At 36.8% G+C, this 144,179-nt stretch overlaps 11 protein-coding genes and 1 long non-coding RNA gene across 19 annotated transcripts in view; 11 read left to right on the top strand and 1 right to left on the bottom strand.

Annotated features, from left to right (window-relative positions):
* Positions 1 to 34,295: 34,295 nt before the first annotated feature.
* On the top strand, positions 34,296 to 37,144 carry HOXA13 (homeobox A13). Its single transcript, XM_073677908.1, has 2 exons — positions 34,296 to 35,015; positions 35,983 to 37,144. Exons 1-2 carry the CDS (start codon positions 34,364 to 34,366, stop codon positions 36,225 to 36,227), a joined length of 897 nt encoding a protein of 298 aa, XP_073534009.1. The 5' UTR covers positions 34,296 to 34,363; the 3' UTR covers positions 36,228 to 37,144.
* Positions 37,145 to 45,560: 8,416 nt separating this feature from the next.
* HOXA11 (homeobox A11) lies at positions 45,561 to 49,356 on the top strand. The gene is made up of 2 exons (XM_073676563.1): positions 45,561 to 46,262; positions 47,925 to 49,356. The coding sequence occupies exons 1-2, from the start codon at positions 45,617 to 45,619 to the stop codon at positions 48,155 to 48,157; spliced, it is 879 nt and encodes a 292-aa protein (XP_073532664.1). The 5' UTR covers positions 45,561 to 45,616; the 3' UTR covers positions 48,158 to 49,356.
* Positions 49,357 to 55,447: 6,091 nt separating this feature from the next.
* HOXA10 (homeobox A10) lies at positions 55,448 to 58,223 on the top strand. The gene is made up of 2 exons (XM_073676562.1): positions 55,448 to 56,309; positions 57,178 to 58,223. The coding sequence occupies exons 1-2, from the start codon at positions 55,502 to 55,504 to the stop codon at positions 57,450 to 57,452; spliced, it is 1,083 nt and encodes a 360-aa protein (XP_073532663.1). The 5' UTR covers positions 55,448 to 55,501; the 3' UTR covers positions 57,453 to 58,223.
* A 4,696-nt stretch (positions 58,224 to 62,919) lies between these two features.
* Positions 62,920 to 66,233, top strand: HOXA9 (homeobox A9). The gene is made up of 2 exons (XM_073676561.1): positions 62,920 to 63,569; positions 64,988 to 66,233. Exons 1-2 carry the CDS (start codon positions 63,020 to 63,022, stop codon positions 65,224 to 65,226), a joined length of 789 nt encoding a protein of 262 aa, XP_073532662.1. The 5' UTR covers positions 62,920 to 63,019; the 3' UTR covers positions 65,227 to 66,233.
* Positions 66,234 to 69,146: 2,913 nt separating this feature from the next.
* Positions 69,147 to 72,443, top strand: HOXA7 (homeobox A7). 2 transcript variants are annotated; one of them, XM_073677906.1, is made up of 3 exons: positions 69,147 to 69,323; positions 70,405 to 70,716; positions 71,345 to 72,443. In XM_073677906.1, the coding sequence occupies exons 1-3, from the start codon at positions 69,239 to 69,241 to the stop codon at positions 71,644 to 71,646; spliced, it is 699 nt and encodes a 232-aa protein (XP_073534007.1). In that variant the 5' UTR covers positions 69,147 to 69,238; the 3' UTR covers positions 71,647 to 72,443. The 2 variants fall into 2 exon arrangements, with proteins under 2 accessions (XP_073534007.1, XP_073534008.1); XM_073677907.1 differs by lacking the exon at positions 69,147 to 69,323 and having other exon boundaries at positions 69,847 to 70,716; positions 71,345 to 72,439.
* A 1,640-nt stretch (positions 72,444 to 74,083) lies between these two features.
* HOXA3 (homeobox A3) lies at positions 74,084 to 118,695 on the top strand. 7 transcript variants are annotated; one of them, XM_073677894.1, is made up of 7 exons: positions 84,500 to 84,644; positions 85,234 to 85,315; positions 90,646 to 90,756; positions 94,994 to 95,154; positions 109,578 to 110,132; positions 113,410 to 117,045; positions 118,482 to 118,695. In XM_073677894.1, the coding sequence occupies exons 5-6, from the start codon at positions 109,694 to 109,696 to the stop codon at positions 114,183 to 114,185; spliced, it is 1,215 nt and encodes a 404-aa protein (XP_073533995.1). In that variant the 5' UTR covers positions 84,500 to 84,644; positions 85,234 to 85,315; positions 90,646 to 90,756; positions 94,994 to 95,154; positions 109,578 to 109,693; the 3' UTR covers positions 114,186 to 117,045; positions 118,482 to 118,695. The 7 variants fall into 7 exon arrangements, with proteins under 7 accessions (XP_073533993.1, XP_073534000.1, XP_073533998.1 ...); XM_073677892.1 differs by lacking the exons at positions 84,500 to 84,644; positions 85,234 to 85,315 and adding an exon at positions 74,084 to 74,212; XM_073677897.1 differs by lacking the exons at positions 84,500 to 84,644; positions 85,234 to 85,315; positions 90,646 to 90,756 and adding an exon at positions 74,118 to 74,212.
* Positions 74,104 to 82,996, top strand: HOXA6 (homeobox A6). The gene is made up of 4 exons (XM_073677905.1): positions 74,104 to 74,212; positions 78,028 to 78,698; positions 79,991 to 81,142; positions 82,873 to 82,996. Exons 2-3 carry the CDS (start codon positions 78,260 to 78,262, stop codon positions 80,260 to 80,262), a joined length of 711 nt encoding a protein of 236 aa, XP_073534006.1. The 5' UTR covers positions 74,104 to 74,212; positions 78,028 to 78,259; the 3' UTR covers positions 80,263 to 81,142; positions 82,873 to 82,996.
* HOXA5 (homeobox A5) lies at positions 81,179 to 83,766 on the top strand. Its single transcript, XM_073677901.1, has 2 exons — positions 81,179 to 82,320; positions 82,873 to 83,766. Exons 1-2 carry the CDS (start codon positions 81,477 to 81,479, stop codon positions 83,121 to 83,123), a joined length of 1,095 nt encoding a protein of 364 aa, XP_073534002.1. The 5' UTR covers positions 81,179 to 81,476; the 3' UTR covers positions 83,124 to 83,766.
* Positions 92,410 to 94,433, top strand: HOXA4 (homeobox A4). Its single transcript, XM_073677904.1, has 2 exons — positions 92,410 to 93,103; positions 93,437 to 94,433. Exons 1-2 carry the CDS (start codon positions 92,656 to 92,658, stop codon positions 93,748 to 93,750), a joined length of 762 nt encoding a protein of 253 aa, XP_073534005.1. The 5' UTR covers positions 92,410 to 92,655; the 3' UTR covers positions 93,751 to 94,433.
* On the bottom strand, positions 100,769 to 112,070 carry LOC141265163 (uncharacterized). The gene is made up of 3 exons (XR_012320058.1): positions 111,961 to 112,070; positions 105,192 to 105,385; positions 100,769 to 101,662 (listed from the first exon to the last, which is right to left on the bottom strand). It is a non-coding gene; the product is annotated as an uncharacterized lncRNA (long non-coding RNA).
* HOXA2 (homeobox A2) lies at positions 118,001 to 120,191 on the top strand. Its single transcript, XM_073677900.1, has 2 exons — positions 118,001 to 118,695; positions 119,199 to 120,191. The coding sequence occupies exons 1-2, from the start codon at positions 118,320 to 118,322 to the stop codon at positions 119,933 to 119,935; spliced, it is 1,113 nt and encodes a 370-aa protein (XP_073534001.1). The 5' UTR covers positions 118,001 to 118,319; the 3' UTR covers positions 119,936 to 120,191.
* A 23,791-nt stretch (positions 120,192 to 143,982) lies between these two features.
* HOXA1 (homeobox A1) overlaps positions 143,983 to 144,179 on the top strand; it is a 3,010-nt gene continuing 2,813 nt past the window's right edge. Inside the window, exon 1 of the mRNA XM_073677902.1 lies at positions 143,983 to 144,179. This exon is cut by the window's right edge and continues 1,461 nt beyond it. The gene's annotated coding sequence lies outside the window, so the exon portion shown is untranslated.

The following is a 144,179-nucleotide window of genomic DNA, read 5'->3' as shown; positions in this document are numbered from 1 at the left end:
TCGGGCGGATCCGCCGGGCAGGCTTGACCATTAAGCCGGAAAAGTGCCAGCTGGATATGAATTAGGTCCAGTACCTGGGACACCGAGTAGGCGGGGGGGGGCTCTAAAGCCAAAGCCCAGGAAGGTGGATGCCATTGCATCCTGGCCCTCCCCCAAGACCAAAAAACAGGTGATGTCCTCCCCGGGTACTATAGGAAGTTTCGTCCCTCACTATAGTAGCCTAGCGAAGTTCCTGATGGACCTTACCGAGAAGAAGCTATCCTCCACAGACCGCTCTTTCTAAGTTCTCGGTACTGTAGCCAGTCGACTTTACAAGGCTGTTTGTAATGCAGACCGATGCCAGTAACTTTGGCCTCGGTGCTGTGCTCAGCCAGGTCGACACTACGGGCCATGAACACCCCGCTTTGTTCCTGAGCCAGAAGGTCCTGCCAAGGGAGGTTGCCTACTCCATGATATAGAAGGAATGTCTGAGAATTGTGTGGGCCCTGCAACGTCTGCAGCCAGACTTGTACAGATGCCAATTCACTGTGGAAATGGACCACAACCTCCTCAGCTGGTTACGCACGATATCCGGAATGAATGGGAGGTTGCTACGCTTAAGCCTCGCGCTCCAGCTGTACCACTTCGCCATTTGCCACAAGAAGGGCTGCGAACATGGTAACGCCGATGGTTTATCCTGACAAGGGAAGGTTGCAGACAGGCACACGGGGGAACACCGGGAAGTTCTGCCCCCTAACACCCTCTAAAGGGGGAGGTGTGAAGGATGGTGGGATGTAATGGCAACTCACAATCATCCTGGAAGCATGTGTCATTGTAATAAGATACCTAGCCAGCTTCAAACAAAGGAGTTACGCCCCCACCAGCTAGCTGGTGAACACTATAGAAAGACCCCTGTGGATCCAAGCCATGTGGTCTCCCTTTGTATTAGCTGTAATTCCATATCGAGTTATGGAAATACTATACGTCCTAGCCATACATCGAATAGATTTCTGAAATCCCCAGGACATGGTGAATGTCCACCTGGGTCTCGACCCATTCTAGCACATAAGGATAGGGAGATAAATAGCACAGCTATTCGGAAATCCATAGGACCACTGTGTTTAGTTTCCATGCGTAGCAGGGGCCCAGCTGGATCCGGTGGCACCATAACTGCCACACTAGGACCATCCATTAAGGAGTTATGACCCATCTTAGGTTCTGGAGTTTCTAGCTGCTAGAGGCCAGTGGTGTCACGAGTGTATCAGGGTTGACAGACAGTAATACGACGTCCGACTGTAGAAGGTCGCTGTGTTTGGCCTTACAAACATCTCCCTGATCCTTTTTATATTTCCTCTCTCTTTAGGACCCAGCGGTGATCCTCACCTTGCTTGGGGATTATTCCTTTCCCTTTAGGACCCTGGTGTATCCTCACCTTTCTGCTGTTAATCAGCACTTCCTTGCTGTGTCCTTAAATATACTCACATTGCTCAGAGAGTTGCCGGTGATAGCATGTTATACCTATTCAGGCTTGGGATTCTAGTAGTCGGCTTGAAATACTTTGGAGTTCCTTCTTGGATTGTTGCTGAGCTTTCTCCAGTGTCATCTTGAAGCTAAGTGTATTCCCCTGTTTTTTTCCCCTGTGTACCTTAGCTGGTAGTGGTGCTGACTCAGTGCTCACCCTTCCCGCTCCCTACCTAGGCCTAGCCTTAGAGTCAGCTAGGACCAGGTTTCCTGCTCAGCGATAGTTGCAGAACTTATTTAGCATCTATAGGGGAGTTAGGGTTTGTTGTTTAGATTTGTTTAGAGGTCTCCACTTTCCCTTTCCCTAGTTATAGGGCTCCCTCCTCTTTTCCCATTGTTATGCACTGGGTTCTCTCCATACCTAGCATAACAAGGGGTGGAAATTTAGGTCCAGCCCAGGGGGCAGGAGTGGAGTGACCCAGAGGGGTCAAATGCTACTGCAGCTCTTGGCCTATGGCTTTTTCTCTGGGAGGTCGTGACAACACATCATGTGGAAGAAGTCACGCAACAGAGGGGACCACAAGCCTCCCATGTGGCAGCCCCTCCTCCATAAGCCAGGCCTTTCATCTGACCAGTAACTGACTCTTAATATCTGCATACTTTTGTACCACTACTATTGTATTTGCATCTCTGATCATTATGTATGTATAACCTTTGTGTATATAGTGTGATGTCTAGTGCGCCCTTAAGGTGATTAAATATATAATTTAACCTTGGGCTGCTCTTTTATCTCGATCCACGAATCCACACTTCCGTTGTTCGGCTTAATTCTCATGCTACCGGGGCTGGTTTCTGGCCCAATATAATTCCCGTGAACGGACCGAGGCTTATATCAAATAGGAACTGGTGGGGGCTCAACCGGGCTGATAAGGTTCTGTTTTCACTGGGACTAGTAGAAGGAGCCTCTCAGCCTGTCAGGGCTGTGAGCGAGTGTGGTGCCACATCAGTGACTGAGTGGGCCACATCTTCTCACTTCTCTCCTTCACAGTATCAAATACTTATTTTCCCCACTGTATATATATATATATATATATATATAGGGTGGGCCATTTATAAGGATACACCTAAATAAAATGGGAATGGTTGGTGATATCAACTTCCTGTTTGTATATGGGAGGGGGGAAAACTTTTCCAGATGGGTGGTGATCATGGCGGCCATTTTGAAGTCGGCCATTTAGGATCCAACTTTATTTTTTTCAATGGGAAGAGGGTCATGTGACACATCAAACTTATTGAGAGTTTCATAAAAAAAAAAAACAATGGTGTGCTTGGTTTTAACGTAACTTTATTCTTTCATGAGTTATTTACAAGTTTATACACCACTTATAAAATGTGTTCAAAGTGCTGCCCATTGTGTTGGATTGTCAATGCAACCCTCTTCTCCCACTCTTGACACACTGATAGCAACACTGCAGAAGAAATGCCAGCACAGGCTTCCAGTATCCGTTCAGAAGCTACACATCTCGTATCTTCACAGCATAGACAATTGCCTTCAGATAACCCCAAAGATAAAAGTCTAAGGGGCTCAGATTGGGAGACCTTGGTGGCCATTCAACTGGCCCACGACGACCAATCCACTTTCCAGGAAACTGTTCATGTAGGAATGCTGACACCCATAATGTGGTGGTGCACCATCCTGTTGGAAAAAACTCAGGGAACGTAACATCTTCAGTGCATAAAGAGGGCAACACATCATCATGTAGCAATTTCATGGCCACCAAGGTCTCCCGATCTGACCCCCTTAGACTGAAATTGAGTGTTGTTGGTTTAAATTTAAAGGAAACCTGTCACCATGAAAATGAAGTATAATCTGCAGGAATCATGTTATAAAGCATGGGGAGCCCAGTAGATTGATGTATAGTGTTGTGAGAAAAGACTAGGTATAATCTATATTTTCATCATTTAATCCTCTGCTCTTTTAGGGGGGTTTTTGTCCAGTGGGTGGGGCTATCAATAACTGACAGCTGTCTTTATATATGTGTGCATACATAAATAACTGTCAGTTACTGATAGGACCGTCCACAGGACCGGAAATCCCAGAAAGAGCAGAGGTATAAATGAATAAATCACAGGTTATACTGAATCTTTTCTCACAAAATCACATATTATTCTGCTCACCTCCTCCTTCTCTATAACATGGTGCCCACAGATCACATTGCATTTTCTTGGTGACAGTTTTTCTTTAACCGGTTCAGGACCGCCCACTGTACATAAACGTCGGCGCTGCCTGGGCTCTGTGCAGCGCCGACGTTTAAAAACGGTGGGTGGTCCCGCAGCGCTCAGGACCCCCAGGGTCCTGCTAGCGCTGCGGTACCGGTTCAGAGCGATAGCTCTGACATGTGGCATCATGGGGACCTGATTGGATCAGGTCCCCATGATGTTAACCTGTTCCTATCTTCTAGATGCCGCGATCCATAGCGATCGCGGCATTTAAAAGATAGGGACAGCCGGTGGTCGGCGATCGGGACCCCCCACATACCTGTCAGCGGCGGGGATCCCGGTGCTGTGACCTCTGACATCATCGAGACCTGATTGGCTCAGGTCTCGATGATATCAGCGTCACACCAGCCAATCAGAGAGATCACCAGGGAAGTTTGTTTTAGCAACAAACTTTCCCGGGCGATCTGCCTGATAAATGCAGTTTCTCCTCCGATCTCAGTGAGAGAGCAGAGGAGAAACAGTGTGACAAGAGCTGTCAGCCTTGCCACTGTGAAAGTAAAAAAAATAAAATAAAAAAGAAAGTAAGAGTTAGGGTTAGTGAGTCTGTCAGATCAGTCAGTCCTGTCAGATCAGTCCAGTCAGATCTGTCAGTCAGTCAGTCCTGTCAGATCAGTCCAGTCAGATCTGTCAGTTCTGTCAGATCTGTCAGTCAGATCTGTCAGTCCTGTCAGATCTGTCAGTCAGTCAGTCCTGTCAGTCAGTCCTGTCAGATCTGTCAGTCAGTCCTGTCAGTCCTGTCAGATCTGTCAGTCAGTCAGTCCTGTCAGATCTGTCAGTCAGTCAGTCCTGTCAGATCTGTCAGTCAGTCCTGTCAGATCTGTCAGTCAGTCAGTCCTGTCAGATCTGTCAGTCAGTCAGTCCTGTCAGATCTGTCAGTCAGTCAGTCCTGTCAGATCTGTCAGTCAGTCAGTCCTGTCAGATCTGTCAGTCCTGTCAGATCTGTCAGTCAGTCAGTCCTGTCAGATCTGTCAGTCAGTCAGATCTGTCAGTCAGTCAGTCCTGTCAGATCTGTCAGTAAGTCAGTCCTGTCAGATCAGTCAGTCAGTCCTGTCACATCAGTCAGTCAGTCCTGTCAGATCAGTCCGGTCAGTCCAGTCCGGTCCCGTCCTTTCAGTCCGGTCCGTTCAGTCCAGTCAAAAAATATAAAAATAAAATGGCCCGTCAGACTTATACCGCAGAGGAGGTGTATGCCCTGCTGTGTTCTGACACTGATGACAGCGCAATCTCAGATGGAGATATGGATTTTGAGGGCTTTAGTAGCGGCGACACTGAGAGCCCAGAAATGAGCAGTGATTCTGTTCCATCCTCAAGCCCAAGGACCAGTAGAGCAATAGGGGCAAATAGCGCTACTGGAGAAACGTCTCCAAATCAGGGAACACTGCCCAGTACAAGCGCTGTCCCTGCTACTAGTGAATTGGCGCACGCCAGTGTACAAGGGGCGTTGCCACGTGATATAGCATTTCCCAGATGGGAGGCTTCAGATTCGGCTGCTCCATTCAGCCCTGATTTCAACGCCATTCCTGGTATAAATGTGGAGGTGGAAGATTTTGGACCAGTTCATTTTTTTAATTTGTTTTTTACAGACAGCTTGCTAGAGCATATTGTCGTGCAAACAAATTTATACGCGTCCCAATTCATAAGCCAGAATCCCCGATCTTACTATGCTAGGGCAAATTTATGGACACCAACTAATGTCCCGGAAATAAAAAAATTTTTAGGACTTACATTTGCCATGGGGCTTGTTAAAAAACCGAGCATTCGATCCTACTGGTCCAACCACCCTGTTCAAGCCACCCCTATGTTTTCAGTCATTCTGCCTAGGACCCGTTATGAAATGCTCATGCGGTTTTGGCATTTTAACGACAATAGTCAATGCCTGCCCAGAAATGCCCCAGAACATGACAGGTTATATAAAATTAGACCCATCATTGAAAATTTGTCAGAAAAATTCTTAAGCCTCTACACCCCAACACAAAATATTTCTATAGACGAGTCCCGTGTAAAATTCAAAGGAAGACTGCACCTCAAGCAATTTATCCCATCTAAAAGGGCAAGGTTTGGAATAAAGCTCTATAAAATGTGCGAAAGTTCAACCGGATACACATCCGCTTTTCGCATATATGAGGGGAAAGATAGCCAACTAAACCCACCAGGATGCCCTACTTATCTGGGGACATCTGGAAAAATTGTTTGGGAGCTGATAAGTCCATTTTTTCAAAAAGGCTACAATCTATATGTGGACAATTATTACACCAGCATACCCCTATTTAAAAGTCTGGTTGAACACAACATCGGGGCTTGTGGGACCATCCGTAAAAACCGTCAGGGGTTTCCACAACCATTGGTCAACCAAAAGTTTCAAAAGGGGCAGTCAGGGGCTGTACGCAACGGAGAGCTGCTTGCCCTGAAATATAGGGATAAGAGGGATATTTTTGTCCTCAGCTCGATCCACACAGATGCCACAAGGGCCACTGTAGAACTAGGATCCACCACTCCGAAGCAAAAACCTGTGTCAGTCATTGACTACAACAAACACATGGGGGGTGTGGACCTTGCAGACCAGGTGCTACAGCCATACCAGGTATCAAGAAAGTCCTATACCTGGTATAAAAAGTTGGTTATTTATTTGTTTCAGGTGGCCACATACAATTCTTTTGTGTTGTACAAAAAAGCAGGAAATTCAGATCCTTTTCTTGATTATCAAGAAAAGGTAATTGAAAATCTTGTCTTTCAAAGTGTTAGCCCCGCTCATCCATTAGAATCTGAGGATGTGAAAAGACTCACTGAGCGACATTTTATTGCACTTATTCCAGCAACGGAAACAAGAAGGAACCCCCAGAAAAGATGTCGGGTATGTACTAAGAGAGGAATGAGGCGTGATACCCGCTACTATTGCCCACAATGCCCATCATTGCCAGCCTTATGCGTCACTGACTGCTTTAAAATCTTCCACACAGAACCACGTTTTTAAACTGTAAAAATGTATCCCAATTTGTCATTCAAACATTTGGTTCATTTAGTGAATGACACATTCGAGTAGAGCTCACTTAATTTCCAGGGGGGGTTCTCCAGAATCTAAACCTTCCATTGCGTGCTTGTTTCTGGAAATCATCCATTGAGTTAAAATGGTCACTAAACCCATAGATGAATTCCCAGAGGGGTTTCATTTCCAAAATGGGGTCACTTCAGGGGGGATTCTTTAGCTCTGGTACTCTGAAAAGTGCCAGAACAGCATAATCCCCCCTGAAGTGACCCCATTATAGAAATGACACCTCTGTGGGAATTCATCTATGGGTTTAGTAGATTTACCTATCTACTTATTTTCCCACCACTAGATTAATTTATACAGAGGAGTAGATTGTAAAATTCGGTCACTTGTTGTGGGTTTCCTCTGTTTAGGCACCTCAGGGGCTCTCCAAATGCAACATGGCGTCCGCTATCCATTCCAGTCAAATTTCCATTCCAAAAGTCAAATGGCGCTCCTTACCTTCCAAGCCATGCCGTGCGCCCAAACGGTGGCTTTGCACCACATATGGGGTATCAGCATGCTCAGGAGAAATTGCACAACACATTTTGGGGTCCATTTTTTCTGGCTGCCCTTGTGAAAATTAAAAATTTGAGGCTAAAGTAGCAGTTTTGTGTTAAAAATGTGTTTTTTTATTTTCACACTTCAACATTATAAAATTCTGTGAAGCCCCTGGGGGTTCAAGGTGCTCACCACACATCTAGATAAGTTCCTTGAGGGGTCTAGTTTCCAAAATGGGGTCACTTGTTGGGGGTTTCCTCTGTTTAGGCACCTCAGGGGCTCTCCAAATGCAACATGGCGTCCGCTATCCATTCCAGTCAAATTTCCATTCCAAAAGTCAAATGGCGCTCCTTACCTTCCAAGCCATGCCGTGCGCCCAAACAGTGGCTTTGCACCACATATGGGGTATCAGCGTGCTCAGGAGAAATTGCACAACACATTTTGGGGTCCATTTTTTCTGGCTGCCCTTGTGAAAATTAAAAATTTGAGGCTAAAGTAGCAGTTTTGTGTTAAAAAATGTGTTTTTTTATTTTCACACTTCAACATTATAAAATTCTGTGAAGCCCCTGGGGGTTCAAGGTGCTCACCACACATCTAGATAAGTTCCTTGAGGAGTCTAGTTTCCAAAATGGGGTCACTTGTTGGGGGTTTCCTCTGTTTAGACACCTCTGGGGCTCTCCAAATGCAACATGGCGTCCGCTATCCATTCCAGTCAAATTTCCATTCCAAAAGTCAAATGGCGCTCCTTACCTTCCAAGCCATGCCGTGCACCCAAACAGTGGCTTTGCACCACATATGGGGTATCAGCGTGCTCAGGAGAAATTACACAACACATTTTGGGGTCCATTTTTTCTGGCTGCCCCTGTGAAAATTAAAAATTTGAGGTTAAAGTAGCAGTTTTGTGAAAAAAAGTTAAATGTTCATTGTTTTCTTCCACATTCCAAAAATTCCTGTGAAGCACCTGAAGGGTTAATAAACTTCTTGAATGTGTTTTTGAGCACCTTGAGGGGTGCAGTTTTTAGAATGGTATCACTTTTGGGTATTTTCTGTCATAAAGGCTCCTCAAAGTCACTTCAAATAAGATGTGGTCCCTAAAAAAAATGTTTTTGTAAATTTTGTTGTAAAAATGAGAAATCGCTGGTCAACTTTTAACCCTTATAGCTTCCTAACAAAAAAAAATTTTGGTTCCAAAATTGTGCTGATGTGAAGTAGACATGTGGGCAATGTTATTTATTAACTATTTTGTGTGATATATCTCTCTGATTAAAGGGCATGAAAATTCAAAGTTTGAAAATTGCAAAATTTTCGCCAAATTTCTGATTTTTTCACAATCAAACGCAAGTGATATCAAAGAAATTTTACCACTATCATGAAGTACAATATGTCACAAAAAAACAATCTCATAATCAGGGGGATCCGTTGAAGCGTTCCAGAGTAATTACCTCATAAAGTGACAGTGGTCAGAATTGAAAAAATTGGCCCGGTCACGAAGGCAAAAACAGGCTCTGGCGCGAAGTGGTTAAAGGTTTATTTCACGCCACCTACCTTTCCACCAGCTATTAATACATTTTTATGGCAGTAAAGCTTGACATTAACCAAATGAAGAACCAAATGAAAGGGTCTTTATTGTACCACTCTAACATGAGACTCCTGAACAATAGTTGATCCATGGCAGCAGTCTCACCATTAAACTTGCTGGCTGACAAGGGTTTTGTAGTTAATGTCAGGGATATGATGGACTATATATGTCACAAATTGCCACCCCAGATATACAGTAGCGACCAAAAGTTTTGCATTTTTTTTAAAGTGTGATTTCTTCTATCTGGTTTTTGTGATGCCATTTTCCTGGTGATGAATTGAAAGTGCTTGAAGTTGCCATCATGCAAGACCTTAATTTTAACCAAAATACTTTTGAATATAAGTTTAATTAAAGAAAACTGACTGCCAAAAGTTTTGCATATCCTATTTATTGATCACAACATAGAGAGTAATTAATTGTTTACAATGCCATAACTTAGTATTTTGTAGCATAACCTCTTGCTTTAATTGCTGCACCACACGGATGGGTCATTGAAGCCACTAGGGCCCCAACTCGTTACCCTAACTCATCCCAAAGGTGCTCAATAGGGTTTAAATCAGGTGATTGGCTTGGCCATTGCAATAGGCTAAATTGCTTTTTGACTAAATTGGATGTGTGCTTAGGATCATTGTCTTGCTGAACAGATTTAACTTGGATTCATCCGACCACAACACTTTAGACCAATCTGTCTCTTTCCATTAGCTGTATTCTTTGGCAAACTCAAGTTGGACCTTCCAGTTCTTTGCAGAGATGAAAGGCTTCTTGACTGGAACTTGTGCATTCAGCCCTACTGCTCTTAGCTGTTGCACCACAGTTTGGCGACTCACTTTGATCCCATATTTTTCGTTCACTTCGTGAGAAATCTGTACAGCACTTTTATGGACATCAGAAACTGACTTCTCCTTAATAATGTGATCAACTCTGGAGGACGTTTTCTGTGGTCATCCACTTCTAGGTTTGTCAGCTGTTCCATAACCTTCTTTTCTTTCTTTAATATACGTGACACTTGACTCTGAGAACAGTTGAATTCCATAGCTCCTCTTTTTTGGCTTTAGCCTGACTTCACTCTCAGAATAATAAGCTTCCTGACATCTGGTGATAAATTTGGTTTTCCTTTTGCCATGTTTTAACTTAAAAACACAAAAAAACATGACAAAATATGCAAAACATTTGGCCCAGCAAATATTGAAAACTTACACATAAAACAGTGTCAAACACAATTTTCGTCCTTAAAGCTGACAAACATTTGCTTCCGGTTTACTAAAATCACCATGAAAATAGCATCACAACAACCAGACAGAACTAATCACACTTTTAAAAAAAATGAAAAACTTTTGGTTGCTACTGTATAATGAATTCCCTCCCGCATAGGAAGTGGCTTTAATGTAGATTTTAAAATAGGACGTACTCTATGTTACTGATTGGTTTTTCATATGTGAGCTTGCCCTTGCCCCTTATATGTTGTATGATTCTTGATGCCTGCTTATGTTTTATACCATTTACGAACATTCAATTCTCAACTGTTTATTTCAGATAAGAATATCTACATTGAGTTTCATTATTGAAGACTCAGCAACACCAATGAATTTCTTTCTGAAATACTTTTTTGCTGTAACTTAATATTTCTGTAATTTGTTCTTTCTCTTTTTTTATACATTTGGTCACATGGATAAGTAGTGATGTGACCAAAAGTATAGACGTCCAATAATTAATGGTTTGTTTTTTGTTTTATGCTTGCAGTGGCCATTTCTGGTACCTCTGGACACTTTCATATCTAACTTTGTAAGCTATTACTGTCCTTAGAGTTTGTCCCCTCCTTCTTGGGTTTGTTCACCATCTCTTGGGTGAGGGGTGTTGGATTAAAACCATAATTGTTCATTATTTTTGGATGTTATGGACCTTTGCCTCAATCGTACACTGGTTGTGTACTGGTATTCAGATTCTCCCAGCTTCATCCTAGTTTGGTGCTGTGATATTAGCGTGCTGTCTATATTATACAGTGCTGGAGGTGATATTTTTCCTTAGCCATTTTTGAGTTACTTACCAAATTTGTTTTTCATTATGCTATTGAGGGCCCATGGGCTCCCCCTATATTTTGCTTTTCTTTATAGACCCACCTCATTCTTGTCCTTTTTATATGGCTGTGGTCGATTCATTTATGGTACACACACTTTATAATTCTGGCTCAGCTTTCTATTTTATATGGTTAAGACTACTATAATTGTAACGTATGAGCCGGACAATTCTTGCACTTTTTTCTTAACCTATATGGCCACTGTATCTTCAACAGTACTATTGTACATGCATTAGTCATGAGATGGTAATCATCTCTGTGACCACATAACGCCTTTACTATTTTGGACAGATACATTTCAAATCTCCACCTATTTATGCCTCATTGATTGAATACTCTTTGCCTCCTACTTTTTGCCAAATACGTGCATAGTGCACTTTGGCAGACTATTCTCCTATGTGCTACATAGCGCCTTGGATTTTGGTGGGTGTTCAAACCTAATTGGATATCTTCGTACGACACCATACTACGTATTCCTCATGTTGCCTCCTTGGCTTTTGGTGAGCACTTTAATATATTATTTGTATGGGTTTTTTTACACGTGTGCACTTTGCTGTGATTTCTACTATGATATCATATGTATATTCACTTTCACAATATGAACATGTATAGATAGTATTTTTGTAAATGTAACATTATTTTTTATGTATTTATCATTAATTGCCTAATTATTTATTTATTAATGTGCCTGATGGACTTTTTCAGCCTGCAATTCCAAGACATTATTATCCCTAAAGAGGCTCTTAGATAGATGAAGTGAGTAGGAATTAGAGAACATAGTTATTTTCATGCAAGGACTGGGAATAGGGATTAGGCTCCAGGGTTACTCTTGTTATGGTGGGAACTCACTTTATGCCAATGATGGTATGAAAAGGTTAGGTCCACGCCATCCAATATCACGAGAAGGACAAGGGAATACTGAGGAATTATTATAGACTCGCAGTGGTATAACTGAATTCCAGCAACACTGCACCAGTTGTATTATTTTGATAGGATTGAAATATACAGTATGTATCAGGTTTTATACAAAATTACAAATTTTCTCTTTTCTCATCAAATTAAATAAAACTGAGTACATTTTTTTCACATGAAAAGTGTTTTATTGAAAACTGTATAATAAAAGTGAAGTTTTATCCTATTTGTTGGCCTACTGTTTGGAGTGCACAAGAAAGAGAAGAAAACACTTAGTTAAATGAATAATTATCTTCTATTTTTGTAATTATATATTAACCACTTAATACTCCATGATGTATGTATTTCAGTCATAAAGCTGGACAAGGTGTATGGAGCGGGCTCACACACCTGACGTCCTGTCTGCACATTGGCATATGCGCTGGACAGGTTGTCCAACCGGAGAACAGATGATCCAATTTACTATAGGAAAGTGTGGGAAATGAGTGGGTGTAAGTGTAATTGAATGAAATAAATAAACAGTGGGGATCAAGAATATGAGTAAACTTTACATGTGCAAAAGAAAAGAATGGAGTCCTTCTTTAGAGCATAACACCAGCGTTTGTTTTTCAGCTCTGCAGTGGCGCTTTAAATGTAAGTCACCTGCCTCTGGTCATATACTCAACCTCTGGCATCTTCACCGTTTTTCTGGACCACTCCGGTCCCGCCATCTTGTGATCGCAGCTACTGACTGGCCAGAAGTCAGAATCTACGTCACAAGCTCTCAATGCAAGTCCATGAGAGCCGTAACAAGGCCGGAACGAGGCTCCCATTGACGTGTATTGAAAAGTGACCTCCCCGCCACTCCATGAAACACTGGAGCTGCCGGCTGGTCACTTTTCGCCAGAGACTGATGGGAGAAACCATGGAAAACAATGAAGACGGCGGCAAGTGAGTATGAGACAGGAGGCAGGGGAATTACATGTAAAGCACCACTCCAGTGGTGCAATGAAAAAAAAGAAAAAAACGCTGGAGTGGTGCTTTAAGTTTTTTTTATTTCACTGGTATACATGTCATTACCATGATATTGTATGTACCTTGTTGATCATAATATCTAAATTTACTGCCTAACTTTGTTTAGGACCCCTTCAATCTGGCAAAAAGCAATGGCCTGTTTATGTATACCAGTATGGACTCCACAAGGCATCTGTGCTATCTAAAACCAAGAAGATTAAGGGGGTTGTCTGGGGAGCAATATTTTTCTTTATAAAATTCTCTAAAATTCTGTAATCCTGCAAATAAGTTAAAAAAATACTCACTTCACTCATTTTCCCTCTGCTCAGCCCCTTGCCAGTATTGCAGCCATTCACTGTTATTTTTTGTTTTGTTTTTTTTTCTTTTTTTAGAAAAAAAAATCTCACCAGACAACCTTTTTAGTAATTATTTACTACATGATAAGATACAGTTCAAAACCAATCAATATACTGAATCAATAGCTGTAAGTTGTTATTTGATAAGTACATAGGTCCATTACAATTTTAAACAAATGACAGAAATTCAAATATTTTGACAAAACATTCTAAATCTAACACTATCAAAACGTTTAAGTGAAAAACATAACGCAAGATAAACACTCAATGTGTTCTTATGGGAAATTTTTGGGAACATTTTTAACTTTGAACATTTGCCAGAGAATAACGTAAACGTACATTATTAATAAAGGAATAAGCATTATCTAAACTTCAAATTTTCCATCGCTCCAGCGCCACCTTTATGGTTGACCCCACCAGGATTAGAAATGATGACGTCCCATTCATCATTCACATGACCACTGCAGCCAATCACTGTATAAGTGTATATTTATGGTATGTTACTGCTAAGACCAATTATTGACTGCAACAATCAGGTAACTGATTAGTGGTAACTAGTGTTGAGCGAATTTGTTCGGCATTTCAAATTCGGTCCGTGTTTGGGGTTCCGGCTTGTTCGCGCCAAAAAATCGGCTCCGCCCATGAACATCCTTGATTTGCCACGCTGACATGCAGATAACATCCGCGTGACAGCGCAGCTGATTTTTGGCTCGAACAAGCCGGAACCCCGAACACGAATATGAAATGCCGAACAAATTCGCTCAACACTAGTGGTAACATCCCGTCCATCAGTTACCTGACCATTGAAGTCATTCAGTGGCCTCAGTAGTCGGGTGATTGATAGTCAGAATGTCATCACTTCCAAACCTAATGGAGACCACCAGAGTGGCAGTGCTGGCACAGAGGGGAAGTCGACTGGTAAGTAACTTGCTTGTAACTATTGATTTAACTATTGATTTAGTTCAATGTGTCTTGCCAATCCAATATGTCCATTTCACGCATCACATGCTGTTCTGATTCTTGGGCCTTCAGCAAGCTGTAGAATAGACGTAACACAGGAGCAGACATAGGCAGAAGAGGGCCCTTGTTCCAGAGCAATATATGGGCCTTTGTAGTCCAATAACTCATCATAATGCACAATTCCTTCTGTTTTAGAGGTAGAAGTGGCCCCCCTTACCTCTTGGACCCTTGAGTGGCTACACAGATTGCATCAATGGTATGTTCGCCCCTGAGGTAATATACTCCTGAGACGCATGAAGAAATTTTATATATATAAAGTTGTATAAAATAACACATGCCTTGACAACATTGTCTACTGATTTCCGTTTCAAATTGGATAACCTTGATAACAATGTGCCAACTTCCAATAAAAATCTTAAATGTGCATTCAACAAGTCTTATTTTAACTCTTATTTAGAATAAGGCGTCAACAGGTTCTCATACACTGTGTTACCACCAGAACATAAGACACTGCCGGACCTTTGTTTTCTTGCTAATGATCTGGGGTTGGATATTACAAAGGTTTTGCTACAAAATTTTTGAACAATTATGCACTATATAGAAAATATAAGTTATTACTCTGACAATATCCACATGTCGGCTTCTAGAAATGTATAATTTGCATCAGCCATAAGTACCATATGAAAAATAATTGTAATAAAAAACTTCAGGACTTTAGTATAGAGGTTTTGGAATATGTATGTTTTCCATCCACGACACCAACGCATTTGGAAAACATAAGTTGAGGATTAGTTGGGAACTGTTAAAGACCTCACTCCAAATTTCTTCATATGGCTCTGGAAAGAATTCAGGCTAAAGAACATCACAAATAGCTTAGCATGTCTCCTTTATGTTTTTGGATATAGTCAATTTACGCAAATGGAATTGGTAATGCAAAGATGTCACAGATTCTTTCATTGCCAGGAGTCTAGGAGAGAAAGACAATACGTTAAGTAATTTTACACAAAACATCACAAACCAAAAATTATACACAAATAATGAAAACATTAGGATCAAAGTACAAATAGAGATTGCTTAACACACACGAAACCTATGCAGTTCATAAAATATTAGAAATAAATAGACAATACACCCTTAAGGAACTTCACCATAATAGTACAGCACACACAGCAATCAGCTGCCGACCAGCACATATTATTACTGCTTGGCTAACAGTCACAATGTAAAAACAGCAGATGACATAACAATATTGTCAGCTCTCATCACCTCCCACCAATTTTGTTACTGAGCAACTGATCTATCACAGAGCCCCCATTCTGGTGATCATTGTAATTGGTCAGTTATTACAGACTGCAGTTCATAGTCTGCATGGCATCTAATCCACACTCCAGTGGATATTAACTCAACTCATCGACCTCTGGATGCAGGAGTGAACCAGGTAGGGGTATATTCCCGATACCCTCAAAGCTGTTTGGGGCAGGGTCTTAGCAAGTTTTAGAGAATTCAGTAACTTATTTTCTAGCAACATTGCTTTGCACCCGCCAAAGAGAGGCTTGTGTATCTCAAGATGTCAATCTGCGCATGCGACACCTCTGGCGACAATTTTCCTGAAGCCCATTGCAGGGAAATCAATGGGAAGAGGACTCTGCTTACCAGCGCCAATATCTTATGAGAGCCCAGGGTCCGTAGCCTCGCACCGCTGGGACACACCGTCCTCCCAGCCCGGGGCCCACAGCATCGCCGCACTGCTGCCGCCCCGGACTCCTGAAGCAGCGACCCTGCCTCCTGTGACCCAGCTCCACCTCCGCCGCCCTCCGGAAACTAATCATAAAATTGGACTATAAGACGCACCACAATATTGTTTTTTTTTTAATTCCTAATTTTTTCCCCAAAATTTTGGGTGCTTCTTGTGGTCCAGTGCGTCTTATATTCCTCAAAATACGGTATATACAGGAGATAGCGAGCACATATCTTGATGAACATTTCTTTTACCATAAGCAACATTTTCCGCACACGGAGTCCTTCCTCATTTCTCCTTTGTCCTCTATCTTCACCTTTTCTCTTTACTTCACCACATCCCAGCTCAGAACTATAATTCAGTTTGTAAGAGTCCCATACTCGGTTCCGCATCCTTATCCACTTAGGGGAGCAACTTTGCCACTATGGCCATTACTTATCTCTTCTGTCTCTGACACCCTGAAACTCCTGCCCAGGTTCATGGATACCTAAGCTAATGAAATGCCCTGTACATGAGGTAAGCAACATAGCAAATCTGAAGAACTATACTACATTTTTAATTATAAGTATTTACTAATATTACACCTACTACATATTGGGATAGGATCTTGGAGATGGGAATACCTCTTTAAAATTCATTTTACACATACATTTAGCATTTAGGGCTAATACAGTCATCATTAAAGACGGTATCAGTAGGCCGATAAAGCGTTCCTAATACCCTCAATGGGTAAGTCCTGATGACAGCTTCCCATAACCTAATTCTTTTTAAACTACAACCCTTAGGACTTTTTTTATTGTACTGGGCAGCATGGTGGCTCAGTGGTTAGCACCACAGCCTTGCAGCGCTGGGGTCCTGGGCTCAAATCCCACAAAGGACAACATCTGCAAGGAGTTTGTATGTTCTCCTCGTGTTTGCGTGAGTTTCCTCCCACACTCCAAAGACATACAGGTAGGGAATAGTGTTGAGCGAGTATGTTTTGTTCAGTTTTAATACATGTGAGGAATGTGTAAGAAATAGACATTCCTCACATATAATAAAACTGTCAAACAGTCGCAAATCATGCACACGGGAGCGATTCAACCATATCACCGAGCAGCTATAAATACTCGGAGCTCGGCCCAAGCATACTCGTCGAAAGGGTTAATAGAACATACTCGCTCAACACTAGTAGGGAATTTAGATTGTGAGCCCCAATGGGGACAGTGATGATAACGTATGTAAAGTGCTGCAGAATATGTTGACGCTATATAAAAATATAGATTATTAATATTATTATTACTGGTATCTCCAAGCCTGTACAAAGTGAAATCAGTTTAAAATCAGTACTGTAAAATCCATACTTCAAATGCCAAATCATGGCCCTTACCTTCTGAGCCCTTTAATGTGCCTAAACAACAGTTTACATCCAGAAGACATTGCAAAAGTAACGAGAGGTATTGTAAAACAATATCCAAACTCCAGTATCGCCTAATCTGTCCCTTCTTCACATGCTGCATATGTAGCAGGAGGCCCCAAATTAATTATCTATAGTGCATCTGTGGGGTCCATCTGTGTTGGGGACATGACATGTATGACACGTGAATTTTATTCTGTAGATAAGTGCATAAGTTCAACTACTTTTATATAATACAAACATTTTTTATGTTTAAATAACATGATAACTTTACAGTTCAGGTTGCTCTCCACTAGGCAATACCAATAATATACTGTATATTTTTTATCTGTAATTTTCTATATTAATTGGCATTACTATTAAGCTAAGAGTTTTTTTGTATTTTTTCATATGATCTTCTAGATTTTTATATTTCTCTATTGCACAGTTTTATGAGTATGAATGTTAGCCGCTTATAAGGCTCTGCTTTAGGACATCCTGCAGATTTATAGGCCATTGATAGGCAGCAGCAATACCTAAAGTATATTCTCAATAGCGGATTAAGCTGGGTATAGATCAGCAACTTGCAGAATGTCAGCTGTTGTGAGACTACAACTCCCAGCCTGTGTTTGCCAGGAAATTCTGGCTGTTGAGGTTTTATAACTGCTGCAGTTCCAAAGTTGCTGACCCCTGATGTAGTGCCTGGGAGATGTGCGTCATCTCCAATCTCTCACAGCCCTGACTGGTGGACTCCCATGTAAATAGCTGCTTGTTTCACTATTGCACCGCCCCCTGGCAAAGGTTCGCCGAAACGCGCGTTGGGGTGGACACGCGCCCACCCAGAGAGTTCAGTGACCTCACAGTCTCACTACAGCATGTATTCAGTATACAGCAAAGGTCTATTGTATTAATTATTAGTGTCTGTATTAATTTTACCTTTCTATATAGCATTAACTGTCCACCAATTATAATGTAGTGAGCATGTGGACTATATTATGTTTTGCTGTACACATAATGATATGCATAATATATCAATCCTGTACATCCTCTATGTATGAGCAGCGTGTCCTTCTGTCATTTGCACGTCATGCTTGTTGCCACTGGTTCTATTTTCACCTCGTGTGATTCCTTTTTAATACTACTTCAATAAAGATTCTATTTTTATACGATATCCTATAATTATGGGGATCATTTGATCGTCATTTTCCTCTTGTAATTCTAATCAATACTCCAGATCAGACTTCAAAATGAATTCAGACTCCAGGTCAGACCCTTAAATGAATTTACATCTCAGATCAGAACCCTAGCTAAATTTAGACTCCAGAACAAACACATGAAAAAATTCAGACCCCAAACAAGACCCCTAAATTAATTCTGATCCCAGCACATTACTCATATCAGTCACAGCAGAATAATAGTACCTCTGATAATGATACTGTCAGTTTGAGTCAGTGTTCTGCACAGAATGGTTGGCCTATTCACAAATGACTAAGGATGGTTATTTTTTGGACTGTTTTAATAAAAATAAACATGAAAAAAAAGAATAATATCCTGTGTTAATAAATGGGCTGTTGGTTGCTACCTGGTTGCAATATGTTGCTATGGTGAGGTCACTTTGACATTACTAAGTGTGTTTGCATTAAAGAGATTGAAATGAGCTGGATATAGTCATGGGAGAGCGTACACATCTTTTCAGGGCAATTAGAGTTCCTGTGATTTGCAGGGAATTTAATTTTGGGGAAAATTTCACCAAACCTGTCAAACTTGAATTTCAAAAGATTCAGTTATCTCTAGTACCTAACCTTTCAGCAGGGCACGATAGACACTCGGGATCTTGCTACAGTTCTACACACTGACTGATGGTCTTGAGAAAGTAGGAATTTTCACATTGGTGTAAAACTGTCTGCTAATTTTTACCCTACAGGGAAACATCTAGTATGCCTGACAGTAACGTGGTTTTAGTGCAACCATTACAAAATTACATACAAAATCTGATTGGCTCAGTCTGCTGGAACTAGTCTTTGCTAAGTGTAAATACATATAAACACATATGAGTTCATTATATGTGCATAACATTCATATTTACCCTCTCACAATGTATACATACAGTATATACACACATTATATATGCACATACCTTATATAAGAGATAGATAGATAGATAGATAGATAGATAGATAGATAGATAGATAGATAGACCCTCCTGCGATAAGCAGCTCACTGTCTATATACATTGTATATGGAGAGCCTGGTGTGGGTGGGGTTAGCTTCCTCAGCTCCGCTGTATTGCTAAATCTAAAAGCTCTGATTATGTCACAACTGCTGCACCCAGTAAACTAAGTGATACCTCATTAGATTCAACTTCTCTTTGCGTACATTATGATGCTCTCAGATGAGGTAGCAAAAATCAGCTGAGAGTATAAATATGTGATGGTATTGTTTGTCTTACAGAATTATGCAGGTAGTACATGGAAACATTAAGTTGTTTTCGAAATAACATAATATTTGGGAGCTCTGAAGTGGTATTATGTGCGCATCGTGGGTGTATTATTTGGATGCTTCAGTTTACACTATATGGTTATATAAATTTTGCAATGTTAGGATAAGTTTATAGTGGTGCTACATGGTTGTATTGATTGGCAATGTGAAAATATTTTAAGAAAATATTATTGAATTGATTATCCTGGCTTTGAAAATATGAAAGAAGTAATACTCAATCTCATTGATGCTCCACAGTTCACAAAGCCTATCGGTCCTTAATAGCCCCGATTATCTGGTTTGACCTTAATGCACCATAAATGGCCACTCAGACAGTTTCTGGCCAACTCAGTGACCTGCCCCAGCCATTTATTGGCTGAGGGGGCTTCCCAGCTATTGTTGGCTTGTCGGGATGAGATGAGGAGGAAGAAAGCTTTGAAAGACTTGGGGTCATAATGCAAGCTGCTCGTATTGCTGAGAGTGTTACCTTTTTAGTCATTCTGAGACCTTAATAATATTTTTTTTATGTTTCCTGTGTCCATTCTTGTCTTGATAGTGCACACAATGTAATCAGATCTGTCCCTTTTTAATCTACTTATAACTATGCCTTTACAACACTTTTTATATGAATTTGATACCAGGCTGTACCTTTCTTGAGAGCAGATAAAACCTTATGTGTGCTTAATTTGTGATTTACTGGATATGACATGGTATTAGATCAATGACCAAGTGCGATAGATTTTTTTCAGTAATGCTACAAGGCCAGTACAATTAGGAATTTGAAAACATGAAAGGTGAACTGTACTAAACTGCAAGATCATAAAAAAAATTGTGAAAAATGCTAGTGCCCAGGAATATTACGTTATTCTCCCATTCTACTGTATTCTAGACATACACATATGTCAAAAGCTAGACTAATTTCCTGCATCATGGCATACATGCATGTCCTGGATCCGTAGTTGTATCTGTGCAACCAGCTCCATGCATATTACATTGGTCAGCATTAGAGAAGCCTCGAATAATAATTATCACAGTCGTCAAATAGAATTACGTTCTATGATTTTTAATTATCAAACTCAAGGTTGACATCATAATGAGTCCATTAGAGGGCCTTCCAGGTGATACTAAGATATGTTCATAATAATTAATTAAATGTTATTCCCAGATATACTTTGCACTGACATATTGTACTGTGGTACTGGTATTTAGAGATAGGCCAGTACATTATGGTTTAAAAAAAAATAAAGAGAGAGTGAGATCAAAAGTAAAAGTTTATAAATAGTGTAAATAGGAAACAAATAAAACAAGAGAAAAGCAAATGTTAAAAAGCCATTATAAAAAGTTAATAAATAAACACATATGTGGTATACCTAGAACCATAATAACTACTATTTTACTAAAGTTTGGCTTTTTTTTCATGACCAGCTAAAAATTAAAAAAATGTAAATATAAAATTAATTTGTTTCGTGAAATTGCCCCAGAACGTGCTTTCACATAACTTAAATGTGCTAATATATAAATGTTAACTTCAGCGAACAAGGCCTCATTTAGTTATGCTGATAACATAAAATATAGAACAAAAAGAGGCAAAAGTAACAAAAAAAAATACTGGTCACTACACATCCAAAGAGATATTAAAGAGATCTAAGTTCAATAAAAATATAAATGAATTTAAATTTCTTTATATTATCACAGACATGTAAATAATGTGTATATTATTCTCTACATTATACGCTTTTAGACGTTTTATAAAAAAAACATGAAAAAAATTAACAACATGAAGAATTCAGGCAAATAAAAAGTAAAAAAAAGCATGTTTGGAAGCAATATATGCCATATTTATTAATTACTTTGTGTATTTGTTTCCCATGAAGTCTTGCCTTAAAAATAAGTCTGCATACGTAGTCCGGTCTCTTTAATGAAGGCCGGTACCACCGACCCCCTTCCCTTAATTATTATTTTAAAAAAAATAGATTTGTTGTAGCCTTTATATCTAAATATTCCAGTGGTTAAGTGTATGGTTTGTACGAGTGTATTAAACATCAGCCGTTTTTACATCCAGAAAAACGGACGACATTTCATCCATGTTGTGGTCTACGCGTCCTTTTATCCTACTTCTATGTAATCTACATAATAGCCTTTTTTAACATTAAAAAAAATATTAAAAGGCCCAATTTAATTTGTTATGTATTCACTGCTATGACTTAATTAAAAATGGAGCAATATGGACGGTGTCAGTATGACATTGTTTTATTTATTTTTTGTAATTTACTCATTGAATTCAATGTCCAAGTCTAATCTGAAAAATGGAAGAGACTAGTGTATGTTGCAATTTTTTTTTGGGCACAGTCTAACATGTGTCTCTGTGCTATCCTTGTGCTGTCCCTGTGCTATCCTTGTGCTGTCCCTGTGCTGTCCTTGTGCTGTCCCTGTGCTGTCCCCGTGCTGTCCCTGTGCTGTCCCTGTGCTGTCCCTGTGCTGTCTTTGTGCTGTCCCTGTGCTGTCCCTGTGCTGTCCATTTATCACACAGAGAACACATAGACAAAAAAGAAAAATTTAAACGTAGCCTCTGTAAGAGGCATGTTGTATCTATTGATTAGCTAATTGATAAACAGATCATGTTGATAGGACGATTGTTCATATGCTTATACTATGCTTATTTATCTTTAGAATTTTTGCACTTCATCTGCTTTATCAGGTTTTACTTTCTTTTATATTATTTGCATCTTCTTTAACTGCAATGAAAAAATACTATTGGATAAAATGTTTAGAAAGAAAAGAAATTCTGGGCAGCACAATTTAATATTGATCAAGACTCAGATATAAATCCTACAAAGCACCATTGAGTCATAAAAAGATACAAACAATTTGTCATGAAAAATAGAAATATCAGTTTATTAAGCAATAAACATACAAACATCTATTAAAAAGAGGGATGTGCGCAATAGCAATGACCCAAAGGGAACAATTCCTCCTTGATATTAATACAAAATTTTAGATATAGGCTCACAATAAATGCGATGCCGGGACCAACTAGGAAGAAGGGCGCAGATCAGTAATGTAAATGAATTTCTATATAAGTAGTTTCCATAATTGCATGTGGAGTCAAGCAAAAGGATCTCTAGTATACATCCTTGTCTTCAGGTTCAATTATGGATATTGAGATCATATCGCTGAGACACCACCTGTGACATAGGAAATATATGTACAAATCACCTGTCATCCCTGTAATTACATGCAAGTGATAGCAAAGACAGATAGTCATGAATAGTCACAATGTCAGCATGATAATTACCTTCCCTATGTGCCACACCACCTGGTTCTGTGCCCCTACGCACGTTTCGGTGCTCACAGCACCTTCTTCAAGGGGAATAACCTGATCCAATTTTTTTGGGGGCACAGTCTAGCAATCCTTGTAGGAAAGCATTTGTGAGAACTAGCACATTGATTCACATGTGTCTCTGTGTTGTCCTTGTGCTGTCCCTGTGCTGTCCTTGTGCTGTCCCTGTGCTGTCCCTGTGCTGTCCTTGTGCTGTCCCTGTGCTGTCCCTGTGCTGTCCTTGTGCTGTCCCTGTGCTGTCCTTGTGCTGTCCTTGTGCTGTCCCTGTGCTGTCCTTGTGCTGTCCCTGTGCTGTCCCTGTGCTGTCCCTGTGCTGTCCCTGTGCTGTCCTTGTGCTGTCCGTTTATCACACAGAGAACACGTAGACAAAAAAGAAAAACGCTTATGTAAACGTAGCCTCTGTAAGAGGCATGTTGTATCTATTGATTAGCTAATTGATTATTTATGCACAAAGCAGATCATGTTGATAGGACTATTGTTCATATGCTTGTACTATGAGTTACTATGCTTATTTATCTTTCGAATTTTTGTACTTCATCTGCTTTATCAGTTTTTACTTTCTTTTATATTATTTTTAACTTCTTTAGCTGCAATGAAAAAAATACTATTGGATAAAATGTTTATAGCTATTTTAGCATTTATTTTACTATAATTGTGCATTTTTTCTGGAAATCCATTTCTATGGAGTCATAAAAAATACTGTATAAATACATCATCATTATTATTATTATTTCATATACATCATAATACATTTATACTATTGTGCTTGTGTTAAAAGCATACTTTTTGGGGCTGAACAATAATATTTATATCCTTATGAAGGCTTTGTTATTAATGCTTACATTATATTTTTTCAAATGTGTTGTGAAAAAAAAAAAACATAAAGATGAGAATAATTTGATGGATCCCATTCAAAATACATAAATTCAATCAGGGATTTTTTTTTTTTTTTTTTCACGAAATACAAAAAAAAAAATTTTTGCTATTGGGTTTCATTCAATTTTGTGTGGGGGAAGTTAAAGACTCTCTTTACCTACACATTCAAACTTAAGGTGAACTCTGGTCATAAATCAGCTGAGAGGAGCTCAGAAAAAGATAGATAAAGGAGTTACATGTGTCCCATCATACCATCATAACAAGCTGATTCTCAGTTAACTCATTTTTCCGCCAGCACTTTAGCAACACAGAGGCTATAGAAAACAAGCATTGCATTTTTTTTTTTTACCTTAACCCAATTCCAAAAGCGATTTTAGCTCCAATTACATGTATTTAAATAAGCAAAATTGCCCCCCAAAGTGAAAAAGCATTGATACTGTTCATAGTGGCATTTTTTGGCCAATGCAGGTAGCATAAGATAAGGCCTCATGCACATTTTTTCTTTTATATCTGAGTAATGCATGTGTTTCAACAGCAGTATATATTGTTCACATAAATCAGTATATGAGTGAGGTATGAAAGCAAAAATCTGTTTATAGAATTCAATGACAGATGAAAAGAAGGCATCTCATAACTATATCAAATTTACACTTGTTTGAATGATCTTCGGAAATATTTACTTGTATTTGAGTTTATGTGAAAAAGTATTGATTAAAATGAACAGATGCGAAAGAACAGTACAAAATACTAATATAAATACTGAGCTAGATGAAGACAAAACCATCCACTGTACATTTCATGTCTGTTTAGCTCTGTATAGTAAACTATTACCCACAAGGTAATGTGCTTAAGGCCTAAGTTTCCTAGAAACAAAATAAATCTGTTTGATCTGTAATTGTTCATTGGTTTGTTTGTTTGTTTATTTTGCAAAAATATAAATGTAAATATAAGAAATGTAAACAAAAATATCTCATGCAATTTGGAGTTTTAAAAAATAGGATTAAATCTAAAATGCTGTTAACATGTCAGTTTTTATCGGTATTTTTATTTTTATTTTTAGAAACCAGTTAAATTCTTACTTTGAATGAGTTTTGCACAAAGAAAACATGCAAACAAAAATATAAACACAAGTGTGAAAGTTTCTAACCAGACTGTGTATTGTAGACATGAAGATTTAACCTTATTGGGGAAAAAAATGTGATTATGATAATAAAAGCTGAATTTTCAAAATAACATTTTATGTTGTCAAAAAATATTACATATTTCACCATAAAGGGACCATAGAGGGACTGTTTACCCATGTCCCTGTGTGAAATAATGCCAAAGTTATTTGTATCTGATGTAAAGGCATATTCTGTCAAATATGACAAACTAGCAGATTGCCAGGTTTTGGAACTAATTTACTCCATTGTTGTATTTCACCACATTTCATATATGACCAAAACTATCAAAATTAATGAAAAATATAGAATAGAATAAAATATACTCCTCTGTGTACTTATTATCACTGATGATGAAGTTAAGGAGCACAGAAATCTTCAAAGTCTACACAATTGTACATTTAATTACGATGTATAATATGAATAGAGTGTTTTGTTATTTGTATTGATCATGTGTTATTTATCTATGTATTATGTGTATATGTTTTAATGTGTAATATTTATGTATTAATATGTATTATCATTGTTCCCCCATTTACAAACCAGTGGTTATACTTATAGCTGGTCATCCAGATTCAGCTTTTTATTAATAAAAAAGGATTATGATCCATACAACCTCAGTCAATCTTGAGAAGCAGAATGATTGGTACAGAGTGACACAGGTTTGGGACATTCTGGTGACTTTGGTTATTTACAATAGGTTACTACATTTGGAAATATTAACGGTGAGCAATGTGACCTTCCCAAAGAGATGCTCGGGTTACAGTGACATGGTTAAGGAGAATGAGATCTAATCTTCTATCTTAAAAGTTGCCAAACAAGAAATATCTGTTCTCCATTTAAAAATAAATAATGTGCTACCAGGGAAACTCCACAAAAAATAGGTCAAATATGAAGGAGCTAAGTTCTGTAGACACATATGTACCATCAGATAGATGTCTTCTTCGTCTACTTAACAGCAGAGAGATATGAGGTGCAGAGCTGAGCCAGGTCATGTATTTACTGGCATGCCTATATCATCACCTGTATCTTAATCAGTTTGAACTGTTTCTCGGCTTCGTAATTACTATAGGATGAATAGAAATTGATACCCACATAGGTCATCTTAAGATAAATAATGCATTTTATTAATAATAACATTACTGTCACCCAACATCTAATATAAAGCAGATTATCTACACAACTGTATGTCCATAGCATATCCTAGAAAGATTAAAGATCGTAGATAGATAAATAGATAGATAGATAGATAGATAGATAATAGGTAGGTATATATATATAATAGATAGATAAATAATAGATAGACAGATAATAGATAGATAGATAGATAGATAATAGGTAGGTATATATATATAATAAATAGATAGATAAATAATAGATAGACAGATAATAGATAGATAGATAATAGATAGATAATAGATAGATAATAGGTAGGTATATATATATATAATAAATAGATAGATAAATAATAGATAGACAGATAATAGATAGGTAGATAGATAGATAGATAGATAGATAGATAGATAATAGATAGATAGATAGATAATAGGTAGGTATATATATAATAAATAGATAGATAAAAAATAAATATACAGATAATAGATAGATAGATAGATAGATAGATAGATTGAACTCTATGAAATATTTAACCCTTACAATTATTGTGATTTATAAATAGAGTTTCTTAGGAGACATCCAGATGTATTTTCATGGACCACAGATCCATGTCGCGTCATTAGGAATTTATTTAGATATATGTGTAGAACTATGAACTTCTTTACTGTAATTCTGATACATAATGTTGTAGTTTATTAATGCATTTGTTTACTGAATTTTCTGATTTTATTTATCATATTTTTGAAGATTTTAGTAGTGACGTCTTCCTTTCTGTACTCCATTATATTTTCTGTAATTCCAGTAATTGCATGTAAAGATTAACTCAGTTATAGCATTTGTGGAGGGTGCAAGGCATTGTCTCTATCGCTCCATGCAGAATAAGAATGTAAAAAGTAAATAAATATTAACGGAGGTAGTTTCAATTGTTTTTTTTTATGATGATAGATAGATAAATAGATAGATAGATAGATAGATAGATAGATAGATAGATAGATAGATATGTGTGTATATAAATATAATATAACTATATTTTATATAGATAAAGGATATATAATATATGGATAAACATTATTAGCAAATTATATTTTTAATTCATTAGATATTTAATCCCTTAAAATGGCTGTCACTCAAAAGTAATAATAGAAAGAGCGATTCCGATCAGTCTGGGTTATCTGGTTACAGAGACATATCCTTTCCATCTGATCCTCCCATTGATTTAAATAGACACAAACCCCAAAGGACAGAAAAACTTTGTATTAGTTATATAAAAAAAACGGGCGTTTTTGCCACTTTTGGTTCGTAATGGATTCTGAGATGTCATTATTCCCTTAGAGAACAGGTTGGTGACAGCTCTCCCTGGTTACTCTGACAGGTATGTTCTCTAAACAATATTAATGCATCTCAATCATTGATATGAGGTGTAAAAAATATTCTTAATATAGTTGTCACCATTTGTATCAGGATCCAATATTACAAGTTTTCTAAACCCATGCTGTTAAAAACGGTAAGCTTTCTATGTATCAAGTTCAGTGGGGAAAAAAAAAGCATGAAGCACTATTAGAGTGATGTGAACAGGCCTTAAAATGTCTTTCTGGTTAATTATTTTATCATATAAAAATAGATCCTATGGCATATGGGTGAATAATCTATACTAACTGGAATAATGCAGGAGCGCTGCAATCCTTAATTATGTATTTGTAGGAAGGCCAATGATCAAAGTATATCTGATAGCAACCACCATCTTCTGCTTGAAATTAGATAGATAGATAAATAATAGATAGATAGATAGATAATATATAGATAGAGAAATAATATATAGATAGATTATAGATAGATAGATAGATAGATAGATAGATAGATAGATAGATAGATAGATAGATAGATAGATAGATAATAGATAGAGGACAGATAGATAGTTAGATAGATAGATAGATAGATAGATAGATAGATAGATAGATAGATAGATAGATGTCCCTGCGTTTTATTATTTAATGTGTATGTTCATACACTTGTGTCTTTCCCTAATGGCAGACAAAAATGTTGAATTTAGCTGGAAAGCAAAACCTTGAACTCTCCTCAGTAGTAAAATAGAATGAATGTCAAAGTTGATGCATTTACAAGCAGAGTGTCCCTGACTTGAGCAGATTAAACATTAATCCAAAAGGAGTATGCAGCAGGCAGTGCTATTTAAGCACATAGTATGTGATAACAGAGCTTGCATCCTTCTAAATACCATATATCGCTATATCTTGTACATTTCAGCAACTTTCATGACAGAATGTAGTGTCTATAGGAAAAGATTATTGGAAAAAAAGCATTATCACCATATTAAAGTCCCAATCTGCTAATTACACAATCAATTTAATACTATTATCTGTGAAGACATCTAGTGGAAAGTTTAGGCAACTGCACTAGTTCTACAATGCCTATGATCAGTATGGAGCAGAACATAGATGATGACACTGCTTACCCTTTTCCAGAAGAAGCAACTGCTGAGTGCACTGTGTGCACTGTGACTATATGATCTTCTGCATTAGGTGCCATTGACGGGCCCCAGCCTAGGTAATATCAGGCTATCTATATACTGTTTCCTCTCTTGGAAAAGTATTCTTTTGTTCGCAGAGCAGAGGATCGCACAGAGGAAATGCCCAGAGACGGTGACTCATACTCATAGCAGTTATGAGATAGTTGATGCCTCATGGTCTTCCTTGAGCCCATTGTGGATGAATGATGTGTAGGCCTCACACATGCACAATATGTAGGTAGGAGAAGCTGTCACATCTCCCTTCCCTATCTGAGCAGGTCACACACACGGATTAGTTTAAATATTGAGGGAGCAAATAATAGTGTTGTTCTCTGGATGTTTCATTTATTTCTAATTAATGCAAAGGGATTATTCTGAGCAAGTTAACACAAATGATTGATCCCTTTTCTAGTTAGATATTTACACTATATACTATATACACAAGGTTTCCCTGAAACATACAAACTCATAGTATTTTACAGCCCTGTCATTTGCTTGCTAATGCTATATATTGTTATTCTCAGTGATACAGAACTTATGATTCCTCGTGTGTTTTCTATACACAGTTATTATTATTATTATGACTTGTTTACCCATTGTAAATATATTCAGTTATTTCCCCTATTTAATGATTTTGAAAACCACAGCAAAGCCAAAGCTAGATTGTTTGTCTTGTTATTAAGTGATTTAATAAATTGATGAGGTTATAAAGGAATAACAGAAATATTATCATTAATATTTATGCCAAGTATGACTCCATAATATAAAAGAGCAGAGTCCTGAAATTGTGTGATCAGTAAATAAAACTACTAGTGAATAAGCTGAATGATAATAATAACACATTAATATAAAGGAGATTCCATTGTGACCGCCATATGTAGGAATTATTACATACTATAGTATGTCTGTGTGTGTGCATACATCTTTAACTATATAAATATATCACACCTTTCCATAAATTGAACTGAAATTAGGGTAAGGTTTCCAGCCAAAATCCCAAAATCATGTGACATAGAACTTAGTGCTGAAGCATCAAAATCCTATCTGGTGTATGCAGAAATTAGATAACCATAGCTAAAAATAAGGTTGTGTGCCAGTTCCTTCTAATGGTGAGACCCTTGACACGAAATGTGGGCTGCAGCATTCTAGATCAGGTAGCTGCAGCCCTTGAACACAAAGAAATGGTTGGTTACTGATATTTTAAAAGCACTTCTCTGCCTTAAATTACATTAAAACCCATTAAAAGTCTGGATGCTTTATACAGCTTTTTTATATTGAAGGAATTGCTTGAATGGAAGGATGAAGGTAAAAGAATTGAATCTAATTGACCCTTTCCTTTCTCAGCCTGATCTCAGTTTGGGATTTTAAAGTGCATTGTTGTGTCAGGAAGACATTATGATGCTTATTATATATATATATAAAAAAAAGTCAATGCCTGATACCTACAGAAACATGGGCAATATCTGATAGTATAGGAATATGAATATCACATAGTGAAAAATTCCACTAAAATCTAAACTTCTGTCTAAAAGTTTGCCTTTGTGGGTCTCATATTTGTATGTAATCATTTAATGGCAGCTGTCAGATCATAATTTTCTTGTGTAGCAAGTATTAATGTACAATTAGTATTATCTAAATGGGAATTCACTTGATAACATCTAGTGGGACAATAATTACTCAACCATACCACATTCTTTCAGTCCTGATCCCCCAGCCCTTTGTTTCCAAAAGGTATCCAGCCATCCTAGTCAAAAACACTAACGTCTCAGGCCAGACAAAGCAAAGGGTCCCAAATTGCAGAGCAGGAGAAAAGCCTTTGAAGAAAACCACTTCCTTACACCAGGGGTAAGACAAAACATGGCTGTTAAACTTGAACTTCAGAGGAATGAATGGGTGTGCTTTGCAGGACTGAGAAGGAGATAGATAGATAGATAGATAGATAGATAGATAGATAGATAGATAGATAGATAGATAGATAGATAGATAGATAGATAGATAGATAGATAGATTAGACAGGAGAAAATAAAGAAAGATAAGAAAGGGAAAGAAAGAAGGAAAGAAAGAAAGAAAGGAAGGAAGAAAGAATGAAAGATAAGAAAAGGGGCAGAAAAAAAGATAAAGGGACAGAAAAAAAAAGAAAGAAGATAAGAAATGGGCAGAAAAAAAAAAAGATGAGAAAGAAAAAAAGAAAGAAAGATCAGAATAATTCCTGACAAATGTTTCAATCAGTGTAAAATATCTATTTATCTATCTTCATATATACAGAGATATAAATAGATATATAAATATTTATATATGTATTACATACAGATAGACAAATAGATAGTTGTATATAAAATATGTGTATGTATGTATATATACTGACTATTTCGAGATGTATATATATATATTAATACACCTCGAAATAGTCAGTTACTATAACTATGCTATTTTTCTATTGTCTATGGAAAGCCCATGATTTTGTACAGTGAATATATTTATTTCTAGTAAAGATGTATATTAAAGTTTTACCTTGTGTCTTTTGCACAGATGCCGGACTGGTACCAGTACAGCTCCAGGCACAGCAGCCAGTGTTTTGCAGGCTGTCTACAAGGAGAGACACATATTAGTGGGAATCTCTGGTCTGGGGCAACGGGGAAGTGTCACACTGTTTAATTACCTCGTGTGTAGACACCATTTGTACAAAGCAAAGAGATTTCCCCCCCTTCATTAATTATATTCTTTACCTTACGGAATACCTCGCAGCACAATATTATGGAGAACTCTGCTTACACAAGGATATCATAAATGGCCTATATAATATGCTATGACCTAAAGATACATTTTAATTAATCAGCCAGTCAAGGGCATATGATTTGGCATAGTTGCTTAATGCATGCTGCTAAATGTTGGAGCAAATGAACATTTAAAACAACAAAATCTACACATTGTGTGGGAAGAGTCTCATACACTTATTGTATTTATGTTATAGGATTGCATTGAGGATTTATTATTTGATATACTTATATATCATTCAATGACAAACGTTATCACTGTATGCAAATATAATGCTGCTCATGATTATTATTATTATTAGTAGTAGTATAATTAGCTGCCCAAAGACAAAATACAGATAGATAGATAATAGTTTTGTTGCTTTAGTTGTTACTAATAATATCAATAACCATGACTATGACATGAAATATAGTCAGTATAAAGTATAAGTAGTGACAAGATGTCTTTTAATTGGTCAATAAAAAAATTCTTTAAATAATGTGAAAACATTTCCATTTTTCACAGACATGTGCAAAAAATGGAAAAGTGCTAATTGTATATTTGTTTGTATATCAAAAGTTTACCAGCTGCTCATTACATAACTCTGTTACTAATGACTTCCCTGGGAAGAAATGATCTCATTGAATATGGTAATCATTATCCGAGTAGGGCTTGTCTTTCTATGTCCGCCAGTCATATTTTCTGTAGATTGGAATTTACAATAAATGACAAATCAAATTGTTAAATGTATCAGGTACGGAAATTTCAGTTTCCCAATGCTTTTCACTCAGATGTTTAGGAAAACAAATGTATATTTGTAAAATATACACACATATGTGTGCATACATATGTACATATATATGTATGTGTGTATCTATATCTATAGCTATATGCTTAATATATATCGTATATATGTGTGTGTATGATGTGTGTATACAAATATGTACACGTGCGCGTATATATAATTACATATATGCGTATATACTTTATATATGTATTTATAGTTTATATATACGAGTGTGTACATATATATACTATATATATGTGTGTGTGTGTGTGTGGGTGTGGGTGTGGGTGGGTGTGGGTGGGTGTGTGTGTGTGTGTGTTTTGTATAGGTGTATGTACATATATTTAACATGTCAGAAATAAAATATAGAGAATGATTCTATATCTTATTTTTCTTTTTGTGAAGTGCAGCTCAATGGGTTGTGATGATGAATGAACGTATTTTGCTACTTTAGGACATGATGACCACACCGTGCGCCATCACATATAAGAGGTTTTAGTACATGACCTCGGTGGACACGGCTTCTTCTGGTAGTAAGAGACTCCAGGGCTTAATTGGCAGAGCACTTTTGGCTAGACAAGCACTTTCAACTTGACCTTGGCTTGTGTCCCTGCTCAGCACTTATGCACAGTTGCCCTGTGCTCAGTGCTGTGTATACTGGGTGTCTGGTACATTAGCTTAGTGCTCGGAGAGATCCTCAGTGTCTCCCAGCTATCATGTAGTGTCTCATAGTCACCTCATTGTGTGCAGCCAACCAGTAGATTTGTTTTTATAGAAAATGTGTCATAGTAATAATAGGCCGACTTAATTTTTGAATATTATTTTACATTTTCTGTGCAAGGATCTGAATCGAAATAGATATCAATATACAGTGATTCAGTGCAATCAATCTGCCCAATTCATTTCAAGGGAATGCAAGGTGTACTGTTGTAGTTTTGCAGGAATAGATACGAAGATAAATAGATAGATAGATAGATAGATAGATAGATAGATAGATAGATAGATAGATAGACAGACAGACAGACAGACAGACAGATAGATAGATAGATAGATAGATAGATAGACAGATAGACAGTGTGTGTGTGTGTGTGTGTGTGTGTGTGTGTGTGTGTGTGTGTGTGCATATATATATATATGTGTGTGTGTGTCTGTGTACATGAGAATATATATGTGTGTGTGTGTGTGTGTGTGTGTGTGTGTGTGTGTGTGTGTGTGTGTGTGTGTGTGTGTGTGTGTGTGTGTGTGTGTGTGTGTGTGTTATGTGCATGTATATATGCGTTTGTATGTATTCATATATATATATATATATATATATATATATATATATATATATATATCATATGTATGTTTGATCACATATACAAAGCGATAATTCTACTATCCTTTTCTATTCTGTTTAATTACCTCAATATTTTTGTTGAGACATATTTTCTTGTTTTTTAGTTGTTGTCTTTTTTTAGCTTTTCCTGAACTCATTCAATCTAATTTCTCCATTAACCTCTTATTTTCATTGTAAAAAAAAGGCTGTTTGTTTTTAAATTGAATTTTTAATATTTCTACTTCTCTTACCTGTCTGTATGTTATGGTGACATATTTTGGGGGGTTTCCTCCCTATAAACACATCATCTATATATTAAGTTGGATTGCGTGTTATATTTGGATGACATGTTTTATTATTGTTATTATATACGCATTAATGTAATAAAATGATGAGCGCAGAGGAATGATGCCATGGCAATATTTTATAACCATAGGGTGCCCTCCCTGCGTGTGGAAAGATAAGTGCAAAAGTTGTAGAATGGATCATGTATTAAAACATTGCACGATAGTCTAAAAAATCTATCTATATATACATATATGGGCCTGGATTGATGATGCACTGAATGCTGACTTATATAAGGGAAGAGGAAGAAGAAAGGAGGAAAAAAAGTAAATTATCTGCAGCTCAGCTCTGGGGTCTGGCAGCTGCTTTGCATATCACGTGACCCGCCCGGGCCAATGAGCGGGCGTGCTGAGCCAGGCTGAGGCTACACTCACAGAGCTGTAATGTGTTCTGCTCAGTCTTTGGGGCTTTTAATGAGGAGCTGCCCGGGCTATGACAGCCTCCGTGCTGCTCCATCCCCGCTGGCCCGAGCCGCTCATGTTCCTCTACGACAACAGCTTGGATGATATTAATAAGAACATGGAAGGATTCGCAGGCAGCAACTTCGCAGCGAACCAATGCAGGAACCTGATGGGGCACCCGGCTGCCGCATCTCTGGCCCCCAGCGGTGCCTACTCCTCCAGTGAGGTGCCAGTGTCGGGCATCGCGGAGTCTGGCAAGCAGTGCAGCCCCTGCTCTGCGGTGCAGAGCTCCTCTAGTGCCAGCCTGCCCTATGGCTACTTTGGCAGCAGCTATTACCCCTGTAGAATGAGCCATCACAGCACCATCAAGTCCTGCTCGCAGCCCTCCTCCTTTGCAGACAAGTATATGGAGACATCAGTCTCTGCTGGAGAAGACTTTCCTTCTAGGGCCAAGGAGTTTGCTTTTTACCAGGGATATGCCACAGCCCCTTACCAGCCAGTACCAGGCTATCTGGATATGCCTGTAGTGTCCACCATTGGGGCACCTGGTGAACCGAGGCATGAACCATTACTGTCAATGGATAGCTACCAACCCTGGGCTATTACAAATGGCTGGAATGGGCAGGTTTACTGTGCCAAGGATCAAAGCCAGCCAACCCACCTATGGAAATCCACTTTACCGGGTAACACATCAAATAATTATATTCTTTAATGCAGAATGTATTCCTTTTATTTGCAATCAATATTATCTATCATATCTGTCTATCATATCTATTTATTAGATACATTATCTATCACATCTATCTATCTATCATAAATATTATCTATCATATCTATATATTATATATAGATATGATATATGTATATGCATATATATGTATATATACATATGTATGTATATGTAAGTATATATATTTATTATCAATCTATCATATTTTTCTTTCTCTCTCTATTTCTTTCCTTTTTTTTCTACCAACAGCATCTATATCTTATTTATCCTGATTTGTATCCTACATGCATTTTATATTACACACAAAAAAAAAATAAAAGACATGATATAATTTGAAATTTGATGTCTATCATCTATCTATTTCCCGTTTATTATAAATCACCATATAATGTTATATAATATATTCACAATGATGTCATATATAAACAATAATATTTTTCTGCATTTACATCTTTGTAGAAATATATGTATATACAGATACACATAATTTTATGTGCATGAGATCATTGTGAATATATATTTATATATATATATGTGTATATAGAGAGAGAGAAAAATCTATCTATCTATCTATATATAAATGTTGAACAATGAACAATTTAAGTTATGCAGTTTCCCTTTTCCACTGCATATGCAATTTTAGCTCATATTCTGCTACAGATTAATATTGTTGATACATAACATATTTGTTTTATTGAGTGATATAAAAATTGTATATATATACATAATATACTTATAATATATAGAGAGACACAAAAACACACACACATTTACATACACCCACACTAATGCAGATAGATAGATTTACATACATTTAAATGCAGCATACATTTTTCTACGTACAATGTATATAACTTCATGCATGACTGTGTTGATGTCAGGCAGCATCATATCTCAGTGACCTGTGCTTTCCCTTTCAGACGTGGTTTCCCATCCTTCAGATGCCAATTCGTACAGACGAGGCAGAAAAAAACGAGTTCCTTACACTAAAGTGCAACTGAAAGAACTGGAAAGGGAATATGCGACAAATAAATTTATCACTAAGGACAAAAGGCGCAGGATATCAGCAACCACCAACCTGTCAGAAAGACAGGTCACTATTTGGTTTCAGAACAGGAGAGTCAAAGAAAAAAAAGTCATCAATAAACTGAAGACCACTAGCTAATCAGTGGATTATAGTCAGTAGGTTCTTATCACATGAAACTGATCTATTCTCTCCCTGGAAAGTCTCATGGAGCCCTTAGAAATTGGTTAAAATATAAAATATGGACAATGTATCTGGGGAGGGGAAGGGTGAAAAAAAATTAATTGAATTAATTGAAGGAGGCCAAGACTCTGACCTTGTTGGAGATCACACGACTTTGTACCTACTGGTGGAATTATTCTCTTGCAGCCTGATATGACTTGTCCATTTGATCATAAAGAAAAGACGTGTAGCCTTTAAACAAGAATCGATGTAATAATTGCGCTTTGAACCTTGAAACCAGACTGCATGTTGAGTGACTGCTCAGGTAACTTGTATCTTTACTGTATGTTCACTCTATACATTCTTATATATTACCAAATGGGTTTAATGATGTTTTGATGAAGAATGTACACAGTTATATGGAGGGGTGGATTTCAATCTCTATACAAGCCCTTCAGTAAGTAGAAGCCTTCCTAGGCCTTCCCTGAAATTACATATGGATGTTGTGGGCACTGAGGGGCTTTAACGTTACCTCTTTTTTTACATTATTAATAATCTGACATATTGGACTTATAATGATGTGCAAAGGACAAAACTCAATCTCCACATGGACGGATTATTGTAAATACCCGGTTGTGTATAATAAATACCCATATTACAGAAGTATAAGCCTACAATGAAATTTCATGGTTCAGGCCTTAGAATGGCATTAGGAATTATTTTGTTTATTTTCTGTAATTTGGCCGAGTTAGATAATGATAATCATTTCCAGCACTTTGAAATTTCATCAGCAATTATTTTAAACGTTTGTTTCATCTCTACTCACTTCTAAAAAAATGCTATCATGTAAATACTAATTATAAGAATTATAATAATAAATTAGCGCACTGTGAACGTTATTTGTGCACCAGACATTTTTATTCTGCCCTGAACCTCTAACTGTGTTATTTGCAATAGAAAAAATACGGATCAATTTGGAAACTCAATCGAATTATCTGGAAGAGTGATGTGCTCCAATAGGGGTTAGTCATTAGTTATGGAGAAATAATTATTATTTATTATGTTAGATATCCAGTTTGGAATCCATAATTGACACATCATGAGATGCATTGGTCTTGATCAAGAGTAGCCACCTTCACCTGAAAATAAATTAACCAGAAGGATCCTGTAATGATCCTTAGCTCAGAGCTGTATTTTCTGGGAAGCTGTGGCGATTGTTGAAACAACTGGATGGGAAGGCCTTAAACCTTGACCTTGAGGAACAGAGACAATTTGTGACCTTGACTTCTGACAGCTCATGAATAGGCATCACTAGGATTAGTAGATCAATAGCGCCATCTGGTGTTCAAAAGCAGATCTACAACCACGATTATTAGCTGTTATAAGGCTTGGAACGTCTAAACTTGTAACCTACTAATTTTTACTAATCAAAATAGCCTTTGAAGATTTTATGGTTCTTGTGGTTCACTTAATTATTAGTTATATTCTGTACTGAATATTTGTTTACTTATTTAAATATCATGTGAACATAAGCTACTTAGTTTATAGATTATAGTATTTTATTTATTGCTTTTATATTGCAGATCTCCATCTTTTCAGAATATTCATAAAAAAAAAGCAAAACATATTTTCCACATATTTTTATAATTTTGTCAGTAATTTACAGTTCTGTTTCATTGTTTGTTTATTTTTTATTTGTTTGTATTTTTTGTTCTTTTTTTTTATTTTGTTTTTGCTGGTTATATTTCATTTGGTCAGAATATAGTATAACATTTGTACTGGTACTGAAGCTTTTAAAATATATTACACTCATGGAATCACAGCTTACGAATTTAAGATAATTTTAGGTTGATTTGGGCAATACAGCAACATTTCTACATTCTATAAATCTCTTTCCCTTTAAGCTCAAATTATACAAAATTTAATGTTACAATTAAAATTTAATATTTGACTTAAATGCTTCTCTTCCAATTATAAGGCAGGGAACTAAATTGTGTGTTTGCAGTAGTTTTGCATTTAATAACTATTTAATATAACGCAAATAGGATAGTAATGAAATTTAAGTGGCTGAACGATATATTGTTTAAATTATCTAGAAAGTTCCTTAAATTATCTAAAAAGTTCCAAGTGAATACTTTATTAATATTTTAAATAGTAATGAAATATAGGTGGGTGGTAATTAAATATAAGTGGTTGAACTATATATTAGTTACATTATCTAAAAAGCTCCAAGCAAATACTTTATTAATATTTTATAACATATTTGTATCCAGAAAATACCAAAAATTCTGGATTAATTAATAAAGGAGGGAGTTTTAAATAAACAAACAATAAATAACTGTCGTTAAAGCTACGTTATGACTTTTGGAGGAACTGTATTTTTTTTTTTGTAATATAAAAATATCAGTAGTATAGAAGAAAAATATATATTTGTACCATGTTAGAAAGTGGATCGAAGCCACGTCAAATATTAGGATACAAAGCTTGGAAAATATAAATAAGAAATTAGATAGATAGATAGATAGATAGATAGATAGATAGATAGATAGATAGATAGTGCAGACCATTCTTGTCGCATAGCATAGTCCCACTGCTATCCCGAGTGCACTAATGTGACAATCTTCTGTGTAACTTTTTTATTCTGCAAATATATTTAACAACCAGGGAAATGTGTCACTCCATTCAGCACTTCGCAGAGGAAATTAATATTTCACCAGGGCATCCTGGGGTTAGCATTAAAAGATTACTTCAGGTTCAAGTTTATTAGTTATAAAATACCATAGTATTCATATAATTGCAGACCAAACAACTGTTGACATTCTGCGTATGCCAACGAGTTAATAAAACTTCCTTGCTTATGATTAACGCGTTCAGGAGCTTCTAGGGGCAGAGGGCAGGGCTTTAATCCCAGATAAAATGGCCTATGAAGAAATGCAAACTGCCCAGCTATGGGCTGTAATTCCAAGATCTTTAGTTAGTGAGGCGCTGCTGAGTCCAAGGAGGCGGCTCTGTCCTTATCCTATAAGTGAGGACCGTCTCTGGGTTGTATATATCAAAAGAAAGCAATTTTTAATGGCACCTAGAATATTAATACAAGTCATAAACCATTGTAATTAATGATGACAGCCGCAGGGCTTGCCCTTTACACCAGGTCCTGTTGTGTTTTCAGTTGAGGACAAGTTACTTTTTTCTTTTTTTCTTTTATCATCTTCCTCTTCATATTTGCCTGTGTCTTTAGTATTTCCTGCCTTACATTATTGTTATTTTATTATTATTCAATTTACATTTATTTTATTCCTTGTGATGTTCATTCATCTGTATATATTGTGATTCTTTTTTTTATATCCTTGTAGTTTTGTTGCTCCTTTCCCTTTAGAATCCGTGCAGTAATGTCTGCTGGCCTCTTGTGATGTTTCCTTGGTAATACAGCTCACTGGATTTAGTCTCAGTGACTTTAGCATGTTCACATATATGTGTTACATTCTACTATAATATATTCCCTTATAGTATTTTATATTACACTTTAGATATTTATATCAGACAAGGTGTGATATAGCAATATAGCTCAGTGTTGTTCTTTATTATCCAGAAATAAGTAGGGGGTAATAAGTAATAAAGGGGTTTTCTGTGACAGAAGGCACTGAGATATAAATGTAGGAGGGGGCAGCAACAGCAAGCAGTTCACTACTTTGGGTACAGAAAAGAAGACAGTCAAGGGCCCAGGACTAGATGTTATGATGGGATTAGAAAACCAAACCCTTGCCTTTGTTTAAAAGGCACTATAACGTCCCCTTCTGGAGACACAAGGACGGTGCGAGGTATATATATATATATATATATATATATATATATATATATATATATACAAATAGATATATATATACACAGATATATATATATATAGAGAGAGAGAGAGAGAGAGAGGTATTGGTAATAATTTTATTAATCTTAATTTAAACACGAAAAATGAATACATATATATGTATATATGCATTAATTTTTCGTATTTAAATGATGATTACTTACGTTATTAGTAATATATATCTGTATATATGTGTATATATTTATGGATAGATAGATAGATAGATAGATAGATAGATAGATAGATAGATAGATAGATAGATAGATAGATAGATAGATAATAGATAGATAGATAGATAGATAGATAGATAGATAGATAGATAGATAGATAGATATTATGTTGCTATTCTGGGATACACTTGGTAATACCTATACGTCTTTTGTTTTCCTTTCTTTTCACAATTTCTTTCACACGTTGAACACACATTTCATTTTGCAGTAAACATCATCGGCACAATTATTGAGATCAAATGTATTTTATTAACATATTATTTTATTTTATTGCATCCAGAAAACATTTTCAAAGTGCTCATTTTCTTGAAAACAATAAGCCACAGTAGAAACATCACATGCACTCTGTGTCAGGATCTAGGAGATATATACAATTATTCCTTAATATGCGAGAATCGTGTCTTTTCCTGTCCATAGGGTGATCCATTAATTCTTACACGTGTTCAGTTAAGTTGCTGGAGGCTGTTCATACATATTCTGATATTCCGCTTCCCTGTGTCCGGAATAATTCAGTTTTACCCCTATAGTATCAGGTTAGTGGTGACACGATGCGAGCATTGCCATTGTATGCGATGAAGCCATCTCCTACAGGAATCTATAATAGTCTTCTTCAAATCTATATTTCACAGATGGGGATAAAACACATTGGAGGTCAAGTTCAAGGTATTACATTTACTTCTGATTAGTTTCTAATACATGAATACAATAATTCTTTGTTGAGCAGGAAAGCCCCGGATGTGGCGCACACTGTGCCCAGTGCCCAGATCTGTAATGTGTGGAGATCCTGAACCAAATGACTATTCTCATGTGAGACTTGTATTAGTATTTTTCTATCCATTTTCTGTGTCAGTAAAAAAATGGTAAAATTCCAAATGGCGATTCCAAAGATGGTGCTTTTGTTTTGCTTTTGTTTGTTTTTGTTTTTTTTGTTTTTTTTTTGTTTTCAGTCTGGCTTTACTCTTGCTATAGGCACGTATGCGGAAAGCAGACTATCAGAGCCTGCCAGACGGTCTAGACTGCATGTTCTCAAAGCCCCGGAATTGCCTGCAATAATCATAGACCTGCACCTGTAAATGGCCACTAAAAAGAGCCTAGTGCTATATAATTAATGTATCAGAAAATCTGCTGCAGGGGAGGAGAAATGTACGCATCCGTCTGACTGCAATCACACATGTAGAAAACTACCGCTAAAATAAAAACCGCTGATAAGATAATATAGCAGGAAAAGTAATGACAGCGTCTCTAAATGCGTTTATTTATCTATGTGTGTGTGTGTATATATATAATATATATATATATATATATATATATATATATATATATATATATATATATATACATTAAAGGCAGCAGTAATTAAATAAAGTGTGGATGCACACCACCACTGGACTACTACTATACATATAAAATAAAAATGTCAACACTCCCTTTACAAAAGGTGAAAAACAGTATTTTTTTCAAGCGCTTGGGCTTGGAATAAACACTTTTTTTTATCACCCTTTTAAGTGTATAAATAGCAAATATCTATCCGTCTATCTGTATATGCACGTGTGTTTATTATATTGTGACAGCTATATCATTATTAATACTACTGTATGTGAAGATGATAGATGATAGATAGATAGATAGATAGATAGATAGATAGATAGATAGATAGATAGATAGATAGATAGATAATTGTTGCTGCTGTTGTTATTAATAATATTACCAATCTTTATCTAAACATTTACCATTTTTCTTTAGAATTTTCTCCCATTACTCCCATAATATAATCTATACTTAATACAACAGTCCTGTCAAAATTTATAAATGTAGGTAATCATTATATTATGTTTTCTATTGTGATATTTTGTATTCTTCTGCTTTTTATTGTTGACATCATCATCCTCATCATCAACAACAGCAAAAACAACAGCAACGACAACACTATATAGTGACAATTATTGCAATGTGAGTTTTGTCGTTTTTTGTTGTAAGAGACACTTGTAGATCTGTGTGTCTGTATATGCTTGCTCAATAATACATATTTTTAGTGGGGCTTGGAGGGCACTTTTGCTACACTTGTAATGTAATGAAATGTAAAGCTGTTTGTGTTGGGTTGTGCACGAAAAGTCTTTGTCGCTGCAGTGGGTGATGGAGCCGGAATTTTGATTTGGTGATAATAATGCTAAACAAAGAAAACTCACAAAACGAGAATCAGATTTGACCCTGAAACTTAAACCACAAGCTGCAGTCTGCATGTACCGTCATATTGATTCTTGTCCTAAGGATGTTAAAGAAGATGTATTCTGTATCTCTGGGCACATGAGGAGATGCAGCATTACTGATCTGAGGAATAACCCAGCTCCAAGGCCAGACTAGCCATTATTTAGTGCCGCGGTCTATGGTTAAGGTCAAATACACGATAACAAAACTATTTTTTTTTTCGCCATAAAGATGTCTCATTGTTGGAAGTTTTTTTTCGCTAGAGCATCTGCAAATGTCTGTCCTTATGCATCCTACAAGACCTGGCGGTGAAGAGGTGCGTATATATGGTGCATGATCATACTCAATGTATGGTTTCTCTATTTTCCCCTACGATTTGCCAGGGGGCACAAACAATCACACACTGGATATAGATAGATAGATAGATAGATAGATAGATAGATAGATAGATAGATAGATAGATAGATAGATAGATAGATAGATAGATAGATAGATAGATAGATAGATAGATAGATAATAGTTAGATATATAAACAAATTCTATTTGCACAATTAAACATATAAGTGTATACACACAAACACTATTCTATGGAAACAAAAGCAATGGTTACCATCATACAAACCTTTCAGAGAGCACACAGTGTAATCAGTGATTGCATGTAACATGTGGAGAGGAGGTCATGGCTGCATGTAGGTGGCGTCTCCTGTGAGCCCCTGGCCAGGCCATGTCTGCTGTGACACAGGCTGAAGTTGACTGCCAAATGTGCCATAAAACCGCAGGTCAGTCTAGAGCTCTGCTCACTTCTCCTTGACGCGCCGACTTCAATTATAGTCTTAAAAGCCTCAATACAAGTGTAAGAATTTGTTTTCCTTCTCAGAGGCGGGGCAAGGGTTGGCTATGGTGGCGCCTTTGTTTCACAGTCAAAGGAGACCTATCTATCCATTCATCCATCCATTTATCCATCTAACTATTCATGTAGCCATCTGTATATTGTGATGATACGCATGACGATGCAGATGTTTCTACATATATATACATATACACATATATGCATATATAATCCACGAGCATTGTGGGCTTTGTGTGGAGTATTGAGGCATTATGGTCTAATGCAGTGTAAAACGATCAGATGTGACCATAGTAAGGAAATAGTGAGCTTCACTAAGGTTTGCAGCAGTCAAGATGGGGGAGGGGACATGATGCCTTCTGTTTTAGAGGCAATGCACATTCTTTCCCCCCACAGTTCACAAGGCAGCACTACGTTAAGCAGCATATGGAATTGTATTTGATTTCATATACAGTAGTATGCTACAATACAGAAGAATCTAATTACATAGATGTACACTGTGTGCCCAGTGTTAGTTGACACATACATCTAAGGTTCATCCAGGAATATCGAAGTGAATGGGTGGATACAGACAAAGACCTTATTTTGCATTGGATATGTCCCCATATAAGGGATGTGTGATTTGCGCAATGAAGCCCATTGCAGACTCAGCCTCAGTGTATCCTCAACCTCAGTGTAGACTCAGCCTCAATGCATCCTCATCCTCAGTGAATTCTCAACCTCAGTGCATCCTAATCTCAGTGCATCCTAATCTTAGGGTAAAGTCAGCCTCCGTGCAGACTCAGTCTCTGTGTATCCTCAACATCAGTGCAGACTCAGCCTCAGTGCACCCCAATCTCAGGGTAGAGTCAGCCTCAGTGCATCCTCAGCCTGCGTACTCCCTCAGCCTCAGTGCATCCTCAGCCTTGGCGCATCCTTAACCTCAGTGCAGACTCAGCCTCTGTGCTCCCTCAGCCTCAGTGCAGCTTCAGCCTCAGTGTAGACTCAGCCTCAGTTCTCCCCCAGCCTCATTGCTCCCTCAGCCTCAGTGCAGCTTCAGCCTCGGTGTACACTCAGCCTCAGTTCTACCCCAGCCTCATTGCTCCCTCAGCCTCAGTGCAGACTCAGCCTCATTGCTCCCTCAGCCTAAGCGCAGACTCAGCCTCAGGGCTCCCTCAGCCTCAGTGCAGACTCAGCCTCAGGGCTCCCTCAGCCTCAGTGCAGACTCAGCCTCATTGCTCCCTCAGCCTCAGTGCAGACTCAGCCTCAGTGCTCCCTCAGCCTCAGTGCAGACTCAGCCTCAGTGCTCCCTCAGCCTCAGTGCAGACTCAGCCTCAGTGCTCCCTCAGCCTCAGTGCAGACTCAGCCTCAGTTCTCCCTCAGCATCAGTGCTCCCTCAGCCTCAGTGCACCCGCAGCCTTAGTGCAACTCTCAGTCTCACTGTACTCTTTGTCTCAGTGCTCCCCCAGCCTCAGTGCACCCTTATTCTCAGTGCTCCCTCAACTTTAGCGCTCTCCTAGCCTCAGTGCACCCTCATCTTCAGTGCTCCCCCAGTCTCAGTGCATACTCAGCCTCAGAGTACCCTCAGCCTCAGTGCTCTCCGAGTCTCAGTGCTCCCTCAGTCTCAGTGCACCCTCAGCCTCAGTGCTCCTTCAGCCTCAGTGCTCACCCAGCCTCAGTGCTCTCAGCCTCAGTGCTCCTTCAGCCTCAGTGCTCACCCAGCCTCAGTGCTCACTCAGCCTCAGTGCACCCTCAGCCTCAGTGCTCCTTCAGCCTCAGTGCTCACCCAGCCTCAGTGCTCACTCAGCCTCAGTGCTCCTTCAGCCTCAGTGCTCACCCAGCCTCAGTGCTCACTCAGCCTCAGTGCTTTCTCTGCCTCAGTGCTCCCCCAGCCTTAGTGTTCCTTCAGCCTCAGTGTTCCTTCAGCCTCAGTTCTTCCTCAGCCTCAGTGCTCCCCCGGCATGGCTCTGGAGGAGGCAGATGTGTAGAAAGCCTGAGTTCCACTGCACATTACATGCCTCTATGAAGCTAGAGCAAGTGACGATCTGTTGCTTCCCTTGAGATGGCTACAAAGAAAAGGGCCCATAGTCTCAGCTTGTCAATTTCCCCATGTGATCACATGACCAGCACCTCCCTGCTTAAGGATGGGGATAGATCTCCACGTCAGCTTACGTCTTCAAATTTCTACTTCACGGATCTGCTTCAAAGAGGCAGCTGCATTAGAGAATCATGTTAAGCTCAGCTAATGCGGACAGCCCGAGGTAGCCTAATGATGGATTTTGATGAGCGTGTTCCTTGTTCCTCTAACATGTACTTGCCAAGTTGCACTTACTACGTCTCGGGTCCTGATTTCTCCAGCCTTCCTTCCTTTTTACCCCAGACCCCATCTTCTCGTCCAATGCCCTACTCCTACTCCTCCAACCTAGCCCAGGTGCAGCCAGTGAGAGAGGTTACCTTCAGGGAGTATGCCATTGACACTTCATCTAAGTGGCACCCCAGGAGCAATCTGCCCCACTGCTACTCAGCTGATGACATTATGCACAGAGACTGCACGGGCACAACTGCCATGGGAAACAGCGCGAATGTCTACCACCCAAATGCCAACGTGCCCTCCAATTTCTACAGCACTGTGGGCAGGAATGGGGTGCTACCACAAGCCTTTGATCAGTTCTTTGAGACTGCCTATGGCAGCCCGGATAATAGCAGCCAGCAACCCTCGGATTATTCTGTGGACAAACACTGCGACAAAATGCCAGGAGCCTCTGCCACAACTTCAAGTTCGGAGCCCTGCAGGGAGACAGAAGAGAAGGAGAGGAGGACGGAGAGCAGCAGCAGCCACAGCAGCTCCCACTCATCTTCCGGCAACAATGAGGACAAAGCCAATGTGTCCAGTACGTATGAGAGCAGCGCCTGCCTTGCCTGTCGCACCGCCTGTATCTAGCGCAGCGCTGTTAAACTTTTATATGCTGTTTTATAAGCGTATAAGCTTTATGGAGGCCTTTAGATTTCCCTCAACAAAACTTTCTTATAAAAGGCAAGATCACGTGTTTAGCACTGAAATTGGCCGTGAAATAGCAGCGACCAATAGATGCCTTAAGACAATCCTTCCCCCTTTTCCCCTTTTAAAACTCTGAGGTCGGTTTGTAGAGAATATAGTGAGTAAAGAATGTGCTCCAATAAAATTACAGAGTAACCCTGCATGGCTTAATATCATGGTCTGCCAGCAGGAATTCCCTGCCACAATGAGAGCAAAGATAGACACACAGGTGTTGCTGGGGCATGCGGCAAAACAATGTGCGACAAAACAATGTGCGATGGGCATCAAGCACACTAATGCAGGGTGCCAAATACCAGCCAGCACTGTGGCATTGATTTCATGGAGCAAGGCTTGGAATTTGTGGACTTAAATATGGTGGTGGGTGATAGGATATACCCAGCTGAAGGGGTAACACATAGATGATTCCTTCAATTGTACTTTACGCTGTTTTCCAAATATATTTCTAATGTTGCTTTTGTATTTGTTATTTTTCTTGTTCATGTTTCCATTTATTAAGAAAAAAAAAAGTAGTTGAATACTGTAGTATGTATCAATGCTCTACAACAATACTTGTAATTACTTGAAATATCTATCTATCTATCTATCTATCTATCTATCTATCTATCTATCTATCCACCTATTGTGTACAGTTAGAACACTTATATATACATACAAACATATATATATTACATTTATATATACACATATAATATAATTTTTACATATGAATGCTTCTATCTATTTATCTATCTAATTGTGTACAATTAGAAAAAATATACAACTTTGCCACATCTGATGGGCTAATACAGTCCTCATATTTTTTTTTTCACAATTAGACTGCTGCCTGCCTTTCTTTTTCTATCTATCTATCTATCTATCTATCTATCTATCTATCCACCTATGGTGTACAGTTAGAAAAATATATATATTATATTCATATACACACATATAATGTAATTTTAATATATGAACTCGCCCCTCTCTCTCTTATCTATCTATCTATCTCTCTCTCTATCTATCTATCTATCTATCTATCTATCTATCTATCATCTATCTAGAAAAAAATAACATTGAAAGCAGCACTAGCAAACAATGAAGTAATACGGGTGCCAACCCTTCCAAGCATAGACCAATCTTCCAAATAATAAAAAAAAAAAATGGGCTATTAAATCACATTTTCTACTTTTTCCCTAAATGGTGTGCTGCCTTCATTTTTTTTTATATGTAATTTTAGTATGTGAACTGTGTCCCTCAAATCTATCTATCTATCTATCTATCTATCTATCTATCTATCTATCTATCTATCTATCTATCTATCTATCTATCTATCTATCTAGCCATCTATCTATTGAACATCATGCACACAGAGCAATCAGTACCTTGCAGATTTTTTGCCCTGGATTGCCTGCAGTACTGTTAGGTATCCTCAGCCCTCGGGCTTCAGTCATGCTGTAAATGACTATCTTTGAAAGACTGATACATCTGTAACAATACAGTTTTTATTTTTGCTCCACAGGTGGCCAGCGTACCCGTAAAAAGAGGTGTCCTTATACCAAATATCAAATTAGGGAACTGGAAAGGGAATTTTTCTTCAGTGTCTATATAAACAAAGAAAAAAGGCTACAATTATCACGAATGCTCAATTTAACCGACCGACAAGTCAAGATCTGGTTTCAGAATAGGAGGATGAAAGAGAAAAAAATTAACAGGGACCGACTGCAGTATTACTCCGCTAACCCTCTGTTATGAGAGTACCAGCATTTCCCGGATCTATGGCGGTTGGTATGTGGATTTCTGTCAGAACTCTAGGAAGTGGAAGCCTTCCTTATGGAGTGTAATGCCTCTTGTATCCGGCGAGGATAAGAGTTGTAGTACTGTCTCCATTTCCTGTGCTTGGATGCAGCAGGCATCAGAAAAAAAAAATAACACAAACATTTCTATATGTAAATGTAACAGGACAAAGAGTATTACAAGTAACATTTGGTACGGATTTAAAGGACCAATTTGATTTAACAGTTCGGTTATAATGCCCTAATACCTTTGGATGATCTACAAGTTTTCTATGTGTTTAGCATTCTTTTTCATATATAACACCACGCCCATACAGCTCCAGATACTCTCACACTTGCATTAAACAAAATGAAAATTGGGGGGAAAAAATAAAGTCACTTGTATTTCTATAGTTTAATTTCAAAGCGTCCTGCTGTCTCCCCTGTTCTTATCCTTATTGATCAGTTTACATATGTGGTCTATGAGACATGCACTTTGATTGCTAATATCAATCCCTGTCTGTGACTATCCTGTGGAAAGCCACAGTTACAAATCAGACAACTTCTATCTATAGTAATGAACCTGTTTAAATGAGCAGCCAAGACAATGATGAAACCACCACAGAGAGGAAATAATCAATAATCTGCATAGTATATCTTATCCTTCTTCATACCAAATACAGTCAGATTAATTATTTTACTCTGAATTGATGTGACCAGGCTATAGTTTATGTCAGAAGAAATCTCATTTAAATATATAAATATATATAAGACCTAAAAGAACCAAAGTTATTAAAAGTGATTATATTTGAAATGATATATGAGTTTATGGTACATGATAATCTATTTGTACTTTATCCGTTTGAATGTATACTTCATATGTTTTACTAAAAAAAAAGAAAAAGAAATTGTAAATAAATGTCATTTGGTATTTGGTTGAGACGCCTTTTTACACATCTGTTCTGGTGATTTTTACATTTTGCTACAGATGACTTGTTTAACGTTGGTTTTGTCACTTCTTCAGCATTTATGAAGTTTACTGGGGAAGGGGTGGGGTGAATGAAAATCTTTGGCACAGAGGTCCCTATATGTCATTGTTTCTTCACAGATGAATATTTTATATGTATATAGCGTTTGTTCGATGCAGATCTTAGTGGGTTGCATGTTCACAGCAAGAGAGCGCACAAGTCAAATAAACCTTGTTGAATTGTTTCATTTGTGTTGGCTTTTTTTACCTAGATTTCAATTTGCACCTGCAATGCATGATTGATATGCTGCAGATTAAATACAATATTAGAATTTTCTCATCCTCATTAGATTTCCTCAGTAAATGCTGCTGATTGTGCAGTCTCAGCAAGAAGAAGGTCACTGATTGAGAACTATTGATTGGGAGATGGATCCCTTGTCTTGTCCATGATGATTGTGGTGACATAATCCATTATAGGGGTCTTGTTTGGGTAATGCAAGTTTTCAAACCTCTATTTCGTGTATTACCTGAGTAACTTGGGTTCAACTGGTTACTAGCTACAATTATACTATTTATGACAGCTAATGAACAACAGGCAAGGAATTTTATTTTATTGTTTTTTATTTTTATTATTATTTTCATATTACATTGGATTTTTCCCACTTTATTCATTATTTTCTAGTACCTTTTTGGCTTTGAACTTCTCTAGAGCTATTGTTGGACATCACACATAACCTTGAGAGGAATGTCTAGTATTCTGTGGTCTCCCTATTGTTTACAGAATTCTTTAGTGTTTATATTTTACTAAAAGAGAAATGTCAAACATTGCCCACCATGACGCATACCTCTATTTGTACAGCATTTAGTACTTTCTTTTATTATTTTATATGGGAAATTCAAGGAGGGCTACAAACATCAACATCATTCTAAAATAAGAAGTGTGAGTGATAATGTAGAAATGAGATAGCAAGAAGAATGTCAATGAGACGTTTACAGGATATTTCCTTTTTGGGTTAAATATTAACTAGCTTCTTTTACAAATGCTCCAGACCCTAGAGGCCTGCAGTTTATCCGCCAGAGTCTTTGGTCTGACCCAATAAAAGAACATGCTCACTGTTGCTAAGGTAATTTGGTAATAAAACGTGTCTGTGATTTGTGATTTGCATATTTGGAATGTGAGGCTATAAACTAAACACAGGATAAGCAGCCATTTCTCAGAAAATAGTAATATCAGTACTATCCAACAGTTGCTTCAATGGACATTGTACATGCCTTTATTAGAATTCAGCAAAGCTTCTGCAAAGCCACTATGTGACCACCAGATGGCGCTGCGCCGATCAATGTCAAAGCCGCTGTGCTGAGGGAAGCCAATACTAAGGTATTGGCCTTTTGTTCTTTGCTGATCAAGCGAGGAGACTCTTCAGACATTTTTTTGTGTCTTTAGGAGGAAAGTCTGCCAGTCACTAGTTGATTAAAACAAGCTGCTTGTTTGGAAAATGCAAAAAAAAAATCTGAAAAATATCACTATTATGATGGATGAGGGAGATATGGTGAGCAATTGGGTGGGCACTGTATTCAGGATGAGCTCAATCGAGATACACACATATATATATATATATATATATATATATATATATATATATATATATATCCATGTGTGTGTGTGTATATATATATATATATATATGTGTGTGTGTTATATATACATATATATACACATCTTAGATAGATAGATAGATAGATAGATAGATAGATAGATAGATAGATAGATAGATAGATAGATAGATAGATAGATAGATAGATGAAGAAACTTATGTACGTTCATAGATACATTTTCCAAATTCCACAATGCAGATGAACATGTGAAATGTATGCTGGCGTTTACAATCTATTGAATGGTATGCAAAACAGATGTTATGAGAAAAAAAATAGAGAAATGAAAAAAAAAATATATATATATAATAGAATAAAAGATAAACTTTTGAGTTTGTAGTTATATAAATAACTAAATATCTTGCTGAACAATCCAATTCCAATTTTTCACATTTCCAAGAAACTGTAAGCTCAAATTATTTATTTCACAATGCTTTAACATCACATTTATATATCAGCAGGTTTGGAAAGCAATACATTTCCCAAATACATCCGCATTTGGCCCAAGTTTTAAATAGTTAATAAAGGTTGCAAAGATTTCTCATGTTTACTTTCTCAATAATTTCCTGTAATGTTACAGTAATATCATGTGTGATGCATCCTTGCATAGTTCACGCCATTCACTGTTATGACAATCTCCTAGTGATTACATTTCTTGATAACATTCTGGACACAGAGTTTAAGATTAAGTATTTCTTTAAAGTTGATCCAAAATAATGTATAAATATTGTAAAAGAGCCAATAACTACACGACCAGTATTGTCTCACACTCTATGAAGTATTAAAAATAAATGCAATAGGATAATTAATGGCAAATATTAAACAGAAATATGTGTGTTGATAACATTTTAACTGGCCTCCAAGGCGACATTGTGTTAAGTTGCTATACATTTGACATTTAGTTATAAACTTTATAAATTATCACCTTAAATTGATGCATACTTATATTTGGAGTATGTAGTATTTATTTCTACAACCTCAAAGCTGCATACTATACACTATGGGGCCGTTACCTCAACCTCCAAGTCCATGTATTCCAAATCAGTGTAGTCTAGTGTATGAATTTTGAAAGTTTAATCCTGTCCCCACTAAAATATAAAGTCTGCATTAATTTAATTTTTTTTGTTATTTATGCAGTTGAAGCTGCTAAAAGAAATAATAAAGTATAATATTTCCATTGACTAGCATTTCCAAACGATGGAGACACACGTGTATCCTTCATAACTCATCAATAATACATACATCAGTGAATTATTTAATCATCATTGAGACATAACCGGCATGAGACGTGGACTAATACATGTTCAATAATGTTCTATCTACTTTTATCCATCTATCTCTCTATCTATCTAGCTAATCATCTATCTACTATTATCTATCTGTCTACCTATCTAATCATCTATTTATCTATATATCTCTATCTTTCTATCTATCTATCTCTATCTCGACCTATCTATATACCTATGTATATATGTATCTATCCATTTATCCATCCATCCCTTAATTTATCTCCTTATCAATAGATGGAAAAAATGGTTAGATTGATATTTTCTGATGTAGTTATTTTGTGGCGATAGGGATATTGTTTTTCTGTAGTGGGGTATGGATTGGGATATTTTTCTTTGTAGGAGGTATTTGTCACTAAACTTGGCACCACATAGTCCTACATCTGATTCTAAGCACCACCTTGGATCCGGTCCAGAGGAAAATAAAAGTATTTGGCAACCGCACACATTCTTGACAGTTTACAGTTGTCAAATGAGAAAATAAGAACAAAGGCAACTTACAGACCAGGAAACCAATCATACAAACTGTGACATATGGATAGTGCATGTGGTGCATATATATATGTGTGTGTGTGTGTGTGTGTGTGTGTATGTATATGCCTAATTTTTCCTATTAATTTACATATATACATATATATATATACATTCATATAATATATATATCAGACGCACGTATGTGTCTCTGGATTGCATGTCCTATTGCTTATAGCTTGTTTGCTTTTTGTTGTAATCATTCTCTTTGGGGCATTTTTTGTTTACAGTCGAATTGTTTTGTATCCTTGGCTAAGTCTAGGGAGCCCTATTATGAGCACCAGGCTTCTCTCCTGCCACTGCTAGGGGAAAATCTCCATTCACATAAGATCTATTTATTCTTGAAAGGAGATTCCAGTCGGTATTTAAAAAGTAGTTTGGCACAAAGCAGCTTTTTTTCCCTCCTTTAAGCTCCAAACTGACCATTTATCGTTTATAGTTAAGATTTAAATGTGTTGTATTAGTCTTACTTGACTGAGCTTGATGATACTTAGTTTACTATTTGCCTTGCTTTTGTTGGTGATTAAAGTAAAGAATGGATCCCGCACAGCATTCAGCTATTAAACTTCATGAACTAGACGTGTGCCTGACTATAAAAGGCATCCACATCTCTCTGTATAAACACAAGTGCACTCATCCAATCTTCCATATCCACGTAAATCCCTCTATGATATTCCATCATACTAACACACAAGTCATGAATGATAATAATTGTGTCAAGCAGCTGCCCATTCACACAACAACACAACACACCAGTCATGAGACTTACTATTGAACATGGCCATTGAGACATCATGTGACAACACCTCTCGGATGGTGCTTCTCATCAAATAATCTCATTTTTTCAATTGGGCAAAATTGTATATTCCTTAAATATTAAATTAAGTACTTGACATGAATCTTCAATTCAACTGCTAGTGCTATTCCATTATTATAACTTAATGTAAAATGTAAAATTATTTATGTTTCTTTAAATTAACAATTACTATTACTTTTTTCTTATTATTACTTTATTTCTTATTTAGTTTCTCCATACAGCATTAACATACATCCGTGGTGTGATATCCCAGAATACTATGAATTACTACATAAATTAATACATATATAACTAATAAATTCTATCTAAGGATCACTGGACTAATCTGCAACTATTTAATACTTTAGGAGTATTTTCTCTTGTTTTTAATATTATCTCTACAACTGCTAAGGATGTTATTGCTGTTTTGTTTTTGTCGTTGTTATCAAATCCTTTAACATAAAGACTTAATCAGCAATTTGTAATTGTTATTTTTGTGTAATATATGTTGCATTATCCATGCTCCCTGTAGGGTATAGACTTTTTTTTTACAGAATACAGATTATGTTAATGGTGCTGATCTATTAATTCCATGTTTTCTAGCAATTCTGAGTGTGCATTGCAGAAGGCTGTATGCATATATAATAGGTGGTTTCATTGCTATTATAGAAAAAGATTTTACAAGGAGAAGTAAAGTGTTTTACTAGGGTGCAATAAGGAGGGGAGGCTTCTTGCATGCAGTGAGCATCCAGCAGTGCACAGACCTTGGAGAGGGCCCCTAGGCTTCCCATTCTTACAGAAACATCTGAACTCTGCTCATTTCATATGCCCTTCCCAGAAGAAAGCCACAAGTGGAGGCTAATAAAAATGTAGCCCAGAGTTTAAGAAGCAGATATTTTCCTTGTGCTTGTAGAGGCAGCCTGGGTCTTGCTCTAGTGTTGTCTACACAACGTCTGAAAGCCAAGGGTAAGTGCTCTGGGGATGGTTAAAATGCTGCACTGATTTACATACTAAATCAACTAATAAACCCTCTGATTCCTCTGACTTTGCACACCACATCCGATTCCACCAGTGCGGTTTGCAGAAAGTAATATTTTATCAAATCATCTCCATGTTTCCTTATAGCTTTATAAATAAATGGGACACAACATAGGTATATTAACAAAATGCCAGCACAGAACTGTAAACACTATTCACACAAGTAGTTTTATTCTGCTCAAAAACTCAAGGATGTTAGGACACCAGAACAAATAGGTTGTATATATACCGCCTCAAAATACACGTTGTATACAGCACCAAAAAAAAACATTATGGAACAATGCTCGCAGCTTATAGCATACAATTTTTTAAAAAATATATATTTTAAGTAATGTATTTCAGTACAGCAATATATCGATTATTACAATTGCTAATGTATCTCACATCTGTTTTATTTAAGTAGATGATGCAATGTTATATATTTTGTGGTATTAATGAAATGACCAAATCAATTTTTTTATTTCTCTTCCTAAATTCTGATCAGGAATCACTTTCATAATATAACAAATCACATATTTATATTCTGAAACCATCTTCCATTGTATAACTCACATCTAGATTTATGTAATGAAAGTATATCGTTTCATAGACAAAAAAAAAAAAAGAATAAATGAAAGTGAATAAATAATTATAGAAAACAACTAACCCATATAATATAATGCCATCTAGAACCCAAAACATAAACACTGTCACTGGATATTGGATTAAAAAAGGAGGCTTGTAGAAAAAAAAAGTTTATATACATTGATATTCTAAGGAAATAATAGTGTATGTTGGCGTAAAGGTGCAAATTGTTTAAATACTTCATAGGGAGATTGCTATATATATATATATATATATATATATATATATATATATATATATATATATATATATATATATATATATATATATATATATATATATATATATTGAGGTCGAGCTAAGATGAACCTTTGCATACGAAAGTGATCTGGGAGGGGTTGATGGCTGGGCTTGAGCTGTCATTGGCTGCATGCATTTGCAGTGGTGCAGGGCTATCTCTAATCATATTCAGCATGTTTTGCACAAGAAATGTCAGCCAGAAAGGAATATCTGCTCTCTTCGCCAAATTACCCCACAACAATGTCATGCTCGGAGAACCCGACTGCGAACTCCTTCCTGGTGGACTCCTTAATCAGTGCTGGCAGAGGAACAGAAGCTGGAGGCTACTACCAAAGCACAGGGGTCTACCTGCCACAGACTTCCGAGGTGTCTTATGGGTTGCAGAGCTGTGGACTTTTTCCCGTTTTGAGCAAAAGAAATGAAGGTGTTCCCCCCAGTAACACAGTCCCCATATCTCAAGGCTATGCTCCAGGGATGGATGTCTGGCTAGAAGCCTCCAGGTCCTGCAGAGTGGAGCAATCTGAAAGCCAAGCTGCCACCTCTTGCTCTTTCACACAGAACATTAAGGAGGAGAATTCCTATTGCCTCTATGACTCGGACAAATGTACTAAGACTTCTTCTCCAACTGACTTGTCCACTTTTCAAAGGGTTAACTCTGAAAGTAGCCCTGCTCATAATACCAGCTCTGTTCCAGTGCCAGGGTACTTCCGCCTCTCCCAGGCTTATGGCTCCTCCAAGGGTTATAGCGCTGCGCACATTGCTGCTCCCCAATTTGCTCCACAGCCCCAAGTTCGGTTTGAGCAGCCTTTATCCTTGTCATCAATGTCCGAAGAGCATGGCAGGAAAGACAGCGAGGAGTCGCCCCCTGCCAAACTCCCCAGTGCCGCCGCCCAGCACAGAGCAGATGAGGAGGCGCACACGTCTTCATCCGGGGCTGAGGATTCCTCTCCGGCTCCTTCTGACTGCAGCAAACACTCCCCAGAGAAAGAACCCGGAGGTGAGCTCTCACTCACACTCACTCTGCAATCACACCACAAAGGGCAGGGGCACTACACCAAAATTACAGAGGAAGCTCCTCTTTATTATCAGCCTTTGAACTATTTAATAATTGGGCGTGAGTCTGTCATAAACATCATGTCCATTCTCAACTTTACACCACATGCTGCTCCTCTGTGCTTTGTCTTGGAGGAAGCAGGAAGCCCCTATAAAATAACACTATTTATAGGGCCCATTACAGGCGCCAGAACATAGCAAAATATGACAGTAAATATCCCAGGTTACAAGTGTGATAACTAAATGTGTGGCGCTGCCTTCTGCTCACATAGCACAATGCCTTGCATCAATGCCTCTAGCCTGGGGTCTCTATTCTAGCAGGGGAACCACTACTTTTCTATCAGTTCCAACTATCAGGCTCACAAATTATGGAATTATGGATAAATGCGGGGTAAATCATTATTAAGAAGAGAAATATGATGCATAGAAAGTTATATTTCAAGCATCAAATTGATGAATGATAGATAGATAGATAGATAGATAGATAGATAGATAGATAGATAGATAGATAGATAAATAGATAGATAGATAGATAGATAGATAGAATGGATAAAACCAATTAAGACAAACTAGTATCAGTAGTATCAAACAAAACTAATAAACATACTGGATTTTGCAAATGTATGAATGCTGTTACCTATACTAATTGTATGATATTAACAAAAAATGCAATATTGAAATCCCCTATTATAAAACAGAAAGCTGTACATATAAATGTAGTATATAAATAAAATATAAATTGATAACAAAGATAAGGCAAGAACAATCATAAGCTTGAAAATATATAATCTCGTTTTATTTTGTTGGTTCAGAGAACTCGAAAGGTGACAACTGTGCCAACTGGTTAACAGCGAAGAGCGGCAGAAAGAAGAGATGTCCCTACACCAAGCACCAGACCCTGGAGCTGGAGAAGGAGTTTCTGTTCAACATGTACCTGACTCGAGAGCGTCGCCTAGAGATCAGCCGCAGTGTGCACCTCTCAGACAGGCAAGTCAAGATTTGGTTCCAGAACCGCAGGATGAAGCTCAAGAAAATGAACCGGGAAAACCGAATTCGGGAGCTCACAGCCAACTTCAATTTCTCTTGATGAGCTCCTCCATAGAGAGCCAGTACTTTTCTTCTTCAACAGTCACCTATATGGATTGCCAGAGCTGTACATTATGACCAGTATGTCCATCATCCACCCAGCCTTCTGGGTTAAAGCCATACTTGCACACGTCTTAAGAGCTTTTTTTTATTATAATAATAATTATTATTTTTTTATTTTTATTTTTTTTTAGACTCAGATTTTTTTTTTATTATGGCGGTTCCGCATTTATAAGTTGTATATTTACAGTCTTGTTCCTCCCTTTGTCTTGCATCCGGCATTGCATTTTGTGTTGTTCAAGGAAAAGGTGGATGAGGCACTAAAACACCGGTTTTCACATTTTATTGGGTAGAATGAAATGTTCCTTATTTCTCCAGGAAGAAGGAACTATTTCATTCCTCAATAAGGTCATAAAGACACATGAGGGCACTTGCAGGACTCAAATGATTCTTGAATGTAGTCTTGTCTGTGTAGAAAGAGGTTACATTTAGTAACAGCAGAAAAGCACATGGTCCATTATTAGTAGGTTCTCCTTCCTTGTGTACTTTCAATACACAATAGAAGTCTTGAAAAGTGGGAGCTTCTCATTCCTCAGATATACTGTGAATTTACATGCTTTAAGTAAGTACAGAATATGAACTTTATAGATTCAAATATGTGTAAATGTTTATTATTATTAAAGGCCAATGTTTCTTCTTGATCCATGGACACATGACCATTATTAACCAGAACATATGCTGCTGTGTGCGATCAGGCCATGTTATATGTTTTCAGTGAAGAATCAAATAAAAGAAAATGAATCCTTGGTAATTTTCTTCTTCTCATTGTGTGGCTGTTTACATTTATTTTATCCTGTCAAGAACTTTTACAACAGCAGAAGTTGCTTAACACCCCCCCCCCCCCCCCTACAATTACTATAGGAAACCATTTAAATATTACCTAGACAGTCGTAATTTGTTTGAGCTATATAGCAATGGTGCTGGAAGCTTTGTCGGCTTTTGTTCACTTTTATGACTTGATAGTATATCTGGATTGTTGCAGAGTAGAGCAGAGCTTTCAGTTCAGCAAGGAGCAGCTTAGACAGAAGAAGCAGCTAACATAGAAGGACATGGGATTGGGTTTATTTAACCTGAAAAGCAAGAAGCTATTTCTCTTCCATCCGGAATAACATAGCAGTGGACAAAAGGGACATTGAGGAAAGCCCAAGGTGAGGCCAAGCGCAATTTGTGCGCAATTGCGCAATGCGTATTGTTTGGCGCATGTGTGTCCCCTATGCAATATATAAAAAATCATTTCACTTTAATACTTGATTAGCGACACACACACACACACACACACACACACACACACACACACACACACACACACACACACACACACACATATTTTCACAGTTCCATCCCATGTTATATTGTTTCCATTCTGGTCTCAATAACTCGTTTGAAATAATTTTATGATTTTTTTTTGCATTACTAATCAAATATTGGAGCGTGCAGGGCGCAGTGATTGCACGCTATTGTGCCAATTTCCACTGTGTCTGTGATTTCTTCTTTATAGCGGATCCTCTTCTAGAAGCTTGGAGGTCGCCAATCATAAGATTTTAGAACACAACTGGAGTGTGATTTAGGTAGTTTCATGTTGTTGGGGCTCCACCTTTCTCTCGACAACAAGGAACTGCCTTAGTCACATCAGTGCATATCGTCCCCCCATGTCATATGGAACATAGGAATAAAATACAATATGGAACATGGAACTTGGAAGCGATATGGAACTGGAACCTAAGATCAACATGTGATATGTGTCATAAGATTAATAATATGTAGCATGAATTATAGGATTAATAGGATTATTGTGTGATATGCAACACAGGTTGTTGAATTTCTGTGACATATAGAGCATGGGATTAATCACAAAGGAGCACAGAGCTACAACATTATATAGACATGTAACAATAATATACATAGGTAATATGCTACGATGCATACAGGCCTACAATGTATTTGATGCTGCAGTTAAGAAGGCGCAAAGAATATATTACATAACATGATCTGCCATTGTATGAATCTCTGAATCATCATACGCATCATAAGATTTGTGATTGATGATTTTAATGATAGTATAGGTGTACTATGTGTACACAGTTATTACACCGCACATGGTGGTTATGCTATTAATTAGAACACTACATGAATATTAGCAATTGTATATGAGGTGACATACATGTTATAATAGAGATTTATTGTAAGTGGTCTTATAATACATAGGATAAACATTATTGGGGTTTACAAAGGGGAGAAATGCTGGTGAGGCGGCTCCAATAATGCTTTCCAGCACACAAGGCCTAGGTTACGATCATTATTACAATCAGCCCATAGTCTCACATTCCTGAGAGCCTCCCCACCAGCAGCAGCACAGCCCGGGAGAAAGCAGACTGCTCTCCAAATACACCAGACAGCAATCTAGACTGGGGGCCATCATCTGCCTTATTGCAGGGCTATTTACAAACATCCCCCATACACATTTCCAGCTTTATTTTCTACCACAGGTTGCAGTTAACAGGAAATTGGCAAAAAGGAAACGTGACGGATCATTCACCTTCAATTTTGCTGAAAGTATATAAAGTTTTTAATTCTTGCCTTATAGTGACTAACAGACTGGTATATATATATATATATATATATATATATATATATATATATATATATATATATATTTATATTATAATATTACTATTTTACTATGACTATATATATACATATATATGAGAGTGTGAGTTCAAATTCAAAATGGAGCTATTTATGGTTGGAGAAAAGGAAAACGAGCTGAAAGACAAATCCTTAAAAGACGTCAAAACTAAAATGCATTTTTGTATGTGTGTGTATACATATAAACACACATGCGTGCACACACACACATGCGTGTTTCATCTATATACCTATCTACAATCCATATATTTAAAAATAGTGAAAGTGTAAGGATCCCTTATTCACCAACACACCAATTGCGTTTCAGCTCTCTCTATGGAGCCTTTCTCAAGCAGATGTGCTGCCTCCTTTTTTGGATTATTATATCCTGGTCAGCAAGCTTTGCCAGTTTCCTTGGTGGAGATTTGCACCCATTTATGCAGTGCTGCTGTTTTTGTGGAGTATACAAATGTATATAAATATATATATAATTGTGTGTGTATGTACAATATATATATACACAGAAATATATATATATATATATATATATATATATATATATATATATATATATATACACGCACACATATGAATATATATATATATATTTATTTATTAAGCAGTATTCCATAGTCATTACTAATAATATTATAATGGGAATAATAGTATCTGCCCAATAAACCTCATTCCCATTCTCAATCATTGTTGTTGTTTTTCTACATTCCATTGTTATGGTCACATACTGCGGTGCTTCTATCTATCTATCTATCTATCTATTTGTCTCACAATTGTCTTCTTGATAATGTACCTAGTTTAGAAATGTACATTTAATTTGAAATACAAATAATTAATACAGCATAAAAACTGAACAGTTATACAAAATATGAAAATAGTAATTATTATTATTTATTATTTTTTTGTTACTTTTTTTAATCAATTATTGAATCCATCTGGTTATTTCCTAGGTTTAATGATCGAACTAAACCTATTTTTAACCCCTAGATACCCATTGACATTGTTTTTCCTATTTACACTATAATCATATTTTTAGAAGTAAAAGATTTATTGCTGTAGGTATATATATATATATTTACCTTCATAATGGATCAAAATACTTGAGAGAGCATTATCAACAGTCTCAGATTGATCTTACCTTTGGGGCATATTTTTGTTTCGGGAAGTATAATTACTGGTTGTGGACAGTGGAGAAGATTTGTGCTTTATGGAAGTATTATATTTCTTTTTTTCTAAAATGTATCTTCTTTGGACGACAGGATAGTCCTATAATAATAGTACACACGAAGAAAAATAGATATCTATCTAGAATCTAATCTTCAAATATGGTATTAGATAGATAGATAGATAGATAGATAGATAGATAGATAGATAGATAGATAGATAGATAGATAGATAGATAGATAGATAAGACATAATGCTGGACTCATAACAATGGACTTGATCTAATGCTTGTGCTGTTCATCTGAAACAATGTAACCATCCGCCATTACCATTTTATCATTATTTCACCTTTCTTTATGTTGATTTCCCAGCTACACAATTACTATAACTGATACTGTTCAGATTATGAATTTACGAACCTTATCACATTTCTACAAACCGTAATAAAGGTTTCATGCATGTAGAACAATTGTTCTCACGAATCCACGCCCTAATTTTCCTTCCTCAGTGTGTTCTCTACCCTCACTTGTGGTCTGTTTTATTAACGTTACTTTATTGCACCGGATTACCCTGTAAATCTTTCCTACCCAGTTCCTCACAAAGACTGAAGTTGTAGTCAGGTATAGTTCAAAATCTGTTAGAGGAATAAACAACAATATTATAATATTTATTATTTTACAAATTATACTAATAATAATAATAACTGTGAGGATATTCCTTTGTCTCGACCAGTATTCCTAACAGTGAGTCTTCCTAAAATTATTATTATCGTTTTTAATATTTAGATGATAATATCAATGAAAATAATGGTAGAAGTGTTCAGTAATTGTTCCCTTTGTTTAGGGTTTATATACCACATTCTTCCGAATCAGATGTAAATGATTCGCATGTAGGGGTGAATGTGAATATACCTGTAAATACTGACTGCTGTGTGGGTAATATACTGCCCTGTGGAATATAAAATATACTAATTTATAAACATCAATTCTAGAGGAAAGTAGAGGAGGAATAGACGCTTTCTTTCTGAGTGCTGTTGTGCATTCTCAGGATTAGGCTGATTGCCCTATTTGCAGGCAGTCTGTGTGTGTCTAGAACAGCACTATGGAGACTTATTAGAGATTTGCATTTTACTGCAGCTTCTGGCTGGATCTATACCACTTTACTATTCCCTTCCTAAGCTCAACAGTAAAATGTAACAACTGCTTGTAAGCAGCGCAAGTGAAACATATTAAATCCCATCTACTGCACTGATGCCTGTGTGTATGGAGGGGATGGGTCTTTACTTTATATCTATGTGTCTAGGGCTGCTTTTCGATGAAGGACTGTAGAGAACACCTACATCCTACTGTGTGATTAATAATGATGTAAAATAGTCCCTGCAATGGTAGAAAAGGAGGAAATTTGGATCTTTTAATCTGACTTGGCCACAATTAAAGGGGACAATATTGTATAACTTCGATATCCTTTTGCATAAAAACATATGGCTTTGCTATAAAAATGATGACTGGAAAACAGTGAGCCATTAATAGCCTGCGGACTGATTTATTCCTTATTGTTCTGCTGCTGAGTCACATGGCCCTGGCAGCCAATAGGAGGCCAGTCCTGCCTGCAACTTATTAGGTGACTGTACTTCTTTGTAGGACCAAGTTGTTACATGAAATCTGCAGTTTCATAATTTCAGCAGGTCCTGCTCTCATCATAGCAATGACGACTTCTGGGACTCTGAGCAATTATTATGTGGACTCGTTCCTGATCCATGAGGGTGAGGAGCTGGTGCAGTCCAGGTTTGCTTCTGGCTCCTTAGCTCAACCAACAAGACAGGCTGCACTGGGGACTGAACACCCTGAGTACACTCCATGCAGCTTTCAATCTAAATCGTCCATGTTTAGCAGCCCCTGGAATCCAGTGCACCATCCTCAGCCTGCCAGTAATGTCTCCAGCGTGTACCACCCTTATGTGCACCACCAGGCACCCATAGCAGCCTCAGATGGCAGGTATATGCGCTCCTGGCTGGAGCCCATGGCCGGATCATTGTCGTTCCCAGGCTTATCCTCAAGCAGGCACTACGGTATTAAACCTGAGCCTCTCTCAGGCAGGAGGGGGGACTGTACCACGTTTGATGCTCACACTCTGTCTTTGTCTGATTATGCTTGTGGCTCTCCTGCTGACAGAGAGAAGCAAAGTAACGACGCTGCCTTTGCTGCCAATACTGGAGAGAACCTAACAAATGGGGAAAAACCTCCTATTGACCCAAGTAAGTCTACTGCAATCATTGATGAGCTATGGAGGCGAGCAAGGAAGGGTCTTGTAATGTGCACTGAGTGCTGCTGCTGGAGACTAAGACTCATCAGGCTTCTAAGTGTCAGGTTATATCTCAGAATACAACATAAATGGAAAGAAAGTTTGTGCCCTGGCATGGACGCTGAATCATTGATGTTTGCAGGGCAATGGCGGCTCACAATGCATAGACATGGAGCCATGATCACCATTGAGGGGATATAGTAAAGCATTTTACAGCTCTGTGGGCGTGGGCTAGTATATAATAGGAGAAATGCAATATTCGGTGTAAATTCGGTGGGCATCATTAAGTAAGGGGTTATTTAAAGTATTTTTTTATAGATGAATGGATCCTGGTTTGTATCATGATGTGTTATATCTATGGAATTTTCATAGTATTTGATATTGCATAGTAGTCTAGGAATATGGTTGTGTATGGCAGTAGTATGGGAACAAGGCTTGGCTAGTAAATGGTCCTGGAAACAATCTATGTAATGTATAAATCCATAGTAGATATATAATATAATACAGAATGTATTGTTATTGCATTAATATAAATATGTTTTTATGCATTAAACATATAGTGTATAGGGAATGTATGGTAGTATGTGTACTCATACCTCAGGCATATGTCATATATAATATTTCTAACCATAGATGCATTAATGCAGAACTCATATGTTACATTGGACATTGTCATGGTATGCATTCATATGGTATCTAATATATGGATGCATGTTATAGCTTGTAGAGGACACAGGTAGCAGTCCAGGTGTTGATTAGTATAGATTATAGCATTTTGAGATTTTTTAGTAAACTTCTTAATGACTTTGTGAGTATGTGTCATGGTGGGCATAAAAATAAATTTATGTTCAGGGGCATAGAGCATGCATTATAGCAGTCTGTGTATTCATGCATATGAAAATATTACACAGCATTGGCAACACTCTCTGTACTAATGCATAGGGCATATAGTTATCTGTGCATAAATGCATTTTCTTTGACATTGATAGTCGTCTGTGTATAAATGCATTTTATATGACACTGATAGTTGTCTGTGTATAAATGTATATTCTAGGGCATTGATAGTTGTCTGTGTATAATACATTTTATAGGGCACTGAGTTGTCTGTTTATAAATGCATTTTCTCGGGCATTGATAGAAGTGTAGTTGTCGATGCAAGGGGCAAATATTGTTTTGGACATTTATCAGTTTTGATGTATGGCTTTAATAGTTGTGTGTCTATCAATTCTTATAGAAGACATTTATATTTTAACATATATGCATATGGCATATATTGTTTAAGGCATGGATGTGACTTTTTATTGATGTATATATGATGTAAAGTAAAAGCCATAAAAAAAAGTATTTTTCAAAAATGTCCTTTCTTTCTAGACAATCCAGCTGCTAATTGGCTCCATGCAAGATCCACCAGGAAAAAAAGGTGTCCCTATACCAAGCATCAAACACTGGAACTTGAGAAGGAGTTTTTATTTAACATGTATCTTACCCGGGACAGGAGGTATGAGGTGGCCAGGCAGCTCAACCTCACGGAGAGACAAGTTAAAATTTGGTTCCAAAACAGAAGAATGAAAATGAAAAAAATTAATAAGGATCGATCAAAGGACGATTGAATCCTATAAAATGGAGCCACAAACAATAGGATGCTACTGTATTGAGGCCTCATGTGTTTCTCCCTCCTGTATATCATGCTAACAAATCAAGTACCGCCACAGCCTTGGTTAACCAGAGCTATCCAAGAGGTACTTAATTTCTTAAATTATTTTATGAACAACACAAAGGGGCATTAGAAGTGGGCTGGGATACAAGTAATCTACCTGCTCTGCTCTACAAGTAAACTACCTTACCATTGTGCACAACTATATACTGACTGTACAGACTAGATCTAAAAAATGTAGGGTTTATTCTAATTATTATTATTTTATTATGTGTTCTCTGGGCAGCGGGAGCCTCTGCTGCTATACTTGAATTATGTGTTTTATTTTAGTTGTGACCTGATTTATGTGTTTGAATGTCGTACAAAACTAGGACTACATTGAACTCAGGTTGTTTTAATATAACGCTAGGTCTGTAGTACCAGCCTGCAATGTTATTATATTCCCCTATATCCAGTCCACTCACCTCCAATTGATTTAGAAAAAAATTAACCTCAGTTATTGGCAATCACAGTATTCAACAATTTTTAATGAATTGTAGAGATGTATATAAGGGTTTTCGTCCACAAGGAAATATGCAGGAGGTGGGATGAAGTTGGGGGGTCTGAAATATTTTGGAGCCCAGGAGATTTTTTTTTGGGGGGGGGGGAGATCTACATATATGTGGATTAATATATATATGGTGAGTGAAGGTTTTACTACCTATGGCTTGTGTTATGTTCGTGTTCACTGTATTGAAGTAAAATTTATTAAGAATAATAAATTATACACAGGAAATAAAAAAGAAATACATTGGGTATATTTCTATCTCTAAACAATACAAATAATTTATGCTGAACCTACTATATATTTGAAATAGTTACCTCATGACCTGTTGACCAAATTGTTGTGTTGAAATTATATTTATCTTTTTTTTCCGTTTTTTTTTTTTTTTTTAAATAAAAATATTTTTGTTAGTTGTGATATGGCATTTTATGTTCCTGGTTAAAAAAAAAAAAAGAACATTATATCACTATTATTTTTTTCTCCCATTTGAAATCTATAATCTGTATCTGTTATTATGTCTGATTATGGATATACGTGTGTATGTGTGTGTGTATATATATACATGTATGTACATGCACAGAGACACATATATTGAGTGGTTAGGTTGTGTTATTTGTGGTTTCCATGTGATTTTCAGTAAACTTTACTGGAATTAAGATGATGCACAAAATAAACATTTGTTTTCCGCATTTAATTCTGACATATCAGCATACCTTCCACTCTATATATTTTTCTCAGAAAATTAAGATTATTAATTCTTCTTAATTAATTGTTTAAATAATAACTTATTATATTTAACTTATCTTAAATATAGATTGGGTTTACAAAATATGAATATACCCCTCGACACACACACACATGCACACACACCACACACACTCACACATGCACACACACCACACACACATACACACATATACACAGATACTCACACACACACACACACACACACACACACACATATATATACATACACACACCACACACATGCAAACACATATGCACACATGCCACACACATACAGATACCCACATTCACATATACACACACCACACATACACACACACACATGCACCCTACATATATACACACCAAATATCACATACACACACATTTATTTATTTTTTTTTTCCCATTCATTTAAACTCTCCTATTTAAAAAAAAAAATAATGGGTTGTTATTTGCTCCTTTGGTGCTCAAATATTTAGAATGAAATTTTCCGCCTAAACATCAGTTTCTAAAGCATTTTTTACACACAGAAATTGCATAGTTTGAAAGCAAAGATGGTAAAATAAGTCAAATCAAGAAACAAGTCCAGACAGAGGGAGAGGATGTCGTTTAGGAAAACTCTGGGCCATATAGTGCAATAAAAGAAAATTACTGCTGTAACCATTTATGGAGTGTAAACCGCTCCAGGCTTCTCAGCAAAACCTGGATGACATGCCAAGATTGTTACCGGTCTGTTTGTTTCATATCTATGTATGTATATATATAGATAGATAGATAGATAGATAGATAGATAGATAGATAGATAGATAGATAGATAGATAGAGTGGATGCAGCATCTGTTTCTATATTGCTGTTAGAGAAAAATGTAATTGACTCTTTGTAAAAATGAGAGAAGCAGAAGAAATAATTGCAGGCTTTCCGGAGAGAGGGCTGTTGGGACGCCCTCTGTTGTTTCAGACAGAAAGGAACTTCAAAGAATGGTCACAAAACGTGTGTAATATATGGCTGGTCTGCAAACTGTCTGGAATTCGCCTCCTAATGATTTTATAGCTGTCCAGCCGCAATTAAGATTTTCTACAGAAGCCTTTTCATTTGTTTTGTCTGGCGGATTGAGATAATGCGAAGAGCGGAAATAACTGTCTTTCATTGTTCTGTAACTCTCAAAACTCTAGCTTTGTGCAAGTTCTTCTTGCAAAATAACCTTAGGATGCTTAATACAGCGACCTAAACTGGCAGCTCCATTTTAACAGACACTAGTTGGTTAATGTTCAAAATACCTGCACATAATATATGTCACCAGCAGATGGCAGCATAGCTCCACATAACCAATAGAATTGTGTTTCTGTGCTTGGTCTGCCATTTGTTCTTGAGGTGGTGGTGGGGAGAGGGGGGGGGGGGGGAGTAATATTTATATTATTCTATTCGGGTTATTTTTACATTGAATCAATGTAAGAAATTGTTATTTTGTCAATTTTTTTCCTAAATACATTTTAGTATTTAAGTGATATCACTGTGTTTTTTTTTTAAGGACACATTTTAAAGAAGAAAAATTTCGAATTTTTCTTTTAATGCCGTGTTCATACTGGTAACATTACTTCTATCTATCTATTTCATAATCCACGGCCTTGCTTTAAACAGTTAATCTTTTCTTATGTAGCTGCTGCAGATTTAATAAATTGATACAATTAGGAGGACAAAATATAAATATTTAATCAGACGAGTGGCATTTGTATGATATTGTTAGATGTTAGATTTTTTTCTCTCATAAATATATTTATATTTTTAACATATTTCATTATTACATATTTTATTTTGTTATTTCTAGCAGGCATTTGCTTTTTTTTTTTTGCTTTTTTTCTCACATAAGAGGAAAAATATTTGTAGCTTTTAATATTAAGTAAAAAAAATATATATCTATCTATCTCCAGTTAGAAGTGAACTAACTATTGATGTTTTGAAATATTACATATAGTACAACGTGGACAAATAATAATAATAATTAAAAAAAAAATAGAGAGGCCCCAGCCTCTCATTTATACTATCATATTTCTTTGCACTTTTCCTGGGCCTCCACGAGGTATCTACTAGGTGAAGCTTGTACGTATTTATTTATCTCCCTATCAAAATATTTGTAAATATGTTATAATAATTACATATAATATTTACAACTATTTATATTTTATGATATATTTATGTATGTATATATTTTATATATATATATATACATATATATATATATATATATATATATATATATATATATAGTGTTTTGTTTTATTTTGAAGGAGTGTAAATGAGAGCATTATTATTATTATTATTATTTGTAGTAGTAATATTAGTATTTGTAGCAGTAATATTAGTCGTAGTAGTATGCTAACACTCGCACATATGAAAGGAAAAAGCTCAATGTGTTGTCCATACGATATTTACTAGTAAACAATGTATACAATCCGTGGAAATATGCTGGGAAAGCAGAGATCAGAGCCTGGGATCCCTTTGTAGAACAGATGAGCAGAGCTGTATCTTTTTAAGGTAGAATTTCCGGAGCAGCCATTCCCATTGAATGTTTCAAGTTTATGATGTGCAATATAAAGGCTGTAAAACCTGTATGTGTGGAGCAGAGATCTGCCCAGCACCAGGAGTCACTTCATCCGGCGCCTGACCACAAGAACGTGCTTTCATTTACTTCCAATGGATGTGTGTATTAATTCTTGTCTGTACAACTTCTTTATGGATCATACAGAACAATTCATCTGAAATCGCCTCCACTTCGTGCTCAGGTAAACTGACAGTGTCTGATCAACTGAAATTACTCATGATAATATTAGACCCACATTTAATCAATAACAGACCCATATATTTATATATTTCCCTCACTTAAATATTATCCAGAATTAATGACAAAGTTTCCTGGTAATTATTATTAAAAATGTTACCTTGGCTTTGATTGTATTTAATTTGGCCTGGTAAATAAAAAAATGTTAACAGTATTTATTTAATGTGTGTCATGTTCATTTGTCACACACTCTTATATAAGGGGACCATGAATGCAAATATTCTTTTTGTAAATTCTGCATACTTAAGTGATCAATTTTTCAATTATCTGTTGGTTGTTGTCACATACATGTATAGTGGTATCTATACTTATATATACACATATATATATACATATATATAGTCAATTAGTCATCTCACTCTCTCTCTCTCTTTATATATATGGAATTAATTTTAATATTATAGCTATTATTTTTATATATGTATATATGTGTGTGTGTTTAAAAAAAAAAAAAAACACACCAAATAATAACAACTAACATATTAATAATAATTCCATGTATTTATTAAAAACATTATTTTAAATTGTATTCGTTTTGGACATTAACCATTTAAATCATTCAGTCCTTACTAACTTAAATGAGATACATAGTTGTGTTTACTTTGTGAATAAATATCTGGGAGACATTGATAAAGCTGCTGATAACTTGGTTATGTGGGTTATGATTTTTTTGAGGGGGTGTCGGATTATTAATACACATTCTGGGGATATTATGATGGTTACACAGGAGAATGGGTGTTGTTCCTGCATTGCACACAGATCGCTCCCACCTGTAAAGCAGGATCAGATTGGATGCGAGAGTCAGATGGTCGCAGATCACGTGCAGGGGGAAGCTCAGTGCACAAGAAAATGGGGTTTTGTGTAAATCTGGGGGCTTAATGTTTCCATATATCAAGCTACCTCGTAAAACCGACACTGGAGCCACCCGGACCACAAATCACAGGTGAAGAATATGACTTCTTCCTATTATGTGAATGCTCTGTTCAGCAAGTATACGACTGGGGCTTCTCTCTTCCAAAACACAGAGGCCACTTCGTGTTCCTTTACTAATTCCCAGAGAAGCAGCTATGGAGCCAGCACGGGGGCATTCCCAGCTACAGCAGCCGCCCCATCCATGCCCGGGCTGTACAATGTGAACAGTGCGCTGTACCAGACCCCTTTCCCCGGATACGGCCTGAGCACAGAAGCCTATAACCTCCATTGCTCCACCTTTGATCAGAACATTCCGCTTCTCTGCAATGACCTGGGCAAAGCCAACTGTGACAAGGCGGAGGAGTCTACCTTACACCCTCAGAGTGACAGTCATTTCCGCATATACCCATGGATGAGATCTTCAGGTATGGGTAACTCTCTGTACCCCCCCCCCCCCAATGCCCCCCATTAACTCATAATACTGCTGTTTATAGGTGTCACTTTACATTGCAGGCGTCTATGGCTCAGAAATTGCAGTTGCTTTTTGTTTTCCATACAGAGAATAAATACCTATTAACTGGATTGATACATGTATAAATTAATATAGAAAATATATAAACAAACATAGAATAGACATTTGAGTTTTGTGTTTGCAGTGCAAGCAATAAAAGAGACATTTTTTATCTATTTTTTTATTTACAAGGGAAAATTCTGAGTCGAATGTACAGGCCATAGAACCTCATTACAAAGTATAACAGTCAGAGATAGATAGATAGATAGATAGATAGATAGATAGATAGATAGATAGATAGATAGATAAATAATGATAGATAGTTGATTATAGATAGATAACAGATGAATCTAGATATTATATAAATATTCTATGTGTCTCAAAATCATTTATTCAGTTAATGTTCTAAAGAAACAATATTTAATTAAGCTTTAATAAAACTAGCAGGAGCCTAGGCCTTCATGGTGTAATGCTCACAGGGATATTGTGTAATGACGAGCCCCCATGACTAACTTCCAGCACAATTTGTGTGTAACACATAGGTCCAGACAGGAAGAGGGGTCGCCAAACATACACCCGGTACCAGACACTGGAACTGGAGAAAGAATTCCACTTTAACCGCTACCTGACCCGCAGGAGGAGGATAGAGATCGCCCACGCCTTGTGCCTAACAGAAAGGCAGATAAAAATATGGTTCCAGAACCGAAGGATGAAATGGAAGAAAGAACACAAGGAAGAAAATGTCGGTAGCCCTGAAGCGGGAGAGCAGACCCCTGCAGCGACTACTCCTGCGGCTACTGAGGAAGAAGAGGAAGAGGAGGACAAGGTGACCAACGATGAATAAATAGTGCCGGAACAGTAACATGGACTGGAAACCATTATTGTGTATTTATTTGTCTTATTATTTTTCAGGCAGATCATATTCTGAGTCTTCAGCACAGGGCTGCAGCCTGCAGGGGGAGACAGAAATAAATATGTGATTTTATTATTTAAGAATACATTAATTTCACAGTCATGACTATAATGTGAATATATATATGTATGTACTACCTAATTATAATGCGCTGTGCAAGTGCATTAGTCGCTACTACCTAGTCATTACACATAAGGAATTCTTCCACCAATACTCAGCAGAGCAGCCACCATCTTTACCTTCTACTACCTATTCCAATACTACCTACAGCAAGCTCTGCTACTTATTACCTGTACTGCAGCCGGAAAATCTGCACAGGGATGTGAACTGATCACTGGGTGCTCTCACTATATATCCAAACCCCCACAAAACGGTAGCATAAAAAAAAGACAAAAAAAGCATCCCTAAAAACACAATAGCATTGATCTTGTCGGCGGTCCTCCTCCTAGCAGAGTAGTCTGTCTCATTTCTGTGCAATGATATTTGAAGTGACCACATTGTTTCTATTCCAGGGATTTGTATTGATGTGCTGTGTTTCTTTGTCATATGCAGTGTTCCTAGATTTACTTTGGTAACATTTGGTCATATCTATGGCATGGTGTATTTGTGTAATAAAAAAAAATCAACTCATGAAAAAAATCTAAATCTAGCGGTTTGCACGTCTTTGTGTGATCAGTGTTATTGTGAGTGTTTTAAACTTAGTTCTGTACAAATACAAATAAATATGTAAAAGAAAAAATGTTAAAAATATATTGTTCTTGCGTAATATATTTTCTTTTGTTACCAATAAAAAACGTGTTTGTTCAAGGTATGTTCCCTGTTATATCTCTGAGCATGGTAAGATAAAGAGTGAAAAAATAATATATGAAAACATACATATATTTACACATACTGTTTATGTGTGTAAAATCCATATATTTGCACATGTGTGGAAGTCACAATCTTCCTACATGTATACATATGCGCATATATATAAAAAATATATATGTGCATGTGTATATCTGTAAGCATATATGTTTGTGCAGTCACAATCGACCTACATGTATACATACACACAAAAAAATAAAAAATGTATATATATATATATATATATATATATATATATATATATATATATATGTGTGTGTGTGTGTATAGTCCAAATCTACCTACATGTATGCATACACACAAAAAATAAAAAATGTATTTATATATATATATGTGTGTGTGTGTGTGTATAGTCCAAATCTACCTACATGTATGTATACGCAAATAAATAATAAAATACATATATGTGTATTTAGATATATATATGTGTGTGTGTGCATAGTTACAATCTACCTATATGTTATACATACGAAATATATATATATGTGTGAGTATATGTGTACAGTCACAATCTACCTACATGTATACATACGCAAAATATATGTGTGTGTGTGTGTGTGTGTGTGTGTGTGTATATATATGTGTGTGTGTATATATATGTGTGTATAGTCACAATTTACTTACATGTATACATACGAAAAATATATATGTATATGTGTGTATATGTTTGTATATATGCGTATACATGTGTATGTATGTCTTCAAAAACTATCTGCATGTATACATATGCAAATATATATATTTATGTTTGTGTATGTAGTTATATATACATAATATATAGTTAGAAATATATATGTATAGACATTTACACATCATACACTTTATTATGTGTGTATGAGTGCTTTTATATAAATATGTATTCGTAAGGCTAAAATATTAGAAAGATAAGTGACAAATATATGTATGTACATTATGTACATATGCGTGTTTGTGTATTGATATATACGCACATATAATAAAGTGTATAGTGTGTAAATATATATATATATATATATATATATATATATATAATCTCCTTGGTATACTGTTCTAATAGTGTAATGAATAGAAGTGAGATCCTGTAGGTAATGAGAGCTGGGGCTGAGCAGAGACTGTTGGAGAGTTAAGATGGCGACTCTGTAAGACCTGCCTCTTCTCAGTGATGAGGCAATGGCTATAAATCCGTTGTTGTTTATGAAAATTTACAACTTTGCAATACAAGTTTATGAGTTGCTCGGTTCCTCCATTGGTCGCTGCTGGTCATGTGGATGGTAACTGTGAACATGTAGTTTTTTTTATAATTTCCCTTGTGAGAATAGAGCTGCATTCTTTAGCTGAGCTCAGTCCTGCTCTGGATCTGTCTGCATCTCCAGCTCACAGCCCAGGTTCTCTGTGTATAAGGCAGCTAGGTGTCTGGAGGTTCTTATGGAGCTGCTACCCAGAACTGAGCTCCAGGATGGCAGAGCTGGATCCTTCCCCTGTAATAAGGTGTGGCATGCTGAATTCCAAGCACTAGAGTGGCAGAATTTCAACTTGCAGCCTGGCTAATTTCCTGCTTCTCCTGGCACCAAAAGGGACTCAATTCCTCTCCTGTGCAGCCAAGGCGACAGCTGTCAAAGTGGCAAGGGCTTCTGTGAGCCAGAACCTAAAGGTGAGAAATGTGCACCCCTCACATCTTGCAGTGATCTCCATTGCCCAGTCCAAATAAACTCTACAGCTATTTACTGTCTGCTCCACAGCCAACTCTATCACATCACATCAAATGCCATCATATTGCCATATTATCAGGTACCACCCTGGTGTAATCATAGTGATGTGCAGTAAATAGATTGTGTGCATAGAAATAGAACATACACACATTTATATAGGTGTATATATCCACATATACACACAGATTATATATATATATATATATATATATATATATATATATATATACACACACATATATTATATACACACATATATATTTATTATATACGCACATATATATTAATATACGTGTGTATGTATATATATATACACACATATATGTTTATATATATATATATATTCTCATGTTTCATAAATACAAGCATCACTGAATATACTCACTATTACCGCATGATAATGCAATTTATATGGGCTGTAATGTAAAAGTCTCTCTATAAATACAGTATTGAAATATTTTATAATAGCTGTCTGATGAGAAAGTTGCTTCATTCATTCATTCATTTATAATACAATGAACACAGCTGTTTTAAATAGAAAAAAAAAATAACATTAACACATTGTAACTCTGCATTTTTCCATATTGACGCATATGCAGTTTTTAGGTTTGTAGAATGTTTAAAGCCATAGAGAGCGCGATAATGTAAACTTTTACAAAGATAATAGATGATGGGTCATAAACTGTAGTTTATGGCAGGAAAAACTGTAGAAAAACTGTGGATGCAAAAACTCATCGATTGTAATTCAGGAAAAAGTTCTGTTGTTTTCGTTTGGCTTATAAGTGAAAAAGAAATCTCGAGATGCTTTGATTTCCCATTGTTCTTGATAAATTAATTAAGGGTAATGTTTGGCTGACTTTACTCTGCGTTGTCTGTTGATGAAGTATAAAATTTGCATTACAGTGCATTATGTGCTGGGCTGCGTCGAGAGGTGGATTTTCAGAGTATGAGGTCTCAGTGCTGCCACTCTGTGGCGGTTGATGGCATATACGTCTGTAATCACGAAATCATAATATGACTGCGTATCTAAAACAAAATATATATATTTCTATAGGCAAAATATACAAGGATCATTCTTTATATGTATGAAATTTGGGTATACTTTGGCTAATATAATAGGTAGTAATGGCGATTATTCTGAGAGTATTGCGCATTTACTATATGGTTGCTCACTGTAAGTGTATTAGTTACAAACCAACAACTTGTGTCCAAAAAATCTGAAGAATATTAAATAGCCATTTTGGCTTCAGAATTATTACTATTTATCATAAGGACTGAGCACCTGCCTGTATGTCGTCAATTATGTTATTTAATGCTGCACTAATTTCTTTGAATATTCCTCATGAAATGTGTTTAGTATTTAATTTAACCACTACTGGCGCATGGTGTGAACAACACTCTGCTGTGTGTATTTCCGTTTCAAGATTTCATTGTATTAGAATAAGAATTCTAGAAATATTCGAACGCTATTATCTCGTGTTCAAAATGGCTGCTGCACCTCAGATTTAATGGTTTAAGCAGATTTTATTGCTTGGCAGTGAGATGAAAAGAGAAACAGAAGGGGCAGTGTCTTAAAGTGTCTGCCTCAGTATCCCTGTTACATTTCACAGGCCCCCAGATAATTACATGCCTAAAGTAAGGAACAAACACTTCTCTCGTTTTCTCCTATTTTTTTATACAATTATCTATCTATCTATCTATCTATCTATCTATCTATCTATCTATCTATCTATCTATCTATCTATTATCTATCTTTATATATCTATCATCTATCTTTTTGCACATGGGTAAATAAATTCCACGGTTTTCACTTGGATTCGCTGCTTCCAGTTTTTGCAAAAAAAAAAAAAAAAAACAAACAAACAACAAACAAGCAGGAAGAAAAGAATAATAAAAAAAAATAGATTGGATTATTAAAAAAGGTAACATAAAAAATATGCAGCTCTTTGGCGTGTGATTACATGGGTACAAAACACACACACACACACACACACACACACACACACACACACACACACACACACACACACTATCTATCTATCTATCTATCTATCTATCTATCTATCTTATCTATCTATCTATCTATTTTATCTATCTATCTATCTATTATCTATCTATTTATCTATCTCCACATCTATCTATCTCATATCTATCTATCTAAATGGAAAAAATCAGGCAGCACTCCAGTTCAAGGAAAAATTGTGGACTTTAATCCAGCACCAAGTGGTACAACGTTTCGACCTCATAACACGGTCTTTGTCAAGCACCGCGACAAAGACCGTGTTGTGAGGTCGAAATGTTGCACCACTTGGTGCTGGATTAAAGTCCACAATTTTTCCTTGAACTGGAGTGCTGCCTGATTTTTTCCATTTATATATTTTGCGTTGGACAACCGCATTACTCAGGAAGTATTGCACCCAAAATCTGCTCAAGTTTGTGCTATCTTTTTCTTTCTTTCTTTCTTTCTTTCTTTCTTTCTTTCTTTCTTTCTTTCTTTCTTTCTTTCTTTCTTTCTTTCTTTCTTTCTTTCTTTCTTTCTTTCTTTCTTTCTATTAATCTGTCTGATCCCATAAATTCCCTGACTATAAAAACTTTAGTTAAAGGACTACACAAACTGGTCCCACATATTTACAGCTAGGCAGAAATATTAATAGTTTTCACTTTTTCGAAAAAAATAAATAAATAAATCAGGAAATACCAGAGTTGTGATCTTTCCCTCCCCCATCCTGTATTTTACCATATATTTCGAAGTAATATACATATATCCCTCCTAACGATTGTCGTTAGATCAATAAAGAAACATAAATGCAGATGCACAGGCCGGTGAGGCACAAGACACTCTTACAATCCTCAATTATGCTGTATTTTGTTCCCTTGATGTATTTTAGTCTGCCATTACAGACCATACGGCATCAAAGTTTCACATTCTTCTAGGTATTTACAGTAGGGTTTATAGCCATGAAGGGAGAGGCTGATTGAAGAATCCCTGAGCTTGGGCCATAAAACGCTGCAGAACATTCAGATAAGAAGCTTTATACGTCTGTTTTTGACATAATACCACATAATTGATGAAATGCTAAATATTTTAATCAAGTTGTTATTTATGATGTCCCTGATTTGTTACATAAGAGTATATATTGCTATATCTCTCTTGTTTATCCAGCATATTTGCAGAAAGGAGGGGTTATATCTGTGCTGCATTTATAAGGAGCACTCATCTAATTACATTGTGTCTTGTGTGAACTCAAATCAGCTATGAAAACTATAACTACATGTATGTGTGTGTGTGTGTATATATATATATATATATATATATATATATATATATATATATTCGTACTTGTTGCACTATATAATGCATATGTTTATATATATATATATTCATATATAGTCATCCTAACTATATTTAAGCATGTAGCTATATATTTTAAAATTAGGAGGTATATTTCTTGAAGTGCATAATTAAAATAAGCGAAGTTTTATGGTAGGTAAGATTTGGCTTAATTGTTTTGTAACTAAAAAAAAAAAAATATTAAGAAATTATCAATATATATATATTTTTTCCAACCGGTCTAACTATAAATTAATTTTGCACATTTCGCCTCCTGGATTATCCCTCTTCATTATCTGTGTGATTCTTATGCATCTACTTGAGTAATATATGGGAAGTTGCAGACACTGGTTCATTGCTGTAGTAAAGGAGACACATTCCTCACCTTCATGCAATATGATGTATATATATTTATGTTATATATAGGTCTGGGATGGGAAGCTGTGAGCTACTTGGAAGTTTGCAGGCTCAGTCCCCATCCCACGGGAGCACCATGATAACTCCTTCCTATTGGCTACTGAATGATCAGCTGCTTATATTTGCCTGTGTCGCTTTTGGCTTCTGGCCATCCAGAAACAAACCAGTTCGATGACTACTAATAGTTATAGCTGGATGTTCTAATACACAACAAATCACAGGACTAGAGAGTGCAGAGCCAATGAGTTCTTACTTTGTGAATAGCACTTTTGCTGGGAGCCTGCCCAATGGCCAGGACTCGTTTGTGGGTCAGATCCCTCTCTACTCCTCTGGTTATGATGCTCTAAGGCATTTTCCAGGTTCTTATGGGACAAGTCCCCTCCAGGAGAAGTCTTATTCTTCGCCCTGTTTCTACCAGCAATCTAACACAGTCATTGCCTGCAACCGAAACTCTTATGACTATGGGACATCGTGTTTCTATCCGGACAAAGACAGCACCAGCAGCCCCAACACCTACACAGCCAACAAGAGGGTTCATGCTGGGGAGTATCTGCAATATACCGCGGATCAGCAGTACAAATCCGCCAATATACAAAGCAAATTATTCAATGAAGACTCAACTGACCGGAAGTATAGTAGCCATGTCTACCCCTGGATGCAGAGAGCCAACTCATGCACTGGTAAGTCCCCAATATGTGCAAGGAGGCACCACTTTGGGCAAGCATGTAGAATGCCAGCATGGGGAATGCATGCAAGCAGGAGGCTGGGTCGTGTTCATTATAGCTCCACTATATTTAAAAATGTATACCATATTTTACTACATATATTTTTATTATTTTTTTTTGCATATAGTACTACTATAATGAACACGACCCAGCCTCATGATTGCATGTATTCCCCATACATAGTCATAATTGCATGCATTGTATACATGGCTGTATATATGTGTGTGTATATATATATATATATACATATATATATATATATATATATATATATATATATATATATATATATATATAGCCTATGTATACAATATACACATATACTTGGGCTATACATATATATATGTATATATATATATTTATAGAGTCTATGCATACAACATACACATTCCTGTTTGTATATACACACACACTCACTCACAAACACACACTGATGCACACAAATACTTGGGCTACACACACAAATATATAGATAAATATATATAGCCTATGTATACAACATACACATGCCTATTTGCTTGTATATAGACACACACTCACAAATAAACACACTGACGCACACATATAGTTGGGCTACACACACACATGTATATATATGTAAATATAAATACATATATTGCCTATGTATACAACATACACATACCTGTTTGTATATACGCACACTCACAAACACACACACACTGACACACATACACATATATATCGTCTATTGATATCACATATACATACGTGTTTGTATACACACACACACACACACACACACACACATATATATTCATGTTTTAATGTGTGTCTGTGTATTGATATCTTAATAAATAGGACAGATTGATATGAACACATTTCTTCTGTTGCACTGTTTTAAATGGAAACATTTCTGACTTTAAACACTTCTTTTTCTTTTTTTTTTTTCACTTTAATGCATTTTCTCAAATTTCCTATTTAGCCTGAAATATTGCGTTTACACAGACACTACACATGTTCCGTGAGCAATACATTTTTTTTCTTCACAGAAATACATTAGAAACATTATTTTCAATATTAAGTGCACGAAATATAGTATTTGTGTAGACCCATTAAATGAGAATGACATTTCTATTCTTTCCTCGCTTCTATTTGACACTAATTTTGGTAAATGCATCCCCCATACAATGCAGGGCTCTGTACCCTGCAAGGCATGAGGATGTGTGTCTACAATGTGTTTGCACAATGTGTTGATTTTAATCATGTGTGGGTTTTTTGTTTTGCAGGTACAGTGTATGGGAACCACAGCAGAAGGGGTAGGCAGACATACACCAGGTACCAGACTCTAGAACTGGAGAAAGAATTCCATTTTAATAGATATCTGACCAGGAGGAGAAGGATTGAAATAGCAAATGCACTGTGCTTAACAGAACGACAAATTAAAATCTGGTTCCAGAATAGAAGGATGAAATGGAAGAAAGAAAGTAAGATTATTCATTCCTCACAGCCCAGCAGTGACCCAACAGAGGACAAGCAAGTCACTGACAGCAACACTTAGTCAGAAGGCCTCCCCTTATTCATCTGATACCCACACCTTCCATACTATTGTCATGCCCATCTGATCTGCTGCACCCATTTTACTACATTGCCGGGACCATGTAATTTTTAGTGAAACATAAATATCATTCTCATGAAAAATGTATATACATATGCAAAACATTCATGTATGAATTTAAACAATGGATGCAATTTAATGAACTCATAAAACAAGGGGCACCAGTCTTTCTCTACAAAGCAAGATTATAACCCGCTCCTGCAGTTGTTACAGTTTGTAGCCATATCTGCCACCAATGTGATCTTGTACAAAATTGTGCACAAAGAAGGACAAAAAGAATCCGGAAATCTGAGGTCATCCTGTTTTCTGCAGTCTCTGAACAGAATGTTACTGTCAGCTGCATTGTAAATGTAACAATAATATTTACAGCCTCTCATTGTTGCTAACCGGGATTACAAGGCAACGATCGTACTGAAAAAAGGAAATGCAGTGAGAGCATGGCTGAGATTCTGGCTACTACTTATCATAGGAGTCTCTACACAAAGGCTGTTGAAGAGAAAATACCTCCAAATCTATTGCAATCTAAGAATCTCTTTCATTTGTTTATTAAATTATTGCATTGAATTTAAAGTATAATGTCATTGTTACAGTGAGAAAATAAATATGTTTAATTGTCTATATATTTTGCTTTAGCTTTTCACATTTTCCTTAAGGAAAGGAAAAAAAACATGGAATACAATTATTATAGCTAGTTTAGCTAAAAGAAGATAAACTAGAAGATTCCTTAAATATTAGCGATCGGCTAAGATCTCATCAGTGCTGTGAGAGGCTACCAATTTCCTTTGAGGCTGTTTCTATATTTACAACCATTACAGACTCATAGGTAATATATATATAAATATATATAAGATAGAAAATAAAATAAGTTTATTTTGGAATAAATAGCAACAGCATTTATGGTGCAATGTCTCGGTATTAATCTGCCTGTTTGTGAACTGTGGCTGCTTCAGCCTGTACATTTGGTATTCACTAATGGAAGCTGTGAGGGGAATGCAATAATTTTTCTGTAATGGGATGTAACCTCAATTCGACCCCGGCCCTGCAGTCCCCTTTTTTTTTCTAACTCGGTGAACAGACTTGTAATAACAGCGAAGCGGCCAGACGGTGGCGCTGGAGTCTGACCAAAAGTGTGCAGCCAGCTGCGGGAGCGCGCAGGGATGCTCGCCCCCTCCAGCATCCTCCCAGCTCCCCCACTCATGCACCAGTTTACCTCTAGAGGTCATCAGGCAGGATTTACGACTGGACAACAAAAGCACGTGATTCAAAGTCGTACCCCATATTTGGGTGCCTACGTAGGAGGGAACCAAGTACATGTCCCAGTCATTTCCATAATTCATCATAAATTGTGCAAGGGTGCTATAGACGCACAAAACGACCCAGAGCCACAAATCAAGCACACACATATCAAAAAACAAATGAGCTCTTATTTTGTAAACTCATTTTGCGGTCGCTATCCAAATGGCCCGGACTACCAGTTACATAATTATGGAGATCACAGCTCGGTGAACGAGCAATACAGGGATTCAGCAGGCATGCATTCCAGCAGGTACGGATACGGCTACAATGGCATGGATCTCAGCGTTGGGCGAACAGCATCCAACCACTTTAGTGCCAATGACAGAGCAAGAAATTACCCATCCAACCCAACCTCCTCTACAGAGCCAAGGTATAGCCAACCTGCAGGGTCTTCACACTCTCCAAGTCCACCTGACCCTCTGCCCTGCACTGCTGTGCCCACCCCGCCTGTCAGCGAGAGTCACCAAGGAGTCAAAAACTCTCTAACTAACTCCAACAGCAGCAACACCACCACGTCCAATGCCAGCAGTACCAGCAGCAATAGTACCAGCATTAACAGAGAAGGGCTTGGTGCTTCTTCTTCTGGTGCTGAAGATGACACTCCAGCCAGCAGCGACCAGGCAAGTTCACAGAACGGCCAGAGCCCTGCTTCTTCAGTGCAGCCCCAGATCTATCCATGGATGAGAAAACTGCACATAAGTCATGGTAAATAAGTCTTCTCCTTATTATATTTCCACAATTCAGTACCTGTAGGATGTGTGTGTGTGGGTGGTGGGGGGAGGCAGAATACAACTTTCAGGGGCTATAATTGCTGCTCATGAGTGTAGACATAGTTATGACTATAGAACAATATGGAAACCTTCCTATGCTTTATATTTAAGGGTAAACAAAAATCTAATTGCACATTTATATATATATATATATATATATATATATATATATATATATATATATATATATATAGTTATCGCCTATATCGCCTGCCTATTAATTTCTAAGCTCGGTATAATTTAGGAAGGACTTAAGACATTCTATCAAGTTTAGTATCTGTGTGTGTGTTATTGCAAGACTTGCATTATTAATGTGTATTATATTTATTTGATCTTTTACATTATCCTAATTAGATGCCACCAATTCATGGATTAAATGAACCCATCCTTAATTAGAACTGAATTGTGTCAAAATGAGTGATCATCTTAATATTTGTTGATCTAATTGCATGATGTCCTTTTTATTTTATTTTATTTTTTTTTATAGACAACATAGGAGGACCAGAGGGGAAGAGGGCTAGGACAGCTTATACTCGCTACCAAACTCTGGAGCTGGAGAAAGAATTTCATTTTAATAGATACCTGACTCGCCGAAGGAGGATTGAGATAGCCCATGCTCTATGCCTATCCGAGAGACAAATTAAAATATGGTTTCAGAACAGAAGGATGAAATGGAAAAAGGATAATAAGCTGAAAAGTATGAGCATGGCAGCTGCAGGGGGGGCATTCCGCCCATAGATGTTTTCAAGTATTACAATATTGTCACCATAGACTTTCTAGGACTCTTGTGTGTGACTACAGTGAAGAAACCTGTTTTGTCCCCCCCATATACTATCCAGTCCATGATGACCCCCCTTCAGCCGGAGGAATATAGCTGCAGCTGCTTTATGTATATGTTTTGTTTTGGATGGCAATGTCTTGACAATTGTAAATGTTTTAACTTATTTGACTATGTAAAACGCTATGTGTTACTTGAAGTAACAGAACAAAAAAAAACCCCTGTTTATTTCTAATGTTCTGTGTTGCATTCAATTTTGCAAAAAAAGAAGCTGTAAATGTTTGTGAAGTGTAACTATGTTTGAATACTACAAAGCGTCTACCTACATTTCCAGAAAATACTACCTATGTGAATAATATGTTGTAGAGGTGACTTGTGTTGTTAGTGTGGTGAGTAGTGACACAAACTGTGATCCCTAACAGTCTGTCCTAGCTGTGCCTTTTTGTATCTCATGATGACTCTGCACGACCTCTTGTAAAGTGGCTGCACTGGCAGCTAAGTGTATGTAATATGTGTTTGTTCAGAAAGTTAACGATATAGTCCAGCTTGGCTGTTTAAGCAATTGCTATATATTTTTTTTTTTGTAATTTTTTTTTTTCATGAAAAAATATGACTGGAAAAAAAATAAACTTTCTACTGAAAATACCGATTTTTTTTTGTGTTCCAATCATTATTTGGGGTAGCAGCTGTTGGATTAATTATATATGTATGAAAAACATGTGGTATGGGTGATGTTTCTGGTGGAAAATTACAAATGCACAATAATGAATTAATTTAATTAAAATTGTAAAAATATTTTGAGAGATTATGCATATAGAGTATAATGGTAAAATGTATATAAGTAAAAAAATGTGACTAGTTATTAACTTGGGTTTTAATTTTCAGACAATAGGTTACTTTTTTATATACTGTTTACTTTTTTGGGGTGAATCTACGAACTGTTATCTTAAAGAAAGCAGTCTCAGCCATTTTCTATGTAAGATAGTGTCTGCATTCTGTTTCTAGATGGGTTCCTATAAGTTCCCCAAGATCTTTTAGGCTTGGACTTACCTTACCTGAGCTTGACTGTAACTCCTCTCAGCCTGTAATGAAAAGAGCTCCCTTTGCTAAATGCTTATATTCTTGTCTTCCCTAAGTTATATAACAGTAAACTTTATAAGCCTCAGTTCCGGCTATGTGACATTTGGTTGCCAAATGAATAGGGTTTTGTCTATGAATTAGATCGTAAAATCCTCCATAGCACAGACAGATAGGCTCACTGGCTATAAAATGTCACGTGGGGCTATTAAAGTAAGTTTTATGGTTTTGGGGAGTAGACGTCCAACATTATATACCACATATCATATAATCTCACTCATGCTGGACATCACTCGGCTTCTAGTAGGACACACCAGGCTTGCAAGCATCACCTTGTTCATGGCAGCTTTCTGTAGCTCAGAGCTCCTCACCTTGGTATGGTATCTACTAAGTTGCAATTTAAGGTGAGTTCTACGTGAACTTCTGCACTTGTGACATAATATTTTGCATGTTTAGCTCTCATTGTACTGTGGTATACTTCCTCTATCTTACACTTTCCTCCAGGCATGACCGGCCATATTACCTCCATAGTGTAATTATGACTAACAAATACCATATATTCAACTTATTTATTTTATACTGACCAGTCATTCTATGTAAAGGTCTATTAATTATTTAGTTGTTGGGTTTGCATGAAAAGTCAAGAACTGATTACCAGAGCTGCCGTCTCCACCTATATTATCTTTGAAACCCAGTCACACCAGGCTGGTACTTACCTTCTAATAAACACTATTCAGATCACCCAAGTCCTTATCTGTCCAAGAGTAAAAGTGGCCAATATCAAAGGAAGCACAGAAAGAAAGTGAAATTCCCCTGAAGATACATGCGATGTTTCTGGGGAAGAATTTTGGATAGGCCCCAGCTGTGTGTTTACTTCACATACTTTTAGTGTCAATAGTGTGTTCACACTGCACTGTCATTAGCACAAGAGGAAGTTTGGGAGAGGATTTCACATTACACTTTGAGACCTGAAACTTTGCCTTTATTTAGCAGATCCACAAGGGATAACTGTTTGGGATAATTATGTGTGAGGTCCTGGATGAGAACCAAACTTCTCCATCTCAGCCAACTGCAGGTAACCCGTTCATTTGTTGGTAGATCAGTAGATTTAGGAACTGATAGTTTGTGTTTTGTTTTGTTTTTTTTGTTAGTGATCTCTTGGCGAAAGTTCAAACAAGTCATAAACTTTTATGGCACTGACACTAGGAACATTTGGTCAGTGTTTCCCTTCCGCTTTGTTATTGTTTTCTGAATTTCTTTAGCATCCAAATTAGCATAAAATATGACCCCAATATAACTGCCAGCGCCAGAAAGGGGCTTCTCAAGGGATTCTGTTATTTCTAAAGACAAAATTGCAACAACTGTTAATATATTTGAGTAGAGTGTTAGAAAAGTAAGATATATATATGTGTGTGTGTGTGTGTGTGTGTGTGTGTGTGTGTGTGTGTGTGTGTGGTGTGTGTGTGTGTGTGTGTGTGTGTGAAATATCTATCTATCTATCTATCTATCTATCTATCTATCTATCTATCTATCTATCTATCTATCTATCTTGCTATCAATCATCTATATTTACCCAACTATATGTATTTTCCTTTTGTCTCTTTATTTTTGTCTGTAAATGTCTCTTTCTGCCTACCTTTTTTATTTCTTTCTTTCTTCTTAATAAATAATCTATAATAAATATTTACATGTTTCTAACTACAATTTAATTTATCCTGAAGCTGTCTGTTCAATCACCTGTCCTTGTATCATCTAATCATCCATCCATCCAGCCATGTCTAATATATCTAATTTGTATAAAATATAATTTATTCATATAATAGCTGTCTGCCTTTCTACTTATATAGTATACATGATCTATTTACTTTTATTCATCTATATTTCTTTCTTTCTCTCTTTCTACAAATGGATGTATAGATAGGTATGAAAGGAAAGATAAACCAACATGAACTATTCAGTATATCTACAATTATTGTACATCTCACTAGCTAATCCTAATTTAATAGCACAAGAAAATGTTAAAATGTTTGATCGTGAGTATGTATGTATGTATGTATGTCTGTATATGTGTATGTTCGTGTGTGTGAGATATGTGTGTATATGCGGGTGTATATTTGTATGTGTATGTGTGTGTGTGTCCCTTAAACATCTTGTAAAGGCTGAGAGGTTGAAAAATAAATATTAACTACACTCTTCTAACTAACTGTTCCTATTGGTGTCCACTGTTCATGTTCAGATAATTTTACAGTTGTTGTTGAAGTATCCATATATTCCATTTTTTTTTTTGTATTTCTTTTCTCTGAAGAATGGATCATTTGCATACATTTAGTTAAACTGTACAATATTTGACAATATAATTTGTAAAAAAAATAATTATACTTTTTATATAAATTGTCAAACTGATAGAAAGCTCTCATGTCTGCACATTGAGAGCTTGTTCATATTAAATATAAGGGTTGATACAATTTTAATATGTTAAAAAATTACCTCTTTTTTTATTTTTAGAAATATAAAAGCAGAATTGTTCTATCTATCTATCTATCTATCTATCTATCTATCTATCTATCTATCTATCTATCTATCTATCTATCTATTTGTCTGTCAGACTTTTCTATATTTTTGATGCAAAGTTGAATTAGTGATAGAATTGTACCTGCCACTGCATTCGAGGTTGTATTAAACATATCAAGGTTTCAATAATGATAATATTACATTTAATTTTTCACATTATTTTGTTTAAAATATACATTTTCAACTATTTATTTCTTTGAAAATAATATTTACTCAACGTTGCTGTTCAAACAATTGCAATTCTGTGGAGCAGCCCTCGCTTAAGGTGAAGACTGTCAGAGCTTAACAAATCACAGCTCCCTCAGTTCACTGCCAGGTTAAGTAAATGCAGAGAAAGATAAATCTGCAAAGCTTAGTATCACCAGCAGAGCTCGCTTCAGACCAAGTTCACCGACAACACTATGCTAGGCAAGCTTTTTTCCTTTCGCCTTCCTACTTTTTTTCTTAGAAGAAACTCTTTCAGAGAACATAAAGCAATCAGCAATGAAACCCTAATTTGCAAGTTGGATCAGCAGTCTCTTGTAGAATTGAAATAGGTTTCATGGGTAGCTCTATTACCATTATCCTTTAATGGCTTTGCATATGTTTAATACACTTTAATTATATATGTTCACACCAGCATAAAAGTATTAACCTATATTAGTAATACAGCAACATGAGTTTGTGTGTGTATTCGTAGTTAAATATATGTGTATGTGTGTGCTGTGTTGTATGTGATCCTATGAGCCTGTTCATACATAGTATACCAGGAGGTCAAAAAGTTGGAGGTCAAAAGTTTAGTCTTTGCGCTACTCCAAGTCATCATCTATCCAGACAAAGTTGGATGTCAATGTTATATAGTGGACATTCTGCCATCAGCACAAAAGATAAAGAGTGTTTTGCGTTCCCCTAGCATCATAGACTGGACTCCTGTTGAACCCTAGCTATTAAATGACCCTAATTACCAATGCAAGGATAGAAAAATGATTCCTTTCAACGGTAGGAGCTGTATTTAATTTGAAGCCATCCACACTATGGTCTGAATGAAGTTGTTCCATATGGAGTAGGTAGAAAAAAAGTGCTGAGCAGAAAGTTGCAATAGTCAATGTTTTTATTTCAATAAGGAAAATTACATTCAAACAATATTAGAAATATATAAATAATTCTATTAACAAAGCACACAATTAGAAAACATGCTATATTAAACTAGAAAAATGCTGGTATTTATGTTTCCATGTTGCCAGCATATTATAATATCATATGCATATTTTTTGTTTACAATCTACAAACTGATGATTAAACTACATGTATATATATATATATATATATATATATATATATATATATATATATATATATATATATACACACACACACACACACACACACATATACATTAACATCCACTTTATATCTACCCTTGCTGCACTGAAGTGCCACATCCATTTTTATATATATATATATATATATATATATATATATATATATATATATATATATATATACAGTAAAATAAATGGAGGTAAAAGTTAGATATAAAGTTAGCAATAAAGTTAGATATAAAGAGGATAATTGATGTCCCACAAGGGCAATGTTTCGGTCCATATGAGTACCTTTTCTTAGGTCATTATATATATAGCTAGAGATTTAGTCACCCATGTACAGATGGATAGATAGATAGATAGATAGATAGATAGATAGATAGATAGATAGATAGATAGATAGATAGATGGATATGTATCTCATATTTCCTATGTGATAATAATATCAATAATAATAATAAATACTTACTACTGCTATTGATAATAACTTGACACAGATCTCTCTTAGGAAGTATGGGGGCAGAAACTTGGAGTTTTTAGATATTTCGCAATTACACATTGTAATATTTTAGACATTTGAAATATAGATAAGAATATTCAATAAAATTATTACAATTGAGTTAGCGCTTCTCTCATATTTAATGGGGAAAAAAAAACTTCTTCTTTTTTTTTTTTTAATAATAAAGTTCGAATGCATTTGCCGGGAAGAATATTTTCCTGTTAGCAGTATAGCAAGATATTTTTGTTTCCTGGCACTTTTCGTATAGTTGATGTGAGGTTGTTACTAACTTCCTGACCAATCATTAATCACGAATTAAATGTTTCCAGATTTCGTAAATTAGGACAGGATTTTCCTTTTTGGTAATGATTGCTCTATATAATAGTTAATTTCTCTTAAGCTTCACTCAGAATGAAAAACAATTACAAGTTTAGTCAATATAGTAAAATAATATTATTAGCAAAAAAAAAAAAAAAATCATTGACAAGCTCTGATAGTGTGGCCCCTGCCCACAGCCTCCTCCATTGAGGTCACTAGGCTTCCTCAGAACCCCGATCAACAAGAGTGATGCATTTCATAACCCCTGTAATGTGTACTTTTCCATAATTTATTCTTCATTTTCTGTCACAAGAAGTGACCTGCTAGAAACTCCCTGCTGTCTAAAAGACACTTGCTGGACCTTTTAGAAAAGCTAAGTCCAAGGCCGAGGTGATCCTCAGGTCAGCGAGTCTAACAAATATGAAAATGTCGCCTGGTGAACTGCAAGGCTCCTTATTTAACAAAGACTGTCAATGGGAAGATTAATACCAAACCAAATGCGCCCAGTGTCACTTCTCGGTCACTTTGAAACCAACACCCAGTCGCTTGTGCAAGAAAAAAAAAACAAAAAAAAAACAACAATAAATTTATATCGAAAGAAACTCAACCAAAAACTGAAAAAAATAAAACAAACAAAAAACAAACAAACACAAAAACAACCATATATATATATATATATATATATATATATATATATATATATCAGTTATAAGTATTTATTTGTAAATATATACATTTATATATGAACAAATAATAGTTTATTTATATTCTTTTTTATTATAAGGGTCATATTGATAACAGTATCTACATATAGAGCAGCTTTGTGTTAAAGGTATGTATTTTTACTGATATAATTAATATTGCTATTATTGTGGAGATTATTATTATATTATTATTATTATTAATTTATGGAAATATTAACTGTTACAATTCTATATGGAGAACAGTAATATTTTACTTCCTACAAAATGTGAGCACACCGCTGTTTTGAGCAGAGCTGATTTGCTTCTTTGTGGCAGAGTTTAGCTAGCCATAAATCTTGCAGGAAAATGTTTAAATGTCTTCTAGTGAGATAACGCCTGGTGGTCTTGGCTCAATTCTTAATGATAACAAAACCTCAAAGACAACTAAACAGGCCTTTTGAAATTTACCTAGTCACTTTCAGGCATTTTGCACCCACATTAAAGGCACATTTGCCTATATTGTACTTTTCAGTAAGTGCCAACCACAGAGAGATTTCACAGGGCAGAGAAACAATCTGGCATTGCGCTCACAGGCTAATCTTCAGATTTTGAAGGACTAAATATATGAGCAATCTGTATGGTGTACGTCATAATACAATAAATACTAGATAATATTTATACTTGTATCTATCTGTTTTCAGACTCAGCTGAGCGAGACATAATTCATTATAAACATGTTAGTAAAAATAGTATTTTTAACACTTAGAGAACAGATATGCTCAACAAATTAAGCTGCACTACACATACCTAGGTGATAGATAGATAGATAGATAGATAGATAGATAGATAGATAGATAGATAGATAGATAGATAGATAGATAGATAGATAGATAGATAGATAGATAGATACCATCCGGGAGGCACCAATGTGTAATCACTATTATTTTTTATATATATATTTGACGCTGTGATCTCCTCCCTTTTAGTTTACAGAGCTGAATCTCATATACATGTTTCTTTTCTGTGTGTATAGGTCAGGGAATCAGGAAAAAGAACAATTTGTAGAACTCTTCTCCCCATCCCTCTACAGAATGCAAATGAATGAAAGTTCGCCATCTGCTCTCTTTATGCTTCACATAGCAAGGTAAATGCCTCCTATGTTTTTCTTTAATGCACTAATCATAGCTATGCGAAACATATATGTATATATATATGTATATATATATGTATATATATATATATATATATATATATATATATACATATATTCAACCAATTATGCTAATCGTTTCAACATAATAATAGTATATAGTTGACATATATAGTAACATGATAGTGTGTTGCCCTCTTTCTTTCTTTCTTTCTTTCTTTCTTTCTTTCTCTCTCTTTCTTTTTTTTCTCTCCTCCTATTACCTATCTATGGCTGGGCAGGCAGCACTGACTTGTAAATTGTGGTTACACAGCAACATTTCACTCTCCTTTTTTTTTTGTTCTAGCTGTTATAAACAACACGATTATACTGTCAGCCCTATTAATAATTCATTATCTATAATGCCCAAAGAGAGAATGCACTAATGTCCAGAACGTGATCACACAGAGCAGCCATGTATGCTGCCTTCTAGCAGCTCTCCCTCTCTCCTCTAGCAACATGTGGAATGGAAGTATCATATTCGACTTCTTCAAAGAAAAAGAAATAAAATATAGACTGTGGATTTCTCTAGTAAAAAAAGGCACATTCGAGTTCTGGTTTTACCTGATGCCAGGATTATTTGCACAGCCAATATGCTTAGATCATATGTAAAGTCAGCTGTTGCCTCCTGATCATCTTGTGAGTTATCAGAGAAGTATATACAGTTCTGCAATATCTCACACACTCTGCCATGGCTGTTATCTATGCCACGGGGAGTTTAACCCTAAACATCACTTTATTTACGGCAGTAATAAATGTCATGTGTTATACACGAAAGCCAGTGATTACTGTACAGTTGAAAAGAGAAAAGAAAGCAGTATTTGCATGTGACTATTGTGACTTAACTGGTATATACTAGTAAAACAAAGTGTATATCATTACTATATTTACAAAATATACTTCCTTATAGTGAGCTTTATATGTCTGTACATCCTAACCTACACAGTAATGACTTTACATAGTTGATGACTGGATATAGGTTAAGCTTTAATCACTTGCACATATACAGAGGAGATTCATTTATGAGTTGATGGCTGGATATAGGCTGCATCCTATAGCTACGATAATAACTATACATATCCTACCGACCATACAGTGCAACAATTCTGTATATGTTCTAGGATTAACAGCACAGACCCCAGGCTCTAAATATATACAACATAATAGCATAACTATATTAATAGCATTATATACAGTGCTATAATGTACTGCAGCTTCGTCCATGAGAATCGTATTCTGCAATGGAGTCATTGCTCATCTAAGTGCATTTTAGTGAGATAGCATAAAGATTAGTGATTATAGGTGACACACAAACATATTAAGGAAAAGGAGCCCCTTCCAGGACTGATCCACAGAGTGAAAGGCGATCGATACTAGTACTAGTGCATTTGTTATTATCATAGCTTCTACTATAGCATGACATTAGTGGTTACATACAGAGGGTTACATACAGCAGAATAGGACAGGGCAGCTTCCTCCAGGGTAGACTCGCACACAGCAGCAGAGTCATAGGCGATCATTACTAATGTGAGGACATTGCTTGGTCATATTATAGGCTGTGGTGTAATATGATTGTGATTAGTATTGATCCCTGGTGTTGTCCTCTGAATCTGTGGCAGGGATTTTAGTCTGATGATGTTCCAGCTGCAGTTAAGTCTATAAGGGGTGACTTGCAGTGCATTTATCATTCTGGTGTTTCCTTATCCGGGGTGCAGAGCAGAGCACTGATTGGCTGGGCCAGTCACATGGGTGTGTAACTTTGCACACTTGACAGGGAGTAGGAGGGTTTTGTGCAGAACAGAAAAACGACAACGCGAGAAAAATTAGTATTTTTTGTTGCACTTGCACAAATTAATGGCCATGAGTTCGTTTTTGATAAACTCCAACTACATCGAGCCGAAATTCCCACCCTGCGAAGAATATGCCCAAAGCAACTACTTGCACAACCAGTCTCCAGAATACTACGAGCGGCCGAGGGAACCCGGGTACGAGGCTCCTGCTGAGGCTCTCTACCAAACTCCGAGCGGCTATGCTGAAGCCTCCTATGGATACAGCCACCTCTCAGCCAGCCACGAGCCTGGGGTCGCCCAGGAGGGCATCCCTGGCAAAGGGCACAGTCAACCTCAGCAACTTCTGCAAAGCCACGTCCTCAGGCAGCCACCACCAGCAGCAGCACCACAGCACTGCGAGCCCATAGGAGGATCCAATGACAGCATCCATCCTGAGAAGAGTGCTGCTGGGCTGAAATGCAGCAAAGAACCAGTTGTCTATCCCTGGATGAAGAAAGTACATGTCAACATAAGTAAGTGACAATCCCGGCATCGTGTGGTGGGGGGTCAGTTGGGTGGATTCTTGGCCAAGGCATTGGGGGGACACACCATCCTTTGTAGTCTGCATGGCTCCTCTCTGGAGTATTTATTGGAGCCGATCTGTATGGGAGGTAATGACTGATGCCACAAATACCTGGGCCTTACGCCTTTAAGGCTCGACTCAAGCCCTATCCCAATACATTCCGTTGTTTGGTGTATTGTCAGTAGCCTGGGATCTGTTCTTCTGTTCCTCCTTTATATGAACAATGGTGCGAAGTCATTTTCTAATGATTATGTCCCATTGCTTTTCTCTTCTTTATGCTCAGTTAACCCAAATTACACTGGCGGGGAACCCAAAAGGTCTCGGACTGCGTACACCAGACAACAAGTATTAGAGCTGGAGAAGGAGTTCCACTTTAACCGATACCTCACTAGACGCCGGAGGATAGAGATTGCCCATACTTTATGCTTATCTGAACGTCAGGTCAAGATATGGTTCCAGAACAGAAGGATGAAGTGGAAGAAAGACCACAAATTGCCCAACACTAAGATGCGCTCTGCAAACCCATCAGCCACAAGCCAACAGTCCAAAGTACAGGGCCATCAGCACACAGATGGGTCCACCACCCCATTATTATAAGGCATTAATGGCATTAATTCAATTGCTGGTAATCACTTGGACCAAATGACTATGGAAGGAAAAAAAAACAATCTCGATGATATTGTTGGATACAAAGTCCTTGCTCCTACCTGGACAATTGTTCCTATAAACATGGAAATGGATGGAGACTTTTCTTGTTCTATTTATGTACTTGATTGTATACGTATAAAAAACTAAGGGTGTATATGTGTATATGAATATTTACATATAGTTCAGTGTCTACATAGGTAGAAAAACTATTTTGTATACAAGACACATACGTCACAGATGCATTTATGGGATATTATGTGATAAAGGTATGGACTGATATATTACACATATACATATAGCTGTGGGTATTTAAGAAAACAAAAACATTTTTAATGATTTATTTAATGGTTTCTTGAAGAAGAAATGAGTTGATTTTGTAAATACTAGCTAGGCAAAAGCATTTCTGTAGACACAAGATAACTGTTTTCCCTGCTTAGCACTCCCTACCTTTGAGATTAATGTATGTTTGACACTTTCCCTGTGTTAGGATTTCTGTAGAAGGCCCTTGATCGTCTGAAAGGCGAGAATACGTTGTAGATACAGTGGTGGTACATGTCGTGGACTTTGTGCTGTATTATTGTGGTGCTAAACGCGAAGAATATTCTGTCAACATTAAAGATTAAAAAAAACAACACGTTTCTAAACCTGTTTAGTATTGAACCTAGCAATGCTACATGCTAGAACATATGGGGTCCCAGAAGTTACACCATCATCAACCAAAAAGTGACCAGCTGGTGATATAGGGGTAAAGAGTTTTATGTTATATGTCCAGTGAAAATGTATAGTAGGAAACTGTGAATGTGTTTCAGCACATATATTTGTGTGTGGGGCTATATGTGTGTATGTATATATGTATATGCATACATGTGCTTGTGTTTAATGTATGCACTGTATTAAAAAAATTACTAAGCTTTAAAGAAGCCTGACACTGCAATATTTATGAACCATATGGAAAGCAGCCATTAAATATATAATAAAATCGCTAGTACGTGCGCTGTTAACTTAAGTAGTTTCTACTAACTAACATGGTGACCCCTCAATATTTTTGCTTGAAAAAATCTGATATGATTATTATTGTATAGTAGTAGTAGTGGAGGTAGCAGTCGTAGTAGAATTCCATTCTTACTTTTAATATAAACATGTAACAATATAAGATCATTTGACTTATAATGGCTTATTTGTACCTTACCAGACTTTCCTAAGGATTACATTTGGAAAAAAAAAATCACAGAAGCCATGGCATTTCTAAAGAAAATGACGCCACCTCTGTTGGATATACCTTTAATGAACCTAAACATATTCCTTAAGAGCATTGAGGCCGGGTAGATCCGCAGACACTTCCATCACATCAAGGTACCTATGCACTAGGACGCTTTATTTAGTAATATATCTTTTGCACTTGTTTTATGATTTGCCATGGGAACAGCATTACTACTCTGAGGTGTTATATATATATATTTATATCATTTATCCTAATCTTCTATCCTTTTACCCCTCCATTTATTGTTTGTTCTTTGTCCTGTCACATAGTCTGCCCTTTGCTAAGGCAACCAGAGTTCATCCAGAGGACACGGTTTCTGTCCATTGAGGTTTTTTTTTTGAAGATGCAAGCTGACCCTCAAACCCTTGACCTTTAGTGTAGAGTTCCATGTAAAACGAACCATCTTTTCATGTAAACCTGGCAAATCGTGTCTTTGTTAAAAAAAAAAAAGAAGTAATGTTAAATGTTTATATAAAATATTTGAAGCAAGGGTTGGCCTCAAGAAGTATGTCAGATAGGTTCCTTGAAGCAACAGGGCTATCTCCCCAGATCACTGGGTTGCCTCTGGTGCATCCAGATGCTAATTGATCTAAATTCCTAAGATTTGACATCTTGCTTTTGAAATAGTTTCTAAGATTAGAGTTTAAATGAACGATGTTTTATTTGTATTGTGTTTAGAAATAGGATAGCACACAGAGAAAAGGACTGCACATAGCTGTAGGCAAGAGGTATATTGCTCTGCCATTTTGATTGGCTTTCTTTAAGCTGAGTGGTTCGCACTGGGGCACGGGCTTACTGTGTATTCTATCAATGTGGTAACATATAAGGTGGGTGATGCAACAAAACGTGAGGAACATGGCACCCTGGTGCAACTGAACTAACCAGGAGGTTGTTCATTTGTGTGTATGTATGTATGTAAGTGTGTGTGTGTGTATATATATATATATATATATATATATATATATATATATATATATATATATATATATATATATATATATATATATATATATATATGTGTGTGTGTGTGTGTTTGCGCGTGTGTGTAATATTTGCCATGTACTAAATAATGTAATTATGTAATTAATATCTAGGGATAAAATATCAAGGACCCCACTACTCCTGCGCATCTTAAATTTTATTTACTCTGTCTCCATTACTCAATATCCTCTTTTTTTTTTCTCCGATCTCTTTTTGTTCTTCCTCTGACCCTCCTTTATGATTCCCTTCCTCTTATACTTTATTTCCCATTTCCAATTTACCTTTTAGTAATTTTCTTTACAATTTCTATCCTCTTTGTTTTATCATACAGTCTTTCTCTTTTCACTCTCACATTTGTCTATTTATACATATCTATCTATCTATCTATCTATCTATCTATCTATCTATCTATCTGTCTATCCCATTCTCTAGCTCATTTTTATTCTTACTCCCTTCTCCCACTATTTACCTTTCTCTTTTCTTCACCCCAATGTCTGAATCTTTCCTTTTTATATTCTCCAACCCTATTCCTCTCTGTTCTCAATATCTCCTTCACTTATTCTCTCATGCTGATGTGATCTATATTTTTATTTTGTGTCAAGCTTCTATGAATTTCTCAAAGCTTTTTATTTTCTGCTTCATCTTTTTCTCTTTCCTCTGGTTTCTTTCCATCCATTTTCAGTAAGTTACAGTCAAATACACAATATGTCTCTATGTCATGGTAACCTTTTTTCTATTTCTCCCTCATTCCTTCTTTCAGTTTATCCTATTTCATGGCAGCAACCCATTTGGGCAAACCATAATCTGCCCCGCCCTGCCTATCCACATAGATCTTTTCATAACTGGATCACTTGAACACAAGTATATAAATATTGCCAGCAAAGCGCCCCACACATGCAGTTCATAACACATGAAAACCATTGCTCTCACATTACACTTCACATGTAGCTTTCCATACTGGGGATATTTGATATATATTCCCAGCAATCAACAGCAAGGATTCAAATAGCCAACTAATCAGTCAACTTCAAGGGAAAGTATACATACTCAAATGAGCTGAGGCTGCTTCTACTTTCTATAAGGAGCTACAGTGCTGATGTGTAATAACATGGACTCTTTGATAACTCATCGGTGAGGCTTGCATTGCTCTTTGTTTTTTTTTATGTTGAGATAAGATCTTCATTTCAAGCCATATAATTGTGTCAATAGGACCCATCTTTTGGTGCTAATGTACAGTTAATATGGTGACAGTTTGGATGTCACTATTTTTAGTCTATTTCTTGGATAAGGCAGGGTGTTTATGCAATCACTAATTTACAAGAAATGTTATTGGGGTAGGATGTTGCAATGGGATCTAAATACAAAATCTATGGGTTATCATATATTCTGAAACTACAGGTACCAGTATGATTCACCAAACTCTAGCAGGCTGGGATGACACTATGGACTGCTGCTATAAAGACATGTTTCTCTTTGTGCACTGTATGGTGTAAACTGTCAGTATTTTCTATTTTTTTTTGTGGCTATGAATACACTTTAATTTTGTAGGTGTTTTCTGAAATCCATATTGCTAGATACAATTCTTGTGCATTTTATGGCATTCAGATGTGGATTTGAGTGGATTGTGCAAGATGATGATTGTGTATGGGCAGCATTGGCTCCTTAATATTCTACCTACTCTGTAAAGTTTTGCTGATAGGAGTATGCCAGTTTGTTACTGGCTAACCATATTTTTTTTTGCCATGAGCACTGATTGATTTCTTGGTTTGTGTCCAGTCTTTTTACCTGACATGGAAAGAACCTATGATTTTGTTGCGCACTTTTTGCACTGTTCTGGCCTCCATAGACGGACATGGTCGCAAAGAAAAGCGCTGCATTGTGTTCTTTCTTGACTCAAGAAGACATCCGGCGTCATTACTGTTCTTATATAGGAAGATCCACTCTGATATCCGTTTCCCTCCACTTTTTTGGACTTGTGTGATAAAGGAACTGTTATTTCATGTAGGTGACATGTCTCCCCTTTAAGTATTTAGTATAGAATATTGTAACATCTCCTCAGCTTGGGTCAAAGTCACATAAGGCTGTGTGTGCTATTTACTAGGGGTTTACAGTAGAAGAACCCCACTCTAGCAATGGAGCAGCAACTGACAAAATCCATCTTCACGTCTCATTGATCTGAACCTTGTATGTATTAAATTAAGGCATTAGAATAGCAAAAAGCCATAGGGAGAAATAATGGTAGTGTCATTGCAATTAAATAGGCTTTGTGGCAGTTATCACTTTGAATCTTCATAACTGCACACCTCCAGCTAATTGGCAACTGTCAATATTAACTCATTTCATGTGCACTGGAGACTGTTGAAATGTCCCTCTGTTGCGCCAAGTCACCTACAGCAACATTGTGCTTAAGTTTCTGGATGAAGAGGAATAGACATACACTTCAAGTTAAAACCTGCAGGATGCATGTGTGTGTGTGTGAGCCTGTATGTATGTGTGTGTGTGTGTGTGTGTGTGTGTGTGTGTGTGTGTGTGTGTGTGTGTGTGTGTGTGTGTGTGTGTGTGTGTGTGTGTGTGTGTGTGTGTGTGTGAGCCTGTGTGTGTGTGTGTATGTGTGTGTGTGTGTGAGCCTGTATGTATGTGTGTGTGTGTGTGTGTGAGCCTGTGTGTGTGTGTGTGAGCCTGTAGGTGTGTGTGTGTGTGAGCCTGTATGTGTGTGTGTGTGTGATTGTATGTGAGTGTGTGGTAATGTGTGCATGTATGTGTGTGAATGCATGTTAATGTGTGTATGTGTGTGTGAATATGTGTTTATATGTTAATGTGTGTGAGAGCAATTATGGTTCTGTAAAGGCAAGATGTATAAATAACTCATGTTTAATGCTTCTTAAGGTTGGGGGTGGAGAACTGTGTTTCTCCAATGTTTGTCTAGCTGCTGTTGTTGTTATTTTTTTATTTTTTACCTTTGTGAAAATCTTTATAACAATTAATAAAAAACATTTGATAAAAAAAAAAAATGTGTGTGAGAGAGTGTATGTTACTCTATATATGCATTTTTAGAAAGTGTGTGTGTGTGTGTGTGTGTGTGTGTGTGTGTGTGTGTGTGTGTGTGTGTGTGTGTGTGTGTGTGTGTATGTGTGTGTGTGTGTTAGATTTTATTTTTTTTTTACAAGTAGAGTTTCTGGGAGAAGAACGTAGACATTTTCACAGTATACCACGCCGAAGATAAAAATCGAGCTATTCCGGTAAGGTCATCTCAGTACAAATATGTGCACAGTATACTCATTTGGTCGAAAAGTAAATTGCTGATTAACTATGGCTGTAAGGAAATATCTTGTCACCAACCAAGACCATTAGTTGTCTTGTTCTGATATACCACCTGATTCTTCTTGCAAATAGTTATATTAATAAAACATGTTGGAAGCACGTTCTATATATCCAATTATCTTTACTATCTATCTATCTATCTATCTAGCTATCTAGCTATCTAGCTATCTATCTGTCTTACTGTATGTCTATCTATCGATCGATCTATCTGGCCTGTCTGTCTTTCTAAAAACTAAAAAAATGGGGGCACCACTCCAAAGTCAGATGATGGAAAAAAAAAAGGATTTTAATCAGCCCATAGGAATCTGTTTATGTTTCTTTATCCATCATCTGACTTTGGAGCACTGCCCACAAGTTTTTGCATGCAAGAGGTTTTGATGATATCCTTGGAGGCTTTGCACCCATCTTTGCATGGAAAAAATGCTGTTTCTATCTATCTATCTATCTATCTATCTATCTATCTATCTATCTATCTATCTATCTATCTATCTATCTATCTATCTATCTATATATCTATCTATCTATCCATCCCTATCTATCTATCCATCTATCCATCCATCCATCCATCCATCCATCCATCCCTATCTATCTATCTATCTATCTATCTATCTATCTATCTATCTATCTATCTATCTATCTATCTAATCTATCTGTCTCTCTATCGATCTATCTATCTATCTATCCATGTTTTATGTTTAATACTGTTTATTCTTTATTATCACCTTATATATTCTCCATGTAAAAATTACAAAACTCAGTGGTACTTGTCATTGTAATATGGATATAAAATAAATATTTTCACTTATTTTAATAAACATCTTTGCATGCAGTCAAATGGAAATTGTGATATTTTAGGAGGCACTGAGCATGTGAAGTGTTAGCAATTCAACAGGACAAAGGGTTCAGCATGATGATTTATCTGCCATTTTCAAGTTGACATCCAAATAGGAAGTTTCCTGAAGCTGCTCAGTGCAGATGTGTTTTCTCTGTTCTGGGAGATATTACATTTGCATGATGTTAGTTTGTTTGGGGCAAAGGTCTGTAGTGAAATCTTAAAGCCATTTGACTATTGCATGCAGTGATCATAGTTTTTATGATGTCATTGTGATTTAAGAAACACATTTTTGCATTTTCACTTTTACTACTCAAATGTGTTGTTTTCTTTCCTTAATGATATTTAAACCAGTAATAAAATCTCCTTTACACGAAGCAGTAAGTGCCCCCGCTGACATGTTTATTGATTTGCTTTGTTCACACCTGTCCCACTAATCATGGGCTGTAAATTTAAAGAAACTTAGAAAGAAGTCATATACTTCTTAACTTATGATAGAATCGCATCACGATGCTAAACTAAACCTTTTATTTATCAGTATAATATAGTATGATATATGTAGATATACAGGTATGTTTTTTTTTTAAGGGCTAACGTTTTATTATAGTTTTTGTTTTTTTTTTTTCAAGAAATTGCAGGTAAATACATAGTGCTCACGATGCCCTTTATTATAACAGAAGTATCTTATTCTAAGGGTAATATACCCATATGGCAAACATAAAGCACAAAGAAAGTTTATTTCTACAATAAAAAATATGGCAATTTCCGAGTTATTTTCTCTTTCAGTCAGATATGGAAAGATAGTGGATAGATGGATAGATAGATAGAATTGTCCAATTTTACTTAATTTCCATTATAATCTCCTATCTATCTATCTATCTATCTATCTATCTATCTATCTATCATCTTTCCTTCTTTGTGTGTATAAGTGACAATATGTACTTATTGCTTGCAGACATTCACATATTCACACTTATATCTTTAAATCCTATATTAGAACAATATAAATGTTTGCAGCTTCCCACTCACGCCTGTAATTCCTCTCCTCTACCCTCTCCATTCTAGAAAATAATCAGAGAAAGGCCCCATTGTTAGTGCGACGTGCTCTACCTCGTGTTCAGAAGGTTTGCACGGATTTGCACTTCTGCCTGTAAAGCAAAATAACATAAATCCTACTAAATCCATCGTTTTGGTGGCAGACTTTATTACCTTCTTCAGGAGCTAAGGTACCAACCTCTATATATAAATACACAGTGACCAGAATATTACAATGGATGGATAGATTGACACTACCCTCAGTCTTTAATGTTGCAAGCAACTTTATAAACTGTGCAGGACATTGAAGCCAAGTCTCAATCCAGAAATTCCCCAAAGAAAACCGAATGAATATGATCCACTGTGATTCCATACTGGAACATTGATTTATCTTCAGCTGATTCCAGTAAACCTGCTTCCATCTTCGATTTCTGGAAGACAGAGAGATATATGAGGTGAGCTGGTGTATATTTCACAGACACTAAAGCCATCTCCAACTCCAAACAGAAAAAAATGTCTCCCCTTTCATGTAACTTCCAATACTAAAAAAGTGTTTTTCACATGATCAGGTCCAGGAAAAGATTGCCACTGATCTTTGTCTCTGCTGAGGTTCTCAACAACTGACCATTTATCCATTAATTTTGTGCCCCTTTCCTGCCATGAGGCGTTTTTTTTTTTGTTCTCTGGTCCATTCTATTCAAGATATTCATTAACTAGTTTCAAAATGACACGCCTGAGCCAGAAAATCGGTTATATTCGCTCTCACGGGCGCGATGTGGATTTTGGAGTGTTACCATGTTATGAATATGACGTAGTCTCTAGGAGTACTAATATCTAGATATATGGTTGTGTGTGTTCTATCTATCTATCTATCTATCTATCTATCCCATATCTATCTATTTTTTTGATAGAAAGATCGATATTAGTGAATCCTGCACTAAGCAGGGAGTTTGGGCAGGATGGCCCTGGAGGTCCCTTCCAACTCTAACTTTTTATGTTCTATGTCCTTCTATCTATCTATCTATCTATCTATCTATCTATCTATCTATCTATCTATCTATCTATCTATCTATCTATCTATCTATCTATCTATCTATCTATCATTCAACTTAGAAAACAGACGCAGCACCATGTCTGTAGTGTGGGTGCAAATCCCAGGAGTTCGTCTGTTCTTTCAATAACAAGAATTAAAAAATGGCAGCACTCCAGTTTTCAAAGTGAAAAAGAGGGGCTACTTTATTCATCAATATCTCACCTATGTCTCTGCACGTTGTTTCAGTTCCTTGACAAAGGTTCTATGCGGAACTTAAACTTAGCACATGGAAACACGATATGTGTAAAGTACTCTATCTATCTATCTATCTATCTATCTATCTATCTATCTATCTATCTATCTATCTATCTATCTATCTATCTATATGTCTATAGTTTTTCAGAAGACAGCCAAAGTGAATGACCAAGAGAGCCATTCGCAGAAGTTGACCATTGGGAGTACCCTGTAGTTTTGTGGCTAAAACTATGCTATAGAAAATGCCTAATCCATCCTTGTGCAGAAGTGTCTCAAAAAAATCAAGACTCATTTCACTATTAGATTCAAGCTCATACATGATAGTATGAACAAAAAAAAAAACTACTTGAAGGAGAGGCCAGTATTGCATTTGTCAGGTAATTAAAGGCCTTTTAGTTTCTACTGTGGGACATGTGTCATGTGTGGGAGTATAGCAAGATCTTCTCAATGGGGCTGTAATGGTTCATATGTGCTGAGCTTGGTAATCAGTCAACAAGGCTTCCATTACTGTGGACCTATCTCTTCGTATATTCTCTGTGTAAGTTGACTACTTATAGTACCTATTGTAGTAACTTTTGGGGTATACAAGCTAACATCTGGTATTTTGGAACATTTTCACTGTAGTTTGGGAATACTGTAGGAAGGTTGGAAGGTCTGAGGCTGTTTCTTCTTGGCTGTATGTAATAGTTGAAATTGGGAGATACTAGATTTAGCAGGTCTGGTTCCTCCACCATCCCCTATTTGCAATTAAAGGATTTAATTTGACGTATAACCACGTGAGCATTACAAACCATTTTTTAGCATCAAGATCTAAGATCCAGCAAGGCATCTTCTGTGATTACGCAATTCCAGTACTTCTCCTTATCACCCCAGCAAGAGGTCCTCCTTGTTGTAATCAGCCCTGATCCCACCATCAAGGATACCCCATTGGAAAGCTGATAGGGCTGAAGGGATGGATCTTATGTTAAGGTATATCCGTTGATTGTTCATGAATGGGGTGAGTTATTGTTGACCAAGGCAAAGGTCAGTAGCAAGGCTTTAGTGGGGAGCAAGCGATGATTCATCTCTATGTTGTATTTCCTCACATCTTCAGAAATAGTTCATAAAATCCTAATTCTGTATGTATGTAGATATGTGAATTATCACGTTGCTGCTATATGATGGCTGGATTGTCTACGGTTTAAATATTATTCAGATTTGTTGTTCTTTGGAGGAACTGAGCGGTCAATGATCATCAGATAACAAAAAAAAAATCATGCAATAAAATACAAAGCTCTTTACATTGTCAACTGTGATCATAAATATAAGGGTTATGCTGCTTCTGTAGTTTAAGTCAATCGCTGTTTATTTCTGCGTTATTTGTGACTGTTGTAGCTTACCAGAATGTCTCTCATGGTTTTCATTTTTCACTTTATTTGGAAATAGATATTTAAAAAATTGCATAATGCCACGTAAAATCTATACGACTAGCACCCTAGATTGTGATAACCTATCTGGATACTTCACAATGCCTTTTATAATCTGAGAGGCCGCCTAATATTATCAACTGGGGACTGGAGTGCTTATTTTTCATATCCTATAGATATGAGTATTGGCATGTTACAATTTGTACAAAGCAACATATAAATACATATGGAGAGTGAGGATATTAAGAACATGCACTAATGAGTGGCGCTTGAGGAAAGGTCACAGTGTTGAGATTTGATTTATGTAGCTAGTGAATTGGGGCAGAAGAGCTTGATAAGATGACGTCCTAAAATGCTTTCCAATTATGTCTCACAGCCGGTGGCCGCTCCTACGGACAAAAAAAAATATATATATAGGGTAACATATATACATATGTTACCCTATATATAATTTTTTATATTTTATATATATATATATATATATATATATATATATATATATATATATATATATATATATATATATATATATATATACACTACACAAATATGTAACACGTAATGTTAACTCTCTAATACATATGTATCAGAGAGATAAAAAAATCTTTATATATTTTGTGTAGTATATATATATATATATATATATGCTATGCATTTATGTATAGTCTTTTGCAAATTTTACGTAATTTTGATATTGACAGCTAAGGAAAATTATGAATACAATATATATATGAATATTAATGGTATGATATTTTCTTTCAATTTTTCTTCCCGCATTTAATTATGTATAATATATACACATACAACAAAAATCAGGATTTTTATATATACTATATAGTTATATATATATATATATATATATATATATATATACATATGCATTTATATACTGCCCTCTCGAAATATTTCATTGATAACAAAAAGGTAAAGAAAATTTGATATAATCACTAGCCCTTATCGATGCTTTTAACCTTATATTGTGCTCTATAGATAATACGATCTGCACTGATATCTATAGTATGATGGTGATTGCCATATTTTCCGCATAGTATACAATGAGGCCAGTCGCACTAGGTAGTAAGATTTTATTGTGCACATAACATTTTACAAGCATCTGTTCATCTAAATTGGAGATATATATAAAGCACTAAATAAATACATGTATTGTAACATTCAGCCAAATCCCATCAATCTCTGCAGACAATAATCAAGCGGCACTTTATAGAGCAGCACCATAGAAGTGATTTACAACACAGAAGACTGTACCTGATATAAGGAGCATCTTCCTGCAATGGAATTAAAGCTTTCACATAATAATCATGGATTCTATTCCTATTTCCCTGGTGTTTTGGGTTAAGTATGATTTAGCTGATTCATGTGCGATCCAGTCTGGAAGACATTAGGAAAAAAAGGAGCAGAGAGTCCAAGCTTGGGCTTGTAGTGTTATTATCCCGGCAGCACTGAAATAAAAAGAAGCTGAGATCAGCAATTTAAGAAGTAGTGGGGTGAATGATTGACCAAAACGGCTTTCATCAGATACAACACCGAGCACTGGATTCAATGGAAATGCCTAGTAGTGGCTTTCTACCACCCTTCTCCTCCTACGCTGCCTCCTTTCATGTGCTGCCATTGCAATATGCCATGAGGAGCAAGTGATTCTAGTTTTTAATGCCCCGTTTACAGCCATGGTGCATAGTGCAATAAATCTTGTCTGCCCATAAATGACAAAAAAACTATTGGTATGCAGAAGAGGCCACCCGGTCTTATAGTCCTTTATGTCTATGCCTTATCCTATGCATTTTCTGCATTATTCTTTGTCACAATAGTCTGAAACATTCATCTTATATTTTTAACACCTGGTCTTGGCCAAATCATTTTTCAGAACAACCCCAAGGCTCGTTAATCCCTACTGAAAAAGAATAAGACTTCTATGGGGAAATTGTTTCAGGAAAAGGGTCATGTTTCTGTATATATATGCTATATAAATTCGCAAATCTTTATTCATATATCGCATGACTTTTTGCCTGGATTTCAGATGAATTTGATATTTCTGTAGCACTTTAAATAGGTAATCGCTTGATCAGACTTAATTCAAGTGCGCGATTTGAGATTTCTGTTCCACAGTTTATTTGTGACTCTGAATATTCACGATGAAGCTCAGCCAGAACTTGTTCTAAAGATATATTCGTGCGATAAATTAGAGAATTAATGAAAGAGCAATAGATCCTATGTTGCACTGAGGCTGTGTTCATCATTAGCATAATTTTCCAGAACCCCAGTGCCGCCTCCTTTCACAGGGTCCTGGATACTCCTCCCTCCATTTTTTCATGTTATTTTATTTTTCTTTCCATGTCTACCCCATCTCCCTAGACTTTAAATGTCTTTCTCCTTTTTTTTCTCCCCCCACACATCCCTGTTCCCAGATGAATATTCTCCCTGGAATCTAGCATCATTCAGCAGGCAATATTAGTAAGAAACATACCATTTTTGTGTCTGTGGAACTACACTTGGAGAGCCCTGTGAGTTGATAGCTCTTATCTTGGTGACCGGGGTCGCCCATATGTAACCTTAGGGGTTGTCCAGTTTTTTTGGCAGACATTTCTTGTTGAGGTTTCCTGAAGGCTGTCCTCATCCTGGTGCTTTTAGGTGATAGAGCAGGAGAGGTGCTGCTGGTACTATCCTTGCCCCCTTCATGATGCCCAGGACATAAGAAGGGTGGGGGGACCCAGATCTGCTGGTTCTGGAGCCCGAACTGGAGGACAAGTCTGTTGTGTTCTGCATCAGTCGTCAGAATCCAAGGTAAGACGGCCAGAAATCCTCTATCACTTGTGAATGGTGGAGTTTATGTCCCAGTGATTTATGACCATAGTCTTAAATCTCGGTTCAAGAAGAGTTCACAAGCTCAAGCTTCCTTTCAAGAAATGACTGATACGTATAGTTTGCTAATACAGGCTCTTTTTTCGTCTCCATAGTTTCTAGCCATATCTGACCACTGAATCTTAAAGATAACTTATTTCTTTTGTTATTAATCCCACAAACATTTTTACATTTCATCTCCATTCGGTAGCACAGAGAACTTTAATATGGATCACCCCCCAGCATTGCTTGATCACAATACATTTTCCAAAGATTTTTTTAAAATAATTTTAATATTTTAATTTTACAGTTTTCAGAGTTAATGAAACTGAAATTTTTGAGTACCACATAACATCACTTCAGGGTGCTTATAAAGTGATTCTACATTTGATTGCACCGTCCCAGTCGTTTTAATATATGTTGTTGACCTGAAACAATTAAATATTAGTGTTCTATAATATTAGGAGCAGATATGGTTTACATTCTAGCTCTTTGCCTGGATTTTAGGAGTTAATCAAAGTTCTTAATTTCATAGTTATTGTTTTTAAAGACGAAATATTTAATTGGCATTGGAGGTCTCAGGAATTGCATTTCAATCCAAGAAAAAGGGGGGATCAAAGTAATAAAATATTGAACCTCTAGGTAACATAAATTATTTTATTTTTATAAAAAAAAAAATGGATGACTACAATATTTAACCCAAAGTTGTATTTTTAGCAATAAACACTATGGGCATTAATGCATTCTATTGCAATACAAAATCATCTGAATTATTTTAGATTTGTGCGTGTATATATAATATAATATAATTTAATATAGATATTTTACATTTTATTCATTTATTTATTTATTTTCTATCCGATTGGTGAATAAAATAGACCCGTCAAAAATGTAGCTTTTTTCTATTTCTTTATAACTTGTGTTTGCTTTCTAGGGCATTTTCAATGCATTGCTTTTGTGTTGTAGCTCAGTTTAAATAGTTATTTGGAGATAGGTAAACATGAAGATTTAACAAAAGATAGACAGGATCCTAGAAGTATTTTATGGCTTGTGTTTCCATCATCTACTCTCTCGCTAGCCAAATGACCCCCATACATCAAATTACAGAGCAGTTGCAAAGACAGAACCTATTATCGTTAGGGGCTGCACAGAAAGTTCATGCCGTGGTCATGGAGATGAACGCTGCTGGTCTTTCTGGTTCCTGGTGTTTTTTCAGATCCATCATGTTTTAACAGGTAGAATTGTGTACATTTCATGTGAGGACTAATCACATTACAAGGCAACTGACATTTTATGTTGTTTGTTTATTAAAATTATTATCTTATTTTAGTCATTGGCCATAAATATGTCTAACATTATAAGATCATAGATCTTTATACTAGTAGTATGTGTAAGTGCCATACTGACTAGTTAATTGTTACTATATTATATCGATAATTTAAATTGAAGACCTTGTGTGGCACAGTCTGCAAAACTGTAACAATAGAGCTACATTCAGCTTCTATAATTTTGTGACAATTAAACAAAAACATGGGCAAATATATATCGAATCTTCTTTATGTATCTAATATTATTTATTCTGTGGAACAAAAATGATATTAATTATTCGTATTCCATTATTTTTCATATCTATAATATTATGATTCCTATTAATATCCTTAGTCACATGATGTGCAGGTAATTGTGCTAATAGTGCTTTGGCTGCAGGTAAAATATTGCTGTGTAGGCCTGTGCTAAGGAGGCGATATCTGTTCTTTGATAAACGAGTGTTTACTAAGTCAATACTGTGCTCTGTGTGAACAATAACTTTGATTTATAATGCGGCCCTAGAGCTAAGGTTATCTTTCCAACATGAGATATATCAGGTTGAAAGGGGACAGTGAGAGGCACATACGTGTGGTGAGTGCAGTCAGCCGGCATCAAAATCAGATTTGTGTGAATCATAAAGGTGATCTGTGCCGGAACATTTATTGTTAGAAAATATCAAGGTGGCATATGTTTGCTAATGTACATTTATGTGCTATTAAGGTATATGTGGAAACAGCAAATTGATCCTTGTTGATCAAACTTATATTTAGTCAAATCAAATCCAGCAAGGCATAATCTACATATCTATCTATCTATCTATCTATCTATCTATCTATCTATCTATCTATCTATCTATCTATCTATCTATCTATCTATCTATTCTATCTATCTATTTATCTCATATCTATCTATCTCTTCTATCTATCTCATATCTATCTATCTAATATATTTATCTATCTTCTGTATATCGATATCTATTTGCTTACTGCTGGAGACACACATACAGACCTATATGAGCATATGAGTAAATAGTAAAAGGTGCCTTTGTGTGCATAAAATATAAATACATATAAAATATATATAAATTAACAACTAGGATTTATATTTTATACCCACAAAGGCTATTTTGCTATTCAGCAATGTGTTTGTGTCTCCAGCAGTAAGCAAGCAGGATTACATATGTACTTGTATGTGTGAGTTCAGGGCAGTGAGCAGGATTACATATGTAATTGTGTATGTATGCTTTGCTGGTTAGGGAAGGGCTGTGCACACTGTGACCTATGATGTAGTCATTCACACTGCATTGAAGTGTAATTTCTGGCTGAGTGTGAATTAGTTGGACGTTAGTGAGCAGCCCTATCATCTTAATACACACTTCTCAATATTGCTGAGCACTTTTTCCTTGCTGGCTTTCATGTCACTTAGCTATTGTAAGTAAGATGGATCTTTCCCATCTCCTGACTGTAACTTGCTTCTTCTCCACCACAGGTCTGACCACAGAGGCCATTGGAGGAAAAGCACCACGTGACTCAGGGTGCCAATGTTATTCTTTACGGGTGTCAGGACCCTGTCAGTTTATGAAATAAATATTGGGAAACAACGAAATGCAAAAAGCGACCTACTACGACAGCTCTGCGATCTATGGTGGATACCCCTACCCAGGAGCCAATGGTTACACTTATAATGCAAGTCAGCAGCAATATCCCCTGGAAAGTGACTATCATCGACCTGCCTGCTCCCTGCAGTCACCTGGCAGCACAGTGCCACATCACAAGGCCAATGACATCAATGAGAGTTGTATGAGAGCCATCAATAGTCAATCAAGCCAAGATCATCAGCAGCAGCCTACACCACCATCTGTGTCCCCACCTGATCAACATGCCAACAACACAGCCACAGCCTCCACCACCAAGGCCACCAGTATCTCCTCACCCACCATGTCCAAGCAGATCTTCCCCTGGATGAAGGAATCTCGGCAGAACACTAAGCAGAAGGCAGCAGCAACCACAGCAGCAGCAGCAGCAGGAGGAAACTCCAGCTCAGGTAATGTCACTACCTTTCTCTTACTCACACCTGGTGCACAAGTTATATGAAAGCTGTGGAGGACTAAGTGCGGCACATAAAGAGTTAACCAAGTTCCGTGTTGGATCTACAGTATGTAGACTGCATTAACGCGGTCAAGTCTGCACTGTGCAGGTACATCAGGAGAAATGGTGGATGTGTCGGCCTACTGGGAGTAGTAATCAGCTCCTCTGCAATATTATAAAGTCTTTACACTTTTTTTAATAAGTCTTTCTTTATTTTTTACTTTGTTTCATCTATCTATCTCTCTATCTATCCATATATGTATCTATTATCTATATTACTTTTTTATCTATCGATATAATTCTATCTATCTATCTATCTATCTATCTATCTATCTATCTATCTATCTATCTATCTATCTATCTATCTATCCATATATCTATGTATCTCATCTATCCATGTATCTATTATCTATATTACTTTTCATCTGTCTATGTTTCTATCTATCTATCTAATCTATCCATGTATCTATTATCTATATTACTTTCTATCTATCTATCTATCTATCTATCTATCTATCTATCTATCTATCTATCTATCTATCTATCTATCTATCTATTCTATCCATCTATCTATTATATATATTACTTTTAATCTATCTATCTCATCTATCCATCTATGTATCTATTATCTATTTACCTATCACTCTATCTATCAATCTATCTATCTATCTATCTATCTATCTATCTATCTATCTATCCACCCATCTATGTATCTATTGTCTATTTATCTATCACTATATCTATCTAATCTATGTATCTATCTATCTATCTATCTATCTATCTATCTATCTATCTATCTATCTATCTATCTATCTATCTATCCATATATCTATCTATCTCATCTATCCATCTATCTATTATCTATATTACTTTTCATCTGTCTATGTATGTATCTATCTATCTATCTATCTATCTATCTATCTATCTATCTAATCTATCCATGTATCTATTATCTATATTACTTTCTTTCTATCTATTTATCTATTCTATCCATCTATCTATTATATATATTACTTTTAATCTATCTATCTATCTATCTATCTATCAATCATTATATCATTCTCACTATCTATCTATCCATCTATCTATCTATCTGTCTGTCTGTCTGTCTGTCTGTATCTATCTTACACAACAAAATATCATGATATATTTGTTATAAATAAAATAATAATATTTTTTTATTTTTACACAGATAATGCAATAGACGTTCATTGTGTTAGAATATGTAGAAGACTTAAAATAATATAGTGGCATGGTATTTAGCAGTGTTATTATTCACCTCACATGAATATTTTTAGATAATATATAAATGTATTCGTTTTGGGTAATAATGGGGAGATGGTGGTGGCAATAGTGTTATTCATCTAATACTACCACCACCACTACTAACTCATTTCTAATGAAAAAAAAAAAAGTTCCACACAGTGGAGTTTGTAAAAGTAGATGAATAGATGAAGAGTTTAATGAGGATTACATCTACACAGTAAACTGCTTAATAATAAAAAGATGAAGTTTTATAACTATCAGGCACTGTGACCACAGCTTAGATGAAGACAACACTCTGCTGTCAGACATATAGCAGCTGTACTAATGACAATTAATTGTTTGATACAATTTTTTGATATAATTAGATTTCATCTAATGTAGAAACCAGGAATCCTATGATTTATTGAGTGCTCTTGTAGGAAGATTTCCTGACAGTTCAGTTAATTTCATGATTGCAGAGTATTATAGGTGACAAGTAAATATATAGAGTTTAGAGATTTGCAGAATATAGAAAGTACCTATAGGCAGTAATGTGTCCCTCTGCCTCTCCCTTTTCCAGTTTCTCCCTCTGTTCTCCGCCGGCCCCCTACACCCCCTCCTTCTTTACTGCTCCTGGTCACTTCCGTGTGCACATGCGCAGTAGCCTTTCAGCTAGAATCCCTGCAGCTTTCAGCCAACGTTTTTGTTTATTACCTTGGTATAGGGCTTATGGGGTTAATAGAGTATTGCAGAATCGTAGCTCTGTGTACAGTTCTTCCTCATCCTTTCTTTTGTAGAGCTGTTAGGCTGGATAATGCTGTAAATGTTGGCGTTTTGTGCAGGTGTTTCCAGCGAGGAGGATTTTTTTGTATATAAATTTCACAACAGCATTTGAATGCATTATAATATGTCTGTAACCATAACATCGAAGTGACTTGGCAGACATGCTCGGTTATCATTACCATCTGGCTCCTCGAGTTGTCTTGATACATAACAGTGGGTAAGGGAGTGGAGCCATCTTTATTCACACACACAGAAACTACCATGTGGTTACACAAAAGAAGGAGGTCAGCTTCATGCAGCAGGACTTTTCAAAAAATATCATTGCTCTTATGATTGTTATTACCTATCGTTTTTTTTATGGACATATTTTATGAAACTTATACTTTTTTTGCCTGTAAAATCTAAAAATGATTGATATTATTATGAAGATATTAATAATTATATCAGCTTAAAATGAATCAAATGTATAATAATAATAATAATAATAATAATAATAATAATAATAATAATAAATTGTTACCTTTGCCCCTTTTTAAACTGGTTTGTGTAATAATTGTAGATACATTTTATAGATACATTATTATACAAAAGGTTTAACCAAACTGATTTATTTCAACTGCTATTACAGCTCCCACACAACTTTTTTTGGTTCCTGAATGGCATAGCTGCCTGGCTATGAAATATCCAATTCCATATGCATGACATACCTATCTAGGTTTGAGTCTTGCTACCCAAGAAGTAATAACTATTTAGACAAGCTTGCCATTCTGAAGCTTTGGAAAGCTGACTAATATACCAGTTAGTAACCATCATGCCCCCTGAGTAGTAAGCTATTTTTACCCAAATAGCTTAGGCCATGTGCACACGTTCAGTATTTGGTCACATATTTTACATAAGTATTTGTAAGCAAAAATCAGGAGCGGGTGAAAAAAGCAGACATGGTGAAGTGTTTCTATTATACATTTCCTCTGATTGTTGCACTCCTGGTTTTGGCTGACAAATACTGAGGTAAAATACTGACCAAATACGGAACCTGTGAACTTGGCCTAAAATGTAAATATTACACAGAATAAAGTTATTTTATTAAGAGAGTACTTTGTATTTACTAGTTTAGATAACTAGTAGCCTTACATAGGTTCTCTGTGGGTGATTATTGAAAAAGTTGTTAGTTTGTGTTCTCATGCTTTATTTGATGGTTCCTGCAGGTGAGAGTTGTGCTGGTGACAAAAGTCCCCCGGGGCAATCTTCTTCCAAAAGAGCCCGCACGGCTTACACAAGCGCCCAGCTGGTAGAACTGGAAAAGGAGTTCCATTTTAACAGATACCTGTGTAGGCCTAGAAGGGTGGAAATGGCAAACTTGCTCAACCTCACAGAGAGGCAAATAAAGATCTGGTTCCAGAATCGAAGAATGAAATACAAAAAGGATCAGAAAGGGAAATCCATGATGACATCATCTGGTGGCCCCTCACCCTGCAGGAGCCCTGTACCCCCATCAGCTGTTGGGGGGTATCTGAACTCTATGCATTCACTAGTAAACAGTGTCCCTTATGAACCTCAATCACCCCCAGCGTTTAATAAACCCCATCCAAACTCCTATGGTGTGCCTGCTCCATACCCCAGCCCTCATCACAACAGCTGCCCCCCTCATCAGAAGAGATACACGGGAACGGCTGCTGTCACCCCAGAATATGACACTCATCCACTCCAAGGCAGTGGAGGTTATGGAAATCCTCATGTACAGGGAAGCCCCGTCTATGTGGGGAGCAATTATGTGGAATCCATGACTAATTCAGGACCCTCCATGTTTGGTCTATCTCATCTGACTCATTCCTCCTCTAGCATGGACTACAATGGACCAGGACCCATGAACAGTAATCACCACCATGGACCCTGTGACACTCACCCTACATATACAGAATTATCTTCTCATCATAGCTCTCAGGGAAGAATTCAGGAAGCACCTAAGTTGACACATTTGTAATGGACACCAATATGTGTGTCAGGGAGATCGATGACATTCTTAATTTTATCAACCGTTAATTCAAGTAATTCCTTTATTTTATATTTTTTTGCATTATTATTTTCGTCTGCAATATTATTTGAAGATTTTTTTTTATTTGTATAGTTCCAGTCACCTATCATGAACATTTACCTGGAGCAAATGTCTTTGTATTTTATTCTACACTTTTATCAAACAGGGTAAAAAGAACAAATTTTATATGAAAATATCTTCTTAAATGTGAATTTGTTCCTACATTTCTTATTCCACAGGGAAATTAAATTATTATTGCACTTCCTTTAAATTGCTAGACAAATATATTAAAAAAAAAAGCGCTTGAACAGGGTGATCAGTCTGGGTGATTACAATTGTAAGTCATTATGTGTGTATACTGGGGCATCATTCCCGGTTAATTTATTTCTTTCCTGCAAACAAATATATCGAACTGTTTACATTTTATTTATCCCATCTCTCATATTTATAAACGATACATAGTAAATTCTTTCATGTCAGGTCATTGGCCTTTTGTTGGATGGGATAATGGCACAAGGAACATTGGTAACAGAGTAATTCTCCTTTTTAAAGATGCAATAAAATGGTAGATAAAATATCAACATTTGTATATTTGTTTATATACGACATTATAAAACATAAAGGGTTAATAGTACATTAAAGGTTATATATATTTATTTATATATACATATACTAACACAGATTTGAAATAGTACAATTTATATTATTTCCGATCTGTTTTAGGTCTAAATTGTCATTTCAATGGAGCAGCTTGGAAATAAATGTAGGAAAGGAAACACAGCAGCTTCTTTTGTATAGCAGACCCAGAGAGAGGGAGACGGTGAGGTTGATTGATAAGATGGCTGATAATGGAGGTCCGGTAGGTAATAGCTTTGTGCTGATGGGCTTCTTACGCCATGTTGTGCTCCAATCTGCAGCATCAGCTCTCAAGCATCTGTTCACACGGAGTGATTGCTTCTCTCTGCCTCTTCTGGTGGAGCTCATTGTACAAAAATGCACATTTCACTCCTACACTTTTCCGTAGTAATGAACATTTCTGTGGGTGGCTTTGTTGTTACATAAAAAAATAAAAGACGGGATACACACAAAGGCAAAATACCAAATCAAACAAATCAAAGGATGTGGGCACATGTGTGAGAGCATTAGAGACAGGAAAGGAGAGAAGGAGAAAGTATAAATAAAAAAATATATATTTAAGTATATGTGATTGTGTATCTTATACATCTATAAGTATAATTTCGATAAATATATTATATATAATATGTATGGATAAATATTTGTAAAGAATATCTATCTATCTATCTATCTTCTATCTATCTATCTATCTATCTATCTATCTATCTATCTATCTATCTATATACTAAATACCATTAGAGCTACCATTAGAGCAGTAGGATGTGGTGTATCTATATCTATTTATCTATCTATCTATCTATCTATCCATTATCTATTTATCTATCTATTTATCTAACTATCTATCTATCTATATACCTCCAGCACATCCTACCGCTCCAGTATTTACACATTATTTATCACGATTCATTGCTTTTTTAGATGTCTATAATTCCTTCATACTATCATTATGAAAAAAAAAAAATCATTAAGAAAAAGATAAGGAATAGGGAATGCCATACTCTGGAATAAATCAGGATAAGTGGAAGGCTACATAGCATCGGGTCCTGTATCATATTACCTGTGCCAAAGCCCTGAAGTACTGATAAATATATGTGTGTGTGTATACATATATTTATTTATATATGTGTACATATATATTGAAATAAATATATATGTACAGGTTTTATATACATATATATATATATATATATACACATTAATACAGATATATATATATATGTTCATTCGTTCATATGTTTTCTTACTAAAGGGTTTGGATTCTTTGTACAGAGAATAAAACCTTATTTGTGTTCATAATTATCCTCAAGGGCATGGGTGCTGGATTGAAGGACATGATGTATTATTTTAATGCTGCTCCTGGTTACCATATGTTGTAGGTACATTGTACATTGCTGGACAATCTAAACATGAAGCGTCTTGATCCTGCTTTATGGATATAATAGAAATCACCTTTTGTAAATTTGCTGGATTAATATTGTTTGATAATATAATTTACAATGAAAGGATATAATGTGAACACAGTGAAATTCTTTGTTTCCTGCTGTAGGGGAAGGGAGCTTGGATTTTAGGAATCCACACACCCACACACATTACACTAACAAAGCTCAATTCCATCTGCACACATCCATCCACCCAGAGAATTATATAATTTCCAGCTTTATATGGAGACGCTGCCTGGACATAAGACAAAGGAAAGGTGCCATACCTGCTATGTGAATGTATCCCAAGAAAACAAGCAAGAAGAAGTTACTAGCTCTTCTTTAGCTGCATTTCTCCCTGAAACCTCTTTCCCAGTAACATTTGATCTTGGAAGAAACAAGAAGCTTTAAATGTGATCTTTAGGGCCAGAAGCTGTCAAACCATTTGGCAAGAAAGATTGATCACACACAGACTTCCTTCCAGCTTTGTTTGGAATAAAAGCAAGAAAATTAAAAACCTTCCATCTAACTACTGCCTTGTGTTCCTGTAGTCTCCTGCAAACTGCGGCTTAATACCAAGTTATGTGAGATTTACAAAATCCAAATTGTGTGTTTACAGGAATCATCTAAATTGACTTTTAATCTGAACGTTCAATATAATTGCTACATTATCAACAATGTCACCTATTATTTTAAATCGAGGATAGCAAAGATTAATTGCTTGTTTATTAGGAGATATTTTTCAACATAAGGATGTAAGTATGTAAAAACACATCATATACATCTGTAATATTTGCTGTAAACAGATATTAAATTATGTAAGAAGCAACCATATATATATGGAATATCATATTGTATGTGTGTTTATATATATATGTGTATTTATATATATATATATATACACACATATATATATATATATATATATATATATATGTGTATGTGTGTATATATGTATATATATAGAGGGATAGAGAGAAAGAGAGTGAGATACACTCACATAAAAAAAAAATGTTGTAAAATGTAATATACAATTAACATTTTATGAAATAGAAGTATAATAAGATGAATAGGACAGTAGCAGTATAGCACAAACCTCCACTGATTGTTATCCTTTCCACAATCTAGTGCAGCAGAAAAAAATCACTCACCTTGTTCTGTCTATTCGTAAACGCACATTACCTCAATAGAGAAAGGAAATCTATTGTCATGTGCAGCCATTTTGCAGAGCTGTAAAATGTTCACACAGATCAAGAGTTGTCCTCATGCTTCCCATATGTGGAAGTGATAAAGACAAAACAATAGGCTGCACAGTTTATCACAGCACTGTACTAATTATATATATATATATATATATATATATATATATATATATATATATATATATATATATATACAACATATCCTAGGTATAGTGCAACCCCATATGTAAATTGTGCCTGGCTGTGAGTTCTTACTTATGTATCAGGGATGGAGGGGTCTTCGGTGTCAAAAGTTTAAAGATTAATGGATTACTTTTTTAATGACTTAAGGCGTCAGATTTGGGTTCCTAAATGATCTGTGTGGAGTAAACCTCCTCCCTGGCAGGCTGAGACAATGTGGTGTGTGTGAGTGCAGAGCAGACAGAGTGCTGCAGAGCAGAGTGGAGCAGCAGTAGCACTTACATACATATCACATATATGATATATTTAGAGATGAGGCAGAGGGTCTACCCCTGGCTGTAGAGGATCATGTGTAATAAAAGCCTAGCTGCCATACAATGAGGCGTTCCTTCTTGACTTTTTTTGGATCAATCACACAGACAGTGGCTTCTTTTGATTAAACCCCAAATTGTCATTGGGCAGGAGCAATCATGTGACAACCAATTCGGTCCAATTTCAACCTTGTCTCCATGAATTCAATAGTTTAATAGTAGCACAGTCCCCATACGGCTGTAATCAGTGAATTAGAAAAAAAACCCATCCAGGATTTTTATGATTTTTTTTCGCCGTCGTTGGTTTGTGCGAACTTTTCGCAGGAGCAGAGGGCCATGAATTACGAATTTGAGCGAGAGATTGGCTTTATCAATAGTCAGCCGTCGCTTGCTGAGTGCCTGACATCCTTTCCCCCTGTCGCTGAGACATTTCAAAGTTCATCAATCAAGAGCTCTGCGCTTTCACACTCGACACTTATTCCTCCTCCTTTCGAACAGACCATCCCCAGCCTGAATCCAGGCAGCCACCCTCGCCACAGCCGGCCCAAACACAGCCCCAATGGTGGCAGCAGCACCGGCAGCAGTCCTGTGCCAGCAGCCGGATCCCTGCCCCCGGAGTACCCCTGGATGAAGGAGAAGAAGGCATCCAAGAAGCCCCCTCTACCCCCGGCCGCCAGTGCCCCAGCTGCTGCAGCATGCCTCAGCCACAAAGGTCAGTGGTCATCATTGCAAATGATTATTCTTAGAGGATTTAATTGTACTTTATTTCCTCCCAATAATTTAGAAACTTTAGGAACTTTTTTTTAAATGACTGCCAAGTTTGTGACTCCATCGACTTGGATTTGCTCAGACTATACTTCTTACTTGAAAGCTTATTCTGTAATGTTTCATAATTTTAAGTATTCTTTTTTTTTAAGTATTATTTGGACACTTTTAGAGTATTTTATAACTTTTAACCCATAAAATTTACATCCGCATAATTAAGGGTAATTTATAGAATGCAAAAAAAAATATGATAGAGACATATATGGAAAAAAGGATATTGTTTAATTAAGCATATATCATGTTTGCAAAATAAAACAATGAGTGAATGAAGTTTGCTGTAAACAGGTCGGCCATTTTATTACAGAGCCTGGAGATATATCATTGTCCTACTATATGATTTATGCATTGCTCATGAGGACTGACTGAAGTTGTGTTTTATGCATTTTCCAGAAATAATTGAAATTCAGGATAATAGCAGTGGAGGTTCTAGAAGACTGAGGACCGCATACACCAATACACAATTACTGGAGCTGGAGAAAGAATTCCACTTCAACAAGTATCTGTGCAGACCCAGGAGGGTAGAGATTGCTGCTTTGTTGGATTTAACTGAGAGGCAAGTTAAAGTTTGGTTCCAGAATCGAAGAATGAAGCACAAGAGACAGACCCAATGTAAGGAGAATCAGAATGGGGAAGGGAAGTGTAAAAGCTTGGAGGACTCTGAGAAGGGTGATGGCGGAGATAAGGAGAAAGCTCTGTTTGAGCAGGCTCTCAACAATGTCTCTGGGGCTTTACTGGAGAGGGATGGATACACTTTCCAGCAGCAGCAAGCTCAGAATGCACACAATGGGGATCCTCAGAGTTTTCCAGTTTCCCCATTATCCAGCAGTGAGAAAAATCTTAGACATTTCCAGCAGCACCAGTCACCCACTGTTCAGAACTGCTTATCAACAATGGGCCAGGACTCTGCAGCTGCTGGACTTCACAGTGATAGCCCTGATGAGGCCCTAGATGTGGCATCCCTATCAGACTTCAATGTCTTCTCCTCAGATTCCTGCCTCCAGCTCTCAGATACAGTGTCCCCTAGTTTACCAGGATCTTTGGACAGCCCTGTAGATATCTCCGCGGACAGTTTTGATTTTTTCACAGACACATTTACCACAATTGACTTGCAACATCTCAACTACTGAATCACCCATCAGACACGAAATGGTTAATTTTCAGCACCCCCCCAACTATTTTTTTATTATTATTTGCATCTTACAGTAATTTCAGTATTCCATTGCGCCACATTTTATTTTCTGTTAACCCATTGAAAGCAATAAGTGAGGCCTCTAGAAGAAAGTGCTGATATGTAAATATATTCTCACTTTCTTTCTTTTTTTTATTTTTGTATTACATTTTTGTCTTACAAATAGTTTTGGAAGAATAAATAATTACATCCTACAGGTTTCTACCTTTTTTTTTTCTACCACCCTTATGGTTGCTGGATTTTCAGTCTTTATTTTATGTCCATAGAAGGCCATTCAGAGGAAAATAAATAAGCACACAATATGAACAATTCACAAAAACCCTTAGGAATGTTTGTATATAAAAAAATATTTATTAGAGATATATGAGATATATATATATTTTTTTGTTTGAATTTATTTTTTATTAAAAAGGCAAAACTTAGATCATTTTGTTTTTCTATGGATGTTGTAACAAATCGGTTATTTTTTTCATTAAATATAATAATACCCAAAGATGAAAATGGTAAATATATACCTTTATGATTTGCATTTGGCTGATAACACGAAAAAAAAAATAAAAAATAAAAAGAGAAAAGTACAATCTTGTTGATAATCTGTGAGAAGATCCGGAAAAGATCTGGAAAAGAAAATAATGTACAAGTGTCAGTATACATAGGGAATGGGATCTAATTAATCTGCACTCTTACAGGTTAGTATATGAATGCATAGACAAATCTCCCCTCCCCCACCAGAGTTGCATGATCTCGTAAACAATATATATATATATATATATATATATATATATATATATATATATATATATATATATATATAGGCACATGCATGGCATAAATACAATATTATACAGAATATGTGCACATAACTAGATGTGATGTTAAAGGGCTGCTTTAAGCAATAATGCAATAATATCTAGATGTGCTTGATGCAATTCTTCCTAAACTCATAAATCAAATGCTTTCTATGAATGAGAATGTCATCAAGGAGATCAATTGCAGCTCACACAAATATAAAACCCCTCTTACGTATTGCTCCAGACTGGGGATTCCATCCAGAAGCTCAGAGCTACAAGGCGTTTAACCATAATTCATTTTTATTGCCCTATTAAAACAACAGCTTGGTTTTAGTGCTGCGGCTGCAGCAATGATCCTGCCCTATCCAGTCCTATTTAGTGTCTGGGAGATCGTCCTCTATACATAAGGAGATTCATGTTATTACAATCCAACCATTGCTTTTTAATTCTTTTACTGATAATTGAACAATCATTTTTTCGATTATTAGATAAGATTCCGTTTTTTCCCCCCAATCTTTTTCAATACCTAGTGTATAACTGCTGATTATTATACCAGGAGTTCCTATTTTTCATCGACTGCATTATTTTCTAATTATTAGTAACTCTATAGTCTGCACATTTATAACGTTTTTTTTTTATTTTTTATTTTTTTTTATTTTTTGCACAAAAGAATTCCAGTGATAGATGGTTGTGAAAAGAGACATTCCTTTCATAGTTATGTGCTATATTCATTATAATTCGCATTGAAGTGCAGGATTCTAAGCACAGATTCCAGGGCTTTGTGGCTGACAGTAAAGACAAAAGACGTGTCCGTCTATGCAAACGAGAAACCAGCAACGCTCTTCCAATGGAGACTAAACGCTTGGATGGTAAAATAGAACATATGTATATATATATATATATATATATATATATATATATATATATATATATACACACACACACACACACATATATATATATAAAGAGGAGCTACATGGCTGGGATGTATTCTCGGTTGTAGTATAATTACTGGAGATCAATTTAAAGCTGTATTATACTAACAGTCATTTAATATAAGATGTTTACAATTAATTTATATAAATAAAAAGAAATTTCAGAATAGCAAAAATCACATTTTTTGTCAAGAGTTTGACACACAAATCTTTCAGAAAATGTAAATTTTGCAGTCATTATATCCCATGAGGTTAAATAAAAAAACTATTTCAGGAAAATGCTTTTAGGTTGTTATTTGTAGTATAACTATTTTTTTTATTTTATCAAATTAAGGAAATTGTGTTCAACAACATGATATAAATGTATCAGCGATTTAAAATTTAAAGTGTGAATGAGCTAGAATATTATTAGCTAATATTAAATATAAGGCTTATTGCCTCTCAGGCTTCAACCTTTTTTTTTTAAGTACTTATCAAGGCTTTTACTCCAAACAATATATCCAGGGGAGGCAGGAGATATCACATTACAGGATACATTGCTTGGTCTATCACTAGCGTGTACAAGCTATTTCAGAAGCTTTAACAAAATAAAATAAATAATATGGAGGGAAAAAAAAGAATTAATGCAATAGATAAACACAATTCTGAAAAAAAAAAAAAATATATATATTTTTTTGTAATAGATGTAAGACGTTTGCACTTTTACCTTTGCTAAAAACCAGAATTTTAACAAATATATATGCTTATTATTTGAGCACTTTGCACGATCTGACGGTAGACAGTCAAATTAGATGCAACTGATATAAACGGGTTTGTTTAGAAAAATAATTGTATTTATACAACAAACACATAGGACACATTTAGAATTGTAAAGTAAAATTAAAAACATACACATAAATGCATAAACAAAATCTAGCTACAATAAACACATGCACAGTTTTCTTTTACATTCAAACAAGTACTATGAGTACATATACACAAGCATATTACATAAAGGCACAGCTCTACAAAAGACCCACAAGGCTCTGGCTGCAGTAGAGCAGCTATAGCCCAGGGAATCCACGCCTTGCCTATGACATCACACATTTCCCTCCTCTACAGGCTGCTGGCCTATTGTTGTGAGGAAATGGTGGTCAGCACATAGCATGGCCAACACTTCCAACTCAAGCCTGTGAGTACAAAAAAATGAACAGGATTGGGAGAGCAATCTTCATTTTCCCACATTAGCATATTATAAAATTCTGAAGCAGGATGCAAAGAAAGACATAAAAACACGAAATCTGTGCATCCACATGAGCTGTGCATGTAAATGCAAGTTTTCAGGCTGGGCATTCAATAAAATTCCTGAGTGGGGCTCCAATATATACAGGTGCATCTCACTAAATTAGAATATCATCAAAAAGTTAATTTAAGTTCTTCAAATCAAAAAGTGAAACTCATATATTATATAGAGTCATTACAAACAGAGTGATTTATTTCAAGTGTTTATTTCTGTTAATGTTGATGATTATGGATTACAGCCAATGAAAACACAAAAGTCATTATCTCCGTAAATTAGAATACTTTATAACAACAGTTTTAAAAATGTTTTTAAAATCAAAAATGTTGGCCTACTGCTGAGGGGTTATGGAAGCCCAGGATGCTTTGATAGCAGCCTTCAGCTCGTCTGCATTGTTGGATCTGGTGTCTTATCTTCCTCTTGACAATACCCTATAGATTCTCTATGGGGTTAAGGTCAGGCGAGTTTGCTGGCCAATCAAGCACAGTGATACCGTTGTCTTTAAAGCAGGTATTGGTACTTTTGGCAGTGTGGACAGGTGCCAAGTCCTGCTGGAGAATGAAATTTCCATCTCCAAAAAGCTTGTCTGCAGAGGGAAGCATGAAGTGCTCTAAAATTTCCTGGTAGACGGCTGCGCTGACTTTGGTCTTGATAAAACACAGTGGACCTACACCAGCAGATGACATGGCTCCCCAAACCATCACTGATTGTGGAAACTTCACACTAGACCTCAAGCAGCTTGGATTGTGGCCTCTCCACTCTTCCTACAGACTCTGGGACCTTGATTTCCAAATGAAAATTGGAACTCTGGGAGCTTGTGGAGTGTGTCAATGACTGCCTTCTAGACATCTGTCATGTCAGCAGTCTTCCCCATGATTGTGGAGCCTACTGAAACAGACTAAGGGACCCTTTTAAATGCTTAGGAAGCCTTTGCAGGTGTTTTTTTGTTAATTATTTTAATTTACTGAGATAATGAGTTTTGTGTTTTCATTGGCTGTAAGCCATAATCATCAACATTAACAGAAATAAACACTTGAAATAGGTCACTCTGTTTGTAATGACTCTATATAATATATGAGTTTCACTTTTGTATTGAAGAATTGAAATAAATTAACTTTTTGATGATATTCTAATTTAGTGAGATGCATCTGTGTATATATATACAGTACAGACCAAAAGTTTGGACACACCTTCTCATTTAAAGATTTTTCTGTATTTTCATGACTATGAAAATTGTACATGCACACTGAAAACATCAAAACTATGAATTAACACATGTGGAATTATATAGTTAACAAAAAAGTGTGAAACAACTGAAAATATGTCTTAGATTCTAGGTTCTTCAAAGTAGCCACCTTTTGCTTTGATGACTGCTTTGCACACTCTTGGCATTCTCTTGATGAGCTTCAAGAGGTATTCACTGGAAATGGTCTTCCAACAATCTTGAAGGAGTTCCCAGAGATGCTTAGCACTTGTTGGCCCTTTTGACTTCACTCTGCGGTCCAGCTCACCCCAAACCATCTTGATTGGGTTCAGGTCTGGTGACTGTGGAGGCCAGGTCATCTGGCGTAGCACCCCATCGCTCTCCTTCTTGGTCAAATAGCCCTTACACAGCCTGGAGGTGTGTTTGGGGTCATTGTCCTGTTGAAAAATAAATGATGGTCCAACTAAACGCAAACCGGATGGAATAGCATGCCGCTGCAAGATGCTGTGGTAGACATGCTGATTCAGTATGCCTTAAATTTTGAATAAATCCCCAACAGTGTCACCAGCAAAGCACCCCCACACCATCACACCTGCTCCTCCATGCTTCACGGTGGGAACCAGGCATGTAGAGTCCATCCATTCACCTTTTCTGCGTCGCACAAAGACACGGTGGTTGGAACCAAAGATCTCAAATTTGGACTTATCAGACCAAAGCACAGATTTCCACTGGTCTAATGTCCATTCCTTGTGTTCTTTAGCCCAAACAAGTCTCTTCTGCTTCTTGCCTGTCCTTAGCAGTCGTTTCCTAGCAGCTATTTTACCATGAAGGCCTGCTGCACAAAGTCTCCTCTTAACAGTTGTTGTAGAGATGTGTCTGCTGCTAGAACCCTGTGTGGCATTGACCTGGTCTCTAATCTGAGCTGCTGTTAACCTGCGATTTCTGAGGCTGGTGACTCGGATAAACTTATCCTCAGAAGCAGAGGTGACTCTTGGTCTTCCTTTCCTGTGGCGGTCCTCATGTGAGCCAGTTTCTTTGTAGCACTTGATGTTTTTTGCAACTGCACTTGGGGACACTTTCAAAGTTTTCCCAATTTTTCGCACTGACTGACCTTCATTTCTTAAAGTAATGATGGCCACTCGTTTTTCTTTACTTAGAATTTGTATTATGGCAAGAAAAAAGCAGCTAACAGTCTATTCAGTAGGACTATCAGCTGTGTAGCCACCTGACTTCTGCACAACACAACTGATGGTCCCAACCCCATTTATAAGGCAAGAAATCCCGCTTATTAAACCTGACAGGGCACACCTGTGAAGTGAAAACCATTTCCAATGACTACCTCTTGAAGCTCATCTAGATAATGCCAAGAGTGTGCAAAGCAGTCATCAAAGCAAAAGGTGGCTACTTTGAAGAACCTAGAATATAAGACATATTTTCAGTTGTTTCACACCTTTTTGTTAAGTATATAATTCCACATGTGTTAATTCATAGTTTTGATGCCTTCAGTGTGAATGTACAATTTTCATAGTCATGAAAATACAGAAAAATCTTTAAATGAGAAGGTGTGTCCAAACTTTTGGCCTGTACTGTATATATATATATATATATATATATATATATATACACACACACATGGTGGGCCATTTATATGGATACACCTAAATTAAACGGGACTGGTTGGAGATATCAACTTCCTGTTTGTGGCACATTAGTATATGGGAGGGGGAAAACTTTTTCTGATGGGTGGTTACAATGGTGGCCATTTTGAAGTCATTTTGGATCCAACTTTATTTTTTTCAAAGGGAAAAGGGTCATGTGACACATCAAACCTATTGAGAATTTCATAAGAAAAACAATATTGTGCTTGGTTTTAACGTAACTTTATTCTTTCATGTGTTTTTTTTCAAGTTTATGACCACTTATAAAATGTGTTCAAAGTGCTGCCCATTGTGTTGGATTGTCAATGCAACCCTCTTCTCCCACTCTTGACACACTGATGGCAACACCGCAGAAGAAATGCTAGCACAGGCTTCCAGTATCCGTTGTTTAACATGGCGCTTTACATGTGATAGGGATATACATAGCAATCTTAACAAAACGAGCCAGCCACTGGTACAGGAGGAGAGAGGACCCTGCCTACGAGGGCTCACAGTCTACAAGGGATGGATGAGGATACAGTAGGAGGGGGTGTATATATATATATATATATATGTATATACAGTACAGACCAAAAGTTTGGACACACCTTCTCATTTACAGATTTTTCTGTATTTTCATGACTATGAAAATTGTACATTCACACTGAAGGCATCAAAACTATGAATTAACACATGTGGAATTATATACTTATAGAAGTGTGTTTGGGGTCACTGTCCTGTTGAAAAATAAATGATGGTCCAACTAAACGCAAACCGGATGGAATAGCATGCTGCTGCAAGATGCTGTGGTAGCCATGCTGGTTCAGTATGCCTTCAATTTTGAATACATCCCCAACAGTGTTACCAGCAAAGCACCCCCACACCATCACACCTCCTCCTGAAGGCTTCACGGTGGGAACCAGGCATGTAGAGTCCATCCGTTCACCTTTTCTGCGTCGCACAAAGACACGGTGGTTGGAACCAAAGATCTCAAATTTGGACTCATCAGACCAAAGCACAGATTTCCACTGGTCTAATGTCCATTCCTTGTGTTCTTTAGCCCAAACAAGTCTCTTCTGCTTGTTGCCTGTCCTTAGCAGTGGTTTCCTAGCAGCTATTTTACCATGAAGGCCTGCTGCACAAAGTCTCCTCTGTTGTAGAGATGTGTCTGCTGCTAGAACTCTGTGTGGCATTGACCTGGTCTCTAATCTGAGTTGCTGTTAACCTGTGATTTCTGAGGCTGGTGACTCGGATAAACTTATCCTCAGAAGCAGAGGTGACTCTTGGTCTTCCTTTCCTGGGGCGGTCCTCATGTGAGCCAGTTTCTTTGTAGCGCTTGATGGTTTTTGCAACTGCACTTGGGGACACTTTCAAAGTTTGCCCAATTTTTCACACTGACTGACCTTCATTTCTTAAAGTAATGATGGCCACTCGTTTTTCTTTACTTAGCTGCTTTTTTCTTGCCATAATACAAATTCTAACAGTCTATTCAGTAGGACTATCAGCTGTGTATCCACCAGACTTCTGCACAACACAACTGATGGTCCCAACCCCATTTATAAGGCAAGAAATCCCACTTATTAAACCTGACAGGGTACACCTGTGAAGTGAAAATCATTTCCGGTGACTACCTCTTGAAGCTCATCAAGAGAATGCCCAGAGTGTGCAAAGCAGTCATCAAAGCAAAAGGTGGCTACTTTGAAGAACCTAGAATGTAAGACATATTTTCAGTAGTTTCACACTTTTTTGTTAAGTATATAATTCCACATGTGTTAATTCATAGTTTTGATGCCTTCAGTGTGAATGTACAATTTTCATAGTCATGAAAATACAGAAAAATCTTTAAATGAGAAGGTGTGTCCAAACTTTTGGTCTGTACTGTATATATATATGTATATATATATTATATATATATATATATATATATATATATATATATATATATATATATATATATATGTGTGTGTGAATATCAATAGCACCCTCTTTTGCTTTTGGGAATGTAACAAAGTTGTTCCAGAATTTTTTATAGGTTTTCCTGTTCATCTTGGTGAACTCTGTACAAATCCATGGACATCCCACAGAAACAAAGATTTGTTCAATCAAATAAATGTATGAAACAAACCTACCATGTGTGAATATTGCCCTAAATGCAAGTTTGGGTTTCAAACACAGCGTAATTAGAAAAAATGTCATTGCAGTTTTTCAGAACACGTCAAAAGTGGTTTCAGCAACAAGGGGAAATATTAGGTCTCTTCATTTGTGCGTTTGTGACAAACGTGCTCTATCCATTAATTTCGATGAGGCTGTCATTTTTTGTGGACCCACTGTCCGCAAAAAAACTGAGATATGAACATTTTTGACCCTGGTTTGGTAGTAGTACTGCTTGGACAGCTGGTTGTGGTGATGCTTTTGTTGCTGCTAGTGGCTCCCACATACTTAGGCTGATATGTTTTTATTCTTCTTTATAATACTCTGCCCTTTGCCACTTTTTCTTTTATCACACATTTTGCACAACATTAAAATTAAGCAACAAAAAGAAATGGGGAAAGGGAGAGTTAGCACACTATTCATGGCACATCTGATTCTATAGATCAGGAATGATAGCACGGGCTAGCCAGAGACTAGGTACAAATCCAGATAGGTAGAAAAACAGTCCAGCGATGAAAAGGCAGGTATTAAAATAAAACTTCACATATATTGGTAATATTTAAAAGACTTCATTGTATATGAGCAAGTTCACACAACAGAAACAGAGGACCTATGTATTTTGGCACAGAGCCTTAATCATGGTGTTTTATTTTAATACCTGCTTTTTCTACCCTTTAATTAACTTTTGACCATTTTTTCAACACCAATTTTTTCAACCTTTGCCAAAAATAACATAACAAGAAATACTAGATAGGTACATGTACAGAAAGCAAAACGAGGACGCAGGCCACAGTATAGGTGTGACATGTATGTTTGTCAAATTGGACTAGTAAAACAGATGAGCAAAAAAAAAGACAGGCACAGTTAAAGGTTTACATTTTTTTCCATTTTGCTCAACAAAATTGAACCCCCTTCCCAAGAATGATGTAATAAATACTATATAGGTACACGTCGAAAAAGCCAGGACCTGCAACAGGTCACATTATTAGTGTGGTGTGCATGAATGTAAAATTTGACTAGTAAAACAGATGTGCAAAAAAAAAGTTGTTTGCGACACATACATTTTGTGAGGTAGACAGCCGCAATGAAATGTGTGGATTTTGGTGATTTTACCTTTGTATTTTCATAAACAGAATTATTCCCACCATCACAAAAACAGTTGCACAAGACATGCAAAAGCTCAGTATAGACTCTGAAAATCTAGCACGTCCTGTGACACGGATTTCAGATTTTTTTTCCTGAAACAATTATTGTACTGTCTTGCTTCTGCATTTTAGTGCATTAAGAAGAAAAAAAATTAGTACTTGTAATTCAAATGCAGCAGATGCCAGTTATACCTTTTCATTGATCAATCACACTAAGTCTGGCACTGCTGGTTGCACCTCTCCTATCTTTTCTCCGCCCATCAATTGAATCTCTGAATTAAATGCAGGCTACCACACTAGTCTTCTTTACTGCTGCAGTTATTCAATATATTACTGTCTGGAATATTTGTCCAATGCTTCAGGGCTTTCACTTCCTATCTCTATTGCTGAGGTGTGAGCTCTGACATACATTCACCATCCTAAATTCCCCCCATATGGCTGCTACACTCCATGCCTAGGATTATATGCTAGCTATGATAGTCCCTCCTGATTGGCTGTGCTATACCATGTGATTTGAAAGCTGCAACACATTATGGTGAAGCCTGTTTGGTTGTGCCTGATGTCATGTCAGTCTTCTGTGACTAATGCACTCTTCTGTAAAGTGTTAAAAGGCAGAGGGCATTTTTTTTGGAGATTCATGAAAGTCGAACTGCAAGTTGTTCAGATTTGCCAGGATCTGTGAATTTCATAAAATTCTACATTAATTTGATTTGTATAAAATTTTAAATTCTATGCGTTTTATCCATGTTGTCCATTTTTTATTTTTACTGTTTAATTGGTAGGAAAAGCTTGGGATTTTTTTTTTCAGACCAGAATTACCTGATGAAACTCTGATGGTAAAAACTGACACACTGAGCAAATACTGATGAAAATGAATCTGTTTCATCAAGCAGAAGAAATAAAAGGATGTCTGAATTGGGCCGTAGGTTTGGTTTCCATGCATCAGTTGTGTCTGGATGGTTGTTTGATGCTTTGATAACTAGTTGTACACTTTGTGTACCAGAATATGATTCTAGCACCAGCCTGGTGTAACAACTGATAGGTTGGATAATTGGGAACGATTACATTCCCTTCAACAGTTCACTACCACACTGGAGGGAAAAAAACACTGCATGCTCACCTAAATAGAGACTTTGTGGCTGATTTAACTTTTTGCAGCACAAGGAGTGGGCACAGTCAAGCACGTCCAGCAAATTTATAAAAATTTATACCGCATAATTGGCATAAATTATAGCAGAAATGTTCTCCAGTCCTCAAGGGGTGCACCAAATTCATGAAGAAGCGCTTGCCCCTTAATGACTTTGGTGCTTCTTACTCTAGCGCATTGTTTATCAGGTCTGGTATACAAAATGAATGGGTGCTTTTATATTTTTGATCTTAAATTGACTTTTTTCTTTAGCTTATTAACTGTGTTTAAAACTGCAGCGGCGAGACTCTAAGGCTTTATTTAGATATTTGGGGTTTTTCTGGCACGCAAAAAAGGTAATAGTGCCATCAGTGTTTTAGATTCCATTTTCATCAGTGTTTGGTCAGTTGTCAGTTTTTACCATCAGTGATTTTCATATATGACAAAATAAATAAATATATTACAAAGCTTCTTCTGCACACTGCCATATTAATCACGGACAGCATACGGACTGCACACTGACAGCATCTGTGCGCTATCACAGACCCATAGACTTGCATGGGTAATTTTGATCTGTGAATTGGATCAAAAATGGACATGTCCCTTTGATTTTTTTTGTGAACAGATCCATGGATTATACTGGGTACATGTTTCATCCCTGAAAAACAAAACCAAAGACATATATGTGTAAAATGAACATCTTAATGAGGCCTAAATGCACAGTAAGAATAAGAAGGATGCAATTGGGGTGGACATATCATTGGTGCAACCTGTGCAGACACACAAGGGTTCAAGAGGTAAGGAAGCCACATCCACATTCAAAGCAGGCAGAATTGTGCATGATGAAGAGCTATTGAAGAGCTATTGGACTACAAAGGACCCATACACTGTTTTTGCCGGGTCCTGGTGGCAATGCATTCATTGGTAAGTCCTATAGAAAAGCCCATGAAAACAATGCCATAAGAATAACTTACCTAGAGCATGATTTGTTTTAAAAAAGAACCCCCCACCCCACAAATGATAAAGACATTAATAACCAATAATAAAACAAACAAAAAAACACTGAATGTAGACTTTTTCACAATTTTGCATGGACTTTAAAAATCTGAATACAGTATCCTGTATCATCAAGAGAATGCCAAGAATGTGCAAAGCAGTCATCAAAGCAAAAGGTGGCTACTTTGAAGAACCTAGAATATAAGACATATTTTCAGTTGTTTCACACTTTTTTGTTAAGTATATAATTCCACATGTGTTAATTCATAGTTTTGATGCCTTCAGTGTGAATGTACAATTTTCATAGTCATGAAACTACAGAAAAATCTTTAAATGAGAAGGTGTGTCCAAACTTTTGGTCTGTACTGTATATCCCTCATCCTGGTATGTATGTTCCCCATCCTGGTATATATATCCCTCATCCTGGTATATGTCCCTCATCCTGGTATGTATGTTCCCCATTCTGGTATATATAACCCTCATCCTGGTATATGTCCCTTATCCTGGTATATATCTTCTCTCATCCTGGTATATGTCCTTTATCCTGGTATGTATATCCCTCATCCTGGTATATATATCCCCCGTCCTGGTATATGTTCCTTATCCTGGTATATATATCCCCCATCCTGGTATATGTTCCCCATTGTGCTGATGTTCTTGAATGCATAAAAAAAAAAAAGATAAAAAGATTCTAATCACTTTCCCTTCGCTCCCCCGCCGCATGGTGTCCTCTTCTGAAGCTGGCAGCTGACTTCAGCGTGCAAGCGAGGGGAGCGCATGACATCACTGCAATACGTCCCTAGTCTCGTGTCGTGCACGCCGATGACAGCTACTCGTCTCTGATTGACCTGCAGCATGTATTGCAGCACACAGGCCCGGCGGCCGCAATACTCTTCAGCTGAATGTGCGTTTGAGGACTCACATCCAGTTGAGGTCTATGCTGACGTCAGCAGGCCCCTCACTTGCACAGGCCCAATCGCAATCTCTGCGACCATGACCATTACACACCTGCACATTATCACTGAGGCCACTAATTGGGTGCAGCGGTCATGTGCTGGCAGCTTGCAAGCAAAGACTGTCAGCAACCGCTGGGACATCTGCACTGGATTGCCAAGAGGTTGAAGAGATGAGGTGTGTTGTATTAAATATTATAACATTTACAGCTCTATGCCGGGAACACAATTGGAATAAGAAACTCAACATGGCTGGTCCCAGTGTTCCCTTTGGAGATAAGCTCTGGCTGTGGCTTATTCTTCAGTTTGGCAATGGATATACAGGCATTACATGCACGGGTCCTGAGCATGCTCAGACACAGCTGAGATTGGAAGGAACACACAGGAGACAAGCTGACAAGTCGTCTGGTCAATAGATGCCAATAAATAGCACCTCCGATTCATTGTGTTTTCTGTAGTTGCCATGGATATTAAGGCCAGGTTTCTATATATCCGTGCCATCGGGTTCCGTGTTGTTGTGCCTCACAGGTGACAACTAAAGTCAAAATGGCATCAGTTGTCATCAGGCTTTTAAACCAATCTCTACTGCAAATTGGTTAGCCAGGTCAAAAAATGCATGTTTGATGGGTCTGACAAGATAACTGATGAGCTGGGTGACTGTGAATGATTCTGTAGTAAACCATGGACTTGTTTTTACATCAGTTTCCCTCCGACGTTTCACTACTATGCTGGAAGTAGAAAAATCCAGATGGTCGGATAGGAGGTAACAAGCCTTAGTGATTACTGGCACCTCACCACCTGGATTATGACTACTGCTACAAGCATCTAACCCTAGTCACAGGCAAAAAATCTACTGTGATTGAAAAATAATTCCTTGCTTCTAAAATAAAGTAAGAAAAAAACAACCAAAAAACAACGTAAAATGCCACCAGATTAGTATATATATATATATATATATATATATATTAATTTGTAGAAAATAAATCTGTTGTGTAATTTTTTTGTAATTTTGAGCACCACATTAAAATATGTATATGAAATTTATAAAAAGAACTATAAAATAATCACAAACCAAACCTTAGCCATTATCAGCCCCCCAAATCCCAAATCATATATCAAAATGAGCAGGATGAAATAGAAGACCCCTGTCTTTAAAGATACACACATTAGTGCTCTATTCATCTACCATGCTTTACACTGCAGCTCTGATTATACATTTAGGTTGGTAATGTATAAAACAAGTCCATCACTCACTCAAATAGTATATCAGAGTAAGGCCATGGCCCCACTATCAGTATGTGGTCAGTATTCGGTCAGTATTTTTTCTCAGGAGTGGGAGCCAAAACCAGATGAGGAGCAATCAGAGAAAAGGTATAATAGAAACAAGTCACCAATTCTGCATTTATCACCCACTCCCGGTTCTGCTCCCACTCCTGAGAAAAAATAATGACCTAATACTGACCAGACACTGATAGTGGGGCTGTGGCCTTAGGGCTTGTTCAGGCGAACATATTAAACGTCCATTTGCTGTCTGTATGCAAAACTCATAGCATATGGACAGCGCAAAGACCAATGCAAGTCGATGTGATGGTTCACAAACATTTTTACACACACCGATGGTCTGCATTACTTTGATCTGTATTTTGGATCAGACTCTTCCAGTATAAGTCAATGAGTGAGTAAAAAAAAAACGGATCATGGATGGGTTACCATCTATTTGTCATGTGTTTTTCATGGACACATTACAATTCTAAAGATAGGAAACTGTATTTGTCCTTTGTTATTTATTAAATTGTTCATGCATACAGGTGCATCTCAATAAATTAGAATATCATCAAAAAGTTAATTTATGTCATTTATTCAATACAAAAAGTGAAACTCATATATTATATAGAGTCATTACAAACAGCGTGATCAATTTCAAGTGTTTATTTCTGTTAACGTAGATGATTATGGCTTACAGCCAATGAAAACACAAAAGTCATCTCAGTAAATTACAATAATTAACAAAAAACACCTGCAAAGGCTTCCTAAGAGTTTAAATAGGTCCCTTAGTCTGTTTCAGTAGGCTCCACAATCATGGGGAAGACTGCTGACTTGACAGATGTCCAGAAGGCAGTCATTGACACACTCCACAAGGTCCCAGAGTTCCAATTTTCATTTGGAAATCAAGGTCCCAGAGTCTGTAGGAAGATAGGAGAGGCCACAATCCAAGCTGCTTGAGGTCTAGTGTGAAGTTTCCACAATCAGTGATGGTTTGGGGAGCCATGTCATCTGCTGGTGTAGGTCCACTATGCTTTATCAAGACCAAAGTCAGCGCAGCCGTCTACCAGGAAATTTTAGAGCACTTCATGCTTCCCTCTGCCAACAAGCTTTTTGGAGATGGAAATTTCATTCTCCAGCAGGACTTGGCACCTGTCCACACTGCCAAAAGTACCAATACCTGGTTTAAAAACAACAGTATCACTGTGCTGGATTGGCAGCAAACTCGCCTGACCTTAACCCCATAGAGAATCTATAGGGTATTGTCAAGAGGAAGATGAGACACCAGACCCAACAATGCAGACGAGCTGAAGGCTGCTATCAAAGCAACCTGGGCTTCCATCCATAACACATCAGCAGTGCCACAGGCTGATCGCCTCCATGCCACGCCGCATTGATGCAGTAATTGATGCAAAAGAAGCCCCGACCAAGTATTGAGTGCATTTACTGAACATACATTTCAGTAGGCCAACATTTTGGATTTTAAAAACATTTTTAAAGCTGTTGTTATAAAGTATTCTAATTTACTGAGATAATGACTTTTGTGTTTTCATTGGCTGTAATCCATAATCATCAACATTAACAGAAATAAACACTTGAAATAGATCGCTCTGTAATGACTCTATATAATATATGAGTTTCACTTTTTGTATTGAAGAACTGAAATAAATTATCTTTGTGATGATATTCAAATTTTTTTGAGATGCATCTGTATAATAGATGCTGTATGGATGGACAAAATGGACGTAACAGATCGCATATCGACATAAAAAATGGACACACGGATGGCACACAGATGATAATACGGATAAAAAAAATCATCCATTTTTCTGGACAATGAATGGGTTTTGCATATGCTCGTGTGAACACAGCCTAAGGATACAAGCAACTAATCAACCAGCAAGAAAAGAAAATTATAAGGTAAGAACCAAAGATATACTAAGGGAAACTTTCACCAATAAAGGGATCTTGCCTTTTCGTGCAGTGCAGCCTTGCTTACTTTGGATAACACCACCTTGTGTCTATATACAATTCCAGTAACGCGGACCTTCAGACTAACCCTATTAACAACATGTATACAGAGAGTTTCTAAGGGCACATAGATAAACCCTATATAATGGCACACAGGACGCGCCTGGGGGGGGGGGCACTGGTGAATACAATGGATGCTGTACTATGTTAGTTTTTTTGAGGCACATTATTTTTTTTCCCAAGTTATCAATGTATCTTTGAGAAAAAAAACTAAATATTAGCTGCAATTTTTAAAAATGTTGTTGCATTTTTTCTTATCATCCCATTAGCCAATATCTTTTGCTGACAGAAAACACATGGAACACAGGAGTCTACATTTTTGTGGAATAGTCCTATAAATATCAATATGAGGCATTTTTCCCTCATAACTTTGCACGATGCCATTCCTCTGTTATTATTCCTGGAAATGTATACTTGGTATTACAATTCCTCTTATCAAAGAGGTGTGTTCCTACATAGCCTAGCATTGTTGGAACTGCCTGGACAGCGTCAGCCTGGATAGGGACACACCTCAAATTCTTAACACTTAACTTGTTAATTTATGGATATATATTTCTAAGAAGAGTAACAGAGGAACAAAACAACATAGAATTCTAAGAAAAAAACAGTCCCCAATTTCCTGAATTATTTTCTAAAATGCACGTTAGGACAGAATCGCTTTAAGTAATGAATACATTAATAAATAAATGCAATAATTAAAAGGCATATGTACACACAAATGTTCAGGGGACTGGCGGTTGTTGCCAATGCAAAATATAATATATGCCGGTGCCAATGCTCCTCACCCAAACTACCATGTGCCATTGATAATACTGGTACCTTACATGACAGAGGGGCCTTTGTCTCCTTACTGAGCTTAGATTTGGCTGCTCCACTGCATCCCCTATAACTGCACCTCTACAAGTATCTGCTTCTATGTGTGGAATGACCTCAAAACAATTACCTAATCTGTAGACTATTTGTATTGCTCCATTGAAAATAACATATTATAAGTCTTGAATAATATTTTCGTACCATTTTATTCCTATAGATCATGTGAATATTAATGTCTATCAATGGCTACAGGCTACATACAATGCAATGTGTGTCGTCTGATCACTGTCGGACACCGACAGAAAAGGGCCCCTGTGCAAGAATAATATATGGGCCCTTTGCAGCCCAAGAGCTTCTAAAAATGCAAAATGTCACCTGCTTTGGAGCTAGAAATGGACCTCCTTACCCAGGGGTCCTCAAACTTTTTAAACAGGGGGCCAGTTCACGGTCCCTCAGACCATTGGAGGGCCGGAATATCGTTTTTAAAAAAACTATGAACAAATTCCTATGCACACTGCACATATCTTATTTTGTAGTAAAAAAAAACAATACAGGAACAAAGACAATATTTAAAATGAAGAACAAGTAAAGTTAAATCAACCGTATTTCAATAGGTAGGTAACTGTACCCAATAGGCAGCATAGGTCCTCAATAGGCAGGTAAATATCCCCAATAGGCAGCATAGGTCCCCAATAGGCAGGTAAATGTCCCCAATAGGCAGGTAAATATCCCCAATAGGCAGCATAGGTCCTCAATGGGCAGGTAAATGTCCCCAATAGGCAGCATAGGTCCCCAATAGGCAGGTAAATGTCCCCAATAGGCAGCATAGGTCCTCAATAGGCAGGTAAATGTCCCCAATAGGCAGCATAGGTCCCCAATAGGCAGGTAAATGTCCCCAATAGGCAGCATAGGTCCCCAATAGGCAGGTAAATGTCCCCAATAGGCAGCATAGGTCCCCAATAGGCAGGTAAATGTCCCCAATAGGCAGCATAGGTCCCCAATAGGCAGGTAAATATCCCCAATAGGCAGCATAGGTCCCCAATAGGCAGGTAAATGTCCCCAATAGGCAGCATAGGTCCCCAATAGGCAGGTAAATGTCCCCAATAGGCAGCATAGGTCCCCAATAGTCAGATAAATGTACCCAATAGGCAGCATAGGTCCCCAATAGGCAGTTAAATGTCCCCAATAGGCAGCATAGGTCCCCAATAGTCAGATAAATGTACCCAATAGGCAGCATAGGTCCCCAATAGGCAGGTAAATGTCCCCAATAGGCAGCATAGGTCCCCAATAGGCAGGTAAATATCCCCAATAGGCAGCATAGGTCCCCAATAGGCAGGTAAATGTCCCCAATAGGCAGCATAGGTCCCCAATAGGCAGGTAAATGTCCCCAATAGGCAGCATAGGTCCCCAATAGGCAGGTAAATATCCCCAATAGGCAGCATAGGTCCCCAATAGGCAGGTAAATGTCCCCAATAGGCAGCATAGGTCCCCAATAGGCAGGTAAATGTACCCAATAGGCAGCATAGGTCCCCAATAGTCAGATAAATGTACCCAATAGGCAGCATAGGTCCCCAATAGGCAGTTAAATGTCCCCAATAGGCAGTTAAATGTCCCCAATAGGCAGGTAAATGTCCCCAATAGGCAGCATAGGTCCTCAATGGGCAGGTAAATGTTCCCAATAGGCAGGCTGTTTCCCCCTTATAATGCCATATGTAGGCTGTTCCACCCCTTATAATGCCCCATGCAGCATGTCACCCCCCCATATAATGCCCCATGCAGCATTTCACCACCCCATATTATGCCCCATGCAGCATGTCACCCCCCCATATAATGCCCCATGCAGCATGTCACCCCCCCATATAATGCCCCATGCAGCATGTCACCCCCCATATAATGCCCCATGCAGCATGTCACCCCCCCATATAATGCCCCATGCAGCATGTCACCCCCCCATATAATGCCCCATGCAGCATGTCACCCCCCCATATAATGCCACATGCAGGATGTCACCCCCCCATATTATACCCCTTGCAGGATGTCACCCCCCCATATAATGACCTATGCCTCCATGCATAAAAAAAAAAAAAATCCAATACTCACCTCACTTCTCACTTGCTGCCGCTGCTCTACTCGGGTCTGGACTCCAGCGTCGCGGCGTCGTCGTCCCGCTCTGCGCTGCCTGTGACGGCACTCGGGAGGGCGCGGTGTAAAGACGTCACCGCACCCTCTGACCTGAGACGTCACAGGAAGCGCAGAGCAGGAAGACAGCGGATCTGCAAAGGCACGGGGAGAGGTAAGTATCCGCCTTCCGGGGCCCTGAGCAAGCGGGAGGGAGCGGGCGCTGACACCGCTCCCCTCTCCTCCGCCCATAGCCCGGCGGGCCGGATAAAAGTCCTCCGCGGGCCGCATGTGGCCCGCGGGCCGTAGTTTGAGGACCCCTGCCCTTACCTATTGGGCTTCTGTGAGGCCGCACAGGTCGCACCAATGATATGTCTGCCCCTGAGCCTGATCCTGATGTGAAATGTCCTTATCTATCCAACACATACACCTACCTAATCTGATGTAGAGACAGAGAACTTGATTCCAGGATTTCAGCGAGATGTCACTTACTGGGCAGCTTGCTGTAGCTTTGATGAAATCACTGTTTTATCAACAGAAAATTATCACTAGAGGACTAGTAAACCTGCTGCCATGCAATCCTCCATAATCATGAGCTCTGTATAACCCCGCATCCACCACATATTCTCATCTTTCTGCCTATGCACTGTGTACCCAGAAATCAACCAATCAGTGGGCGGGGTTATATAGAGCTCAGCATTCAGAAAACTAGTAGATCTGCTGCAGATAAAACACTGATTTCATGAAAAGTGCAGCAAGCAGCCCAGTAACTGATATATTGCTGGAATCAGGGTCTCTGTCCCTACATCACGTTACTCTAAGGGTATTTGCACATATTTAGTATTTGCAGCAGATGTTTTAGGTATCTTAACCCAAAGTGTTAACAAGAAAAAGGCTGCATACATATTTTTTTACTTTTTATGTGTATTTTTAAAGCATTTTCCCTTGTATTGTTTACCCATTAATTTGAATGTATGAATAATGCTACAAAAATGCTTTGATTGTTCAAATCCACTAAGAAAAAATAAGCAGCATGTATATGCATGATATTTCAGAAATCAAGAAATCCCATTCACTTTGTTGGTACTTTAAAGGGCAGCGTTTTTAAGCCTTAAACACATGTGGGAAAAACTGTGTTAAAAATGCAATGTGAACAAGAACTTGTAAGTAGAGACACCTGATGACAGATTCCCTTTCAAAAATTTTTTTTTAGTTTATCAACATTAGCGCAATAGTAAAAATTGGTTGCAAATGTAAACATAGCGTTTAAAGAGCCCCTGTCACTTGCCATGAAGATGTCATTTTTTAAGTGGTGTGACTTCTCTTTTGTTCCTGCACCTCTCCTTTCCTGACTTATAGCCCCACTTTCTTGTATGTAAATCTAGTCTTTTTAGCCAAATGGAAGTGACTCTAAATTATTCTCTACAGTTCTCTTCTTGAAGATCACTCCTAGTTGGCTAAATAGAGCAAGTTGACATGCGATGTCAAAGTGTCATTTTTATGTGTTTGTCGCACAACAGGAATCATGTAACTTTTGCAGCATTTTGCTCTACTTTTGTTGCATAAAGTCAATAATGAATTATTTTCATAGCTTTGCATCTATTTTTGCTTCATAGGATGATAATGGCTTCTTTCTACGCACAATTTTTTACTTTTTTTTTTCAGACTACATAGTACCTTGGGAGGGAAGGTTGTTATTAAGCGACTAAAATGGCAAAAAAATGTAAAAAGGAGTAAACTGTTGCTCAAAAATCACAGTAGCAAACATTTTTTTTCCTTAAACCATAATACATGTCTCCCTATGGGTTTGAAAAGTTTTTCATAGCTTTTTTCATAGTGGACAACATGAAGCTGGCATATATTATAGCTGAAATCTAGGACAGCTCATAGATGACAGATTTTTTTTAGGTGCACAGAAAAACGAAAAGCAAAAAATTGATTAAGGTGTGAGTGTATCTTAGTAAATTTGGCACGCCTTAGTTCCGGCGTGCTTTTGATTCAAGATTTGCATATAAAATGCCTACACAAATTCCCATTGTGCGTAACTTCAACCTAAGGGTACTTTCAGACAACGTTTTTTCAGGTTACAATAACATCCATTTTTCAAATGGAAAACACTTCAAAAAACTCTCTGGCGTTTTGTAAACCTGAAACTCTTAGCGTTTTTGATCATTTCCTGATCGCTTTTTTTAACTTTTTGCAGTAAATGTGGAATACGGTGGTTGAAAATCCGCGCTGCCCAATGGTTCAAATATATGATCACACACGAAGGTGAAGCATGAATGCGGTTTAATTTGTCAACGCGTTTCAAGGTTTTCAAACCTCTTCATCAGGACCAAACCACAATGAATTTTTTTTTTTAACTTTTTGACCTCTGCCGTTTTTATAAGAGCTTTTCCAGTGTTCGTTGAGCATCTTTTGTGCTGACATTTTCTGGACTTTTTTTTAAACTTTCAACAATGAAAGAACCACTAGCGGTTTTTGAACTAAAAACTCTGACAAAATGCTCAAAAAGACACCTGGGCGTATTTTGAGCCTTCCTATTGATGTGTGTTATAAAGTATAAAACATTTTCAAAGCAAAATGGTCAGGTCACTTCTTTTAGCCATTTGATATCTTTGGGAACCTGAAGTGGTTAAAAGATGCTCAAAATCCTGAAGATATGAACAACAAGTTGCTTTTACATAGAAATGTATATGTTCACTATTTTGAGTATTTTGTTAGCCTTTTTTTAGGCAGGTTTTGGAACAGATCCGCTCCAAATGCACTTGAAAAAACCTTGTATGCACATGGAGTCTCAGGGTGTTCAGTAAGGGTATGTGCTCATTAAGATTTTTTGCACAATTTTCGGTGCAGAAATTGAACAAAACTTCCAAAGTTTTGAAGAGTTTTAAGATTTGGGAGAGTTTCAGCTCAGTAGCTGGTCCAAAGCCTCCTCAAAATTTCCATGTGCACACACCCTAGGATGGTTTTTGAGTGTTTTTAATATACTTTGAGACAACATTTTAGGCCTCATTCACATGTCCATTTTTCCACATATGAGAAAAACGAACGATTATTCTGATCAGAGTCTGATTAGAGTGTAGTAAGAATGACATCCGATTTGGAGAAATTAAATAAAAAATTCTTCACATTCTCCATTCCGACTGTCCGTGAAAATTGGACTTCAATCGGATGTCATCCAAATGCGGTCCAAATTTTTCACGGATTAATTGACTTGGATTGCTGATTTTGATCTGATCCTAGGATTAATATCGGAAGTATCTCCACAATTTTCCGTGGATGTCTCAGTCAGAGGAAAAATATCAGACATGTGAATAGCCTTCTAGACTATCACAGGTATGAGTGCTATCTGTGAAATCCATGGATAGCACTTGTATGCAAAAATTGGATGTCTGAATGAGGCCTTAGGCAGGTTTATCAATTTTTATTGCCAAAAGGAACCATGCTTTGCTAAACTTTTAATAGTTTTTGCTTCAGTCATGAAAGTGTGCAGATATGGCTAGGTGGACTTATGACAATTTTATTATTGATTTCTGCAAGTTTTTTGCAGCAAGTCAATAAAGTAAAAATGATAACTGTGAATAAAGGCCTCCATATACATTAAAATAAAGTCCTCCATACACATTAAAATAAAGTCGACCAAGCCAACATATATAGATTAATGTGAATGGAAGCTTCACGAATCTTCTCTGACAGATGATTTTGGGGGGACAGAAGGCGCTGGCACATCAAATTTCCAATGTCCAATCCATTGGTTCTCCTGGAGATAAGCCTTTGCCAGATGAATCTGGAAGCATCTGTCTTCTATGCATGGGGAACTCGGGAAAGATAGCTGTCGGCCGAAGTAGTGCTGAACTAGGCCGATAGGAAAAAACTGAAGCCAGAGTCTAAATTTAAATTAAACCTGGAATTTATTTATTAAGCGTTTCAGGCACAAATGACCCTTAATCATAGCTAGTTGTGCCTGAAATGCACACTTGTATGTGGAATCTAACTGGTTACATGTTTTTAACTTGAAGTAATAAATTATAGGCTTTAATTTAACCAGGTGCAAGGGAGTTGAACTTTCTCTATGCATTTAGCCAATAGTCCTCTATTGTGTGTGTCGGGGCTTTAACATAAGAGAAGTAAATACAGAGGAATGCTCAGTTTGGCCACTGCTCCTGTGTTTGTGGAGAGAGCTGCTGTCATATTCGTCTGGCAGCGGCTTATCTAGAAAACAATGATCAGGGTGATTGAATTCCAACCACCCGATCCTTATATCCCATGACCCATACATTTTAGATAGATGCAATCCCGCCTGACTTGCATATACAGTAGCACTTGTTCTAACAGGCATTCCTGTGCTTTTTATAAGAGCCGCTGCCAGACATCTCTAGGGCGGTGGTATACCTCTTACAGAACAAAAGAATAGGCAGTCCAAAATTTCACATGCCGGACACTTATCATAATGTGTCCGGACTTATCATAATGTGTCCTGACTCCTGACATAATGTTTTATGGGAAAGTTGGGATCCCCATACACATTAGGCTTTTGGCCGAACTCGATATTAGAGGCTTTGGACGTCTTTAGTCTAATGTGTATTGGGACATCTAAGCTATCTATGGACAGCTAGGACGCCGTCATACACATGAGATGGTTGGTTGACTTTTATCTAACTTTGGTTAGCATTAGCTAATGTGGACTCGCATTTTTTGGAAAAACACTGCCTTATTTTATGCATTTTTTAGTCAAAACCAGAAGAATACACAAAAAATATGAAATACAAAAGGATTTCTACTTCTCCTTCATGCTGGATCCACTATTGACATTGGTTCAGAAAACTCCATCAAGAACCGCAGAGGTGCTTTACCCCCAAATGCTGTGCGAGATGACAAAGTATTCATTTTTTGGGTTCATGTAAAAGCGATTCCTCATTGACATATGCTTAGTGATTTTAATGATCTACATGTCAGCTACCTGTGCTTTATGGACAAAACCATATTTTTAACCAAAACCAGGATTCCAAGCAAAATAAATTTACTCATGTTTTGAATAAATATGCCTATAAAATACTGACCAAATCTCCTACATGTAAAAGTAGCCCGAAAGAAACCCTCATCATACAGATGATCCAGTGAAGCCTGGAGATGTCAGAGGTCATAACAGGATGATAACATATCACCCTTCATCTCTCAGGTGACTTGCAACTGTAGTCATTGCTGTTAATTCTATTGTCTTATACACAGTCTGACTAATCTGTTTTTTTTTCTTTCTATAAAACTGTCACTATTAGAGCTGATTAACTGTTTAGCTGCAATGGGATCTTCAAGAGAATTGATGGTCATAGTTATGCAGCTATTAAGGAAAGTGTATAACTCCCTCATGGCTTAGGTGTAGTACAAGCACAAGAACTGCACATATTATTGTTCTGTCATAACAAGCAGTCAGTGCTACAGCCTCTGTACAGGCAGAAGGAGGGAGGGGGATCGGGGAAAGGGAGGAAAGGGAGGAAAGGCAGGAGAGGAAAAGGGGAGGGAGAGAGAAAATAAGAGTGCACATAGCACTGCTCATTTTGGAATAGTATCAGCACTGCACAGATCTATGCTGTCAGAAAAAGCAAAACAAGGGAAATACAGCAAAAGTGGGCACAGATGCCATTCAGTGGCCCTGCAAAGTCTGGGAGATACAGCAAAAAAAGAGAAGGACATACACACATAATATATATGCAGACATACATATATAGAAACACACACA

Source organism: Phyllobates terribilis, unplaced genomic scaffold (genome assembly GCF_046119375.1).
Source record: "Phyllobates terribilis strain yellow unplaced genomic scaffold, ASM4611937v1 Scaffold_4__5_contigs__length_816908805, whole genome shotgun sequence".
Taxonomy (NCBI): domain Eukaryota; kingdom Metazoa; phylum Chordata; class Amphibia; order Anura; family Dendrobatidae; genus Phyllobates; species Phyllobates terribilis.
Note: the sequence above shows the minus strand (reverse complement) of the source record. Positions and strands in the feature narration are given on the sequence as shown.

Bases quoted from the DNA above. Each gene is read 5' to 3' on its own strand.
- HOXA13 (XM_073677908.1), top strand. From the start codon at position 34,364: ATGACAGCCTCCGTGCTGCTCCATCCCCGCTGGCCCGAGCCGCTCATG. The intron at 35,016-35,982 runs GTAACACATCAA...TTTCCCTTTCAG, and splicing joins ATGGAAATCCACTTTACCGG to ACGTGGTTTCCCATCCTTCA.
- HOXA11 (XM_073676563.1), top strand. From the start codon at position 45,617: ATGCGGACAGCCCGAGGTAGCCTAATGATGGATTTTGATGAGCGTGTT. The intron at 46,263-47,924 runs GTACGTATGAGA...TTTGCTCCACAG, and splicing joins GGACAAAGCCAATGTGTCCA to GTGGCCAGCGTACCCGTAAA.
- HOXA10 (XM_073676562.1), top strand. From the start codon at position 55,502: ATGTCAGCCAGAAAGGAATATCTGCTCTCTTCGCCAAATTACCCCACA. The intron at 56,310-57,177 runs GTGAGCTCTCAC...TTGTTGGTTCAG, and splicing joins CCCAGAGAAAGAACCCGGAG to AGAACTCGAAAGGTGACAAC.
- HOXA9 (XM_073676561.1), top strand. From the start codon at position 63,020: ATGACGACTTCTGGGACTCTGAGCAATTATTATGTGGACTCGTTCCTG. The intron at 63,570-64,987 runs GTAAGTCTACTG...CTTTCTTTCTAG, and splicing joins AAAACCTCCTATTGACCCAA to ACAATCCAGCTGCTAATTGG.
- HOXA7 (XM_073677906.1), top strand. From the start codon at position 69,239: ATGTGTGTATTAATTCTTGTCTGTACAACTTCTTTATGGATCATACAG. The intron at 69,324-70,404 runs GTAAACTGACAG...TCCAAAACACAG, and splicing joins CGCCTCCACTTCGTGCTCAG to AGGCCACTTCGTGTTCCTTT. The intron at 70,717-71,344 runs GTATGGGTAACT...TGTAACACATAG, and splicing joins CCCATGGATGAGATCTTCAG to GTCCAGACAGGAAGAGGGGT.
- HOXA6 (XM_073677905.1), top strand. From the start codon at position 78,260: ATGAGTTCTTACTTTGTGAATAGCACTTTTGCTGGGAGCCTGCCCAAT. The intron at 78,699-79,990 runs GTAAGTCCCCAA...TTTGTTTTGCAG, and splicing joins GAGAGCCAACTCATGCACTG to GTACAGTGTATGGGAACCAC.
- HOXA5 (XM_073677901.1), top strand. From the start codon at position 81,477: ATGCTCGCCCCCTCCAGCATCCTCCCAGCTCCCCCACTCATGCACCAG. The intron at 82,321-82,872 runs GTAAATAAGTCT...TTTTTTTTATAG, and splicing joins AAAACTGCACATAAGTCATG to ACAACATAGGAGGACCAGAG.
- HOXA4 (XM_073677904.1), top strand. From the start codon at position 92,656: ATGGCCATGAGTTCGTTTTTGATAAACTCCAACTACATCGAGCCGAAA. The intron at 93,104-93,436 runs GTAAGTGACAAT...CTTTATGCTCAG, and splicing joins GAAAGTACATGTCAACATAA to TTAACCCAAATTACACTGGC.
- HOXA3 (XM_073677892.1), top strand. From the start codon at position 109,694: ATGCAAAAAGCGACCTACTACGACAGCTCTGCGATCTATGGTGGATAC. The intron at 110,133-113,409 runs GTAATGTCACTA...TGGTTCCTGCAG, and splicing joins AGGAGGAAACTCCAGCTCAG to GTGAGAGTTGTGCTGGTGAC.
- HOXA2 (XM_073677900.1), top strand. From the start codon at position 118,320: ATGAATTACGAATTTGAGCGAGAGATTGGCTTTATCAATAGTCAGCCG. The intron at 118,696-119,198 runs GTCAGTGGTCAT...TGCATTTTCCAG, and splicing joins AGCATGCCTCAGCCACAAAG to AAATAATTGAAATTCAGGAT.